Here is a 144179-nt window from a genome sequence, read left to right as displayed (position 1 = left end):
TCCCACACTTTATAAAATCCATAGAGAGTGTGGGATGTATACAAACTGCCAGACTGGCATGCTTCTCTTGCTCACTCTCTTGGCAGGAGTAAAGAGAAAGAGAGTAAGGTTGCACATTTTGTATTTTTTCTGTTTCGATTTGTACCAAATCCAAATCAACCCCATTTTGTATTTTGTCCAAATTAAGCCTTCCCGTTTTGTTTTGTATCCGAATTAATCCAAATCCGAATCTGAATTAATTCAGATTTTTAAAATGGGTCACATGGTCAAAAGAGTGGGTGGGGGTTATAGTGCCCAATGAGTGGAAGCTACCACAAAAATTTCAAAGGAATTGGACAAACTGCTGGTTTTTGGTGCATTTTTGGAGTTTGCTCGTCTTTCAGATTTTCCCCATAGGGTATGATGGAGGTTTCAGGAAAAGTATAGCTTTACATCGGGGGTGGGGGAGGGGTGGCCCAGAGTGGAGTGTGGTTAGTGGTAGTGCCCAGTTGGTACAAGGAAGCTACCACAATTTGTTGAGAGGAATTTGGAAAAAGGCTGATTTTTAAAGAATTAATGAAGTTGCGCGTCTTTCAGATTTTCCTTATAGGGTATAATGGAGGTTTCTGCAGTCCCATAACTCCACTTGAGGGGCACTGGGGTGGCCCAGAGCAAGTAGTTGTTTAGTGTACATAGAGTGCCAACCACCCACATGGGTTGCCAACCCATGAAGAACAGGGTTTTATTGTTCTAGTGGTGTTCTGAGAGTAGATTCTCTAGTAGCATATGAGAGTGGATTCATGGTTTTTCATTAAAAATCTCATTTGCTACCAGTAGATCTAAACTCAACACCTCAGAAACAACAAAGCCCAGTACCCCAATGGGTTAGCAATCCAGGGGGGTGGTTGGCACCCTCTGTGCACTACACCACCACTCGCTTTGGGCCACCCCAGTGCCCCCCAGGTGCAGTTATGGGGCTGCTAAAACCTCCATTATTCCCTATGGGGGAAAAATCTTAAAGATGTGTAAACCTCAAAAATTCCTAAGAAATCAGCCCTTTGCCCTATTTGGAAGCCTAAGAGAGAGTGCATGTGGGAGACACAAGCAGCAAAGACAGGAAGAGGAGGAGCTGGTAGAAGAGAGAGAGAGACTGGTGAGCACAGCCTTGGCAAGAGAACGGGGAGGAGGAGGAGGGGAAAGAGAGAGAACCTGTGGGAAACCTGGGAGCACAGCAAGGGTAGGAGAAGGGGGAAGTAGAGAAGAGAGAGAGAGAGCTTGAGGTGGTCATAGCAACAGTGTTGAGGGGCTAGAAATGGGAGGAGAAGGAGAGGGAGTAACCCCACCACCACAGAGGCTTTTTGCACCACTTACATATCCCACAGAAACCCATTCTTTAGTGCCTATATCCTGAAATCTTATGTACACAGGAGCTACTCACGCATTCCACACAGCAAAACCTAGCGGTTTTTGTTCTACCTTCCTCCACTCACCCAGATTTGAGGGCTATTCATGGTAAAAAAATATGGAACGACACGCATGTTGTATATACAGCCAGCAACATCCCCCATAGAAATAAAGAAATCAACAGTCAAGGAAGCACCACTTTCCATCTACATACATTCTCTTTCTCTTTCTTTCTCTTTCTCTCAGCAGTTTGGCAGGAATCTCATTTTCAGTTGTCAATTCTTTCCACTGCACAGATTCAGTTGGATGTCACCCTGGCTGGAAATTCCAATTTTATCACATGGCAGCATAGAAAATACTTAATACTTGGACACGTTCTGTGCAGTAGAAAGTCAAAAGGAGCCAGAGTTATATTTGAGATTCTTGCATTTATTGGTCAGTTACTTCCTTGCAGTCACTACATGTCAACTAAGCCAGGTTCAATTCTATGGCTGGAGAAGCAGAAATCTGAACATGCTGTGCTGTCCGGGGAATTCCAGGAAATAAGATTGAATATTACTTCAGTTTAAAAAGCAAAACAAAACCTGACTCAATTTTTTCCTTTTTGAAGGAGTTATTTCTCAGACAAGCATAGGTTACTAGAGGCAAGAATAGATTCCGTGGTTAAAGAACCTTTCAGCTTAAAATGAGAGTGAAGGCACTTCAACCATGTAAGTAAGCCGAAAAGGCTTTGTATACTCTTGCATATTATGCTTGCTTACAAATTAGGCTCCATATCTACATGCCCACACTTTACATTGGCCCTTCAGCTCAATGTTGGGCTGGTAGGGAATGTTCACTTAGCATTTAGAACATTTAGGGCTTATGATGGTGGAACGCCAGTTGACTCATCCAACTTAACTATACAGGCACTCCACCTATATAATTAAGAATATCTTTTATTGAACTATAATGATAGCTTTCTAAAGCTTTCTCAGGAGTTAAAGTGAAAGAAACTTGTATCCAGGAGCACTAGTTGATCTTTTGTGTTCTGCCTCTAATGTGTAGGGGAATGACTGGATACAAGTTGTATTTAAGAAAATGCAAGTTACGCCGCCAACATAATTAAAAGTGTCAAGATAGAACTAGAAGCAGCAATAAATAAATAAATTATTCATTAACAACTCAGAAAAACAAATGATTTCCCATAGAGCCAAAAGGATATAAAGTTGGGCTCAGAGTAGATAAGCATTCCTACAGAGAGAATTCCACAACTGGGGCTAAAAAGGCCTTAGCCTTGTTCACGAAACACTCCTGCCCTGTATACAGTGAATATGTGAAGCAGAGCAGGATCATGACTACTAGCCATATGCCTTGACATGGATGTATCCAGTGGTCATGGTGGCAGTGCATTTAACTGAGAGGGGCTGAAGTGTAGCTGCGGAGGGCTTATCCATGTAATCTGTGTTGGCGAGCTCAGGAGGGGCGATTTCTTTATCTGCCCCAGCTAAAGCGAAAGTGCACAAGTAAGGGAGCACTGCTAATTAATATTGTTTGGAGACATGGAATTAAAGTTCCAAATAAAGTAGTTTATTTAGGAAATCCTTCAGGGAGATAGATAAGACCTACCATGCCTCTTTGCTAGCTACATACAGGAAGTAGGGGGAGGGGAGAAGAAAGAAGTCTCTCTCCAGGTGAGAGAATGAAACCTAAGTATCAGTCTCGCAAAAGGGAATCAGGGTAGAGAAAGCATGGTTCAAGGGGGGATGCCCTTACTGGCTATCTGTACTCCTAATGCCCCTAGTGGTCAATAGGGTTGCTGGTGTTAAGAGTTGATGCAATCAAGAGCTGCATCTTCAATTGGCTGGGGTTCCAAACCATGTTGATAAGCTCTCCATGGACACAGCTTGGCCTTTTTCAGAGAAGTGCTGAACAAGGGCATAGTCAGCAGATGCATTAGCATGGGTAGCATGGGAGGTGGTGAGGAGGGGGCATGGCCAACCGGAGCAATCCTGCTCCATTCTCATACATTCAATGTGGAGGAATGTTTTCTGAACAGGGCTCCTAACTCCGATTGCCATCTAGCTCACTTCTCCAAGTGGTAACATTTAGAGTAGGGCCTTCAAGTCCAACCTTCATAAATAGGATCATTTTAGAGAAAAGTGGGATATACTATTCAATACATTGCACATGTACATTGACCTTTCATTTCTGGGTTTTAAGTTAAGTAGTGGCCATTGAAGTGCTCAGAATTAGGCCTATGACTCACAGGACGGACTTATTTAACACTTTCTTCCTGCTCTGTGGTTCTGGAGCAGAATCATGTCCCTTAAATCCCTATTGGTCATACAAGAGAAACTTAAATTATGGCCAATGAAAATGCTCTCTTGGGGCTAATATGAGTATCAGGAGCATGTTTTTGCCAGCACTGCAGTTCAAAAGGAAAAGATAAAACTTGTTCCCTGCATAGTTGTGTTCCTGATCCTGATTCTGCTCCTACATGTGCTTTAAAAATAACAACAAAAATAGAAGTTTTTTCTGAGTGTGAATTCTCATTCTATCGTAGCAAATGAGATTTTTTTCAATTAAACAACTCTCATGACCCCACTTTCACTTTTTCACACTCTCTATTACTATGAATATGAGGAAGTAATCAATTTAGCACACTTCACCTTATGAAGACAAACCTCAGAAATTCACCAAAATTCACCCCTCTTCCCAATCACTCTGAAATTGGGGATGGGTGGTAGCCTCCACCCATTAGGCACTATCTACCAGCCCACCCCACTCCTTTGGGGCAGATCCATTTTCTGCCCCCAATCTGCCCCAAAGTCACCAAAACTTCAAATTTTCCCCCAAAATCAGCCCTCTGCCCAATCCCCCTGAAATTGGGGTGGTAGCCTCTAACCATTAGGCACTACCATCCCACCCCACTCTTTTGGGGCAGGTCCACTTTCTTCCCCCAAACTGCCCCAAAGTCACTAAAACTTCAAAAATTCTCAAAAAATCAGCCCTTTGTCCAATCCCCCTGAAATTGGGGTGGTAGCCTCCACCCATTAGGCACTACCAACCCAACCCACTATTCTGCCCCAGGCCCCACTTTCTGCCCCAATCTGCCCCAAAGACATGAAAACTTCAGAAATTCCCCAAAAATCACCCCTTTGCCCACCCCCCTGAAATTGGGGTGGTAGCCTGCACCCATTAGGCACTACCACTCCACCCCACTCCTTTTGCCCAGATCCCATGCGATGCCCCCGAACTGCCCCAAAGTCACTAAAACTTCAAAAAATCCCCCCAAATCAACCATGAACCGAATCACCCGAATTTTTCGGGCCCGAAATTTGGGTGATTTGGCTCGGGCCCAAAAAATATTGGGGGACATCGGGGTGATTTGGTTCAGCCCTGAATCACCCGAAATTGCTCATTTCGGGCCCAGATCATTCTGTGCCCGAAATTTTTTGCACATCCCTAGTCCCTATGAGATGGACTCCCATCCCTGAACCATTAGAACAGAGAGCTTCAGGAGCATACAGTTTGGATTACACAAAAATACTTACAGCAGCACCTAGTTTCTATGGTTGGCAAGTTGGGCAAGTCTACCTTGCTGTTGCTGTTTGCCAATTTAAAATCCCATTGTACAAAGGGATGACCCAATGTTAGGTGTGCCAGGTTGTGCTACTGTAGGTAGCTCTATGTGGCTGAAATACCCATAAATTGCTGCATAGAAGACAGCACCAATCCTGCTTGCATCACAGTCTTCTCCACCTGCATCTGTGTTTGCCCAATGCCACTATATTGCATTAAGTAAGTCTTTTGTGACACGCTGCCAACTTACAGCACTGTTGCTGTGCTTAGGGGCAGTAGGAGTGCAGCCTCCTATATACAGGTGAAACTCGGAAAATAAGTATATCGTGCAAAAGTCCATTAATTTCAGTAATGCAAATTAAAAGGTGAAACTGATATATGAGACAGACGCATTACATGCAAAGCGAGATAAGTCAAGCCTTAATTTGTTATAATTGTGATGATCATGGCGTACAGCTCATGAAAACCCCAAATCCACAATCCCAGAAAATTAGAATATTACATGGAACCAAGAAGACAAGGATTGTAGAACAGAACAATATCGGACCTCTGAAAAGTATACAGTGTACTGTGCTTGATTGGCCAGCAAACTTGCCTGACCTGACCCCATAGAGAATCTATGGGGCATTGCCAAGAGAAGGATGAGAGACATGAGACCAAACAATGCAGAAGAGCTGAAGGCCGCTAATGAAGCATCCTGGTCTTCCGTAACACCTCATCAGTGCCACAGGCTGATAGCATCCATGCCACGCCGCATTGAGGCAGTAATTGCTGCAAAAGGGGACCAATCTAAGTACTGAATACATATGCATGCTTATACTTTTCAGAGGCCCGATATTGTTCTATTCTTCAATCCTTGTCTTCTTGGTTCCATGTAATATTCTAATTTTCTGGGATTGTGGATTTGGGGTTTTCATGAGCTGTACGCCATGATCATCACAATTATAACAAATTAAGGCTTGACTTATCTCGCTTTGCATGTAATGCGTCTGTCTCATATATCAGTTTCACCTTTTAATTTGCATTACTGAAATTAATGGACTTTTGCACGATATTCTTATTTTCCGAGTTTCACCTGTAGTTATTTGTCAACATTGCCAGTAATGAGACCAAGATTGTTAGTCACTGATATGAAGTTGCAAATGAACACCAGTCTTTCATCCTTTACAAGCAATTATGCTCAGTAATAACTTTGTACTCTGCAATCAGTGAAACACATCTGCCATGCCTTTCATTTACATATGCTTGCTTGACTCACATAGCTGCTAAATCAAGAAGAAGAACACAGATGAAATGCGTGCTTAGATTTAAGGTGATTTAGGCTGTAGGCCTATGAACGTTTCTGGGAGTTAGCCTCACCTGAAAATAGTGGACTAGTGGAAAATAGTAAACATGTATAGGATTTGCTGCAGTTGTTCAATTCTTATCCTTATTTCTCCCTCCCCCCGCCTTTTTAAAGTATTAAATGAAAAGATTGCCAAAGTGGATTTATGTAGGATTGTCAACCTTCTTTTTATTTCTGGTTGTTTTTTTAAAAAAAATAAGGATATACTAAAAAGTTCAGATAAGTTCCCTTCATAAATAGTAAAACAGAGAGCAGGAGCAGACCTACCAGACTAGGCAGAATATTATGAGCTAATAATTTATTTTTATATCCCAAATATGGGAAGTATTTTAAAGTCATAGTCATTTGGCACCCAGGAAAGGACCAGACTGATATAATCCTGGAGCTGATCAGAGAGACCAAGTTCTTCCCATGGGCTGTCTTCAACTATAGCCTCCCCAAGGGAACATTTATTTATTTATTTATTTATTTATTTATTTATTTATTTATTTAATACCGCCTTTCTGCCTTGACAACGGCACCCAAAGCGATTTACAATATTACAGAACAAAGACATTACATAAGATAAAAAGCATTGTTATCTCAGGCTCTTGGTCTTTTCAGGAGCTGAGGAGAAGAGCTCACTGGTCTGGGCACCTCCTTTCTTCTTCTTAAGGCACACTGGTCTTTCAGTACTTCTGGGAAGGTGAACCTAACTCACTTTAAGTCCTTTTCAAAGCTCCTGGAGTGTATGTGTATGTCAGCGGAGAGCCCCATCTTGACCTACAAACACAGTTACTACACTGTTTGCAATAGCAGGGTTCCCAACTGCATTTGCAGAATCTGTTGGACTGTGCAGACAGTTTGGAGGTTGGGAGCAGAAGTTGTGACCAAGCCCCCCCCCCCCCCGCCGCAATTCACTCTCCATGGTTTGAATGTCTGGAGAGGATTTATTATATTCATAAACACAGACTTCTTCTATAAGGGAAACAACAATTTAGTCATAGAGTTCAAGGGTTTAGTCATAGAGTTCAAGTCATAGTGTTCAAGAGTTCAAAAAGTCATATTTAGTCATACAGGTGAAACTCGGAAAATTAGAATATCGTGCAAAAATCCATTAATTTCAGTAATGCAAATTAAAAGGTGAAACTGATATATGAGACAGATATTGTTCTATTCTACAATCCTTGTCTTCTTGGTTCCATGTAATATTCTAATTTTCTGGGATTGTGGATTTGGGGTTTTCATGAGCTGTACGCCATGCTCATCACAATTATAACAAATTAAGGCTTGACTTATCTCGCTTTGCATGTAATGCGTCTGTCTCATATATCAGTTTCACCTTTTAATTTGCATTACTGAAATTAATGGACTTTTGCACGATATTCTAATTTTCCGAGTTTCACCTGTAGATGGGTTGGAATATAACAGATTAAATGGATCTTGGGGATCAGGTTTACCCTCAAACAAGATGTAACCTTTTGCTATAGACTGCATAACATTTATAGACCATATCAGGTACTAAAAATGTTCCCCACAGAACTGTATTAACTATCTCTTTACAATTTGGAAGGATCTGCATTTTCTACCCGATATAATCAACTGCAAAGTTCTCATGCACAAGACTCATTGAAATGAACGGGCTCTGCCCTACAGCACATCTGAGCAGACACAATGAGGATCAGTGTACTGTACTTGCTCTGGACTTATAGATGCAATTTCACCACACACAAGTTGCTGTAATATAGCTCATTTTGACCTTAGAAAGTAGAATAATGTCAGTGCATTGAACTGGCAAAAATATGGCATTTTCCCCATGTTTTTTAAAAAACTAGTTCAAAAAAGCAACATGTAAATATTTGGGCAGTATTTCTACTCATTTCTTATCCTTTTTTTAAAAAAAAACAAAAACAAAAACAAACAAATTTTTTAACTTGTATATTTTATGCCCACTTTATGAATTCCTATACATGTAATATTTAGAAACTAGCTACGTTGTTTCTGATATACTAATTTAGTACAAATTGCATCACACTACATTTGTCAATGAATTATGGTCATGAGCTATGATTTCACACCCTATTTTTAATCATGTTCTCCACCCTGTATCTTTTCAGTCATGTTTTCCATCCTGTTGCAGTAAAGTGCTTTCTGCAGGTTTCTGGCACTCTTCCTGTTTCTGTCTGGGAAATCCTAATTCCTCCTTCTAGAATGAAGAAGTAGGCAGAGTCTACAGATACATTTATGTTGCTGTCTTGTGGCTAATGCTTGTGAGAAGCCAATACTTTTGTCAAGCTATCCATGGAGCAGTTTCATAACTGTTTTTATTAAACCTTTAAAAAACAATCATGAAAATGCTCCATGAATGGCTTGAATTCATTTGTGTAGTAGAAAGCAGAATAAATGCACATGCATATGAAAGCTTATGTGGTATTTTAAAGATAATAGGGAAACCTGCCTGCTCCCCCATAATGCCTTGACTGGCTTTCAAGACAGTTTTAAAAGCAAAATTCTTATAAAAATTGGCCAGGGTATGGCACAGCACCTTGTGGGCATTGGGTACCATGGAAATTGCTGACTGCTTGTAAAACTGTGTTCATGTAGTTGTGTAAGATTGCTATTGTGCAAATGCAATAAATTGTTGACATGATGAATGGCTTTTGAAAATGATGGTTGCCTATCGTGCAGCTGTGTTTGGGCAATTATATGCATTAGTGCAAGAGCAATGTAACAAAACTGCATGAATGCAGTTTTGTATGTTCACAGCAATTCCTGTGGTGTGCACAACACCCACAAGATGATGTGCAGTATGTTGGGTACTATTCTTAAATTTTCATAAAAGAAAAGTGCATTTCCAGTTTCTAACCCTAAAATTAACATCTCCTAGTGTAAATATTAAAAGTAATAACGGAGCAAGAGTAGATCAGGCTAGTAATGAGTTGCACAGATGCTAAATGTGGGCAAATTACATTACACAGCCCATGGGAAGTAATGGATTTATGCTTGCATAACACAATTTGTGCAGATTTTGTGTTTTTGCAACTTATGCAAATGCAACATCACTAGGTTGACATACTCTTGCACAATATGTCACCCTGTCACACCCCCACCCCCGTTCCTGGGTAATAACAGTTTTGGAGGAGAAGCAGCAATTTAAGGTCAGGGAAAAAGAGGGTAGAGAGCTATCAAGTCTCACATGTGATGTCCAGCTTGACCTGCAGTCCTCTAACTTTCTAGCGTGATACGTCTATTATTTTATTCCACTTGAGTTCAACTAGGCATAATCGGGACTTCACTTTTATCATATGTGGAGTTTGAAATCACCTCCCTGTGGTAGGGCAGTGAAATGCATCTGAGGTAGACTTGGATTCAAATTGAAGAAGAGCAATTCAGACAGATTTGCTTTTGTTTGGAGCCAAAACAGTAGCCATCCAAATCAGATAAATTGAATAAAAGCTTTCTGAAGAACTTTAAAAACAACAAAATAAATGGGAAATATCAAATTTTAAAAATCTGTATGCACAGATATCTCTGTATTTGCCTGCAACATGACCTCAGAAGAGGATACAATCCTTGCAATTTTCATCTTATTCTGCTTTAAAACAAAAAAACAATAATAGTGAGGCAAATTCCATGTACTCATTTGTTTGCAATTGGCAGGCTTCATGCCTTCTGAAGTAGCTACCATTCCTACAATTTTCATTTCATTCTTTCATATAACGAAATATTTATAGGCATTTTAGTAATTCCCATTATCATCTTTGAATCAAAACAAGTCTCCCAGTTAGGTCAAATCAAAACACAAGCAGCGAACTGAATTGTATTTTCCTCTCTGAAACTCTGGGGAAGATTCCAAATCGCATCTTTGATCTTTACACAGCCCTACCCTATATTGTCCTTGTGCTCTACAATGCATACACTACATTTCTTCATATGGTTTCCATGGCAGCACTGCATATTCTGGTGGGAGCTGCTAGTGCTTTTAGATAATATGATGAGGAACAAACATGTCATGAGCACATACAAGCTGTTTTAAGTAACATTTATGTAATACATTTATGTAATAAAAGCATTAATGTATTTTGCCCCCATTTTAGCCTACTTTCTGAAGAAGGCTTGTCTGTAGTCCTCCTGTTCAGGCATGCAAAATAACACTACTGAACAAGATTACAGTTGCTAAAGGAGGTCCGAAGTCTCACATGTCAATTTTCTCCCTCAGTGTACACATCATGGAAAGAGCAGCATTTGTGTGAAGAGGGAAGCCCTGTAACCATGATGACAGGTGCTTTCATGACTGGCAGCCTAGGATGATCCGGGCTGCCAATCACAGAAGTGCCTGCCATCATAGTTACAGGGCTTTCCTATTCACACAAATGCTGCTCTATCTGTGAGCAGCAAGCTGAGGGAAATGGTTGACATTTGCGGGGGGTGGGGGAGGGAGATGGTGGATGTCCTTTACAACTGCCTACAACCTTTAAGCAGTTGTGTTCGGTGGCATTTATTTATTTTTTGAATGCCTGAGCAAGGTTTGTGTGTTGCCCTCTCTAATAACTTTTGCCTTTAGAGTCTAATATGAACACAATGCACAGCACATGGGAAGAGGTGTCCTAGGTAAGAGTCACCACGTTAAAGGAAGTAGAAAGTAGTTTTTATTATTTCTATTCAGAATGTCTTGGACTTTTAAAAATGCTGTATGTAGACGAAGACTTCCCTTTAGATCTATGGTCAGAGTATTCATTTTGGTTTCTGTGGCTTAAAAGACTCAATTTCACTGAAGTCAGACACAGACACTCTTCCTGTACCTTTCACACCTGGCCACTTAGATAATGATGGTCATCTTGAGAGACATTAAATGAATTTGTCATGAATACAAATGGAGTCCTGCTTATTTCCCCTTTTGTCTCCTCTACTGCTGTAACATTGAGGCTTTTCTCACAACCAGCAAAAATCAGGCTAGGCTCTCCTAGCCCAATTTTTGCTGCTCGTGTAAACCATCGGGCTCGCAGGTGAGCCTGGTGGTTTACAAGCGGCTAACCTGCTTGAGAAGCCCTTCCCTTAGCCCAGGTTAGTGGAACTAACTGGGTTAATGGGTCATGTGCTGCTGTTGCGCGGCTCCGTGCCTTGGCAACTCACAAGGACACCCCCGACCGGGAGGCTAAAAAACAGCCTCCCCGCTCGGGGGTTTCTCCAGCGTGCTCTGTGCACTCGTGCAGGGCATGCTGGAACTTCTTTGGGCCACACGGCTCTCAAACTCCCAAGCCCCCGCCGGCTCCGTGATGGAGCCAGCAGTCGTGTGGGTGGCCGATCTCCCCGCAAACCCTTTCAAAGCGGGTCTCACTGATCGTGAGACCCGCCTTATTGAATAATGGCTGAAGCCATCTTACTCGGTTCCCAGTACTTCACATAATCAGACAATCTTGTTAGCTAAGGATACAGTATCTCTGGTTGCTTTCTCTCTGAGGTGTCAGACACCTGGACAAACCATATTTCCCAAGTATAAAAAGTTTCTTTTTTATGTTTTCCCTTTAAGAAAAGAAATGGAGACATTCAAGTTCGTTCTTGGTTCTCTTTCAAGAGAAGGAACTCAGAGCTTTGAGATCAGGCTTTGTTGTGCCTGAACATAAATCATATTCCTTTGTTGCCCACTGGGACAAAGGTTACAATCATGATTTTAGGGCTGAGATCCTGAATCAACCTTTTGCAACTAAGGTAATGACTTCCTCATTCTATAACACCCAAATCATGAAGTAAGAAAGAATGCCTGGAGGTTTCTCTACTATTTTTTAAAACCTTGATCTTAATCTGCCTGTACATTTTATTTTACTGTAATAAACTAAGCTTTTTTTTCCTTTTTTTTAACTTTTAAAAACAGTAACAATGGACTGTGCTGGGCTTTATACTGTGCTTGCCTTACCTGCATACTGCTTGGTTACATGCTGCATGAAGGCTCATGGATTTTGAGGATTTCCTTTAGACTCTGGGAAATATCTATCTTGTATATCTGATTATTCCCTTGACTGTTTTGAAGGTTCAGGGTGGAACAGGTGGCCAACCTGCCTGGAAACTGGTGGTGGTGACAGCCTTGGAAAACTCAAAAGGGAGTCAATGCAGGGTGTAGAGGCTTTGTTTGTTGTTTGTTTGTTCGATTGCTATACCACCCTTCCAAAAAAAGGCTCAGGGCGGTTTACACAGCGAAATAATAAATAAATAAGATGGATCCCTGTCCCCAAAGGGCTCACAATATAAAAAGAAACATCAGATAGACACCAGCAACAGTCACTGGAGGTACTGTGCTGGGGGTGGATAGGGCCAGTTACTCTCCCCCTGCTAAATAAAGAGAATCATCACGTTAAAAATGTGCCTCTTTGCCAAGTTAGCAGGGGTGGCCAAGTTAGCAGGGGTGACTAGCAGGTTAGCAGGGCTTTAACACTGGAAGCTCCACACTGAACCCTAGTTTAACTCTGTTCTCTCTTACTTATACTGAGATTGTCATACTGTGTGAAGGACTGAGATTAAACTGTAACAGAACACAAAATGTTGTGTTCATTTATTTTCCTTTTGTGTTCTGTTAGTTATGTTTTGAAATGGCTACCTGATTCTTGTTTGGGTCAGTTACACTTTTTGCTGGAGGCCGAGCTACAAGTTCAATCGGACGCAGCAGGTGGGCAGGGTTTTGGCCTGTGCTTTCAGGGGCGATGGTGAGCAGCCAGGTGGCCTGTGGAGTGGGAAGTAAACGCCGTCACACATGATCAGTCGTTCCTGGAGTTCTTCCCGGCCTAGAGGTGGTGCACATTTGGTCCAGGGAGTTCACAGATCTGGTGCTGTTCAGTTCTGGTGCAATAACATGGCGACAGTGCACATGATCAACCCAGGGACTTCCAGGAGTCCCCTGAGTGATGCGCCTGGCGCAGTGTTTCACACTACAATGCTTGTGGCACAACATTGTTTGCTGCATGACATGTGCCTGGGTTGGATCATAGCATCGTGGACACACTGTCTTGGATGCAGGAGGAGCTCTTTTGGACCCTCTCACCAACAGCCAGGGAACTCCCCGAAGTCTTTTCCACCCACCCATTGAGCCTTGGAGGCTAGAGGTCGAGGAGGCCATTCGCCTGTCCTTGGTACCTAGCACAAGAGCATTGTACTCGGTGGCAGTACATGAGTTCCGTGCATTCAGGGTGGCATCTGGATTGGGCAATTCATGGCCTCTCCCGGTGGAGCATGTGCTGCACTATTCTGTCCACCTGCACAGACAGGGCTTAGTGCCGGGATCCATTGGCAGCAGGCTATCTGCTCTTGCCTTCCAGGCTAAGCTAGGGGGGCAAGTGGATTCCACAGCTGACTGTTGTGTGCACAGGACGGTGGAGGGGTGGGCCTCTCCTGGATCCAAGAGTTCAATTTCCCCCTGCAACCTTACAACAGCTAATGCCACACTTTAATGCTATCTGTTTTTCCAACTTTGAAGTCCAGCTGCTTAAGGCAGCCACCCCGGTAGCCTTCTTTGAGGCACTGCGGATCAGCGAACTGGTCGCCACTTCCAGGTTTAACATGTCAGCTTGGACCCTGTGACACGAGGACATCCACCTAGAAGGGCACATGGTGGAGCTGCGCTTGCGGAAAGCAAAAACCGATCAATGGGGCAGGGGCACCACAATCACCCTTGCAAAGGGGTCTACTCTGGGCTTGTGCCCAGTGCGAGCAGTGAGCACTTACCTGGAACTGCGAGGGGAGGGCGATGGTCCACTATTCCGCCATGCAGACTCATCACCCCTTACTCATTTCCAATTCTGGTCCATGGTGCAGGGCTGGCCTTGACCTGGCGGAATATGGAACCCACTCCTTCCGGATCGTGGCTGCTTTTTCAGCGGCTGTGGGGCTGCCTGAGGCTCGTATCTGGGAACTGGGGTGGTGGCGTTCTTCTGCCTGCTGCCAATACATATGCCCACTGTGGCAGTGAGGGGTGGACATCTCAGATGGAGGTGCTAACCTGCTTTGGTTTTACAGACTGTTTGCAGCTTCCTTCCCCTCTGGTCTATGTACTCATCTATGGTCACAGCTATGTGTTTGGGGCCAGTCGGAGAGCTCAGCAGACAAGAGCTCAGCATGGGCACCCAGTTGGGCTTTGCTGGAGAGGCGGAGGTTGACTGGCGAGGGCATAGAAGAATGCTGTGGAACCTTTTCCTTCCACTCCTGGATGAGTACACCATTGCCTGGGGGACACCACATGTGCTAGTTATTCACCTGGGGGTCAATGACATTGGTTTGCTACAGGGCAAGGCCCTGATACTGCAGACAATCAAAGATTTGCTTGGCTTGACCACACGGTGGCTGGACCAGTTGTTGGTTTGGTTCAACCTGCTTCCATGGCTGAGCTGGAAGGGCCAGGGCCTCCCACTGTGCTTCAATAGGGCATGCAAGACAGTAAACAGGGCGATTGGGAGAGCAGTCACTGCCTTGGGCGGAAGGGTTATCCAGCTCCCTGACATTTGGGTACAGGGGGGATGGTGTACATTTGACTGATCGGGGGAATGAGCTGTTCCTCCGGGACTTGCAACGAGGTATTCAGGAAGTGCTAGTGGGGTAGGGTAAGCAGGGCTAAACAGAAGTTTGCCCCACTTTTGTGGCAGGAGAGTGTGGGTGTTGGGTAGGTAGATTGATTAATGGTGTTCAGCTGGAGGGCCATTTTGGGTGGAGGTGGGGACAAGGAACAGCCCATCAGGGTTTTTGCAGCCCAGAGGGTTCAGAATGGCCCCTGCTTGGGGTGGTGGTGGTTCGACTCACCAACTCAGAGTTCAGCAGCTTGGGTTGGGGGTGGGTCAGGTTCTACCACCACCACCAGTGGGCGAAAGCCTTGCAGTGAGAGGTCAGGACATGCTGCCTGACCGAATCAGTACTCAGGCCTTCGCCGTGTGTGGGACGGCCCTCCCTAGGAGGCAGTCCCACACAGGAGGAGTACCCGCACTCTGGTTAGTTAGGTAACTTGTTGCAAGTCTTATTCTGCTGTACATGAATAAAGTGGCCCTATTTTACTCCAACTAAGTATGTCCTGTTTTTATTGTGGTCTGGGGGTACAAAAGTTGCTGGAGAGACAGAGAAAGTGGTGAGACTGATTAGGGAAACATTTTAGACAGTACAGCTGGATGTGTTTATCTTACTTTGATTTGTATCCTTTGCTCATCTGTTTTGTCTTGTTTTTTTTAAAATCTGAAAACTTTCTAAGAATATATGTTGGGGTTGGGTTTTTTTTTTTTAAAGTAAAGACATAACTTTGTTCAAGATTTTTGTGGTCCCTGAGTTTTGTTTCCCACCCTACCACACCACACTCAGAGATAAAGAGACTCAGACTGTTTGGGGGAGGCAGCCAGGGAATAAATACTTTCACTTGGTAGCAGCATTAAAGTCCAAAAGGTGGAATAAGCAAGAGGTTGGTGTGCTTGTTTCCCCCCGACTCTGCTACCTTACTTACAGGGATGGTTACTACCTGGCCGTGACATGTTGATATATTGATCAGAATGAAAATATCTTCTTTATATAGAATTCTTTTAAACGTACCCGTTGCTAATCTCATGTGTGCCAGCTCTTGCGAGAGTTTGCAAGCAGCTGCTGGATAGGATAGCGATGGGGATGGGGGAGAGAATAGGGATGCCAGTCGGCAGTAGGCCATCCCTGCCAGTGGGAGCAGGAGGAGGTGGTGGGCTGGCCCAGCTACCAGGAGCAGCAGCAGGCGGCCGGTGGGCTGGCCTGGCCCAGCCGGCAGGAGAAGGCGGCTGCTGCCGGGAGTTGGCAGGCAGGTGGGAGGAAGAGGTGGCGGGCTGGCTATCTGGCAGGCCCACCAGCCAGAAAGCGCCGGGGGTGGGGGTGGAGAAGGGGAGGGAAAAGAAGTGGGCTAGCTGGCACGCCAGCATGAAAATGTGTGTGTGGGAGAAGCTGGTGGGGGGAGAAGCGGGGGGGGGGGGAGAAAAAGGCAGTGGCGGTGGATGGACCGGCTGGAGGCACAGATGTGCTGTGCCCAGCCCAGCTAGTGGATATATATTATTGTTACTCTGTATGTCCTGCATGAATTGTTGTCACTGTTTGGATTTGAGGAAAAGCAGTTTATACATTAACATCTGATCTAATTGTTAAGCAGCTGAAGTACTTGCAGGTGGGTCCTGCCCAGCATTGAACAACTCTCTGTCCACAGCTCACGGAAACACTCTATGTGCATTATAAGTGACCTGTACAGAGTGTGCCAATGAATCAGCAGTTTTAAGTGTAATGCTGAGTACTCCACTTTTCACAAGCAGCAATGAAACTATTTGCAGGAGAAGATTTCATGGACTTCATCTGATGAACTGGACTGTAGTCCACAAAAGTTTATGCGGTAATAAATGTGTTAGCTTTTATCATGCCCCATGACTTGTGGTTGTTTTTGCTTATCTTCCAGTAACGTTCAGTGTGCATGACTTACCTGAGAAGCGTAAGTCACTTCTTACCTAAGAAGTGCTGAAGTCAACTGGAAGATTCGGTCAATTAAAGATAAAGAGGCTATGCAGACGACTGAGAGGGCTGGCGGGAAAGCAGAAGGGAAGGCAAGGTTTTACCTACTTTCCCCGCAGATGATCCTTTGCCACATCTCCAGTGCACCACTGTGTGCCCACATGGAGCAGCACAGATTGCTGGAGGCTGGGACTCATTTTCCTGGCCTCTGGGAATCCTTAAATGCCCCACATAACGAGTGTGGTGCATTGGGGGATCCCCCCAGGAGTCGGGCACTCTAGGCGCCAACTCTGTGTATGCTCGGACTGCATGCAGCCTGAGCATACACATGACCCCAGCACCGTGATGACTCACTCATGCCCTTAACACTTGCTAAAAGCCAGGGTCAAAAGTAGGGTTCGGTGAGGCACCAGCGCTGGGACAGCCCCGATCATGGCTCTGCACATGAGCAGCCTAACCCAGGCTGGGCTGCCGTAGTCTGGGTCAGACTGTCTCATGTGAATAGCCTTGAAGTTAGGTGGTGGTGGTTACTGATGGTCTTCTGTTTGGAGATCCACAAAACCTGGAGCTAGCCCCAAGTAAACAGTAGTTACCCTATGTAAACATCCGCCCCCTATGCAAATATACAGTGGCCTGGTTCATACAGTTGTTCAGATCTAGGTTTACTGTGGGTTACTGACATTAGTATGATTGTGTGAACACAGACCAAATGAATCTGAGATTCCTGCCTTGGAGTGGGTTCACACAATTGTGCTAACATTGGTAACCCATATTAAACCTAGATTTGAACAATTGTGTGCATCATATTATCACATATTAGTGTGATAATCATCTTTAATTAGATCTTATCTGAGGAAGAATGAAGTCTAGCAGTAATGAAACTTTAATCAGTTTTCAAATTATTTAATAATGGGGATGGACTGGATTGGGTTATGCAATACAGTAATCACATCATAGGGCATAAACCATTCTTAGCTATAAACCTGACCACACTATGGAAAGGAAGCAAGGTAAAAATGTTATTGCATTGTGGTAACACAGGAATTAGGGAAGAAGAGCCTTTCAGCGGAGAAGGAGGAGTTAAGGTCTTGCTAAACATTTGGCAGAGGTTCTGAAAAATGAGTGTTGTGGTCTAGGGTTCAGAGGTACTGGAGAGAAATAAACAGGTTAATTAAATGATAGAACAGGATTGAGAAGTGGGATTTACAAATGAGTTTAAGAGGTACGAAAAATGTTGAGATATCTTAGCCCATGGTGCAGCTGGAAAGTTACTAGCTGCCCCCAGCTGAAATGTGGGGAAGTAACATGACAGAAGGTGAATGCTAGATAGGAAGTCTAAACTCAGTTGCATTACTGGTTTAGAATCTGTCTGTTCTATCGTGAGAAATTGTGGCAAATGGGGATTGGGTTAAGTGTAATCATACAAACCTGAGATTTGCCTGTATAGTTAAGGTAGCTGGGTTTTTCAGCATTCTATCATTACGGAACCTAAATATGCTATTCATGATAACATTAAGACCATGAGGCTGTTCACATGAGCAGCCTACCCGGGCTTGCATAGCCTTACTGGGGTAGGGCTGCTCATGTGAAGTGCCGGGATCATGGCCGAAGTTAAGCAGCCCTGGTGTATGATATAAGAACATAAGAACAGCCCTGCTGGATCAGACCCAAGGCTTATCTAGTCCAGCATCCTGTTTCACAGAGTGGCCTGCCAGATGCCTCTAGGGAGCCCACAGGTAAGAGGTATGTGCATGCCCGCTCTCTTGCTGTTGCTCCCCTGCAACTGGTGTTGAGAGGCACTGTGCCTCTGAGGCTGGAGGTGGCCACTAGACTAGTAGCCATTGATAGACCTGTCCTCCATGAATTTGTCTAAGCCCCTTTTAAAGCCATCCAATCCAATTGCCATCACCACATTCCATGGCAAAGAATTCCACAGATTAATTACGCGCTGTGTAAAAAAGTACTTCCTCTTGTCGGTCCTAAATTTCCCAACCTTCAGTTTCGGGGGATGACCCCTGGTTCTAGTGTTGTGTGTGTGAGAGAAAAATTTCTCTCTGTCCACCCTCTCCACTCTATGCATAATTTTATACACCTCCATCATGTCTCTCCTTAGTTGACTCTTTTCCAAGGTAAAGAGTACCAGATGCTGTAGCCTAGCCTCATAAGGAAGGTACTCCAGGCCACTGATCATCTTGGTTGCCCTCTTCTGCACCTTTTCCAGTTCTACAATATCCTTAAGATATGGTGAGCAAAGCTGTATGTAGTATTCCAGATGTGGCCACACCATAATTTGTATAAGGGTATTATAATATTAGCATTTTTATTTTCAATCCCCTTCCTAATGACTCCTAGCATGGAATTAGCCTTTTTCACAGCTGCCGCACACTGAATCGACACTTTCAATTAGCTGTCCACCACAACCCCAAGATCTCTCTCCTGGTCAGTCACCGACAGCTCAGATCCCATCAGTGTATATGTGAAATTGGGTGGGGTTTTTTTTTTTGCCCCAATATGCATCACTTTACACTTGCTTACACTGAACTGCATTTGCCATTTTGTTGCCCACTCCCCCAGTTTGGAGATATCTTTTTGCATCTCCTCACAAGCTGTTTTGGATTTCACTACCCTAAATAGTTTAGTGTCATCTGCAAATATGGCCACTTTGCTGCTTACCCCAACTTCTAAATCATTTATGAACAAGTTAAAGAGCACTGGTCCCGGTACTGATCCCTGGGGGACCCCACTTCCTACTTCCCTCCATTGTGAAAAATGCCCAGTTATTCCTACACTCTGTTTTCTGTCCTTCAACCAGTTACTGATCCACACATGAACCTGTCCTCGTATCCCATTACTGCTAAGTTTACTCAAGAGCCTTTGGTGGGGAACTTTGTAAAAAGTTTTTTTGGAAATCCAAGTATATTATGTCAACTGGATGACTTTTGTCCACATCTGTTGACACTCTCTGGGAATTTTAGCGAGGCACTACTTTCCCTTGCAGAAGCCATGCTGGTTCCCCTTCATTCAGCAAGGCCTTTTCTTCTATATGTTTTTGTCCTTAAGTATGCTTTCTATCAGTTTACCTGGCACCAAAGTTAAGCTGACCAGCCTGTAATTTCCCAGATTCCTTGTTACCCTGGATCCCTTTTAGAAAATCAGAGTTACATTAGCTACTTTCCAGTCCTCTGATACAGAGCCTGATTGTAGGGACAAGTTACATATTTTTGCTAAGTGATCAGCAATTACTTCAGAACTCTTGGGTGGATGCCATCTGGTCCTGGTGATTTGTTAATTTTTCGTTTTTCAGGACAGTTTAGAACATCTTCCCTTGTCACCTCAAAATGGCCCAGTATTTCAGCCACTAAACCTGAAAAACTCAATTCTGGAGATGGTATATGGTCAGTATCCTCAGCCATGAAAACAGATGCAAAGAACTCATTCAGCTTCTCTGCAATCTCCTTAACCTCCTTAATAATCCCTTTCACTCCCTCCTCATCAAAGGGCCAACTGCCTCCCTGACAGGTTTTCTACTTCTGATATATTTCAAGAAGTTTTTGTTATTCCCTTTCAGACTTTAAACTTTCTTTTTGCATCCCTTATTGTCTCCTTGCATTTCCTTTGCCAGTGTTTATGTTCCTTCCTGTTCTCTTCATTTGGTCAGGACTCCCATTTTCTTAAGGAAGTCTCCTTTCCTTTTATAGCTTCCCTGACTCTGCTTGTTAGCCACACTGGCATCCTCCTAAACTTGGTAGTACCTTCCCCCCTCCTTTGTATACATTCCAACTGAGCTTCTAGTACTGTGGTTTTAAATAAGTTCCATGCTTTCTGGAATGATTTGACCCCCCTGATTTTCCCTCTCAACTTCCTTTTTACCAGTCCCTTCCTTTTTGAGGTTTCCTCTTCTGAAGTCCAACACATCTGTGTTGTACTTCCTTAACAATTCTCCACTTGCAAATATGCTGAATTGGATCACACTATGGTCAATGCTACCAATTGGTTCTGCAACTCTGACATCTCGCACCAGGTCCTGGGCACCACTCAGGATTAAGTCCAAGGTCGCCATCCCTCTAGTTGGTTCCAAGACTAACTGTTCTAAGAGACAGTCATTTAGCATGTCTAGAAATATGGCCTCTCTGTCATTACCTGAATGTGAATTTACCCAGTCTATGTGTGTGTAGTTGAAGTCACTCATTATTACTGCCCTGTCTCTCTTTGATGCCTCTCTTATTTGCTTCTTCAACTCCAGGTCACTCTCAGCGTTTTGATCCAGAGGGCGATAGCTCATCCCTAGTAACATATTTCCTTTCAGTCCTCGTAAAGTTACCCATAATGATTCCTTGGAGGACTCCAGTCCACCTAGGTTTTCTAGCTTGTTGGAATCTATCCCTTCTTTGATATACAGTGCCACTCCTCCCCCAATCCTCCCTTTCCTGTCCCTTCTGTAGCGTTTATATCCAGGAATAACCGTGTCCCACTGGTTCTCATTGTTCCACCACTTACACCCACTACATCTATGTTTTAATTAGTAATTAAGCATTCCAGCTCACCCATCTTCGCTCGGAAGCTTCTGGTATTGGTATATAGACACCTATATGCTAAGTCCCTCACCCGGTGTTGGCTGTTGCTATGTGTCTGTGCATGATGTATTACGACTACCATTATGTTTGTACAATATGGTGTACATTTGACATATGGCATCTGTGACATTTGACATGATGCAGCAGATTTGCATGCTACTGCAATGTTTGTATATGGCATGTTTCAGTGTTTGTGGCATGCTATTGCTGGCTGCAGTATGTTTGCATGTGAGATGTGATGTGTGGCATGCTTGTGTGTAGCAGCACCAATCTGCATGTGGCATATTGTGATGCCTTTTTAGTGTGTGGCATGATGTGGCATGCGTGATAAGCAGTATATTGTGGCACCATTTCAATACCTGAGAGCACAGATGTAAAATATTACAGAGCCACACTGAAGTTAATCTCTCCCACATGTAATCCAATGAATTTCCTTTTCAAAAAGCAAGAAATTTCTAGGATAAACAAAAATCTGGTTTGAGATAAGAGCTAAGGTGTTCAGAAATTTACTCATACGCCAGTAAGCATGCAAACTACATGTTAAGGTTCCATTTTAATTTTAGCCCAATGTGAACAATAAACATGTTATATAGTCTTACATGTGCTTTCTTACCAGTTAGCCTCCATGAACTCACACTTACTTCAGCTTTGTCTTTCAACCCTAATCCTCTTTCTCTGCAGTGCCTTGGGCACCAGTGTTGCCCCCAATATTTAGAGGAAGAAGACTGGGGCTGAACAACCAAGGAAAAAGATGGGTGCATGAAGAAAGTGAGACTGTAGAACAGCATGCCTTCAAAAGCTGTGGGACCAGCAGAAGTTTAACAGGCACAGTAATCTCCACCACTACTTCCTGGAAAATCGGTTTCTGATGAATTGCTGACAGGTATGCATCTGTCTGATAAATGAATCCTCTGTCAGCAAAAAGATAACCTTACACCCTGCCTACATTTCATAGGTACCTCTTTTCTTCAGATCTGAAGGTTGGAGCAGGTATTAAAGAATGTTGGATTAGTTTCATGAAATGCATCTGCTGAGTTTGTACAAGTAGACAAAGAGCCTTTTTGTGGCAGCCACATTTGAGAAACAATCCAGGGACAGTTTGTTTTAATGCTAGACAAAATTGTCCACTGCAGCCAAACATCTGCACTTGAAGCAGTGCTGGGATATTCTCTTGGCAGTAGGGCCATGTTTGAAAAACATAGTTCTTGACATTCACATGAGAAGTATTGTGACTCAGCATATAATACAAATATTTGCTCAGGAAAATGTATTACAACTCATGTCTTTTTTTTTTTTTTTGGCTGACGAAAGTGTTAGCTAGAACAGTTACAAAACCAGTTGTCAAAAATATGCAAATAAGCAGGGAAAATCCCTATAATACTGCATTTTGTTGCCTAGCTTTCCAATGAAAGTGTATCATATTAAATTGTCTTAGGAGACAAATATTTAATGCTAGAACATATTAAGTGAAGACCTCTTTTAGAAGTTGCAGGTAAATGAGACTGAACAAGTAAAGCATTTTCTTAAACTGTAAATATAGAAAATAGCAAATTTGTTTGGCCACAATGCATCAGAGTTTGGGTTTGCTTAAGCCCCAGTGCTTTTAATGGGAGTTAATTGTGTATACAGATAATTGAGGCTTTGGATTTTGATCCAGCTAATAATACTAATGACTAAGGTCTATTGTCAGTGGGACTTAAGGCTGAAATCCTATGCATATTTACTAGGATCCCATTGAATCCCAAGTCAGTGGGACTCACTTCTAAGTAAACATGCCAGTTATTGCAGTGCAGATTAGTACTGACTATCTTGTTGCATATAAAAATAGTTCAGCCTCACCTAGTGAAAAAGGAGGTGAAAAGTGGAGGGGGACAACCACAGGTATCTTCTTTGCTAGAGTATGCATGTTTCTCCTGTCCATTGAGAGTGTCATACATAATTCATTCTCATGCAGTGAGTCACTTTCATCAGTAACTATTATTATGCTGAGTAAATAGTTCCCAGAATTTACCTAGAACACTTTCTCCTTCTAGGGAATTCTTAGCAGGCTACTTCTTTCTCTGCAAAGATTACCTGCTCTTATAAAGGAGGGGGAAAATAATTCTGCCTGCAATTCTTGAGTTTTTACTAGGTGCTACTGCCGCCAGGGAAACTTTGCTTGCTGTCTCCCTGTTCCCACAAGAGGCTGGCAGAATCTTGCAGAGCTGATGGAAGGACAGCCTTGTCAGTTTCACTTTTTAAAGAGGGCTGTCTTGCCATCTTTTGACCTAGGCTTTCCTGGACATCAATCTTAAAACAAAATTAGGGAGTCGGGGAGCTGGGAGAGAAATACAGTGGAAAAGCCATAGATGCAGAAAGGATTAAGCACTTTCTTTCACAGCTTCTCTTATGAAAATCCCTTTCCTGAAGCTGCTTTTTCCTGATATAAATTACCACTGAGGTGTTCTTACATGCAGTTTCATGCAATGAGGCGAGTCTCACGATCAGGGAGAGGAGCTGTAAGGGTATTTGAAGGCAGCCCTGGGCGGCATGGAGCCGGCGGGGGCCGCGGTGCCCCCGAAAGTTCCAGGATGCCCCGCATGAGCACGCGGGGCAGCCTGGAGAGATGCCTGAGCCCGGGAAGCTGTAACATTATACTGAAAAATACCAGGTTAAGTTTACAACTTTTTTTTTAACCTTTAAAGGACATAAGGAGTTGCTACTGTTTTAAGTCTAGGAGGAGGATGGCATTTTAGCACAGATACCAATAGAGGGATGGCCAGGTAATGGAGACAAGCAGAGTTCACCAGTATGTTACATAGCCACACCTTCAAATCATTTCAGAAAGTGAGACGTTAGCACTACACATCTGAAAGGATGCTGCTAAATTGTGATAGGAACTCCAAAAATTGCAAGAAAATCACCCTACCAAAACACACACACAACCCCCGTCCCACCAAAAATCCAACAGCAGCACTGAGATGACACCACACACAAATCCCTCATTTTCTTTACAACATGTAGGAGTGCACTTCTGCAGACAATTTTTATGTTTGTACAGTGATATAGGCAAGAAATTACCTTTACCTACATTTACTTGTTTTCCAGGTTCAGAGATATTTTTACAGAATCGAAGAATAAAAAATACATTATTTGATCCTCCAGTCCTAACACAATTTGATGGTAAAAAATAACTCGTGTAATTACAAGAGTGGAAAAAGAACCCCATGTTTATAATTGTACACAATGAATGGCCATTTCCTTAGCGAGCAATCCTACTAATTAATTCTACTGAAATCAATGGGAGTATCCATAGCATAAGCCCCTCACTAAAGGATGTAACTATAGTGTGAGGCCATGCCTTAATTTTGGTCTGAGCCAACCTCATAGCCATGGAGTCAATGAACAACTGTCATTCAACTGTCACAGAACAGTTTGTCTGCAACATTCCAGACCATTGTGAGATGCCCTGAACTAATAATTAAATTATTTCAACAGTTCTTTTTGCCGTAAATGACAGTGTTATATTGAAATACAATTTAACATGGTCACAGACTGTATATGTTTTAAATGACATGCCCAATGATATTTTTGTAAAAACACTACATATAAAGTGCTGAACACACAGAGACAGAGAGACAATGCAAATGTTCTTTTTATGATTTCAAGGAAAGAGATCTTGTGGGCACAGAAGCAGCTCCAAAGCAAGGTACTGCCCAGAAAGCATGGTCACTGGTGACCCCTACTGGCGCCCTTCTATCCCTCCTTTCCATATTATTTGAGGAAGGGGTGAGGTGGGGACACTAAAGAAAGTCGTCCTGCTCCTGTCCGATGGCAGCTAACTGTGACACTAATACTTCCTCAGTGCTGTTACTCACGCGTAGATGAGCAGGATTATTTGCCATGTGAGCCGGCAAACTGGTAATGCAAGTAGGCACACTCTTCAGCAGCCACGCTTGACATCTCCTCAAAGAGTTCCCACCTCTTCATTTTCATTCTCCGCCAGGAGGATGTCCTTAGACTAGACACTTAAATCTGAGGCTGTCTTTCCAAGCCGCAAACCAAAAAGGAACCAACCCCCCCTCCCCCGCCGCCTTTCCTCTGTCCCTCCTTCTCGGGCCACCCAGCCCCGCCAGCCTCTGGGCGGCCGCTGGTAGAACCAACAGCAGGTGCTCCAGGTGTTGCGACGGGACCGGTGGCTCTGCCGTGCCATGAAGAAAAATGGCGTCGTCAACCCGGCTTTCGAGCCTCCCAGCCCAACGACGCACGGAGCCGAGCGGAGACCCTCGGCCGGCCCCCGAGAAGTCCCCACCTCGCCCACCTTCGACGAGAGCGAGGGGCAATGCGGGTGGGGCTGGTTCGTGCCCGCTGCCCTGCAGTGCTGCAACAGCGCCAAGGGCTTCTTGTGCTTCTACAGCCTCCTCTCCGTCTTCCAAGGTAAGGAGCCCCTGTCCGGAAGGCGGCGCTCTCCTTAAAAGGCGCCTGGTTCCTGGGCGGGGGTCGCGCGGGATGGGGAGCCACCTCAAACCAGCCCGGGGAGGCGGCGGCAGCAGCGCCAGGAGGAGCCGGAGGAGGAATGCCCCTCGGCGGCCATCCGTTCATCTCAACAAGCACAGGAGGAGGAGGACAGACAGGCTTGCATGGGGGCGCCTCCTCCCACCCCAGCCAGCCCCATCTATCCGCGGATCTCGCTAGACTCCAGAGCTGCATGGTAACCTGGTAAAAGGAGCTCGCGGGAGGCGGGGAGGGGGGCAGTCGGAGAGAAAGGCGCGCGGGGCTTGGGGGGCGGTCGGTTGTGGGTCATCATCGACTGCCCGGCGGAGGGAGGAAGCGGCTCTCGCGCCTCTTAAGGGTTTGCTGCGCCGCTGCTCCCACCTGCCTGTGCTTCAAATATAGGCGCCGTCCGTCCCGAGAGCCGGTTCTCGGCTTGCGGGGGGCGCGCAGCTTGGCGGCAGGCCCGCCCGCCTCGCTCCCCCGGCGGGGCCCAATCCTCCCTCCCTGAGGATGGATGCTTGCAAGCAAGCACTCTCCCGGCAGCCGCCTCTACCCCATGGCAACCTAGTGGGAATGGTTGCTGGAGGAGCCGTCGTTGCCTCCGCCCGCTCGCTCGCCTGCTGCGCGGCCCGTCCTCCAAACCCAGTTCCCGCGCGCCGCACCCATTGAAGAAGCAGCGCGAGCAAGTGGACGAGGCTGCAAGGAGCCTCTGCCGGCGCATCTGCTTTCTCTCGGGTGCGCCTGGGGGTCGGGATTGGCGCAGTAGGCCCAGTCCTTCCCACGGAGCTCCCCCAAGAGAGAGAGGGCACCTGACCTGAATGCGGCCAGCGCTTTCCCGCCCAAGTGAGCAGCTGTAAGGAGCCGGACCCAGGCCTCGGGCGCCGCTCGGATAAGTACGCCGGTGGAGGGGTTGTTGAGCTTTGATCCTGGAACTCATTTGCTTGATTTCTAGGGGATACAGCTGGGCCCAGTCCCCACCACCACATAGGGGGACGGCTGAGAGGAGGTGGCTGCTCCCTTAAGCTGCCATCCGCTGGTCACAGGAGCAGCACAGAGGAGACCCATCTGCCAAGAAGGCCCCCAACTCCCGGATGCTCTCCCGCTAGCAGTGATAGCTACTGCTCCTTGGTGACAGCTGGTCGAGATGGCACCAGTGGACCCTCCCAAAGCACAGTGGCCTGACAGTGCCAGCCTTTGAAGCCAGCCTTGTTTGCCATATGCTTATGCTCTTTCTTAATTAGGGTAATAACCAAGGCCAGAGATTCTGTATCTCTTTTAGTTATGTAGAAAAAAGGGAATGTTGACAAGTGCAACTTTCCCCCTGCAGCTTCTACTTCACAAGCTGCAACTGTCAAAATTCTCTCATGATGTACAGGAGCTTGTCCCTCTGTTTACATGACAGGGTTAATTGGTTCAGAGTAACAGTCTCCCCAGTCTTGTATTGATGATCACTGATTTGAATCCACACTTTATATGTAAATCTGAAAGCCAGGTCTGTCCACAATGAGTCAGAAACCATCCATGATTTGATTCTGGATGAAGGGGCAGACCTGGTATGTATTACAGAGACTTGGTTGGGGGAGGCTGGTGGCCCAGTCTGGTCCTAGCATCTCCTTCCAGGGTACTCTGTGGAGGAGCAGGTGCGGGGACCTGGGCAAGGAGGTGGAGTGTCTGTGGTCTATAAGAATAACCTCTTCCTGACCAGGATCCCTGTGGAAGTGGCTGACCATATTGAATATGTGCACCTAAGTTTGTGGACCAGGGTAGACTGGGACTTCTGTTGGTGTACTGATCACCCTGCTACCCGATGGAGTTCCTAACTGAGCTGATGGACTTGGTAGTGGAACTCGCGTTGGAGTCTCCCAGGCTTGTGGTGCTGGTGGACTTCATTGTCCACTTTGGACCAGTTTGTCTGGGGCGGCTCAGGAGTTCATAGCGGCCATGACAACTATGGGCCTATCCCAAAGGGTCTCAGGACCGATGCACATTGCAGGTCACATGCTTGATCTGCTCTTTCACTCTGATAAGGGTGGTGTTCAGTGGGTGGGGACTCCTATGATTTCCCCATTGTCATGGACAGACCACCATCTGGTTAAGGTTGGACTCACAGTCACACCTCACCTTCGCAGGGGTGAGGGGCCCATTAGAATGGTCTGCCTGAGAAGGTTATTGGATCCCATAGAGTTCCAAGAAGTCTTGGAGGGATTTAGTGTTGGCTCTGCTGGTGATCCTGTTGATGCCCTGGTGAGAACTGGAACAGCAAACTCACCAGGACGGTAGACATGATTGCACCTCTCTGACCCGCTTCAAAATCGGCCCCTTGGTATACGGAAGAACACCGGGGGCTGAAGCAGCGAGGTAGGCGACTGGAGCGCAAGTGGAGGAAGACTCAACTCGAATCTGATAGATTACAACATAGAGCACATTTGATATGCTCTGGCAATATGATGGCAAAGAAGCAATTCTTTTCAGCCTGTATTGCGCCTGCAAGTTCGCGTCCAGTGGAGTTGTTTAGGGTTGTGAGAGGGCTAGTATGTGCCCTTCCTCCCTGGAATCAGAATTTGGAACCATCTATTACCCACTGCAATGTGTTTAATGATTTTTGTGTGGATAAAATCTCTCGTGTTTGGGCCGACTTGGATTTAGACCCCACAATTATTGCAGTGTCTGAATCAGAGTACCAGTTGCAGGGGAGTAACTCTGAGTACTAGTTGCCTGTACATCAGAGTGCCTCTGAGTACCAGTTGCAGGGGAGTAACAGCAGGAGAGAGGGCATGCTAACTCCTGCTTGTAGGCTTCCAGCAGCATCTGGTGGGCCACTGTGTGAAACAGGATACTAGACTAGATGGGCCTTGGGCCTTATCCAGCTGGGCTGTTCTTATGTTCTTATGGAGGTGTCCAGCGACTCCTCTTATGTGGTTAGGCTGGATCAGTTTCAGTCTGTGACTCGTGAGGATGTGGACAAGTTGTTTGGAGTGATGCAGCCAACACCTGTTCTCTTGACCCTTGCCTGACATGGCTAATACTATCTGGCAGGGAGGTTGTTGTAGAAGGCTTAGTACAGATCATAAATGCTTCTCTGAGGGAGGGCAGGATGCCACCTTGCCTTAAGGAGGCAATTATTAGACCACTTCTGAAGAAGCCTGCCTTGGATTCTTCAGAGTTGAGCAACTATAGTCCTGTCTCCAATCTTCCGTGGTTGGGCAAGGTAATTGAGAGGGTGGTGGCCTCCCAACTCCAGGCAGTCTTGGATGAAACTGTTTATCTAGACCTGTTTCAGACTGGCTTTCGGGTGGGCTATAGGGTGGAGACTTCCTTAGTTGGCCTGATGGATGATCAACTGGGAATTGACAAAGGAAGTGTGACTGTTGGTCCTTTTGGACCTCTCAGTGACTTTTGATACTATCGACTATAGTATCCTTCTGGAGCATCTGTGGGGGTCGGTGGTGGGAGGCACTGCTTTGCAGTGGTTCCACTCTTACATCTTGGGCAGATTCCAGATGGTGTCCCTCAGAGACTGTTATTCTTCCAAAACTGAACTTCGATATGGTGTCCCTCAGGGCTCCATATTGTCTCTGATGTTGTTTAACATCTACATGTCAACATCATCAAGAGAAGGCACAACCTCCCTAAATGCTTGCCTGGAGGCAGTGATGGGTTGGATGAGAGGTAACAGGCTGAGGCTGAATCCAGATAAGACGGAGGTACTTATTGTGCAGGGTTGGAACTCGGGAGATGATTTTGATCTGCCTTTTCTTGATGGGGTCACACTTCCCCAGAAGGAACAGATATGCAGTCTGGGGGTGCTTCTGGATGCAAACCTCTCCCTGTGGTCCCAGGTTGAGGCAGTGGCCAGAGGTGCCTTTTATCAGCTTAGGCTGATACGGCAGCTGCATCTGTTTCTTGAGATAAATGGCCTTAGCGCAGTATTACATCTGCTGGTCACCTCCAGACTTGACTACTGCAATGCACTCTATGTGGGGCTGCCTTTGTATGTAGTCCGGAAACTGCAGTTAGTCCAGAATGCGGCAGCCAGGTTGGTCTCTGGGTCATCTAGGAGAGACCATATCACTCCTATCTTAAAAGATCTACACTGGCTGCTGATAAATTTCTGGACAAAGTACAAGGTTTTGGTTATAACCTATAAAGCCCTAAACAGTTTGGGCCCAGGGTATTTAAGATAACATTTTCTTCGCTATGAACCACACCGCCCATTGAAATCATCTGGAGAGGTTCATCTGCAGTTGCCACTGGATTGTCTGGTGGTTACTTGTGGACAGGCCTTCTCCGTTGCTGCCCTGAGGCTTTGGAACACACTTCCTGCTGAAATAAGAGCCTCCCCATCTCTTACAACTTTTTAAAGGGCAGTCAAGATGCATTTGTTCACCCAGGCTTTTAATTAGATATTGTTTTAATTGTGTTTTTAATAGTTGTAACGTTTTAAATTTTAATTGTTGAAATGTTTCAATCTTTTTGTGTTGGTTTTGTTGTAAACCTCCCAGAGACTTGCGTTTTTGGCAGTATACAAATGTGTTAAATAAAAAAAATTAAAAATAGGGGTTTATAGGGCAAGTTTATAGTTTACTTTGAATGTCAATGTTGTCTGTCTCCACTTCATTGGCCTGTCCTAGGTGATTTAGTGGATGGAGTGTGGGATGGAGCCATGGGAAACATCAGTCACAGCACAGATATGGAGTTGGATTCTGAGAGTGTAGCCCACTTCTCTCTCATTTTTCCAAGAGAGGAAAGAGAGCTTTGGGGACGTTTTTCTTTGGGTTAGGTGGAACTTGAGCTTTCCTTCTATCATCTCTTCTTGTTTTGAGGTGGTGGTGAGGACTGGAGCTTCCTCTTCTCTTCCATCCTTCTCTACTGCGGTGAGGGTGCTGAACTCAAATCTTGCCTCCTGTGGAATGATGTTATGTTAAAACTGATGATGTTATGTTGAAACTCATTTATTCTATCTCTTGGTGCCATGCTTCCCACTTCTGCCTTTGCCATAAAGTCAGTTAGCCGGTTGTAGTCTGGAAGATTTTAGATTCTCCACCGAGTGACCTAGTTTTGGAGGTCCCTGTGGTCAAGGACATTGTCATAGTCTAAGTTACCAACTAGTTCTTTTACTAAACTGCAGGCAACTTCTGCTTTCTCTGATTCACATATCCTGGTATTTTGTGTCAGTGCCTCGGAAGAGATGTATGCCACTTTAGGGCGAAGGAGGCAAATGTTTCTTGATGCTTGTGAGTCACTGTTCATTGCCTGAGAGTATATTATGACATCCAAGATTTGTTGGCTGCATTGTACCATGTTACTGAACATATCACTTGTATACTCAGAAATTGGTCAGGCATATTGGGAGGTGGGGCAGGGGGGGTGCTGCTTCTATTGCTAATCCCTTCAATGTGTACAAAAAGCATCTGCTCAGGTTTGTGCTGATGCATGATCACACAGACAATTGTAGGAGTAGGATGCAATACTCCAGTTCTTTCAGAAGGCTTGGGAAATGGATGTGTAGCCTAATTCTTTTCATGTTCAGAGGGGCTTACTCCCAGGTAAATGTGCATAGAGTTACAGCCCTAAATCTGAAGGCAATGGAAAAGTAAACTTCAGCAATGGACTCAGTTATACATGCAATGTGAAACCAAACTTCAGAAGCAGGATGTCCTATTATATAATTTAAATTCAGTCTTAGAAAAACCTTTGATATTCAAAGTAGTTTTGATGTCTTAGTCAAATACATATAATGATTATTTCTATAATGATTATTTAAATTTGTGGCAATTTTGCAATGTGTAATGTAAAAACCCTATATTTGTATATTACGCATGGGTTTTTTTTACAAGAACGCTGTGTTGGGGAAGTGAAAATACACAATCATTTTTTTTAATCATGTGGGAATCATGACCAATATCTTTACAGCTTGTGAGATATTAGTGGGCGGAAGGCTTGAAAAACAAGTTCTACCCATTAGGTGAAGAACTGACATTTGGCTATGCCTAACCAAATACAAGTGTAACTGATCTATATCTTTGGGAATTACCATATAGAAGTAGGCAAGTACCAAACAGATTGACAAGTTACTATTGCCAATACTTAACATTTTGCATGACATTTTGTTGGTTGCTCAAGGCTTCTTGTTGGAATGATTCTGACTTGAAAAGCAATAACACTGGTTGCTTGACTTGCATTAAAAGCTTCACTGTATAGGAGCAATTGATCCATTTTTGGTCCCTTTATGGGCAAAGTCAGACAGTTATGGATATATCAAATGAAACAGAAGCCATTTAACTGATGAATGAGTTTAGTAATTTGCAGTATTGCAAGCCCAAAAACATGGCCGGTGAGGAATTGTGTGGTGAGCTGTTGTTTGAATGTGACTGTATTACTGAACAAATATTTACTACCCTTGAGATGGTAAATACCGGTTCTTGCTACGTGAAGATGCTTTCAAACAAAATATTGAACTGAAATCAATCTGGTAATATTGCCTTATAACAAATCAAAAGGTAAGATTAAAACTAGGCCCAAGCTACAATGAAGCAGCAGCTATTCAGCTGATCAGCTTATTTTACTGACTGCTTTAACTGCAAGCTATCACACTTGCAGATTATATAGTGCAAGCATGCTAAAATAACATTTCCCAGCTCAGATTACTTCTACTTTCAGTATGTCTTTTGGCTCATGTTAATGTTTCTTTCACAATAACTGACCACCTTGAGCAATAGTATTGACATTTTGAAGGACAAAAAGTTATCTAGCAGATACAGGAATAAATTTTCGTTTATAAAAATGTAATCTGAATTTTTAATTGTTTGTCTCTTTTCTTCTAGGTATTGTGGTAAATGGATTAGTAAATGTGAGCATTTCTACAATTGAGAAGCGATATGAACTGAGAAGCACCCTCACTGGTGTAATCTCTACTGGCTATGACATCTCATTCTGTGTCTTATGCCTTTTCGTGTCTTTCTTCGGTGAAAGAGGGCACAAACCAAGATGGCTGGCTTTGGCATCTTTCCTGATAGGATTAGGATCACTTGTATTTTCTTTTCCACATTTTTTTAGTGGGAAGTATACATATGGAGAGAAATTAGATGGTAAGCTCTCTTTTTTTAAATTTGCATTTTAGGTATCTTTAAAAGTTGTTTTTAAAAGTATAGTTCCAAGATACATATGAAACACAGGAAGGATTTATATGATCTACATGTATTGATTATCTTCAAACAATATATCTTTTTTATGTTGCTTACTTGGAGGTTCCATCCCAGGGAGGATAGATGGTGATGTTTGTACATGTGGGGTGGTTTAGACAGGCGGAGACATGGATGAACTGAACCAGAGAGAAATAAGTTTGTGATATACAAGAATGAGAATGTGTTGGTGATATAGATACTTAGTTTGCTTGTTACTGTTGCATGAACACTTAAAAAAAAAGGTTTAAGGTAAAGGTCAGGGGCGGCTCATGCTCTTGTACACTAGAGGCAAAGAGAACATGCCTCTCTTCACAGGAATATAGGAAACTGCCTTATACCAAATCAGACCATTGGTCCATCTAGCTCAGTATTGTCTACACAGACTGTCAGTGTCTTCTCCAAGGTTGCAGGCAGGAGTCTCAACCCTATCTTGGAGATTCCAGGGAGGAAACTTGGAACTTACTGCATGCAGGCATGCAGATGCTCCTCCCAGAGCAGCCCCATCCCCTGAGGGGAATATCTTACAGTGTGCACACGTCTCCCATTTGAAAACAAACCAGGGGCAGACCCTGCTTAGCAAAGAGGACAATTCATGCTTGCTACCACAAGACCAGCTCTCTTCCCTCCTCTCTCCCCAGCCCTGCCTCTGTAACCAGATCCGGCAATGATATTGCCCCACCCTCTTTGCTGACCGCAACCCACATGTCAACAAGCCCAAATGCCATTCCACATACCCCTGCACTGGTCTCACCCTCAGCACACTCTGCTCTGGTCTGTTTACAGTTCAAGTTCTTTGCAGTGGTTGGCTTTGCTTCATTGTCACTGAAAAAGCGCTAAAATAATAAGGGGTAGTGTCTCAGCTTGATGAAGTATGAGATGGGTCTAGCAAGGATGGTGGGGCAATATGAGCTCCAGGCTCCAGGTGTGAGGGAAAACACATGGAGGGCAGCAAGGAGGATAGGGTGGTAATAGTGGGCAGGTGGGTGATGTCTATGGGGTGAGGCAGGGTGCTTGCACTTCCTTCCCCATGGTGCAGGTATGCCTAAGACTGCCACCTTATCGTGCCTCATGGGGGAGCCGCCCCACTAAAGGTAATCTGTATCTGATATGGATCCTTTCTCTAACCAATATTGAGGCCTGATTACTCTTACCCCTATGCTATTTACCTCAGAAAGATTCCCCCAGCCAATTCCCTGTTCTACCCTTACTCTGTCCTAATTTGACATGCAGAGTTGGGTTTGAGTCTTCCATGCAGCCTTCCTTGTCTTCCACTCTGGACATGAGTTTCCCACTCCTCACAGAATTCAGCTGAGCAGATGCTTGCCTGAGTCAGTGACACCACCTACTGGGCCTTGGGCTCTGTCAGTTCTCTTCTTCAGCTTCTTCCCCTATTGACCCCGTTCAGATATAATGCAGAACTGTGGGTCCAGTGGACCCCCCCCCCCCGCTCTCCCATCTGCTTTTGGATGCTCGGGAGTCTCTCTGCAGTCAGCGAGACTGCAGAGATACGGGGGAACTGGCCTTGCAGGCTTTCTTCTTGATAGAAGGACAGCCTACACAGCCAGTTGGGCCGGAGTGAGGGAGGAGCGTCCTCCCTCAACCCCAGTTCCATGTGTCTGAAATTGCAGTTCTGGCATTCGGATGTAACTCTGGTGCCGCAGAACCAGAGTTGGAGGAGCCCAAACTCTAATCTGAACCCACACTCCACTCTGAATCAAAAAGGGTACCTGAGGTGACCCATCTGCTGAGAAAGATTTTTGGCTAGAGGTGTTTAAAAAGGGGTTAGCTTTTGGCTAGAGAGTTTGCTGATGATTTCAGAGAAGAGTCAGCACAGAAAGCAGAAGATGGGGACAATTCAGCAGAGAAGCAGCAGTAGCAGCTAAAGGAGCTGATATTGCTTGAAAAGACAGGCACTGAATTCTGACATACGACTTGGGAAACCGGAAGTCCCTTCACCTCCGGTTTCCCAAGCTGTATATCCAAATGGATGAAACCAGTGTTGAAGGGGAGAAGGGACTAAGGATGTGCACGAACTGGTTTGGTGCTCCTTTTCTGGAGAGCTGAACCGGTTCGAAAGTCTGGCGTTTGAGCCGGTTTGGAGGCTTGGAGGCGGGGGGATCCTCTAAAGGGCAGAGAGGGTGCCCTTACGTGCCTCACCACTGTCCCTCCACTGGCGCTCTCCCCAAAAGTCTTGGTTCAGGGCTGCAGTGTACCACCTTTCAGCCCCATTCAGCATCATTTTTATATGAACATCTACTAACTAACTTGATAAAGAATGCCAATATTTGGCCAATGAATTTAAGACTCTGTTTAGTTAAATAGTTGCAGTACACAGCAAGAGATTCTTTACTTATCTTTTCTCATACAAATGGTAGTTTGGATTCAGTCATGCTCTAATGTAACACTCTGGAATGACCAACAAATTGTGCTTATGCAAGACAATTTCAGGGCAATGCAAATGAAGGGATGGGGCTCTGCAAATGTGGGCCAGCTCAATTTTTAATGGTTTTTGCTGAATTCTACATAATGAAGTAAAGTGGTTGCTGTTTAGGACACGGTTATGGTGGTGAGTGGCAAAACTTGTCCCAGAGACTTAAGTTCCTGGGGACAGGAAGCAGGATCTGTCACAACAGAATGCTTTTAGGCTAAAGTGTGCACAATGTTTCCTGAATCATTTCATAACAAAAGTTATGAAATGATTCAGGAAGCATTATGCACAATTTGTCAATCATTTAATACCATAGGCAAGGTGTGTTTTCCACTTCTAGTATAGTAGAAGTTGAAAGTTGAGGTCAAAAGAATGAGATGGTGGACTTTGAAAGTTAACAATTAGCCCTTAGTAGATCAAAAGGCCTACTAACTTGGGAAAGTTAACTTTTATAGTGGTGGCTTGTTTATATTTACCACAGAGATAGCAACTGTCCATATGCAGTCCAATTCAGCATCTGTTGGGTGTCTTCTTTGTGTTTCTTTCAGATTCTGAGCCCTTTTGGGACAGTGAACAATTTTCTTATTCCTTTTGCTAGGTAAAGTGCTTGGGGACCTTTAAAAAATGAATAATGAATGAATAAACCCCTGCTAACTTGGCGAAGAGGCACCTTTTAACGTGGTGATTCTCTTTATTTAGCAGGGGGAGAGTAACTGGCCCCATCCACCCCCAGCACAGTACTTCCAGTGACTGTAGCTGGGGTCTATCTTATGTTTCTTTTCAATCTAGTGAGCCCTTTGGGGACAGAGTTCCATCTTATTTGTTTGTTATTTCTTTGTGTAAACTGCCCTGAGCCATTTTTGGAAGGGTGGTATAGCAATTGAATAAACAATAATGTAATGATAATGATAATTAATTAATTAATTAATTATTTTAAACAACAACAAATCAGCCTGCCTGCAGCATAATTGTTGTATTCTATTTAGCAATCTTTTATGTTTTGTTAATTAGAAATGTGTCCCTGTGGGGATCCTGTAGAGACAGTGTGTGTGTTAGGGGCGGGGTGGAGTCAGAAAAGAAAGGGTGGGAAAAGAGAAGCAGAAAAATGGAGTGTCTGAATAAAGTTTAGTTAAGCAAACATTAGAATCTTTGTGTTTGTGAGGGAATCAGCTATAAAGGCCATTACCTTTTGTTGTGCTCCGGGAAACAAAGAAAATATCAATTTGTATTGGCTTTTAAATATTTTTGAGAATAAGTGTCACTGAGTTGGCGGTGGTGGCATGTCTAAATAACACATTTCCTTACTCTATTGCCTTTATTCAGCTAAACATTTAGACAATGCTATTGCTGCTGATAAATGTTGATAATTTGTCCATTGATTCATCTAAAAAAGTGGCACCCACAGTAGGCAAGATTTATTATTATTATTTTCTATGTAACCTCTTTGAGAATGTTTGTTGAAAAGCAGTATATAAATATTTGTTGTAGTAGTAGCAACAGCAGCAGTAGTAATAGTCGTCAGTCTCAGCACATGAATAAGCATGCTTCACATCAAGGTTGATTCAATTTAAACCATGATTTCAATCATGAGTTAAATCACTTCACAGAAGGGCTCAATTTTAATCATTTTAATCACAATTTAAATCATTAGTCTTCTATTTAATCATTATTTTCCAGTAAAAGTACATTCTTGTCTGAAAAAACCTTAATACATACTCAAGGATAGATGTGGGTTTAATTTTTAGAAGGTAGAGGTACACTAAAATAGGTGTACACATCTCATAATGCTATTTCATTTGGGCAATCAGGCCTTGCATTTCTTCATTGCACTGTTTGCATCTCACACACAGCTCTGTCTTATCCACAAGTATAGGAACTTCTTTTAAATATTCCCAAATGGGGTCTCTTTTATGGCCTGCTGTCATGTTAGGTGTTCCCCTTCTATGATGGAGGATACATTTGGAAAAAGGTTTTCTCAAGACTGCATGAATATATTCTGTTCACTTTTGGTTTTACTTTCTATTCCGCTCCTCTATCTCTTACATTTATATACATACTCCTCCTCCTTGCTAAGATCTACTGAAGTTAAAGTATACCGTCAAGTCAATTTCAACTCCTGGCACCGACAGAGCCCTGTGGTTTTCTTTGGTAGAATTCAGGAGGGGTTTTCTATTGCCTGCTCCCGCACAGTATGAGATGATGCCTTTCAGCATCTTCCTATATTGCTGTTGCCCAATATAGTACCAGCAGGGAGTCGAACTGACAACCTTCTGCTTGTTAGTCAAGCATTTCCCCGCTGCACCACTTAAGGCGACTCCCTCCCCACAAATCCTCATTGGCTTTCTTTAACCCGATTCAGACATTATGCTGTACAAGTGTACAGATGTCTGTACATTTATACACATATTTGTGTGAATGACTGTACCTGGGTTCATTTAAAAATGAACTTGGATACAGGCCCTTTAAATGCATGGTACAGATGGGGAATGTATTGCTGTACCTCCGTTCAAGATAACATGTGAATGACTGTACTTGTGTACAGATCTGTAGCTTTTATGCTCTTTCTAGATGGCTCTAGGTGGTTTTCTTATACTCTTAAGGAAACAATGGTGAAAAACCCTTTACCTATGCCATTGCTTTGCTTCTTTTCGGTATTCTCTCTAAATTTCTTCATCTATGTGCGGAATGAGTTTTGTTCTGGGTGGCAGTATCGAGGCAGCGAGGCGGTTCTCACACACAGCCTAACCCAGGCTAGGGAATCCCAGCCTGGGTTAGGCTGCCTGTGGGAACCACTGGGATTGGGCATGATCCTGGCAGGGCAGTGCTGCCTAGCCCAGCTTCTGAACCTGGTTTTTAGCCGGGGTTAGAGCTGCAAGCACACCCTTTACCTGGGCTCTGGGATCGTGTATGCCCAATGTGCAATGGACACATTGCACATTGCGTTGTGCATTGTGGGATATCAGGAGTCCTGGGCATGTCATCCCAGCCTTCAGAGCTCTGCGCTGCAGCACACAGCGTGGATCATCTGGGAGTGCAGTCCGTGCTCCCAGCAACATTTCAGCAATCATCTTGGGAGGAAGGTGAGTTGGACCAGCCTGCCCCCCCTACACCTCTGCCCTCCTAGTTGTGTGAATGGCCCCATTGTGTGTGCACATGAATTCAGAGTGGGACTTTTCTGATCAATCTGTGTGGGATCTAAAATGAACTTAGCAGACCTCAAAAATTGTGCACGCTTTAGAGGCAACACTCCTTTTCCTTTGGTGGTCGGTATTCTTGTTGCTTTTGCTGCTGAAAAAGTAGCACATTGCAGCATTAGTCAATTGTTATGCCAAAATGAGTGATAATGCTAAAGAAGCCAGCAACATTTGGCACAGCCTGCATGTATTGTCCTTTTTAAAAAATCTGTTTTATCAGCCCCTAGTTTTGTTGCTATAGCATTTAATTGGAAAATTGAATCAGGTCATTATGAGCAAGCTGAATTGGCATTCATTGTATATTCCTTTTAGTATTGCCATTTGGTAAGCTAGTTAATTTTTTTAATCATTCTAACATACATTTGTCCCATATATCAATCAGTGTTTGCATTTTATATTTGTAATTTTATCATTATAATTGTTCTCTTACTCTTTATCAGTCTGTTTATTTACTTCTTAACTATAGCAACTGAAACAATACTCAGGTAGGAGCTTATATCAGAGCCTTTTGCTGGTTTGAAAAACATCAATCTAGTGATTTTTTAGTAATTACTGTTTGAAATCCCCATAATAACAGAGAACATAACTAAGGGAAAGTTAACTAAGAGCACAACTGTCTTCCCACTGAAAATTCTGAATTTTCTGATTATTCAGCAGTTTATAAAGGACACACTTCAGTGTTTGTTTCAAAATAGTTGAATTCAACAAGTAAAACAATTTAAAGCATTCTATCCAATGGGTGCTACATTCTTACAAGCAACAGTGGCCCTGCTTCTTGACATATATGATCCGTTTCCCTTTCAGAAGCTCCCACAAACTGCTTTTCAGTTTTAAGTGTGGTTTGAGAGTTTAATGGAAAGGAACTGCGGAAGCAGAAACTGGCACACACGCGCGCGCACACGCACACACTTCTCAGCAAAACAAATGTATGCATGCTTATTGGTACTGTGACCATTGAGCATATGTCTTGGCAAATAATGCCTCAGAACTTTCCAGGATCAGATAAAGATTTGTTTATACACACACACACACACACACACACACACACTTACTTAGGGCGGGTTACAACATGTCTGATGTTTTACATGCAACTCAATCCACAACAAGATTAAAAATCTCCCAACAGAAACCATCCCACATTAATCAGCTCTGGCAGTGTTTCATCTTCTCACCAAGAACTTCTCCTATTTCCTGTCCTTTGCTTCTTATGAGGAACTATGGCTAAAATATTACTGTTAATCTGTACTTAGAATAAAAACAGCTATTTATAAAACAGATTAACAGTGATGTTTTAATCATACTTCCTCTGAGAAGTATGACATGTTTGCTTTGTGGCGTAACTACTATAATAGTAAGAGCATGTTCACTTGAAATATTATTTCCCTAGTAACGCAATTGCAGACTCATTGGACATTAAGTAACAATACCACCCATCAAAGACTGTGAAAGTGCTATAATACACTAAAGTGCTATAAACACTATAACACCATGCTTTCAGGTACTACCATGGCTTGGTAGTCTTGACTTCTCATTCGCTGCGGAGGTCACTGACTGTTCCTGTCCATGGAAAGAGTTCCTGCTGTAGCCCTGCAGCTTGAACAGCAAACTCTGGGATCTCTCTTGAGCAAAGATCTGCTGGTAGGCAAAGCTTGCTGGCTCTCTGTTCGGTGAGCTCCATTGTTATACTTGCTTCTTCCTTTGATGTCCATTGTCTTTTAATTATAGATATTAGTTCAGGATATTAGGCCGCCTTGTCCCCAAAAATGTTAAAAGTCAACGGAATTAGGAAAGAAGGAAGAAGCCAAGCTATATGTGTTATACAGCAATTAAATTACTTCTTGTGTACATCTATGTGATTCTAAGAAGAATGTTTAAAGTCACAGCAAAAGGGGTGCAAGTTTGAGGCTAGTTAATCAATACATTTGAGTAAGGCAGAACAATATAGGTGACATCATGATAAGCATCCTGTTAGCAGAGGTAAGGGATTACCTGAGAGCAAGTTAATTTTAGCATTTGGATGCGTGTGAGACATGTAATCGAGCCTGACCCATTGTGTCTCTTGTGAGTTTCACAAACACTGATAAACAATGCTAGATTACCCCTGCATTCACAAATCAGTTACCAGAGGCAGTCATGAGACCTGGGTGTCATGCCCTGGTCAGTTCATCTGAATTCAGGCATTAATTGATCCCTTAATAAAATGGAATCAGACACAGGCCTGGATTCCCTATAATTCTGGGTTGATAACTCTGGGTTTAATATTGGGATCAGGGTGTCTCCAAAAAAGCTTATAATAGCAGAAGCTTCCCCCCCTACTCATCTTAACTAAAAGGACACTCCCTTGCCCCTTTAATTTCAGGGATGTTCTTAATGTCGGAGATACAGGTGAAACTCGGAAAATTAGAATATCGTGCAAAAGTCCATTAATTTCAGTAATGCAAATTAAAAGGTGAAACCGATATATGAGACAGACACATTACATGCAAAGTATAAATAAATAAAATAAAAATAAATAAGACCTGCTATTCAAATTGAATTTGGTTTCGGCTGGTCATGTGCTGCAACAGGAGCTGTGCGGCTCCCAGCAGCCAGCCTGCTTAAATGACCCCTCCCAAACAAGGTTAGTGGAGCGCAGTTAGTGGAGTGTAGAATAGAACAATATTGGACCTCTGAAAAGTATAAGCATGCATATGTATTCAGTACTTGGTCTGGGCCCCTTTTGCAGCAATTACTGCCTCAATGCGGCATGGCATGGATGGTATCAGCCTGTGGCACTGATGAGGTATTATGGAAGACCAGGATGCTTCATTAGCAGCCTTCAGCTCTTCTGCATTGTTTGGTCTCATGTCTCTCATCCTTCTCTTGGCAATGCCCCATAGATTCTCTATAGAGTTTGCTGGCCAATCAAGCACAGTACACTGTATACTTTTCAGAGGTCTGATATTGTTCTATTCTACAATCCTTGTCTTCTTGGTTCCATGTAATATTCTAATTTTCTGGGATTGTGGATTTGCGGTTTTCATGAGCTGTACGCTATGATCATCACAATTATAACAAATTAAGGCTTGACTTATCTCGCTTTGCATGTAATGCGTCTGTCTCATATATCAGTTTTACCTTTTAATTTGCATTACTGAAATTAATGGACTTTTGCACGATATTCTAATTTTCCGAGTTTCACCTGTACACATTGAGGTCATTCACACAATCACAAACTGTGTTCTACCTAGGCTTGGGAGGTGTGTGTGCTCCCGATTTTTGCTTGTATGGAAGCAAGGTAAGAGGAAAACCTGTGTAGAAGGTTGGTCCACTGCTGTGATATGGTCTGCTGCACTTGCACAGTGCATTGTGGGATTTCTGGAGGCCAGGATAACCCGTCCCAGCCCCTTCACCTCCATGCTGCCCATGGCAGCCACGGACCATCTGGGTGCACGATTCTCAAGCCCAGCAACTCCATGTTGCTCGTCTGCAGGGAAGCTGAGCTTCTGCTGCCTTTCCCACTGCCCACCCTCAAGCCCTCTAACTCAATTGTGAGAAAGGGCTCATTGCTGGTGAGGAGATTCATGTAAGATTTTAGTGTTTTCCCTCTCCCTCCCCCCTCCTCTGTTTTTATTGCAAGTGGATTATTATGAAATTGTATAATCATTCTCAGAAAAAAGAAAGTCTGTAAAAGCAACTAGAAACTTGTTGCTCTTTATCACAAGTGGAGTTAATGAGTAAACTCTCTTTATTACAAGTTGACTTAATGAGTACAGTATTGAAATAGATTATTAGTGGGGATATAACAGATTGCTAAATCTCATGGTTATAAGGCATAGGCATTCTGGTCTGCTCTGAGCGGGGCCCAAACATAGGGCCACTTTACCCAGGTGCAAAGGCTGAGGTTCTTTTGATGATGGTTCTTTTGGTTTTACTGATAAACTATGCCATCTGTAGGCACTTTAAGCACTTCTGGCCTTCAAAGGAGCTGTCTTTCACCATTTGCCTTCCCAGGATACATTGGTGCATCCTGGGAAAGAAAATGGTGAGCACCAAATTCTGCGAAGACCAATAGCACTTAAAAGTGCTGCCTGGAAAGGCAATATTGTTTTCTGTTTAACAAAAGGAAGAAAGGAAGCTGATTTAGACGAGACATACATTTGCACACATGATCTGGATGAGCTTGCATGTCACTGTGGGATATCCTGACACACTCTTGGGCCATTCCTTAACCGTGCGGGAGGACTGTTTAAACAGGCATTGGGAGCGCATGTGGAGGGGCAATTCAGCCCTCTCTCATGATTAAGGGATGCTCCAGAAGTATGTCAGAATCTGAACACAATCCAAAGTTTCTTAACCACCCCCAGCCCCAACATTTTATCAATGCAGTGCAATCTAATGAATAATTACAAATAAATAAGTCCCAATGGTTGCAGGACCTTCTGGGACTTATTTTCAGAAGTCACAGGCAGCTGCAGAGGGCTCTCCCTCCTTGCTCTTGCACCTTGCACAATGGAAAACACTCTTTTGCCAGCAGAATGTTCATCTGGATCCCAGCCAGCAGGTTCAGTTGATACCTACAGAAAAGTGTGCATAGGATTGCAGCCTTTGAAACTGTTTCCCTGACGTATCGTCCACTCATGTTAAACTCACCAGTATAAATAACAGTCATCTGTGATCACGTTTTTTTGGTCTGGCAGTTGTCTGCTGTGGATTTTGGAGGTATAAATGGAGTGCATGTTAGCTTGATAAGCTGCTATTTAGAAGCTCATGCTCTTTAGAATGTTTTGGAGTAGGCAGCAGATGATTCCCAGGACTAAGTAGGCAGAGGAAAAAAGAGCATGAGTGAGAGTAGGAAGGGTGAATGGTACCACTGTAAAAAAATGCTCATTTCACCTGAATTTCAGTTCCACCATTTGGACTAGTTCCAACATATTAAAACAATGAAGCTCTCCTCACAATCAATGAGGAGAGCTGCCAGGGTTAGCTGCGGGGAAGGAGGGTTTACGTTTCCTTCCCCGCAGGCTATCCGGAGGGGTTTCCCTGCATGGGTGGATGGGTGGCACAGATGAGTGGCAGCTCTCCTGCCACCCACCTGCGCCTCGCCCGGCAACTCCGGGGGTTTGGTGAAGGGAAGCACCATCGCGTGGCACGCCGCCCCTGGAGCCCCAGTAATGCACTACGTGAGCGCGTGGTGCATTCCTGGGGTGCCCTCTCTCCAAGTGTGTCTGCCGTGGCTGCAAGCACTCGCGGCAGACACACAATCAGAAAAACAGGGTTAGCGGAGTGTGCGCTCCACTAACCTTGTTTGGGAGGGGTCATTTAAGTAGGCTGGCCACTGGGAGCCGCACAGCTCCTGTTGCAGCACATGACCAGCCGAAACCAAATTCAATTTGAATTGCAGGTTTTATTTATTTTTATTTTATTTATTTGATTGATATACTGCCCTTCCAAAAATGGCTCAGGGCAGTTTACTTCAAAATAAAGACAATTAAAATCAAAACTTAATCAATTAAACAGTTAAAATCATTTAAACGTTAAAATCATTAACATTGAAATCGTGTAAAACCAACATTAAAAATTTAAAACCATAAATCTAATTAAAAGATTTTGATTCGTGCACACCCCTACCAGATGCTATGGAAAAAATTCCTATGATCTAGTGGATGGGCCTGTGATAGATGGGGTTTTGCTTGCCCTAAAGACCAGGAACAGAGTGTGACAATGCTGCTGAGAAAGGCATTGCTGCTGCAAATCCAAGATAATGGCTGTGCTCAAGGCATGCTTTTTGTCAACTACGCCCAATGCATTGTTTGCAAATGCTCTTGGAGAACAGGAATCCAGCAACTGTCATCCATGCCTTTGTAACATCAAGTACTGACACAATTAGCTCTGTGTAGGATGCATTTAAAGATTATTCGTAAGCTGTTCTTGAAATTTCCTACCTTGACAGTTTTCTTAGGAAACCCTAGAAGTAAGAATGAATAAATAGTCTCTGCTTTTAAGTGTGTGTGTGTCTTCTTATGTGGCAGTGTGGTGGCACAGTCTACTCTCTCCTCTCTAAAGCCTCACCCAGATGGGTGCCTGTTTTGGCACTCAAACCCCTGCACTTGCAATTACTCATGTGATACTGGAGCAATGTCCACTTCACTAAGCAGAATCACTGAACCCCGTGAGCTGGAATTATCTGAACATCTTAGCTGAATCACTGAGACTGGACTGTTCTATAAGCAGGGATTACTACAGGCTGTCCTCTGCACCTGAACTGCAGTACTCTCCTGACTGGCTGTTGACACACAGAGTACCGCACCCTCTTGTTCGGCACCCTACTTCTTCCTTGTCTGTCTTGCAGAATCCAGACTCCCCCTTTGCCTTCCATAACAATGGGCATGGTATAAGTAAATGCAAAGTTTTACTTTGCTAAGATACATTCATTATGTGGTCAAATAGATATAATGGAAGATATCAGGAGTTTATGACTGTAGGCAAAATCTATATATATGGATTTTAGTTTTAAAAATGCTTATTAAAGGGACTTCTGATTAAAAGGGGGCTTATTTTTTTTTTTAAAAACCCAACAATCCTCTAGTGAAGCAAACATTGTTTTTCTGAATGAGTTTAGTAGTCATAAGTCATTTAGTAGTTTAGTAGTCATAAATTTGTAGGTATTAATTTTCTGGTTGATTTTAAATTGTTGAATTATTTTAAATTTTATGTGTTCTAATTGTTTTAAAATTGCTTTATCTAACTGTTAACCGCCCAAAGACAAAATTTGGGCAGTATATAAATTTGATAGATAGATAGATAGATAGATAGATAGATAGATAGATAGATGGATAATGATAGTAATACATTAAATAGGAGCTCCCTCTGGTGGTGGTGGTGATTATCTTAGTAGTGTGCAACTGGATCTTATGCTGTTGTTTGAAATAGGACTTTGTATTATTAAAAGCTTACCTTCAATATTTCAAACGTTAGTTGTCCAATGAGATCATTGTTTTGCCTGCTGTGTTTTTTGTTGTTGTTCTGTGGTACAAACACAACTATTCTCCTATTTTGTAAGTCAACAGTGTTCTAAAAAACGTTTAACTATCTCAGCATGAAAATAGAGTGATCTACATGGAGTAATGGTTACATTAGCACAATTAATGGTTTGAAGTACAGTGTCAAATGTGCTTCATAAATCTATGATATTTGATGCACAAAGGTGGCTCAAAATTAAATCTTACAGTTGTATATAATTATAGTAGCTGACATCCAGACTAATGAAGTGCGTGTGTTGCACTTCGTTAGTCTGGACTTATCCAGACTAAAGCATGTAGATGTGCATGTGGGGAGGGGACACAATCTTCACCAATATTCCCTTCCCTCTGAAGCTCTCTGTGGCACCTAAAAAATGTCTCTGTGGGTTGTGTGACCCTCAGAGACATATTTGTAGGTGCCACCATGTATTTCAGACGGAAGGGGAAATCAGTGAAAATGGGCCCCCTGTTCAAGTGCTCCCCACTCCCCACAACTGATATTTACTAACACACTAATACACAAAAATGTCAGCCAAACAACATGTTTGTATCATATCTCATTTGGTCCTTAGTAGTGACCCAAGATATTTTGTTACCTAAAAGGTAAAATGTGCTCTGGAGTTGATGTCGACTCCTGGCGACCACAGGTAGAATCCAGAGGGGTTTACCATTGCCATCTCCCACACAGTATGAGATTATTCCTTTCAGCATCTTCCTATATTGCTGCTGCCCGATATAGGTGTATCCCATAGTCTGGGAAACATACCAGTGGGGATTTGAACTGGCAACCTCTGGCTTGCTAGTCAAGTCATTTCCCTCTGTGCTAAAGCAGGAGCCAAATACTGCCACCCTCTTGTCCTTCATCTCCCACCTCTTACCTGGCAGAGTCATGTTGCAGCCAGTCATCAGGCAGGTGAATAGCTGCACCTCTTCCTCTTCCTCCTGCTGCACTGAATTTGGAAAGGAGTAAGAGAAGGGAGTGGAAGTGGGAGAAAACTGAGTGTTGCTCAAAGAATCGGGCAGCAGCCTCACTCCTTCTCAGTGACTGTTGAAGCAGGAGTGTAACCAGGTGAGTGGGTGGGGTGTTGACAGGATACCCCAGATTCCCTCTTCCAAAAGACATCTCCCTAGGCAGCTCACTTCAGGTCGCTGCATGGCCGGGTTTGCCCTGCACTTGTTTTGACTTGATTGGCTCTCGTTAGTTTTTCTGTGCTTGTTGTCACCTTTTTTGTTTTGGCTTTTCTGAGGGCACACTGGCCCACATGTTCTGCAGACTAATGAAGGAGGTTCCAACCTACCCATGCTGCTGTGGGCTCCTAACAAAGCGCTGACTGTCATGCACTTTCGTGCAACAGAGCAGGTACTTAAATCAGTGTACTCACATGTTGGAAGCACTAGTTGGATTGAAAACGCACTGCTCATGGTCAAGCAACATGCTTCTGATCTAAGTAGAGCTTCTGGAGTGCAGGCACACTAGTATTTGTGCTCTTGCTCAGAAGTGCAAGATGGCTGATGCTTTGTTAGGAGTCCCCAGCAGCACGGTAGATGAGTATAGATTGCGTTAGACTGGAACATGTTGGCCAGTGTGTTTTGAACACCGCTCTTTTCTTTTAAGGGAAATGCCATTCTAAGCAGGATGCCCCTAAGCACCTGTAGGTTTAAAAGCTGCTCTTTAACATCTCCAGTGTTAAGTGCAATCACAGAGTTCTGTTAAAATTCAAATGGGGGCTTGTGATAATTCATAGTGCCAGGAGGAGTTGACACAGAGGCAGAACACTTTCTCTATCCTTTCTTTAAAACATGCCTGCACAACATAAGGCCTGGGGGCCAGATCTGGCCCACAGGAACTTCTTTGCTGGCCCTAAGATAGGAGTATCCTACAGTAGGAACCATGAACAGCAGGACCCATGAAGAGCTCTAGGACTGCATGCTTAGGGTTGGCGCTTAAAAGCAACTGTGACTGAGGAAGAGGAGGAGAGGACTTGGTATTTATTTGGGGCTGGCATGTACTCCAGGTGCTCCACTGACTGAGAAGAGATAGGGCCTATTTTATGGGCACTTTCCTTGGTTAAAATTGTGGGTTCCTTGACAGGGGAACAGATCCATAAGTAACTAATAGTTGCTTCCATTAACGTTCTTAATAATTTTAATGTCATAATTCACTGAATGTTGACCTCGGGCCCTGGGTGCCAGGTTGTGGTTGGTTCTGGCCCACTGGGGCATTTGAGTTGTGCACCCCTGTCTTAAAAAAATTGATTAGATTTACTCAATGATGTCTGTATTTCTAGAAACCTGCCCAGCACCTCTTAATGAAGGCCTTAATGCCACATGCACTACTGGCTCCAGATCTTCACTCTCCAACTACTTCTATGTTTTTCTGCTGGGACAGCTGTTAATGGGAGCAGGTGGAACTCCGCTTTACACTCTGGGAACAGCCTTTATTGATGATAGTGTCCCCAAACACACAGCTTCAGTTTATATAGGTAAGCTCAGCTCAACTTTATTTCTTGAAATTGCCATTTATCTTGGTTATGCATTGGCTCAGAAAGTTTGTGCATAGCATCTCCTGTGAGTTCTGTTCATTTACTTTTTGATGACACCCCAGTATTTAATGACTTTGCAGAAGCAAGCTGAATCTGATAACGTGTCAGCAATTCAATTTTAACTGTATTTGTTTGCAAATTTTAACAATTATCGCATCATTTGCTGAGTAGGATTGATATTCCCGATGGCATTATGCTTCTAGAAACATCAGGATCCGATTTCAGTTACTCCTTGTCATCTGTCCAGACTGGGAGGTGGGAGCCCAATGTTAAACTCCTGCTAAATAGCCATTGCTGCCTCTCCTGCTTGCACAGACTCATGTTAGTATCTTAAGCTACCATGGCAGCAATTCAATTATGCCTTTAATTATCTCCCAGAATATCTCTATATCATCCCCGTAAGAGAGTGCGTGCTTTGCCTGCAGGAAGTCCCAAGTCCAATCCCTGACATATCCAGGAAGATCCCTGTCTGAGAGACTGCCAGTCTGTCAGACCTGGCCCAAGACATGCCATCTGAGTGAGGGAACATCGGGAGCGACCCCCCCCCCCATGGGGCATATGGTGCATCACACACTAATCTCCCCTACATGTGCAACTAGAGCTCCCCCCAGCAAACAGACAAACCCACAGCACATTTCAGACTAGCCTCGGGAGGAGGAGCTGGTGCAGCAGCTGTTCCCTTCTCTGTTACACTGGCACCAGTGCCAAGTCAGGCAGGTCTGACTTTAGTTCTGGCTGAAGGGTACGCCAAGCAGTGAGAGAGAGAGCAGAGAACCTGGATGCAGAAGAAGGAGAGCAGCTGCTGCCCACCTCCCCTCTCCAGAAACCAGCATCACTGCTGGCTTAAAGATGGGGCATTGCAGAGTGAGATGCTACAGGTTTGGTTTCTGGAGAGTGTTAGAGGTTGTTAATTTTTACCCCAGTGGGTAAAACAGCAGAGCACTAAGGAATGGGCACACACTCCAGTTACAGAGTGGGTAGTAGAGGATGGTTTAGTTGTTGCAGCTATTTAGAGAAAACGCATGGAGATCCTTGTAGAACTAAATACCAAGTATTTATTGGTTAAGTACACTTGGAAAGGAGAGACCTGAAACTAATCAAAAGGACTACATAATGAATAGGTAAGGAGAGAGAGAGATGTTTCCATCTGCTCTTCAGGAGGAAGGGAAGGATTGTGACTCAGCGCAGGAAGTGCTGAAGAGTCAGTCTTGGGGTCATAAAGTAGAGACAGGTAAGGAGACCCTCACTCACTACCTCTACTCGCAATGCCCCTAGTGGTCATTAGGATAGTAGGTGTAAAAGGTCGATGCACTGGAACTCCATCTCCAACAGAGAGGAGCTGTCTCTTCATCTCCCTCCTTCCCAACCCTATCCCCGCCCCTTCATTGTTTTAGAGGTTATTGTGCCCTGAGGTGTGCAGTGGTAGGTAGGGTTGAATTGGTGAAAGTCAACCCTAGACCATATACACACTTTCCCACTGGCCAGCTGCTTTCTGCTGGCTGCTGTTCTGTCCTGCCAGTTGCTGCTGAGCAGGGAGGGAACATTTTTGATTGCCCTGAGTATGCATGTGTGGGGATTGATCCATGAATCCTGAGCCCTTGTGTCTGTGTGTGCAAGTCCTATTGGGGAATGTGGCACAGATCTCCCCATCCAGCCATTTTTGGGTGACTGTTTCCACTGTCAGACAAATACATGCAAGCAAGTATGCTGGAATATTCACTTATATTCAGGGAGCATGGCAGTTGTGAATCATTTGCTGGCACCTCCCTCACAGCAAAGGAATCACAGCAGGTCTTGTTGCCTTTTTATATCAAGGCAGGCCTTGGCAACTTATCTTTGGATCCATGAGTCAAAGGATCTAGGCTTCTTTGAATCTAGGCTTTTGAGCACCTCATGAATATTTAGCATTGCTTTTCCTTAGCCTTTTCTAGAAATTTAAAGCACTGAGTAAATGTCTGTAGGGCTAAGTAGGATTGTGGCAGCAGGCTGTGCCTGTGACCTGTGCATGACATGTGTGTAGAGCTGTAGTTATGTAGGGCATGTGCATAGTCTGGTGATTGTGCATGGGCCGTGCCACAGTGATCCTGCTCTCTTCCGCACATTCAGTCTATGTAATCTGAATGTCTGGAAAGAACTTCCATGGAATCCATATGTGGTAAACATACATTTGTCTTCTCAACTACACGCACGTTTGGCTTAAGACATAAACCTATCATCTCCTCTCTCTGCAGGAATTGGTTATTCCATGGCATTATTGGGTCCTGCTATTGGCTATGTGTTAGGAGGGCAGTTGCTTAATATCTATGTTGATTTCAATCATCATATAAGGTAAGACACTTCCTTTTTCTTCCTTTCATAATGCTAACTCTTACAATTCCAGGTTTCTTAAAAAGAATGACCCTATCCCACCCCAGGACAGCATCCCTCCAGTGGCTGTTGCTGAAATGTGCCTCATGTTTCTTTTTAGCTTGTGAGCCCTTTGGGGACAGGGGACCATCTTCTTTATGTATTATTTATTTTTCTATGTAAACCACTTTGAGAACTTTGGTTGACAAGCGGTATATAAATATTGTAGTAGCAGCAGCAGCAGCAGCAGTAGTAGTAGTAAAGTGAGAAATAATTTTCTGGTTCCCAATAATAGCTCTGCTTGTCTAGTCTGATGATGAACTAGAGTTGGGAAACTGATTTTTGGTCACAAGTGGAGGTGGTCTTGAAAAAACTGGTGCACAGATTTTGTTTTCTGTCAACAGTGGGGAAAATTATGCCTAGCTGCATCAATTAGTAACTGCCTTCAGCATTTTAAAACACAGTCAGTGCCCCAGCTGATTGTACAAGAATGTTTGTCAGAGCTACACAAAGCTATGCCAATCAGATTTGGGAACCACTTTAGAGGTGTTACCAATTTGATGCTTGTAAAGATTTCCAACCCTCTGACCTGATTTCAAGGGGTTCCTTTGAATCAGGGTCAACCTTTGGCCTCTCTCCACTACTCCCCTGAGCCCTGAACATACTTATTGGATGAGGCACTGGCCGCAGCCCTAGAAAAGACTAAAATTCCCAAGAACCCTTCGTTCCCCAGAAATGCAGGATAATTAAAGATGGAAAAATTGTCTGCAGAAGCATTTAAGAAAGTGAAGTCTTTGCCACAGCTACTGCTCTTTTCCTGCCGGAAACAAGATTAAATACATCCAGCCTGTCTCCTGCCCTCTGCCTGATCTAACGCGTATATTCAGGAGTCGGGGGAGTGGTGAGGTGTGAGGGAAGAGGGATGGCCTGAAGCGACCAAACTGGAGATATATTGAATAAAACCAATCAGCCTCAAACCTCTTGGTGTCTTCATTCGGAGTGAATCAGGTCAAATCAGGATGAATTGGGACAATATGCATTGGCTCCAATTTGTCCACCAAAGCTTCAAAACTCCTACTATTTATATAACTGTTAGCATAACAAGGGGCATAAGGTGTAACAATGAAACATATAAGCCCAAAGTGCATCAAGCAGAATAACTTGGCTAGGTATACAGTCAGTTGGCTCAGTTAACTGAATTAAGATTGTACTTGCTGAATTAATCTTTCTAGTTTATACATCGATCCAGAAGATCCACGTTGGGTTGGAGCCTGGTGGATATCATTTGTTGTATGCTGTTTCTGTGTTTGGCTTTTGATAGTACCATTTTCATATTTTCCAAAACATCTGCCAGGTAAGGAGATTAAAGTAGGATGGTGGTGTAGCTCTGAGTGGTTAGAGACTTGGATATGTCATTGTAACTCCTAAAGCTCTGGTGTGAAAAGAAACTGGAACATGTAGGCTGCACATGGCTTCAGTATCCCTATTTTATAACTATGAGGGTTCCCCCCCAAAGAAATTTGACATCTTGCTTTAATTTTTAGCCATACCTTTTAGCCTTCATGGCTCACAAGTGTGACATAGAATGCTAAGTATTGGAACCGAGGTGTCTAATCAACAGAAGCTTCAAACCCCTGTTTTTCTATGGTTGTGGCAGCAATAAATCTTATGGTCTCTGAAACTTCTGTTTTAACTTTTGGTGCAGTCAACTGAAAAGCACTTCTGTACTTCTCCTAACTCTTTGCCGATTCATCATGGTGAAGAGCTGTTATTCCTGCCCTTTTGTTACAAGTCCAAACTTTGCTGCGTTTTAAATATGAATTTTGTTTGTAGGTACAAGCAAAATAAAAGCTGAAAAGATTTCTGAAGCACATCACAGTGGAAGTGACAGGAATAAGGAATACGGGGATCTTGGGAAGAGCATGAAAGACTTTCCAATGACTCTCTGGGTAATCTAAGCAATGTATCCAAAGCAATATGTATTGCTTTTAGTTTTGTACTGCTTTTAGTTTTTCCAGTTGTGAAGCTTTGGGAAACTGGAACAAATAATTGAGAAAAATGGAAAGGAACAAAGATGAGTTCATTTATCATAAATAATAATTTTATTTCTACATTTTCAAAATGAAATGAAATGCTGCCAGTAATTAAGATGTTTGCTAATGTACTGCTATTGATTATTAGCTCCTAATATTGTTCTTTTGTTCCCTAATTTCCTAAGTGGCAAGAAGTATCAAGAGTAGCCTTTTTGCATAGGGAGTAGAAAGTACTTGAGACTTCCATTTTTTCTTCAAAAAAAGAAGATATGCTTATTTACTAATGTATAAATTCAGCAAGGGAGAACTGGCAGACCAGCCACTTGGATTGGTAAAATGGACAGTAATGGCTCTTTGGGGGGTTTTATTTTAAGTTTTTCCATGAACAGAAGGAACTTCTGCTTGGGTAAGGATGGGCTATTTTTACCATTCAGAATAAAAAAATGGGGAAAGACCCCACCCCCCCAGTTGCTATTAGGATAATACAGATTTATTAATTTTTTGGTATGAAAATATATTACCTCTTTGACTTGTTTCTGAGGAAGCGTTTTCCACTTGGAACATGTAAGGTAGCATTTTCAAATGAATAGATTTTCATATGAATGAATACAAGTTTGTAATTATTTTTATAGCACCTTGGGCATCTTTCTCATTTGTTTCTTTTGGCCTATTGGTACCAGTGGTCAGAGGCGCTCTTACCCCTGGACTTCGGGGCCGAAGTCCAGGGGCTCCACAGCCCCTGGGGCCCGCCAAATCCTCTTTAGTCTGTCCCGGGTGGTGTGGCCATGTGGCTGATCATGATGATACTTAATTTGCAGGGGATGGGTGGGTGGAGGGGCTTTCCAAAGGCCTTTAAGTCCAGGCTCCAAAATTACCTAGGTGCACCTCTGCCATTGGTGGCTGGTATGGGTGGGGCTGGGGGAGTGGGAGAAGAGCAGCAATTGTGGCTTGTTCTCGCCCTTTGGGCTCCACCCCAGCTGCCTTGCTCCCTCTTACATCGCCCCCGCCATGGCGTTAATCTGAGACACACAGGCTAGTCCCTGCACCTCAAGTTAACACCACAGCATGGTGAGGCAAGAGAGGCAAGGCAGCTGGGGCAGGGTGAGAAGAGTGAGAACAAGCTGCAACTGCAACCCGTTTTCTGTCCCCAACCCTTCTCATACCGGCCACTATTGGGATAGAGGAAAGAGGGAATTGGCTAAAACGCTGCCCTCTAGCATGAATAGAACAACTCCTGCAAATGAGCAAATCAGGATACGACTCTGAGTTGCTGATCAGTTTTTCCTCACTGTAATAGTGAAAACCTACCATGCAAACTGATTGGGCAAATTGCATATCATGCAGCGAATGTCTTCTTAGCAGCTTATTGCTCTTCTGTTGCTTTTGAGCAGCAGACAGTATAAATGCATTGGTCTGGAATACATAATTCCTAGAGAGCTGTAGATTATTTGGCCTGCAGAGTTATTTCCAAAGTATTGCATTGGCAAGGCTTTTTGCCCCTAATCAATGAGTAAACAGTTTTATCTTTTTTAAGCCTACTTTTCAGTAGGCTTATGAGATCACCCGGCATTCTGCGTGTGTGTCTGTGTGTCCATTCCCGCTATCAACTTTGCAATGCCTGGACCAATATGATCCAAATCGGGAACAGTTGTAGGGACACACAGAGACACCTCAATGTTCCTGCTGTTCACCTAGAAGAAAATGGAGAAAAGTGTTTTCCATTACAGTACATTATGGGACTAGCTTGGAATTTCTTCAAGTTCCTCTCTACAACTTGATGCTGTTTTTTCAGATGCCAAGAACTTACAGTTCGATATAACAAATCGTGTAGCAAAAAGTGAAGCTATGAAAAGAGTCAATCTGATAACCAAACTAGTACATATGTGCAAGAACATAAGAGGAATTATAGAAAAGAGCACATTCCTGTGATATATGCAGTATCAAATATGTTCATTATTATAGCATCATTGAGTGTTTTGAGAATTCAAGTAATTTATTTCCTCTTTCTAGAGGCTGCTGAGAAATCCTGTATTGATGTGTCTTGTAATTGGTTCTGCGCTGGAATCTTCAGTTGCCACTAGCTTTGCCACATTCTTGCCCAAATTTATAGAACAGCAGTTTGGATATACACCTAGTTATTCAGCTACCTTAGCAGGTAATTATTTAATTTTTTAAAACCAAAAAACATAATTTGTTGAACTGCTTTTATTTCATAACAGGAACGGGTTAAAACTTGATCAGGAATATTAGCTTTCTTGGGCACTTTTTTAAAAGTTAAAATATTTAAAATAATGAATACTAAGATGGTGGTCCTAAGTATACTTTTTGGGATTAAGTCCTATTGATCTCAGCGGACTTTCTTGTTGAGCATACATGCTTAGAATTGCACTGCACATACCAGGACCAGCTGGGAATTTGTTTGTTTCTTTGAGTTGTGTGACGCTTTTTACATTTCTTCCCACAGCAACTAACAAAATCAGTCTTAAGAGCATAAAATACAATACGAGTATAAGGGCATTTGCCTTTGCACGCTTGAATGCGCTGCCCTCAGCTCTCTTAGAGGGTTGCTATCTCGGTACTCCTTTTGCTCAAAGGCAGGGGCTTAGCTATAATTGGGTGAACGGGTTCAAAGAACCCAAGCCGTGCCCAATCAGGAGCCGCCATTAGCGGCCCTGACACGCCCCCGCGTCTGACGTCAGACGCGGGGGGCGGGAGTTTAGCTCCCGAGCGAGGGCTGTGCAGCCCCTTCGAGAGCTAAACAAAGGCTGGCACTGTGTTTGCAGTGCCAGCCATGAGCGGCTCTTCCCTGCAAAGGCAGGGAAGAGTTGCTCCTGGCTGGTGCTGCGAACGCTGTGCCAGCCTAACTAGCTCCTGAAGGGGCTGCCAGGCCCCTTCAGGAGCTAAGACTGGTGCTGCGTTCGCAACGCAGCCAGAAGCGGCTCTTCCCTGCAGGGAAGAGCCACTCCTGGGCTGCACTGCGAACGCAGCACCAGCCTTGGTCTAACTGCCGAAGGGGCCGCATGGCCCCTTCAGCAGTTAAGCTACTTCTCCCGAACTGAGCCTCAAGGCTCCGTTCGGGAGCCAGACCACGCCCCCCATGTCTGATGTCAGATGCAGGGGGTGGGGCTATCGGGGCGCCCACCACGGCCGCACACGGACCACCGGCGGGCTAGCTACGCCCCTGTTCAAAGGTTATGCCCGTGTCAGTCAGTGGTTGAGACAGTTGATCATATGTTGCTTCACTGTTTATTTTATAAAGATATTCAGCTAGCACTTTTGTCACCTATTTTGTCTAGACTCCCAGGTAGGCCATTGGCCTTTTATGTGTCTCTCCTTTTGTCTGACAGTGATATTAATGTTTCCACCAAGGTATTAATGTTTCCTTACACATTCAAAGCTGTGTAAGGAATCAGTTGGTAAAATCATGAGTGTCGATCGATGAGAAGAGCTTCTTCCGGGTCTGCAGGGAGACTGGGCTTAGCCCATTCTCCCCGCAGATGATCGAAAGGCAGCCCTGGGCAGCTGGATCAGCCACCCACATGACTGCCGGCTCCGCCACGGAGCCAGCAGGGTCTGCGGGGATCAGGGTTGTGTGGCCCCCAGAAGTTCCAGGATGCCCCGCGTGAGTGCACGGGGCATCCTGGAGCGACCTCCGAGCCCAGGAAGCTGCTTGCAGCCTCCCAGTCGGGTGTCTACTCGTGTGTCGCCATGCACCGCGGTGACACACGAGCAACCAAATGAGGTTAATGGAGAGCTCGCTCTGTTAACCTTATTTAAGTGGAGGGAAGATTAGGTGGGCTAGCTGCCTGCGAGCCCGCTGGTTCCCACGATCCCTGGAAAGCGGGTTAAGCTCCCTTAGCCCGCTTTCCAGTGATCGTGGCAATAGCCTTATATTGTTATATTGTAAATGGTGTTTTGTAAGAAAGTGCTGGCAGAATCATAATTGCTGGAACTACTTATCTCTTGTGTTGTATTTTTGTCTGGTTAATGACCGAAATTATTTATTTATTTTACATTTTATATCCCGCTGTTCCTCCAAGGAGCCCAGAGCGGTGTACTACATACTTAAGTTTCTCCTCACAACTACCCTGTGAAGTAGGTTAGGACTGAGAGAGAAGTGACTGGCCCAGAGTCACCCAGCTAGTTTCATGGCTGAATGGGGATTTGAACTCGGGTCTCCCTGGTCCTAGTCCAGCACTCTAACCACTACACCACGCTGGCGAATGGATTCCATTGCATTCCAATACAACTATAAAGTGTATTAAATTCCCTATAATATTAATAGGCTAAAAACATTCCCAGACTAAGACTGATGCCAGAGAAACAAAAGCCCTCTTCAGGCATTGTACCAAGCTTGGACACTAAACACTGGGGCCCTTCGCATGACTGGGCAGGCAGCGGGTGGGCAAGTGGGGGTGGGGAAGGCTGCTCCAACTCACCTTCCTCCCAGACGATTGCTGAAATGTTACTGAGAGTGGAGATTACACTCCCAGAGGACATGTGCTGCATTAGAGGTGTACGAGCTGGCTCAACCTCGAACCGGTTCAGCTCGAAGGCTCAAGTATGGCTGGGCCCAGTTTGACTCAAGGTCAAGCCAAACCAGCCGGGCTAGTTTGAGTCTGGCTCGAGGGTAGTGGGGGACAGTAAAATTGTATTAAAAATGAATGACATTGCCACTGAGGGTTGCAGCGGCCTTGGTGGGTGCTGCAGGGCGAGGTCTCTGGCAATTCCCACTCCCCCACCCCCGCTGTCCTCTCCCCGGGCCCATTTCGGGGCTGTTTCGGCCTTCTGTGCATATGCAGTGGCCATTTTTTTTGGTCGCTGCACATGCACAGTGGTCATTTGCCAACCCCCAGAGGGACACACACACACCCCAGCTGCCGCAGCCCTTGGCAGTGGTAAGGAGAAGCTAATTTTATTCAGTCATTGACCAGCAGTGGTAAGTCATTCTTGTTTAAAAACAATTTAACTGCCCCTATCTCCCCCCCCCACGTTGGACCCGAACCGGTTCAAATTTGAACCAAACTGGGCTCAGCTATTGTGCACAAAACTGAACTGAACCTGGTTTGGCTCGAGTCCGATACAAGCCGAACCAGGGTTTTTTGGGTTTTGCATGCCTCTGTGCTGTGTGGCGCAGTGCAGAGCTCCATCCCAGCCTCTGGATATCCCACAATCTACCATGCAACATACCCTAAGTGGTGCTGCCCCTCCGGCATCAGGCCTGATCCCGGCAGTTCACACACACAACCTAACCCAGGCTGGGCTTCCCTAGCCTGGGATAGGGTGTGCGTGAGAACAGCCTCACTGTATTCAGGGAAGAGATCCTATCCTGTAATTAGGAATGCCAGGCACCCAGTGTTTACAGTAATGGAGAGAATCTCTCCATGAGTATAGAGTGCAGCACTGTGAGTAACGAGAAAGGCACACAGAGAGGCTGTTCTCACGTGCACCCTATCCCAGGCTAGGGAAGCCAGCCTGCATTAGTGCCCAGTCCCAGTGGGGCAGCAATGCCTGGCCCAGCTTTTTAACGGGGCTTTTAGCCAGGGTTAAAGGCTTTAGTGAGCCCTTAATCCAGGCTCCCATGTCATTTGTTCACTGGGGCTGCGATCAGCCCCAGTGGACACAGAGATGGGCTCCTAGAGCGCTTGTTTCCTGGGGTTGTGTGGTGCCTTATGGGATATCTGGTGACTGGGACGAGTCGTCTCGGACTCTGGAGTGCTGCGCTGCACACTGCAGTCCGTGCTCCCAGCAACATTTCAGCGATCATCTAGGGGGAAGGTGAATTGGACCAGCCTCATCCCCGCTCCTGCACACGCAGTCATGTGAATGGCCCCAGTGTGTATCTTCTCAGGCACATGCTGTATTCATAGACAATTTGGGGGTCATGGCTTGCAATGTGTGCCCTTTCTCTAATGAATGAATAGGACTCAAAAGAAGAGGAAATCCCCCTTCAAGCTGGCCCAAGTCCAGCAAAACAGGTGTGTCTTCAGGAGACATCTGAAAGCCAAAAAAGAGTGGTTGGCTATCAGGCAGCTATTGAATCAGGGGAGCTGTGGGCTGCATCTTAGCGCCCCTCAAGCCTGGAGAATGAAGGAAATTCTGGGTCTCTTCCTGGACTGGCTTTCAATGCTTGTAGGTCAGGCTTTGGTGAGCCGGTTCACAAATGCAAGTCTTGTATATTTTCTTCACAAATTTCCCTGCTAACTGAGCAAAGAGGCACTTTTTAAAGTGGTGATTCTCTTCTTTTTAGTAGGAAAGCAACTGGCCCTACCCAACTCCAGCATAGCAACCCTCCAGTGGTAGTTGTTGGTGTCTACCTTAGTTTTCATTTTAGATTGTGAGCCATTTTGGGAAGTCTAGGAACCTAACCCCCATGTTTCCATAGATTCAATGGCTTATCTGTGGTTTTGTTATCCACTGTAATATGTGGGACCGGAACCCCCTTGGATAATGAGGTCCTCCTGTATATGGTTGAACTGTATTGATCTTCCAAAGTACAGTATTCTCAGCAACAGACTCCCCCCCCCCCACCATCAGAGCTTAAATACATGAAAAGGAAAGATCTTTCCTTGTGTTGGTCATGTCAGCCCCTACCAGGCAATTACTGTGCCTTTGTCATTGTTGTTCTGATTATCTTTAGATCTCAGGTTTATAAAAATTTTTAGGGGTGCACCTAATGGCGCAGCGGAGAAATAACTTGCCTGGCGATCAAGAGGTTGCCGGTTCAAATCCCCACCGGTATGTTTCCCAGACTATGGGAAACATCTATATCGGGCAGCAGCGATATAGGAAGATGCTGAAAGGCATCATGTCATGCCGTGTGGTAGATGGCAATGGTAAGCCCCTCCTGTATTCTCCCAAAGAAAACCACATGGCTCTGTGGTTGCCAGGAGTCAACACCGACTCGACGGCACAGCTTTACGTTACTTTATTGTGAGTGGAGGGCCAGACCCTTGCAGTTGTCTTCCAGAAAACTGAGAATCTTCTGCCAACTGTGTATAAAAATGTTTTAATAATAAATAAATAATAAATCTGCTTTGCAGTACTTGAAACAGTGATGCTAGTAATGAATGAGAAAGCATGTCAGCTATAAGAGAAAGCACAGTAGTGATTATAGACCTAGCCTCTGGTTCATTGGTGCGTGACATATGATTCACACACACACAATTCCATGAAACAATCCATAGGAACTAAGAAGCTACCATATGCATAATTGGACCATTGATCCACCTAGCTAAGTATGGTCTGCTCTGACTAGTAATAGTTCTACAGGGTGTCAGGTAGGGCTGAGTATAGAATGTTGGATCTTCTGTGTGCCCATCAAGTGCTGGACCACTTAGTCTCCAGTTGTGTGAACTGACTGATGATATCCAGTAAGAACAGGCTTGTAAAGCATGTCTGAAAGTGAAGTAGTTTGAGGCATATATGTCAACTGTGAAAGGTGGATTTAATAATTATCCTCTATAATAAAACCCCTGTGTGTGATCCCATGCCGCCCGTGTCTTTTTGGGCAGTTCTGGGCATGCGCAGAGCGCATGCCCAGAACCGCCGAGAAAGATACGGCCGCCCAGACACGGGCGGCCATGTTGGCCAAAGTAGCTGAAGTGCCCCAAACGACGGTTGATGTCCCCATCGTCGTAGCAATAAATTGCTCCCGCCGCCGCCAATGCCCGCCCGCCCTCCCAGCTGCCCGAGTCCTCCTTTTTGAACCAACCCCCCCCCATGATTAAGGGCCAAATTGGCCCATGTAATTGCCCCCGCGGCCGCCGCCAACCGCCCGCCCGCCCTCCCAGCTGCCGAGACCTCCTTACCAGAGTACGCCCGTGTCAGTCGGGCGAGAAAAGTTCCTATTTAGAGAAGGAGAGAGGAGCTCGCAAGCAGAGCTCCTCTCTGTGCAAAGTCACTGCCCGAACTGGCGCTATGGATGCAAAGGACGCAATAGGCGTCCTTTGCGCCCAAAGCGCCAGTTCGGGAAGAGGCTTTTCAGAGAGAGGAGCTCTGCTTGCGAGCTCCTCTCTCCTTCTCTAAATAGGAACTTTTATCGCCCGACTGACGCAGGCGTACTCGGGTAAGGAGGTCTCAGCAGCTGGGAGGGAGGGCGGGCGGCGGCGGCCGCGGAGACCTTGGGGCCCTTGCCCAGCCGGGAGACTGGCCGCGGCATGCAGGCTGTCAGTGGGGGGGGGGGAATGGTGGCGGGGGGCCGGAGCGCCTGTTACTAGCGCCCGTTATTTAACGGGCCAAAATTCACTTGTTTAGGGATAATTTGGCATACAAAATACAGTAATTTTAGTGAAGCCTGTTACAGTAAAATGTGTTACCTTCTCTTTAATTGTTTATTTGATAACTCTTGTTGCTTTATTTTCTTCCAGGACTTGTATTAATCCCAGGAGCAGCAATTGGCCAAATTATAAGTGGTGTTATAGTTTCCAGGTTCAAACTGAGTTGCAAAAACATAATCAAGTTTATTATTGCTACTTGTACAGTGGCATTTGTACTAAATATGGTGTTTCTGTTTGCCAACTGTGGGAATGAACCCTTTGCAGGTGTATCTGAAACATATAATGGGTAAGTGTATTTTAAAGCATCAGTTGCCTCCTTAAATAATGTTTAAAATAAAATAAATAAATAATATAAATAGAAATATTGTTAATGGACAGAAACCTCCCACATAAAAATAAAGCCGTGTGGAAGCCGTCACTCTTCTGATGGAGGAACTGAGGGCAGTTGAGATGTGTGTGTTCAGAAATGCATTCAGTTATTTGTGTTACTTTCTGTGTTTGTGCACAAAGCATTACAGTGATGAATTGTGGGAGACCTCCCCTACTTTGTCTTTGTCTTGTCCTCCCATCCTTTTTTTGCTGAGGAACACGCAGTGTACAAAACACGCAGGGGAAATTGCCTTCCCCTCCACAATACTAATATTTTGATGCCAAATCAGAAATGTAGTGAATGATTAAGCCTATAATATCTATAAGATCATGTGTCTGATTTAAGGATAAATAAAGACATTAAGAGAGGGGGGGAAATGAACATAAAATCATTTTTTAAAAAAATCTGAGAAGACTCACCAACACTGAAGGCTGACAGGCAGTAATAGAAAATAACATTTCAACATGGTGATTTTCATTCACCAGAGGAGCAATTTATTGTAAAGTTTCCAAACTTTCATGCGGAGGAACAGTTATCGATATGTGCCCTGATCCAGTGGGAACAATGCATGCCCAGATGCACAGGTTTCTGTATGCAGATTTGTACACACTGTAAGGCCTATGAGTGAAGAAATCCCATACATTTAGTACTCATGGATAGACACTCTGCTGATTATGCTTGTGTCACTTAACAGCTGATCAGTCCTATCATCAAAAAAATATGACCCATCCAGCAGATTATCAGCACCATCATGACACGGCCTATCTTTCAGACAGGGCACATGTGAATCTCTTGCTGTTGTGTTCTCTTTCTACTGGAGCAACCATTTTAATGTCATTATCTATCTGGCTTAGGTAGTTTATGGCTAATTATCCTCCAATAGCCATCACTGGCCATTGGAGGATAGGCCAGTGATGGATATGATGGAGTGCATGGTTTGTGTGCAGAAGGTTTGATCTTTAGCATCTTCAGTTAAAAGGAACTTGTACAGTTGGACTGATAAAGACCCAGTTTGAGGCCTTGGAGAGTTGCTGGCAGAGCAGAGAACACTGGGCAAGATGCCCTCACCTTTTGCCTGTGGGCTTCTTAGGGGCATCTGGTGGGCCACTGTGTGAAACAGGATGCTGTGAAACAGGATGCTGGACTGGATGGGCCTTGGGCCTGATCCAGCAGGGCTGTTCTTATGTAAGATGGACCAATGGGCTAGCTCAGTGTAAGAGTTAGACCATGCAATGCTAACAGTTGTTCAGGGGCACCAGAACTTGAACCAACATTTGGTCAGGGTTTATTTTATTTTATTTTTTTCAAAATCTCTGGTGCTAACTTATGAAGGAGCAAATTTAGCCTTTGATATTCCTACCTCCAATCTATATAGATAATAAATATGTTGTTGTTTGACTTTGTGCATGTTTATTCCACTGAATATTTGAACACTATGCATGTATTTTTCAGAATATTTTCTTAGGGAATACAGAACATTGCATATTTTTTACTTCGTTTCATTTTTACTTTTCTGTTTCAGGACAGGCACATTTTCAAACTTGATTGCACCATGTAATGCTGATTGCAAATGCATGCGGTCATACTATTCACCAGTCTGTGGCACTGATGAAGTCCAGTATTTTTCTCCATGTTTTGCAGGATGTAGGGGATCAGTGGTCAAACTGCCCCACAGAAATGTAAAGGTATTGTTATTTCACTGCATGAACTGAGGTACAATTTACCTTAGGTCTGTGTTCTGGATGTTAAAGTATTCTATAGATTCTTTCCTGAAAATAATTATGTGCTGTTTTTAAATGTATATTGATGTCTTTCAATATACTCATTGAAATGTACTCATTGATGTCTTTCACACAGCCTCGCTGGGGAGGGTGTGTGGCTGTGGGGAAGGCAGGAGGTTGCCTGCCTTCCCCGGCAGCTGAGCAGTCACCGTCCTCCCCTCTGCCCCACCATGTGCCCACACGAGCAGTGGTGCAGTGGAGAGAGACACTGAGAGCGGGAGGACTCCCCTCCCCACATCCCAGGGTGCCCCAGGGCATGAGCGTTGCAGCTGCTCTCATTAGAATAACCACTGCGCTCAGCATGGCCACTCCTCCCCCCCCCCCAGCTCGCTGCTGGAAATGGAGGCAGGCCGAGGGGGAAGCCATTTAACCCAGCAGTGATTGCCCACTTTTTAACTGCAAATGCTGGGTTAAAAAGTGGGGCTTGGTGAGGGGGCAGTGCTAGGAGCTAAGTCACTCCCAACTCTTCACACATGCAGCCTAACCCAGGCTTTTTGGATAGTTTTTGAGTGATAGATGTCCAAAAATATACCAACAGTTTTAACATTTCAATTAATGGGTATGATAATATCTGAAATTAGGATTACTATCATTAGGAATGGCTTCTCTAATAGAGTTTGCTTATCAGCTTCTCCAAACTGTGCAAAAATAATTTCATAGGAGGATCTTTAGGACACCTATCCAAGCTGGTGTAGTTGGTCTACTTGCAAATTTAATAAAGGGGCTATAGAGTTTTCCAAAAAATCAAGGACCTATTAACTCACCCCACCCCCACCACACACACAAGATAACTTTCATTACTCAATTGCTTTTTATGGCATTATTCCCCAACAAACAAAATGGCTGATAAATTGGGCAGATGGGATATGATTGATGGAAAGCTGCAATTGCCCTCTACCTTCTCCTCCATAGCAACTTAGCTCCTTCCCTCTCCAACGTTCCTATGCCAGCCCCTCTCCCATCACCAACATCCCAGATCCTGTCCAATATCTTCTCCCACTTCCTACATCTTCTGGATGAATGCTTGACAGTAATGGGCTCAGAATGGTCTTCCTGGCTAAGTGCAGAAGGAGTGAGAGGAGGGAGCAACAGTCCATATTTACTGGAGGAAAATATGTCCATATTTACTGGAGAAAGACACAGCTAGGAGGAAGAGAGTGGAGAGGGGGGAGACCATGTCCCAAGAACAGGTGTTTGTGTGTGGGGTGAGGGGAGCAGCTTCAAATTCTTTGCTGCATAAGTCTCAGATCATCATTCAAAATGGAGTCTGTGTGACAAGGAGATCCTGCCCTGTCAGAACATGTCCCAGTAACCTCGTAGATTGTAGGTTCCCACTTCCGGCCATGGTAAAGCCAAATGTGGTAGAGTTGGGAGGAAGGCCGTGCTTTGGTAAGTCCTGCACCCTTGCAGGACATGACCTTCTGCTCCTGATGTGCTTTGTTGGGAGCAAGGGCATGGGCATGGGCATGTCTTCAGGTGGCAGCAGTTGGCTCGAAAGAGTGCCTCCTACATAATTAGTCTCTCAGATCATTGTCACTTACCTGGAAAATGAAGGGAGGAGGAGGCAGCTATCCTCCTACTTTCCTCAAACTCTTCAAGACAGTAGTTGCATGGACTGACTCCCTGGGCTTTTCTCCCCTCATCAAGGAGAGTCAGCCCCAGGTAGCCATTGAAGGAGGCAATGTGGTTCCTTTATCCTTTGGTGATTCTAAACATTCCACGCCGACACACTAGTAGATATTCAGCATGACTGAAAAGCTGAAGTTCTACACTGCCTTATATGCATGTGGTTCGTGGGCTTGCAGTTAACATAGTATTAATTGCTCACATTTAGTGATTTTATTCTGTTCTGTCCATTGCTCTGTCTTGAATTGCTTTGTGATTTTTGCTTTCCAGAAGTTTCTAGGAAGTTAAGCACTTTTAACTTCCACTGGTGGGACAATTGGGACTTCAAAACACTTACTTTTAGCAGGATATCAATATCTTTGCCTGAGTCACAAATCCATTCAGATCTATCTATCTATCTATCTATCTATCTATCTATCTATCTATCTATCTATCTATCTATCATATTTTTATACCGCCCAAAACTTACATCTCTGGGCAGTTTACAACAAAATAAAAACAAAGTAAAACATTAGTTAAAACAAAAATGAAAAGTTTAAAACATTACAACAATTTAAATTTTTTAAAAGAATATTTTAAAATAGCATTAAAACAATATTAATTAAAAGCCTGGGTGAACAGATGCGTCTTTAAAGACTTTTTTAAAAGTCCAGAGATGGGGAGGCTCTTATTTCACTTGGGAGCTCATTCCAAAGCCTCTGGGTAGCAGCGGAGAAGGCCCGTCCCTGAAAAGCCACCAGACGAGCCAGTGGAAACTGCAGATGAACCCCTCCAGCAGATCTCAGTGGGTGGTGGGGTTCATGACGAAGAAGGCGTTCTCTTAAATACCCAAGGCCCAAGATGTTTAGGGCTTTATAGGTTATAACCAGAACCTTTTATTTTGCCTGGAAAAATATCGGCAGCCAGTGTAGCACCTTCTGTACAGGAGTTATTTGTTGTCTCCGAGATGACCCAGAGACCAACCTGGCTGCCACATTCTGGACCAACTGTAGTTTCCAGACTACATTCAAGGGCAGCCCCACATAGAGCACATTGCAGTAATCCTGTCTGGAGGTTACCAGAAGAGGTACCACTGTTTTGAGGTAGTTCACCTTAAGAACCTGACTCAACTGGCGTATTAGCCAAAGCTGATAGAAGGCACTTCTGGCCACTGCCTCAACCTGGGAGACCAGGGAGAGGCTCGGATCCAGAAGCACACCTAGACTGCGTACCTGTTCCTTCTGGGGAAGTGTGACCCCTTCCAGGACAGGCAGATCAAAATTGTCTCTTGAGTTCCGATCCCGCACAATGAGTACCCCCGTCTCATCTGGATTCAGTCTCAGTTTGTTATCCCTCATCCAGCCCATCACCAACTCCAGGCAGGTTACGCCTTCTCCCGATGATGCTGACATGGAGAAATAGATTTGAGTGTCATCAGCATACTGATAGCACCCTGCACCAAATCTCCTGATGATCTCTCCCAGCGGTTTCATGTAGATCTTAAACAACATCGGAGACAAATGCAAGACAAGATGCATTACATAAATCTGTTCTTGGAATAAGGAAACAAAAAAGAGAGGGGACCCTCAGATGCATTGTGATTATCTTTAGTAGGCCCAATGCGTTTTAGATAAAATTGTTTGTCAAGGGCATTAGAACAAGAACAAAAACAATAAAGAGCAATTATACTCATTATTGCTCATTATAGGAATGAAACAGTAAAATCCAAATACAAAGGACAACACATAAAAAGCTCTTAACAGATCACACAATATTTGGAAAACCTTGTCAAAATGATCTAAACATGAAATTCAATACTAATTCCAAATATATCATGATCCAAACTTTTATACATTTTACTAACTCTGCCCAGGTTTGCTATTCTCCCAAACTATAAATGAACAAAAATTGCATTCTTATATAAGGGGATATACCTAAATGAATTACCTCCTACATTTAACAAGATAATTACACCTACTCACAAAACAAGCTCACTAATGTCAAAGTAACATATAATAACTACATAAATAAATCTCCACAAACTAGCATAATATAAGAATTGTATTTAAGCCCATGCCTGCCTTTCAAAACTTAAAAGACGTTTTAAAAAGAGGCTAAAGCCAGCCAACCTCTCCACAAATCTCAAATGTCAAACAACTGTCATAGCTGAAGCCTAAATACCCTAATAAAACACTCATTCTGAACAAAACAAAATTTTAAATTCCATGCCCCTCACTGCAGAGAGACCATCCTGTATAAACTTACCACTACCAAAACTTATCCTCCCTTCGTAGTATATCATGAAAATATATCTGGACATAGGTTTGTATCAGTGTAAATCTTCAGTAAGACCTTGAGATACTAAAGTTGTTATTTTAGAATCCATTTTATTTCCATCAGAAGAGTCTTTTCATCCTCATCTCCCTGCTCTAGGGCCCAACACCTTATTTCCAAGTTTTATGTTTTTCCTCCAAAAGATGATCTACTAAAGGGGCCCCTTCTAACATTTCCTATATTGCCCAAACTTCCTTCAATGCATATCTTGTCTACTGTAATTGTTTTACCCACATAGATTTTTTTTTTACATATACATATACATCAAATGAACTCAAACTTAATATTGTCCAAAAGGTAAGTTATGTTTTAAGGTATGAGGATGCAAGCTATCAAACCTAAGAAATGTGTTTTTATCTGTGGGCTTTTTATATAGAGGTGTAAGGACTATCCTTATTTTTGATCACCAGTAGGTTCAGTAAAATCCACTTCTTTCTCAGTGTGTTGTAAATCAAATTCTAAATTTTCACTCCTGGAATTAATCTAGTCATGAAATTCCATCAGCAAATCCTTTCCCCCTTGCCAAATCAGAAAAATAAATAAATACCATCAGTATATCTTCACTGTCCTTTAACGTAGGAAAAAAAGGGATTATTCAAGGAGAAAACATACTCCTTTTCAAAAGCTGCCATATATCTATCAATCAATCAATTTACTGTGGTGCAAAACTAATCACATAAATTACATAAGCACAGATTATACCATTTACACCAAAATGAGTGCCATAAATATAATGCTGTTTTCAGGGCCATAGGGCACCCCATAGCTACACTTGTAGTTTGCCAATAGTATTTCTTGTTAAAAAAAAAATTCTTTTGAAGAGCCAACTTGGTGAAAGATAATAGAAAATGAATGGATGTTTATCTGTGCATTTTTGAACAGTGTCCTCCAATATCTCTAAAGCTTGGTCCTGTGGGATATTGGTATACAAACACTCCCCAAATTACAAACATCCTAGTCACCTTAAGTGGTGCAGCGGGGAAATGCTTGACTAACAAGTAGAAGGTTGATGGTTTGAATCCCCGCTGGTACTATATCGGGCAGCAGCAATATAGGAAGATGCTGAAAGGCATCATCTCATACTGCGCGGCAGGAAGCAATGGTAAACCCTTCGTGTATTCTACCAAAAGAAAACCACAGGGCTCTGTGGGTGCCAGGAGTCGAAACTGGCTTGACGGCACACTTTATCTTTACTTAACCTACAAACATCATTCATACAAACAAACTCCATAACATATTACATTAAGAAAGCCCTCAACTTACAAACCCCAGCCTGCACATACAAACAAGTTGTCGCTCTTGGGAATCATATGCATTCCAAGTTATGAACATCACACAAACAAACTTTGGGAACACAACCCATATGTAAGTTGGGGACCTTTGAATTCATGTTCATTGGTTTAGTATATTAATAAAATTGGAGGAATCCCAAACACATGAAGGGATGAGAAAAACAAATGATTTCACGAAATAATAAACTAGGATAAATGTTCTAAAACTGATTCATTCCCAGATGCAATAGGGTGATCAAGTGGAGGAATAATACCTTTGTGTATCTTTGGTAACAGATTTTAAAAAAATGAACATGTGGTCTCATATTAAATAAAAACGTACAGTACTCCAAAGATGAAATATAATCTAAATTAAACCATTCCCCAAAAGCATTTTAATTTCATTCTGTTTCCCTTTATTAGGGTTCTAGGAGCATGATATATATGAAGTACTTTCTGAAAGTTGTGAAATTACCTCCTGCCTATAGTCGTCCTGATTCATTACAACTACGGCACCCCCTTTATCTGCTCCTTTGACAATGGTGGGGTGCCGGGTAATCCTGACTAAAATTGTGCCATGCATAGGCAGGCATATGCTTTAGTTCCTTAAGATCCTGAATGACTATATACTATAGACCTTTGTAGCCGGATCAACTGGTCCAGTGGGAATGAAGTATGAATGTGACCAAAATCGCATCGAAGAATCCCTGTAACGACACTCAATTTTTAAAATATCGTTGCATCTTTATTTTCCTAAAGAAACAGAATACATCCAATCTTGTTTGAACTGGGTCACGGTGGGACAAGGAACAAAAGAGATACCTTTATTGAGAATAATCATGCCTTGTACAGTGAGAATTCTTTCGGAGAGGCTGACTAAAAAGTCTCCTTCTGGAGAACCTCTGCATGTTTCTGTCTTCTATAGTTCTCTTTCTGCCCATGTGTGATAAAATCCCACATGTGTCTTCCCTGGATTGTCCTAAGAAGAAAGAAGTGGAATGTGGTTCTTTGCCTTCATGGTCACTGCTATTCCCCGTTGAAGAATCCCATTCTGTATTCGAGGAAGTGAAAAAATTTCCTGACTAGAAAATGATACTTTCTTTGTTCTTTTCATAAGCCTTCTTATTCACACAATCTGATTCATCTAACATTTTAATTATGTTTAAATGCTTTAAGCTCTTCCTGAAAATGTGTTAATTCCTTATCCAGTCTTTACAACCTCTGATCTGTTTGTGTTGAAGGGTTGTCCATCCGTTTTTCTATCTCAAGTTGTTACTGAATAGGTCATCTATGATATTTTCACTATTAGTACCACCAAATGCTGTGAACATTTATTAAGAATGGCACACCATTTGTTCATGAAATTATCATTTTCTCTTTGAACATACCTGGTTCTTTGAGAATTCTGAGAACCCTGGGAACTTCAGAGTAAGAGAGAACTTTATAATAATCTCTGGATACTTCATCAGATATCATGTTTACATTTAAACACATTCTAAGGCAGTCATATCCATAATGCTCTCTGTTGAAATATGTAAGTGCAAGTGATCATGAACTAAAGTGCAGTGCGTAGGATTTAAAAGAAAGAGAAATATTCACATAGAGACAGGGGCGTAGCTAGCCCGCCAGCGGCCCGTGTGCGGCTGCAGCGGGCGCCCCCGCTAACCCCGCCCCCCACTTCTGATGTCAGATGCTGGGGGCATGGTCTGGCAGTGAGTAGTAGCTTAGCTGAAGTTAAGTGCTTAAGCCCCAAGATTTGCAAAAGGACTAATGTTTTAGCCAGTTAACATAATTGTTTTTCCTGCGAAGTGTCAGCAGATGCAGGGAACTGCCCTGCAATTGCTCCACATACATCAATAGTTGTCAGTAAAATCAAACTGACCTCATCATCCCCGGATAAAAAGAGCGGTCACTTTTGTTCTTCTTCCCCCTTTGTGTGTACACACACACTGCTTCCCCAGTATGCATATTGCAAACCAGTATATGCCACGTTAATTGTGATGCAGAGGGAAGCTTTCTACTAAAACCTGCCTAGGCTGTGCTACATTTTAATGAATGCAAGCAAGCCTTTTTGATCTTTTCTGAGTCAGTTCAGTTGTTGAGGAAGGGAGCCTTGAGGCTCCATTCGGGAGTTTCAGTTACAGTTAAACTTTAACTGCTAAAGGGGCTGGCATCAGAAAGGCATTCACAGGGCTTGAGGGGGGCAGGGGGGGGAGAGAAAGAAAAGGAAAAGGAGAGCTTGTTCCTTCCCATCCAGTCGAGAAGCGCAGTGCTGAGAGGGAACTTACGTGTTGACATTACTTGGTCCGAGTAACCATCCTTTCCTGCTGACTGGCAGGCGCTGCTCCTCTGTTTTCCACCACCACCACCCCTCCACACGCGAAGCTGGAGCCCTCTGGCTGGTGCTTGTCCAGCTTCAAGGAAAAGGCACGGAAGCAAAGAGCATGTCAGCTGAGCGTCTTTAAAACTTTTGCGCCCAGTTTGTGCGAGCAGCAGGCGGCGGTCACCTCGCTGCGGCTCTCTGAGCATGGAAAAGACTCACGACATCAGAAAACCTTCCTTCAGGAGCCTCGTTCCCGCCCAGCCTGGCGATTCCCGCGCAAGGGCGGGAGGGGAGAGACCTGAGGCTGTGGGCTTTCTGGTGGCTCCGCCGCCTCAAGAGCGCCCATGCAGCTCCTGGGCTCTCTCAGCTCTCTGCCTCTCGCCTCGGGAGGCCAGGGAACAATAGTCAGAGAACACCAGATGGCGAGATATTCATTAGCGCTGCTTTTGCAATGCAGCCCAGGAGCGGCTCTTTCCTGCAGGGAAGAGCCGCTCCTGGGCTGCGCTGCTTTGGCACCTGTATTTTAGCTAGTTAGGCTGGCGCTGAGGGTTGGTAAATGGTAATCATCAGAGATGGGATGGGTGGGGGCGGCAGCCCTGCAGCGGAGGTGGAGAGTGGGGGATGCCCAAGACAAGTACTGCCTGCCTGCCTTTGAAATGCGTGGGGGGGAGGGGGAGGAGAGGCAGCGGCTCCTTGGAGGCAGAGGCCCGTGCACTTTGAACACTTTCGCACTATGGTAGCTCCACCAGTGCATAGAGACCCTCACCCCAATCCAGCAGGGAAGATCCTAATGCAGAGACATGTTTTCATGGTTGATACAGATGGCTTAACTACCAAGCCAGAGGTTGCCGGTTCGAATCCCCGCTGGTATGTTTTCTAGACGATGGGAAACACCTATATCGGGCAGCAGCTATATAGGAAGATGCTGAAAGGCATCATCTCATACTGCATGGGAGGAGGCAATGGTAAACCACTCCTGTATTCTACCAAAGACAACCACAGGGCTCTGTGGTCGCCAGGAGTCGACACCGACTCGACGGCACACTTTACCTTTACTTTACAGATCTAGATGCTGTCATTTCTTCCTTCCCACAAGGGGGCAGCTCCATGTCAAAGGGTGGCCTGGGATACAAAAAGAATGCTGGAAGCCAGGTGATTTGCAGCATCTCTATTTACTGAGCATGTGTATGAGTCCACACTACCTCACATGCTTTCCAGATTTAACTCAGGCATATTCTCTTACAGCCCCTCTGGATATGTCCTTTCCTGGGCCCTTTCCTCAGCAAACTGTCAGCACTCCACCAGACCCAGTGCAGGCTTGGCTCTGAGCTTCCTTAGGAAGGGGTGGAGGAGGGGCAGGGCTTGGGTACCAGCTCCTGGCCACAGGTGTTGTGGATGCAGTGGCTCACCTCCAGGTTTCCCCTTGGCCAGCTCGTTGGGTACATGGATAGGAATTTACATCCACAGTTGGTTGCTAGGTGCTGCATGTCACAGAGCTGAACTAGTATGTACTCCAAGAAACTGTATGAATTGCTAAAACAATTATATTTTGCTGCATGTACCTTTTTCTGTACTGTAACTGGTTAAGTACTTTGCTATCCAGCATCTAATAGTAGATATTTTATTTTTATTTCTCCCAATAACTTATTTTGTCACACTGATCTTTTTATATGCACTATTTCTAGGCATACAGCAACTGTTCCTGCATTGTGAATGAAAAAATACAGATTGCCAATCTCACTCAGGGAGCCACTGTTGGGAAATGTCCATCCAAGTGTTCAGCCCTACCTGTATTCCTTGGTGTCTTCTTTTTTGCTGTTGTTTCTACTTTTATGGCAGTTACACCAACCACTGTGGCCATTTTCAGGTAATGTTTAAGCAGCTTCTGTTATTTGGAGAGCCTTGTACAATGTTCTGAATTTCCTTGATGGTTTTTCATTTAGATAGATAGATAAATAGATAGTACTCTGTTTCCCTACTGCATGGCAGGACAGAACTGTTATTTTGGTTTGGGCAGAAGGGAGAATAGTTGGGCTAGCTACAATTTTAAATGGATTTATTTCTAAAGAAATATTTTCTCCCCAGGGTATCTGTAATGGGAGGAGGAACTACGCAACAGTCCTAAGCAGACTTTTAAAATGTTTTCAAGTAGAATGGTCATATACCAAAATATGTATACATGTAACTGATAGTAAATTTGTTTTGACATTTATAAATGGTTGAGCAAAGTTCTTAAGTAGCTCCAACAAAGGATAAAATAATATAGGCTAGGACTACAAGGACTGCTGAAGGAGTGGTCCAAGTGTCTGGGCATGCCTAGTGGAATTTTGATGTTTTCCTTTTGAACAGCATGCTCTCCATGCCATACCACACTCTGCTTTTGAAATTCCTCTCACTTTCCAAGCAGTTTGCCATATCACATGTGTGTGGAGCTGCTGTTCAAGAAACACCATATTAATGCCCCTCTAGCAGCATGAATATAGTTATATAGTTCTGTGCAGTGTTGTTTATCCACAACCCAGAGAGTTCCTAAAGATATGATTGTGTATACCAGCAAGACTCTTGACTTTTCTTCTTTGAACAACTGAACACATGCACACACACACACCCACACCCACTCCATACCACATCACAAACCAGTTTTGATTCAAAACTGCCCTTTGGTATGGGGAGGGAGTGAAATTGCTGTGATTAATTAAAAAATTAGTTGCATAATTCTCTAGTTTGTGGATTGTGTCTGAAAACAAAACTGAACAAAAGTTCGATATCCAGTTTCCTTGTAGAAAATTTCAGTTTGTGGTGATAGCCTAGCTTTTGAAAACATGCATTGCTGATATTTCAGGCAGGTTTTTCACATAGTATTTAGTGGCCTTGTGTTGTTTTAGTTTATCATAGGACTGAGTTGAAAGTTCACCTGTGAGAACCTTTGGCTTGAAATTTGGGAGGGTAAAAGGTGCTCTGAAGTGGCTCCTTTGCTCACCTTGTTTCTGTGCTGCCACTAGATTTTTGTTGTGAGCTAGAAAAGTCGTTCACATGACCTTGTAAGCAAGGTGGGGAGGCTGGTGGGAGGAGGCAGGATGACACCTAACTTTCTCCAGATGATCCTGTTTTGTCCTATGGCCACACGGCTCAAGTGCCCACAAGAGCCGTGCTACCGGCAGCCACACAGCCATCTGGAGGCTGGGGAAATGCAACCTGGCCTCCAGAAATCCCACAATGTACTGTGTGAGGATCGTGGTGCATTGGAGGATTTCCCCACTGCCAGCACTCTATGGCAGGAAGCCCAAGCAGACACACGACTGAGTACAGGGGTAGAAGGGCATGCTTGTATCCTTCTACCTTGTTAATAGCCTGGGGAAAATGCTTGTGCAATCTGGTGGGGAGCGCCGGGATCGGGTCCTATCTCAGTGCTCCACATAAGCAGCCCTACCCTGGTAGGACTGTGCAAGCCTGGGTAGGGCTGCTCGTGTGAACAGCCTCGTTGTGTCTTCACACTAATGGGTAATGTGCATGTGCAGTAGATCCATCGGGAAGATTCCAAAAGCGATAACTCACATGTGCTTCATCATGACTGTTGTAAAGTTGGAGTGTTACATTCTGAAACTCACTTCAGCCCTCAGGTTCAGATCTCAGATTCTCTGAATTAAGTAGGTCAGAATAAGCCAAGATAAGTCAGTTCGGATGTCACAACCAATCTCAGCTTATCCTAATGTAGATATTTATTATTATTTATTTAGCATGCCCCTATATACTGCCTAAAATTCATGTCTGGGTGGTTCACAATGAAACAACACACATTAGAACAAAATTAAAATAAAATAAAATTTAAAAGCAATGTTACATTAGATAGGATGATGTAGACTCACAAGAGTGGGAGTGGGGAGTGCATCCTTCTGAAACTGAAGGATGTCACATGGAGCTTGACTTTAACCAAGGTTCTGCGTGATGTCCAAATCAGCCCTGTATGTCTGTTTTTTTTTGAACTATCGTGAAAAAAGCCAAAGTCTTCTTTGATATGGTAAAAGTCATTAAACACAATTTCATCTCCGTAGTTTCTTTCCTTACTTTTCTCCCTTAAAAGCTGGAAGTAAACATAAACAATTTTTATGGATTTGTTATTAAAATTCATTATCTTGTTTACAAGAGACAATTTTAGCTTCCTGATATTTTAAGAGGTTGCATATTCTTTCTGTAATCTGAGGAAAGAGTAATAGAAATTGAATTTAAAATTACAAAGGAAATACCAGACTGGAATGTTATATTGACACTTCCTTCAACTTTAACTTTGATTTGTAGGTGTGTACCAGAAAGGCATCGTGCATTTGCTATGGGTGTTCAAATGCTGTTTGTACGAATTTTAGGTATGCCATTTATTTTTACTTAAATATGAACAATGGTCAGAATTGCAGGGACCACCACAGAAAGTGAAAGATCAATGTGTGCCATAAGCAAATGTTGATCTCTCCCTTTCCAGAGTGGATTGTGAGAAAAAAGTATGGTTGGATCATGTTTGATGTGTGCCATCATTAGTTTTTCTTCAACCTATAACTAATTTCAAGAATATTTTAATAAATAAATAGCTGGTTAGAACTTTGTCAAAGAAAAGATTGTTCCAGTGCAAGTATTGTATCACATTGTATCTGTCTTTAGTGAAAATTGTCACATGAACTTTAAAGGCATAACGCATCAGTAAACTAATAGGGTTCACAACAAAATGTTGTGGTGTATGCACAGCCCTTAACCAATTGCTCCTGTCCAGGGCTCCAACTAGCCTAGTACTGGAGACTTGTGCTTCCTACAGCTTGTAGGCAGGAGAACCTTCATGAGGTGGGTGGAGAAAAAAACATCTTTTTAAAATTACCCATCCTTGTTAAGACTGTCTGTCTGTCTGTCTGTCTGTCTGTCTGTCTGTCTGTCTTTCTTCAGTAAGGTCATTCCTCAGAGATGCATGTTTTGGGTGGTATAGAAATATTTTAAATAAATAAATAAATAAATTCCCACATTAAAAAACTGTGTTCTACCCAGGTTTGATAGCTGTGTGTGCTCCCAGTTTTCAGTTGTGTGGAAGAAAGGTAGGAGAAAAACCTGGGCAGCTTCTATCCAGGTTTTCCTCTTACCTTGCTTCCACACAACTGAAAATTGGGAGCACACAAAGCTACCAAACCTGGGTAGCTAGGGGCTCCTCAGTAACTGAGGGGCCTGGATTCTTTGAACCCATCAGCTCAATTATAGCTACATCCCTGCTCACTCTCTTTCACTCTTGCTCTCTTGTATAAAGTGTGAAAGCACATAGGTTTCGTGCTGGCTGCCAGCATAAAAATCTGAGGTCTTTATTGCTTTATATTAGGAAATGGGAGGGCTTCTAGAGAATGGGAAAGTGTCTCTCTCCTGAATCCTCCCCATATAGTGCAACTGAAATCGCTGAACACCATTGATACAATGGAAGATCTCAACTGTCTGAGTTGCATCGTCAGTTAATTTTGCACCACTTCATCTTTTATAGGTACTATTCCTGGACCAATCTTGTATGGTGTTGCAATAGACTATACATGTACTTTGTGGTCAATAGATAAATGTGGAGATAGAGGATCTTGCTGGATCTATAACAACAGAATGATGGCCTATATGTTAGTTGGTTTAAGTAAGTATCTCTCATTAGCATTAAATAATTCAGTGCCCTATATACAGCATGGTAATGGTCTGGAAATTTTCATTGCAAATGGATGGAAATATGAGAGCAGAGGGAGGCACAGTGAACCTATTGTTATAATTATTAACCTTTTTATTTCCATTTGTCCGGTATTCTAAGCAGACTGGATGCAAATTCAGAACTTCAAAACTTTCTGATTTTCATTGGTCGGGAAGGGCATTCTGACTTTCCCAACAGCTAGCGGAATGACATGATGAAAATTCAGGATGAATTTTGGCAGTGCCAAATGCACTGAGTCAAAAATAGAAGACAGTCAATCTAATGGAGGCATCTGAAGGAAAGTGGGAAACTAGCAGGCACTGTTTGTGTAATTTTTAAAGCTGTCAGTGAATTAAAGAACTTGTGCAACTCAATCCTAAGAATATTTCCTCAGAAGTAGGTCACACTGAATTCAATGGCCAAGTTCAGCCAAAATAGGAAACCAGAGGTCTTTCACCTCTGGTTTCCTAATCCAAAAGTTTGAAATAGGGGAAATGGAATTTGTGGGGGGAAGCAACCAGCAGTTTCCCTCGCCAAACTCCACTCTGAAACTTCAGTCAGAGAGGAGTTGTGCTGGTGCAGACTCCATTACTGCAAAGCCAGTGCTACATCCGAATGCTGGCACCACAGTTTGGGCCTGACAGGACTGGAGCTGAGGGGGGAAGCTCCTCCCTCCCTCTGGTCTGATTGGCTGTGCAGGCTGTCCTTCTTTCAAGAAGGAAGCCCACATAGTCAGCTCCTCCACCTCTCCCCAATGTCTGAATGCAGATGGGGGAGGGGTGTATGGATCCGCGAGTCCACTGGACCCGTGCTTCCGTGCTATGTTTTAGCCCAGCCAATGTGTCTTTTTTACACGTAAGTGCACATAGGAATGCAGCCTTAGTTGATTTAATGTCTAAATTGATTAATTCAAAACAATTTTAATATTACCAAAATCTCAATATAGGCATATTTTTAGATATGCAAGGAAGTGTGAGATAAATGTACAGTACAATGTACAAAAACTTATCATTAATTACTATAAGGAAAGACCACATTTAATTTCTTCTTCTTTAATAATTTCTTTTATATTTCTTATCATAACTCACCAGAACCAAATTAGTCCTAAAGTTGCTCTGTTTCTCACCCAAAATTTAAGTTCACTGATTAAAACTGACCACACTGATTAATTAATTAAATCTTGATTAATCTGCTGAGAAAACAGATTAAATCTTGCAGTCCTAATTATTTTGAAACTTCCATTTATTTGGTTTAATTGATAAGCCAAAACCTTAGAGGGTCAATTGGTAGGCCAGTTGTAATCAGAGGTCAAATTTTGATTGGTGGGGTTAAAAGATAAGGGCACACTTGTTTGTGTTTTGAGATTATGTTGTTACTGCTACTATTCCTACTTTTAGCCAGTGTTTTCTTGGGGATATTCTGACTAATGCTGCATGTATGCAGTGCTAATCCCCATGCTTCTGAAGATGGGAGCTCTTGTGCCAGAGTACAATTATTTCAGAGCTCTCCCTGCACTCCAGAAGTGTTCTGTTAGAGCAGAAACACCTCTGAGGGCCAAGGACATGTTTCTCCTGTAAGAAAGTGCTTCTGGAGTGGGGGGAGAACTCCAGAATAACTGAACTCTTGTGCAAGAGTAACCGTGCATTGGAGGTGTGGGACGAGCACTAGTGTGCACTGTTGTTTGAAGCATGCTCACAACATTAGCCAGGATGTCAGCCAGGGTATGTTTATGGGTTAAACTGATATTTGAATTTGAATTCTTAATTATGTTCTTATGAACTGCTTCAAGGTTTTCTTTTAAAGATAAAAGTGCTCTGTCAATATAATAAACAATCAAATAAAAATCTCCCTCTTCTCTTTTACAGGTGCAACTGCCAAAGTAATTTCCATTTTATTTAATGTTGCAGCATTTTTCTTATATAATCCTCCACCAACTCAAAGTGCAGAGAAGATTGCAACTTCAGAGAAGAAAGATGAGACAGAAACTTCTGTATATTTGTAATATGATGGACAATTAGCTAACACTTTCAGAGAAACTTGTAGTACTCAAGGGGTGGCTTTAAAAAATCTTGTCATAATATCTGGCATTGCAGCTGTACTCAATGAGTATGAATGATACCAGCACTAGAGCACTTCTTAAGCACCCAGTTAATGTTTTTAATGCAAAAATACAGCTGGTTTATTTCAGGCATGTGAAACCAGTTTTCATCAGGCAAAATTACATGGAACATTGCAGAATGTGAACTAGTCCTTTTTTAACCTCTCTGATCACCTGGTCAAGCATAGACTGAGCTGAGGAGCCTCATTTAATTCTGTTTCTGGTTCTGGCTCTCGGTGGCGCCCTATGCAGTTGGCCGTAGGAGTGCATGGGCCACCAACAAGCTCATGACACTGTGGGGAACACATGAAGGCACTTATTGTGAAATGACTACTTATGGTTACTGCTATTGCGAAAATCACGACAGCCACATATACAGACTCCATGGAGAAGCATTGATTCATGCTGTTAGTGGCTCCATGTGATTAGATGGAGTCACAATTCCACTAGCCGCCCACGTGCTCCGGAATGTTTAAACTGGATTTGTCAATGGACTTCAATGATCTGGAGGGGATTAGCTACTTAAGGAGGTTGTGCATACTACCTCTTGGGGACAGGGAGGGATGGGGCAGGTGGCGGGGAGGCAGGATTACTCTTGCCTTCCCCCACATGATCCAGCTTTAAGCCCTGCTTGCCACACTCAGACAAGTGACAATGCAGCGAGCAGTGTAGCAGCACAGAGGAAGGATGCCTGGCCTCTGGATATCCCACAATGCACCATGTGACGAGCATGGTGCATTGGAGGATTCCCCCCTGAGTCAGGCGCTCTAGGAGCCCAACTCTATGTGCTCAGCCTGTCTGATCCCAGCGCTTCACACAGGCAAACCCAGGCATGACTGCTTGTGTGAACAGCCTCAAGGATTAATTTCACTTGTTTAAGATTCTCACATTTTCTATGAATTAGCAAAATATGCAACAGTAGCTAGCAAACCATAAGCTCAAAGTACTGTAAGTTCTGAACTCTGTTTCTCAAACAATAAATACAGCTTAATGTTTACATAACTCACAGGTTGACCTGACTGAGTTTTTAGTTTATAAATTATTCATATTTTCATCTCCTCCTTTTTGCCTTGATTTTGAGCTAATTGGCCACTTGCATTCACATGTCAATCTCAGCATCCACCAGACTGCAGATTCTCCGTAATATGAACATACTAAGTATAAGCACCACAGAATTGAGACTTGTAGGCTTCAAATGAAACATGTTCATAAAAACTAGGATAGTTGCAGGCTTGACTTCTACCTTTCCTCTATCTCCCTACTGTTTCTTTTAAAAGTGAGATGGGACAACTTACAGCATATTTACAAAGCACCTTGTTGTGCAAAAAATGTCACAAACAGTGTTATCTGAGTTAGCAGAGAGATTGGTGTGCTTAGAGGGGGTTGCTTGCCTGCTCTTACAAGTATATCAGAAAGTTATTAATTTTCTGATCTGGGGGATTCTCAGCAGTAGAAGGGTGCTGAGTGAATGGCTGGCAAGATAAAAATAACTCCAAGTAGTCCCACTGAAAATAAAAGGACAGTTTAGGCATAACTTGCCCTTTTGATTACAAAGGGACTACTCTGAGTAATCCCTACATCATGCCAGCCTAAGATCATCATACAGAAAGTGTGCATGAGCTAGGATATAGGACACACAGACTAAGCTCATGGATAAGCATATGTTCCTGCTCCTTCTTTACAAGCTCATTCAGTTCAAAAGTTTTGCTGTTTGGATATAACATTTTGATGGCTTAAAAGCAAACAATTTATAAATGAATCATAACCTCTTCTCTCAATGTTCAGTGCAAACTAAATAACATTACTGTATGTGCCTTTATACTGCAAAGACATCCACAGGGTAAAAAAACAGTGTCCTCAATGTCCATGGTTTATATTTGTATGTTGGATTATTATACTAAAACACATAAGCTGTTGACAATTTTAGAAATGTTACAAAATATAATGAAATGGTAAAATTTTTTTGTCATTTTATGCAAGTAATTGTATTAATGATGTGTAAGAACTTCTGTGAAACAAAATGCCTTAAAGATTTTGACCACAATCCAAAAAGCCCATGCATGCACATGCATGTAGTTTAAAAGGTGATTTGTTTATCTGCATAACAGCCCTTTTCAGCACATTGTAGTTTGCTTTTGAAGTTCTCTCTTTAGACTGGTGAGGAATACAGTACCTCTCATTGATCTGGTGCACATCCATTTCGTTTAGCGCCAACCTACTTGTGATGTTCAAGGCATCAGCATGTAAAGGCTTAATTAATTCACAAGCAGCCACGCAGAACTGCAATTTGGATCAGTGCAGCTAGGAAGTATTTAAATCCTTATCTCTGCATTATTTTCTTACTGAAAACTGCTACTTTGAAGTGGCTATTCAACCCTGGAAGTAGTTTGCAACAATCACACTTTTGTGGTTAAATAGCAGCTGCAGGGGGAGTTTTTGGCAGGAAAAGAGCTTAGAGGCAAAGGGATATACTCCCTACCTCTGCACTGGAGTCTCCATCTGACTCAAAGCCCCATGTGGCTGCTACTAATGAGTAAACCTAAGTCTGCAACTACACACTGATGCATTTAATGTCACATGTTGTTTGTCCTTAAGTTACAACCAGTTGACTGCAATTCTTTGCTCAGTTATACACATCTTTTTTGTAGAAATCAATGAGCTAAAGCACATCTGGTGCAGGCTTGCAAACAATGACTGACATGGTGAGGAAAATAACTCAAAGTAATCTCATTGAAATTAAATGGACAAGTTAGGCAAAGTCTAACTTCTCCTTTTAATTCCAATGTGACTGCTTTGAGTAATTTTCCTCATCATGTCAGCCATTAATTTGAAGATTTCATCCCAAAAAGCATGTCAAGCTATTTTTTTTTAATGTCTAGAAATGCTAACTATTTTTCAGTACAAGCAGACAGAGTCGGAGTGTTTAGGCTCTGTGTGATCATTAAGTTTTTAACCTTTGCAATCTACCAATATGCATTTCTATGTTGCTGCTCAGTGCCAGATTTTTGCACATTTGTCATATCAGTGAATGTATTTTTAAAAAGAACACAACTATGCAAATATCTTGAAAAGATTGCATTCCTATTACATTCAATGGCTTTAAATAGTATTTTAAATAAAAATATTTATTTTAGAGAGTCAGCAAAATGTAAATGATTTACACATTTTATTTTGTTCAAATAGATTATATTTAAATATATGAAATGAAATAAACATTTTTTAAATGTAGTAGTAGTGTTTAAAATATTGTGAGTTCTGTAGATTTATTGATTATCTTCTAAGATTTGTATCTGTTACAATGTTGATTCCAAGGTGTAAAAAGATAAGGTGCTGGTGCACCAGCTGTATCCCTTCTTGGGGAAACTACACTTCCTTTATCTGACTTCATACAGAGACTCAGGATGTCAGTGCAATAATTCCCTCAAATCCTTATGTCTCCACCTCGCTTATCTTATGTCTCCACCTTGCTTTGGTCTTTCTCTCATGGGATAATAATTGATGAGGCTGTTGCCAAATGAGGTGAAGGAAATGTGTGTGGAAATATTAGGTACCTCCACTTACTAGAGCTCAAGCTATTTTTTTTAATGTCTAGAAATGCTAACTATTTTTCAGTACAAGCAGACACCTTCACCTTCTCTCCCTCTTCCCTCCCTCTCCTGCTCATTCCACACAGGATGCGGTCTTGGTGTTCTTTCTAGTGGTCTGATTGTCATTCACACTAGGGAGGTCTGTGCATGCACATATCACATCTCAGAACTTTCTAGAACTTAGATGTGATTTTGGCAGTAACCCTGCCTCCTTATAGCCGTACTTTAGGCACTATCAGTATTGTATGCCCGGCTCTATCAGTATTTTTCTGACCTAATCAGAAAATATTAATCTCTGTTAGTGTTTTTAATTCCTCCAGTCCCGCCCCCCCCCCCGTGTCCTCCTTCTTCCTCGTCCAATGCAGCCTATGGCTGCTAGATTCACTTCTAAACACTGCAAATTATGCTCTGGAAAACTCCCCTCCTTGGATACCCACTTGGAGTGCCTCGCTTGTTTCGGAGAGGTGTAGAGAGTTGATCAGTGTAAATTCTGCCTGGCCTTTACTAAGCAGGCCTGCAGAAATTGAGCCTCAAGACTGTGCTCTCCTTTGGGAAAGGTCTCTATGCACTAATTATATCCTGCAAGACAAGCCCATCCACCTTGGCATTAAAGAGCATCTTACTAGCTCTATAAGCATGGAGCAGTTGGACTCTTTAATGCCCATCCTAGATTACCCTGCCTCTACCCAAACTGGGCCTTTTGCTACTGCTATCAAGGGAGCAAGCGACCCAGTCAGTACCAAAAACAGCCTGGTTGGCCTCGGGGCATGGTCTGCAGCCTCAAAAGAAAATAAGGGCTTTCTTGGAACCAGGGCAAGTTAAAGAAAGAAAAGCCGTCCACCACCCCAGAATCCTAAGATGGCAACAGTATTGGTGGCTACACCCCCCTCCATAAGGCTCAGACAAGGAGGTGCCCCCCAACTTTGATGTCGACATGGAAGGGGAATGGAGTCCTGATTCCTGATGCTGCCAGATTGGGAACCTGAGCCAGATCCGGACCAGGAATCATGGCACTCTGATGAGCTGAATTCCCCTAGGGGGATAGAGATGCGTCAGAGACTATGATAGAAGATGCCCCATGAAATACTGGGAGCAGATGAGATGTCAGTATTCTCTGGAATACAGATATCTGCCCTGATCACTACAACATGGAATTCCATAAACCCAGAGTGGAATACATGCTGGTTGAGACAAAATTCAGTTTGTATCATTTCAGGTGTACAGCTACTGGGGACCTGATGACTGGAAAAGCAACTCATTATAGAAACAGTCCCAGATGTTACCAATCCCACTCTATGTCAAGGTCACTGCCATCTAGTCACGCTACTAAGACCTCCACATCTGTTGCAATCAAAAGCAAAATGGATCAGAGTTCCAAATGGAACCCAAAACTAAAGAGAAAAGATATCTGTCCCAAACAGAAACTGACTCCAGTTCAGGCCACACTAGAATTGCACTCATCAGGCAATAATGCCACACCATCGGAAGTTCCAGCAGGATAATATGAGATGAAGAAACCTTCAGTACAAATGGAATTAGAACACCCTCCAGACTCCACCCATTTGAGTAATTTGATGGGGGATGATAAGACAACTCCCCCTGCTGATGACTATTGCCTGTATTGAGACCAAATTCAAAGGTTGGTTTGTTTGCTTGCTTGTTTGTTTGTTTGTTTAACATATTTCTATACCACCTAAAATGCAAGTTCTCTGGATGGTGTCTTCTTAAGGTCTCAAAACCCAGCAAGCCACACAGGAAACAAAAGACTTTATTGGACCTTATTCAGTCCATGACCACAACTCAAGTATCCTTATCTCTCTTGCCCACAGTCTCAGAAGTTGTGAAAGGCATGTGCGGAAAACCTGCTTTGATCCACCCAATTTCCAAAATATTGGGGAATTTATACAGGGTCCATCATAATAATGCCCCTTACTTATTTAAACACCTAAACCAATTCCATCCTAGTGAAATCTTCTCAACAGGGCACCAAGCAAAAACTGCTGTTCACTCCAGCAGACCAAGATGGGAGAAAGTTGTACTTCTTTGGAAATGGATCTATGCAACAGGTAGTCTTCAACTGCATTTCTCAAATTACCAGGGCTGCATGGCATGACACACTCATTGAGGCTATTCCCATGATCAACAGAAAGCGGGCTAAGGGAGCTTAGCCCACTTTCTGTGGATTGTGGGAACGATCGGGCTCATGGGCAAACCCGGTGCTCCCAAGGTGCTAGCCTGCCTAAAACACCCTCCCTTTAAATGAGGTTAATTGAGTGAATGCTCAACTCCATTTCATTGCTCGTGTGTCACCACAGTGCACAGCGACAGATGAGTAGACCCCCCAACCGGGAGGCTGCAAGCAGCCTCCCGGGCTCAGGGGTCCCTCCAGGAATACAGGAACAAGAAATCCTAAATGTCACCAAAGCATCCCAGAAGCCTTCCACAAGATCTTCCTTCCTACACAACAAAATGGAAACACTTTATGAATTTCGCCAACTCAAAGTGGGTTAGTCCCGAAGCAGTTTCAGTTGAGTTTGTACTTTCTTACCTGTCATACCTGAAGAAATTGGGGTTGTCTATTGCCTTGTTGAAAGCTCATTTAACTGCTATCTCAGCCTTCACCACACATGTTCACATATTCTCTGTGGACCCCATAGTTAAAATAACTATGTTAAATATTTTTTCAAAGGATTGATCTACATGTTCCCTCCGACTCCTAGACTCCCCCCCCATTTGAAGCTAGTCTGCTGATATGTAAGCCATTCAAACCCATGGCCACATGTCCTCTGATATACCTTACCTTCAAGACTGCATTCTTAGCTATCATGTCGGCCCACCTAGTAGCAAACCTCCATCCCCTTGGAGCAGACCCTTCCAACCGGACAAGGTACTCCTCCATTTAGATGCTACATATTTACACAAAGCTGTTCCCCAATACCATGCTTCGCAAGACATTTTTCTACCAGTGTTTTCCCCCATGCCATCCTCTGAGGAGGAATGGCCCAGGCACAGCCTCGATGTTTAACATGCATTATTCTTCTTTCTCCACCAAACACACTCCTTCAGACAAGCCACAGCCCTCTATGTGTTCTTTGCAGGATCAAACAAGGGGAAGCAAGTCTCCTGCTAATGCCTCTTGGCTTAGATCACTTCTGCAATTAAGCTGGCATATACCCTTTCAAATAAGACTTCACCTCAGACCCTCCAGTCCCATTCAACAAGGGCCATGGTGACTCCCACTGCTTTCCTCCAAGAGGTTCCACTGGATGCTATATGCAGGGCAGCAACATGGAGAGGACTGCTATGGTATCCAGTACTATGCACTGGATACCAGGTCTTAAAGTCACTTCCAATTTGGAACAGTAATCCTGAATACAGTCCTATCATAGATGCCCACTTCACCCACCATTCAGGTGAGTAGCTTGCTAATCTCCCTAGTGTGAATGACAGTCAGACCAGTATAAAGGATGTCAGGTTACTTAACTCTAACAGTCATTCTTGAAGTGGTTCTTTGTCCATTCACACAACCCTCCCTCTTCTCTACTGCAGCGATCTCCTCTAGTAGGTATTATTGTGGTGATCAGAGGCAGAGGGAGTTGGGTGTGTAAGTGCCTCAAGTATGGCTATAAGGGGGCAGGGTTACCACCAAAAATCATATCTAAGCTCTAGAAGGTTCTGAGATGTGATCTGCACACATGCAGACATCCCTAGTGTGAATGGACAATGGGCCACTTCAAGAATTACTGTTACAGGTAAGTAACCTGATTTTCTCTTGGGGTAGCGGTGTAAGCTGGGATTTCAGCCCACCCAGACCAGATGGGGAGAGATGGGTTAAAGATGGCTCACACTGGACAAGAACAAGCTCTGCCATGACAAGCAACAAGAACAGTGGGCCAGCTTGAGGCTACTCTTCCCCTTGGCTCTGGTGTTTGCTGGCTCTTCTCACTTTCAGTTCAAGCCATTCCCTCTCTCTGGCTCTTTTCCATGCTATCTCCCACTGTTCCCTCTGTCTCCTTCATCATCTTTTCCCAAATTTCCTCTCCCCGTCCCTTTCCAGATCTCTCTCATTGCCTCCTTCCAACTCTTTCCATCACCAGTTTGCTCTCTGCTACCTCTGCTGCTCCCTTTGTGTCTTTCTCCCATTGCATTACATTTCCTGCTCTGCTGTGGCTTTTAAAGTCCCTGGGCTGCCTGCACTCCTCCAACCTGGCTGGCCCCACCTGCATGTTTTGTCAGCTTCCAGATCCAACAGCAGTCACCTAGCACCTGCGTTGATATTGGCAGCTGCTGAGATCCATGACGTGGTACTCCCTTGAAAATCATGCACAAATGACAACTGAGCCCAAACTACTGTAGACTGTTAACTGGGATGGAAAGATCTCCACTCCAGTTCTTTCTCTAGTTCAGTCCAAGGTGCTGGTTTTAATTAATCTATCTATCAAATTTGTACACCGCTCCAAACTTTCATCTCTGTGCGGTTTTGGCTTTTAAAGCCTTGACCAGCCTGGAACTGGGGCATCTGAAGGGCCAACTTGTCTTGAATGAATGAAGCTGGCGGTATCTTTGTCAGAGACCCTTTCTGGGTGCCTTTGAGGATTAGCAGAGTGGCTATTGGAGAGAGGACCTTTTCTGTGGATACAACTCCCTCCCTAGGCATGTTTATCTGGTCAATTGGTTACTATCGTTTAGATGCGAGGCAAAGTTCTCTCAGTCTTTTAAGGGCAGCAGAGGCTTTTTGCTGTACCTTGGTCCGTTTTTTAATGACGTTGCATAACTCCCTGCTGCATTCCAGAAATGAAAACTTCAATGCTTAGGTGACAAGTGCACTTCTAACACTGTTGATACTACACACAATAGTAGTAGCTTTTGGTTTTTTTAAAAGGATTTGGCAAAAGAACACACAATCACTGATTTAGCCACTTCCCATGTTACACAGCAACAAACCTATGTTTGCCATTGTGAGTAAAGCTGGCAGTGTGCACTGGCCAGTCCCACTTAGCTGTTTAACTCATATGATTCACCATCATATTACTTCTCCAGTTTTATGGAAAGAAGATTCACAAAATGTTTTCTATCTAATAATAAAGAAGTTTCATGTGTGAAGTGGCTTATACTGGGATGAGGGGCATAGCTATAACCAAACAAGGGGCGAACAAATGCCTCTGGGCCAATGGGAGAGGCCATCTGGTTGGGAAACAGCCCACTCTTCATTCTCCCCTCCCGCCTCCTTGACTTGTTGGCAAGCTGCTTGCTCTTGAACCAAGTGTGGCGGTTGTGTGATATTATTTTCATAGTGAGAGAAAGGGCATGCTGAAAATGTTTTCTTTTTCACGTATCCATATATATATATACTTCAGCTAGCAAATGGTGGGGGGAAGAAGAAGGCAGGGGCCCAGCAGCCTATTTTTATTTCTTGCCCCAGGGCCCACTTCAACCTTGCTATGCTCTTGACTAGGACAAAAGAAAATTTTAATCTCAACAGAACAAAGAACTTTCCCCTTTAAATTTCATTTGGCCAACAGATGGTGCTACTGTTACTTGTAACACAAATCTCAGCCAGTAACAGAATAATCTGGAGTTTTTTAGTTTCTTTTAAATTAATTTTTTTTTAAAGGCAGAAGAAGGAAGCTTTAGCAGACGTAAAAAATTTCATTAAAAATGAAACCTCTATTTTAAAATATATTTAAAATATATACGAGGCTTTTCTTCTATGGGGAAAATTGTGAGCCATTCCTAGTTGATATGTTGGAGAAAATAGCCCTATCCAGACATTGAGGCTGTTCTTAAGCTCAGCCAAAAGCAGGCTAAGAAAGCCAAGCCCAGTCTTAAGATTGTAAGAACTGACGTGATTGCGCCGGATCCCAGTGATGCTTTGGCGGCAAGCCCGCCAAAGAGTCCAGCCTCTTAAATGGGGTTAAGGGAGTGAGCACTCCTTTTACCCCATTTTTCAGATCATCTGCCAGCACCTGCTGGTCACCTGCTGGTCACTGGGGTGATACCCAGAATGTACCGTGCACTCACACAGTGAATTGTGGTATTTCTGGGGGCCAGGACAACCAGGGGCGTAACAAGGCTTGAGTGGGCCCAGAGACAAAATTTTAAAATGGGCCCCTCGCTGATACACACACACTCACTTCACATGTGACTTGCCTCTGGGGGGCCCCTCGAGGCGTGGGGGCCCCCAGGCAGCCGCCTCCCCTTGCCTAATGGTAGTTACGCCCCTGAGGACAACACTTGGAGCAGCAGAGGATCATCTGGGTGTGTGATCCATGCACCCAGCTCCTTCAATGATCATCTGCAAGAAAGGTAAGGTTAGTGAACCTTCCACCCCGCCCGCCCACCGTCCTTCTCATGGATAGTGAAAAAGGGCTCATTATGTTGTATAGGTGTCTGAACACAAGTCCATGCTTTTGTGTGAATGTCTGTACATGCATTCATTTCAAAAGTGAACCTGGGTACAAGCCCCTTCAAATGCATGGTACAGATAGGATATGCACTACTGTACATACGTTGAGCATAAGGTGTGAATAACTGTATGTGCATATGCTGTACACAGATTGTACATATGTTGATCATAATAGTCCCATTCACATGTTAAATCCAACACTTGTATAACAAGTGTACAGTGTACAGAGCTGCAGGTCTGAACACAGGTCCAGTCATTTAAATGTTATGCTGAACACAGGTACACATTACATTTCCGATCTGTACCATGCATTTGAGGGGTCTGTACCCAGGTTCATTTTTTACATGAATGCAGGTACAGTCATTCACACAAAAAGATGCACAAGCATAGAGAGCTCTGTACACTTGTTCAGCATAACACCTGAATAGGGCTAATATTTCTTTGGGAGAAATTTGGTTGGCATGCTCTAGAGAAAAAGCTCTTTTTGGCGGTGGCTCCATGGTTTTGGAGCCACCCCAGAGAGATTAGCCTGCCTACCTCTTTCCCCATTTTAAAACAGAAGCCTCAAACATTTTTGTGCTGTTTAGTCTCTTAAATGTGTGCTTGATCAGCTAAGTTTTTATCTGCTGTTTAGTGCATTTTTAATGAACTTTGGATGGTTTTATGGATTTATATGTGATTTTTTCCCTATAGACTATAAGGGAAGTTGAGGTAGGGCTACCATATATTTCAGCAAGTACAGCTTGTTATGCAGGGGAAAGAAAGGTCACACCTGCTGAAATTTGCTCTTCTGTGCATCTCTTAAAGGTACAAGAGGCCTGCCCTGTTTTCCATACTGGTACCCTAGGGGAAATGCTTGACTAACAAGCAGAAGGTTGCCGGTTCGAATCCCTGCTATGTTTCCCAGACTATGGGAAATGCCTATATCGGGCAGTAGCAATATAGGAAGCTGCTGAAAGGCATCATCTCATACTGCGTGGGAGGAGGCAAGGGTAAATCCCTTCTGTATTCTACCAAAAGAAAATTACAGGGCTCTGTGGGCTCCAGGAGTCAAAATTGACTTGATGGCACATTTTACATTTACCCTAAATTGAGGTATAAATTTCTTAAATAAACCAAAGCTCAATAGATTAAATATTAGAGCTTACTTTCAATTTGTATTATGATGGGTTTCACATAGCACCTTTAGCAACCATTACATTTGTTTGCTTTTGTGATTTCTGTTTTCTTGGGAGGGGCGTATATCTTCTCAAAAGCATCTCTCTCTTTATTCAGTCACCAGCTTAAAGAGCATCTCCTTTGTTTTGGAGATCTGGTTCTTACAAAAGGCATTCACCAGGTCTAAATTACTACTAATCAATTGGAGTCAGGAAGTGAAGTGAGGGTTTGGTTTCATTGGGAGTTAAGGAAGATCCAGTCAAATTACAAGTAAAAGATCCCAGTAGCTGGACCCAAAGGATTGGGGGTGAGTGACAGCCTTTTGCAGGGGGTGCTAGGAGAAAGTGAATTACAGCCCCCAGTGTGGGTTGGACCTATGAGAACAGGAGAGTGCAGAAGGCCCCATAAGTGCTGACTGAAACTGTTAATCAGGATACTTAGAACAAAGAAAAAGAAATACAGCACATAATTAGTCTATGGAATTTGTTGCCACAGAATGTGATGATGGCCATCTGCTTGAATGACTTTACAAGGGGAATAGACAAATTTATGGTGGACAAGAATTTCTGCTGATCTGGATGGCTATAGGTTTCCTCCAGGTTTAGAGATGGGATGCTTCCAAATACCAGTTGCAGGGGAGGGAGCATGCCTTCATCTCCTGCTTGTGGGCTTTTCAGAGACATCTAGTGGGCAACTGTGGAAAACAGGATGCTGGACTAGACAGGCCTTGGGTCTAATCCAGCAAGGATCTTCTTATGACAAGAGCAAGACCCATGACTAAGGAGATCTGCTCTCCTACAAAGAAGCAATTATTCATCTGCTGGCACACCTGGTTGCAATACCTGCAAGCATTAGCATAGACTAAGATCTCCACCCACCAGCATATGCCAAAAACAAGAAAGGAAAGGACAGACTGAGTTCAAACAGGAACTAACTGACAAGCAGGTTGTGTCACACAGTCCCTCGATTCTACCATGTCTCTTTTTGTTTCTAACTAAGGAGGAGATAAAAGTATTTAAAAAAAAACAAAAACCCACATGCACACTCCAGCAAGCAGAACATACTGAACAGGCTGCACTGCAGATGACAGGAGATCAGAAAACTGAGCTAATTACCTACAGTAAGTGAATTGGAGCCGTTGAAGTGAGATATTGGCGAATAAGCATATTAAAGCAGCCATAAGAGGAGATGTGAAATGAGACAAAAGAAATGAGGGATGAAACTGTAATGCTTGGAAGAAAAGGCTTCTAGAAGATTAAGAAAACGACATTACTATTGTGCTTCAGCCTAGCCAACGTCGGTGACCTTCATCTGAAAAATGTTGTAAGTCAGTTCTTTATACCTAAAGAGCATCAGCAAATATCAAAGTTGGCTGCACAAAGGGTTGCCTGATACATGGGAAAATATTAGATGGAAGAAATCACTACCTAATTTACTGATCTTTGAAGACCCTTGCTTTTCATAAGATTGTCAGCAGGGCTAGTTCCAGGTTTGAGAGGGTCCTCAGCTAACTCTCAGATTAAGGGGGAAAGGTGGGACACGCACAGGGGTGGCTTAACGGATAGGAAAAGTAGTCACCTGCCTATGGCAGAAAATTGCCTATGGGCAGCAAATTTTGGAGAATCTGCCCAGCCCAACCCAACTCCAAGAGGAAATGACTAATTGAACTGATGCCTCCTGCTGCTGCTTACATTCCGAGCGAATTAAGGGCGCACACAAAAGTTGATCACAAGCTGATCACACAAGCACACAAGCAGATCATTCTGTTTTGAAATTTTTGTTGCTGTATGTCATTCAGAGAGAGTTTGCAACATGGCCGTGGGTTGGCTGCCAGCACATGGCACCAGAAGGAAGAAGATCTGGGGGCGGGAAGCAAGCAGACTGCAAATAAGCCAGGGGGAGGGAAAGCTGTGCGTGCCATCCAATCGGCTTCCCGGCAGCAATGCTAGGCTGGCTCTGCCCATCATGGCACGTGTGCCAACTTCCTTTCTGGTCTCCAGTAGGCAGAGAAAGAGACAGTCGATTGAGTCATTCCACCTCCTGGAAATAGAAACCTTCTAAGGGGTCACATTGCAGGGTGTTTGGCACCTTGAGCAGAGAAGGCTCAACTGGGAGGCTCCTGCAGTTTGCAAGTGAAGGATGAGGCATTTTCCCTCCCTCTTGCTCTCCGAAAAATAGAGCTTTGCTTACAACTGCGGAACATCTTTTGTCCTTCCCAGTCCCGCCTCTCTGCCCTCCTGCAGCCAATGGTCCTGTGATTTGATTGCTCAGTACAGCAAGTGCGAACTAGAAGCAGAAAGGGCTACACAACTGCAGCGTGGTTCCAGGCAAGCCAGCCAGCCGCAGCTATATAACCGGTTCCCTACTTCCCTTGAATGAACTTCCTTCCTTTACTGGCTTCTCCCTCTGAGTCCTGGCCTAGGGCTGCGGGTGGCACTGCCTGTTGCGGCCCATGCTGTCGCTGAGGAGACCCAGGTCCCTTTTGGATCACACACATACCACCAGAGGAGTACCTGACCTCAGGAACCCTGGACACACACTCCACACACTCCAGATCTGGATTCAGGAATGGCTGTTGAAGCTGGATTCGGAACTGGGGCTTGACGTGAGCCCGAAGTGCCATACGCAGAAAGTATAGCTTTGTTCATCAGGTAAAGGAAGGCCAATCTCCTAGTGCTTACAGTTGGTCTGTCCCAAGGCTTCATATCGCCTGCTGGTCTCACACAGGTCCACAAGACAAAGCTGCTCTGGGCCCCTTGAGATAATAGTGATTCAGCAGTGCATCCTTGGTCACAGTGGACCAGGCCCGAGGATCCATTGCCCTCCCTCCTATACATATTCCCTCACAGGAAGTCATCATGATCCCTTCCCGGAATAACAGTCCCCCCCTGCATCCCCCCTCCATTGCCAGGAATTGTGCTTATGCAAGACTGTTTGGGTGTGGGGACCTTATAAGGGAAGCGGTGCAGTTGCTGTCAGGAGAAGGGCTTTAAAAGGCTAAATTAATTGGCTTTAAATACCCTTTCCCTGCCAAGGGCAGGCGGCCCATTCCGAAAAGGCACAATCATGCTCGGCACGCCCCCTTGAAGTTTGTGGCCAGTGTCCACCACCCTGCAGACGTTCTGACGCCTTGCCCACAGTCTGGCGACGTGAGCATTGTGGAGCTTCCTGGGATGTGGCCTCGGCAGGCTCCCCTATTCTGAAACTGGAGGTTGCCGGGCTACAGTTGGACGAACATCTGTGATACGATTCACGGTTCCAAAAATTTACCTCAGGTGTGTCTATCCGCGATTTGCCATTAAGTGCAAATGGGGCCAGTGTTTGGCTTTTCATATCTATGCACAGAAGTAGGATATCCATATATCAAAGCAAAAAAAAAAAGTTTTAAATCTGTGTTTTTCATTATTTATGAACAGCATGCTGTGTGATGTATATGAATAAGGATACTCATTTACTACGTAGCAGCAGTTGTGCTGTGAAATGAAGCATGTCTTCAAGACTGTGGAGAATACTGGCTTTCATATTTAAATTAAGCATGTTTTGTTACTAAAGTTCCAGGGTTGTAGAAATTTTTTTTTAAAAAAGGTTTGAAGGATAAATACAGTGACTGCTTCAAGTCTTTAAGACCCAACAGGAATTGGGTTAGGATTAGACCGAGGCCAGCATAGAGGTCAGTATCACCAGGTAGGCAGCAGCACTTGAGAAGGCCCATTGCTAACTCCTCACCTACTGCTGCCTGCCCTCTCACACACTGGGAGTAGACGGGGTGACGGGCTTGGTGGGCCTGCTCTTCCGCCCTCTTCTTCCTTCACCACTGGCAGTCACACAAGGAGCAGCTGCTCTTTCTTGCTGATGCCGATTTATTATTGCCCACCAAATGTGTGAGGAAGTGATGGTAGCAAGCAGTCATGGCTAGGAGCTACATCCACTACCCACTTGCCTGCTCTGTGGCCAACAGCTGAGGAGGGGCAGGAGGAGTTGATGTGGGCAGTGACAGCCATGGGCATTGGGGGGCGGGCAAGTGGGCAGTTGCTTCCCCCCTTGAGCCAGTTCCCATTGAATTCAACAGGGCATACTCCCAGGGAGGGGGGGGGTATAGGATTGCTGGTTTGCCCACCTGTTCCGAAAAAGTCTTGCGGATGTCCGTGATGACAGCACAGCTAAGGAGAATCCTTCCGAATTCTGGAGTTGCTCCTGGGCTGGATTGTGCCACCTTTGTTTCTGTATACCTTAATTCGTAATCCTCAATCCTCTGTTTCTGCCTTCTCACCTGCCAATATCCCATGGCATTCCTCCTTGCATTTTTGTTATGCCCCCCCCCCCCATTATACTACTTTGTAATTAGGATCTACTCCATAATGTGGGCTTACAACTTTTCCTAATAATGATAAACAGTGGTTGCACACCCTATGGAATTGCATTGTTTCTGTAGCCCTGTTCAGACTTTGTGTTAGGAACATAGGAAGCTGCCATATACTGAGTCAGACCATGAGGCTCTTCTCACGATTAGTGAGAAGAGCTTGGAGAAGGTTAGTGGGGAGAGAGGGCTTAGCCCGCTCTCCCCGCACATGAGCAGCAGTCTGCTCCGGGCGGCCGAAGCGGCTGCTGGCTCCATTACAGAGCCGGTGGGGGCTGGGAGGATTGGGGGCTGCGCAGCCCCCGGAAGCTCCAGTATGCCCTGCGTGAGCATGCAGGGCATGCTGGAGAGACCCTCGAGCCAGGAGGCTGCTTTTCAGCCTCCCGGTCGGAGGTCTACTCATGAGTTTCTGCAGCAATTCACGATCAGAAAGCCCGGGTTAGCGGAGCCCTCTCTCTCTGCTAACCTGGGCTTAGGGCAGGGGTGCTTAAGCGGGTGACCCACTTAAGAACCACCGGGCTCACAACTGAGCCTGGTGGTTCTCACGATGGTAGAAAATTGGGCTAGCTGAGGCTAGCCCGATTTTCTATCATCATGTAAATAGCCTCCATAAGTCCATCTAGCTCAGTATTGTATGCACAGACTGGTAGTGGCTTCTCCAAGGTTGTAGGCAGGAATCTCTTTCAGCCCTATCTTGGAGAAGCCAGGGAGGGAACTTGAAACCTTCTGCTCTTCCCAGAGCGACTCCATCCCCTGAAGGGAATATCTTACAGTGCTCACACTTCTAGTCTCCCTTTCATATGCAACCAGGGTGGACCCTGCTTAGCAAAGGGGACAAGTCATGCTTGCTACCACAAGACCAGCTCTCCTCCAAGAGGAGAACAACACTTGTTGTACAAGTTTGTACAGATGTTTCATACATGTTTTTCGGAATGACTGCACCTTGTGTGAGTGACTGTACCTTGCCTTCATTTTTAAAATGAACCTCGGTTCAGGCCCCTCAAATGCAAGGTAACAATAGGAACTGTACTGCTGTAACTGTTTCCAACATAATGCATGAATTGTACCTATGTACACTTTATCTGTGTACACTGTACACTCATTGTACAAGGGATGAATATAACATGTGAATAAGGCTACTGAGATATGAGAAGTGATCAAGAAGTGTTTTAGATATATTAAAGTCCAACCTGCCCCCAAATGGCAACTGAATATGGGACTTGCTGTGGCCACCAGAAACCATCCCAGAATGCAAAGTTGGTCTCAGGGGGGAAAGAGGCAGGACTTCCTCTCCCAGGGTAAAGTTTCATTTTTCTTATAGGGCAAGAGAGGAGAGCAGATGGCAGATGAGGAAAGCCAGCAAATGATACCTGCCAACAGCCAAAGGCTCAGTAGCAGCAGTAGCAGCAACCAACAGGCTTCAGGTCTTCCTGCTTCTTGCTATGGAAGTAACGGCTGTTTAGGGGGAGAGGACGCAGCCTGAGGCAGAACCAAGGTGCTGATTTAGATAGCTTACCTCGGACATATTTTCTCTTGGGCATGATTGTCCTTTGAGAAGCTGCACTTTGGGCAGGGCCTGGCAAAGTTATTTGCTAATCAGGCTTCTGAGAAGGACCCCAATATCACTACCAAGGCTGCCCCCATCTTTTGTGGCCCACTTCTGCTTTGTGGAACACATTCCATCTCTGGCCCAGCTGCATGGCACTCCTATACCTTCTCTTCATATCTTGCCTGAAAGCTGCCACATTGCAGATATTATGATTTGTTCTCCTTGGTGGGCAGGACATTTGCTTTTTTACATTCCATAGCATCATCAACAACAAATATTTATATACCACTTTTCAACAAACTTTTCCAAAGTGGTTTTACATAGAGAAATAATGAATACATAAACAAGATGGATCAACGTGCTGTTTGTTGCTCTTTCATTTTGTGAAGTTCAAGGATGCATGGGCAAGAGTTGATGGTGACACTTGCTGGGTCACTGTCGGATGCCTCCACAAAGACACTTGGCAGAGGTGTGCAGAAAGAAGAGAGGAGAAAAGGCCCAGGCGAAGGATGGAGGATTGTCTTCATCTGGGGGCTTTCCAGATTAGACCCTGCAACGGGGTCAGGACGCATCTCTGAAGTGTGCTTCTACACTTCCCGTGTTGTAACACCGTAGTTACTCCCTACACTGACAGCAGGGTGCTGTTCACATTTCCAATGCCTTGTTTCAAATTTAATCACTATGATATAGTGCTATGATGTCATCTATCCGGCGTAAAGAAGTTGCTGGTTTTTTCAGGTTAGTTTTTGGGGTGGGGAGTGGGACTGGAAAGATAATGCTGCAAGAGAGGGGCTTAACCCTTTCTCCTTGGGCCATTTTCCTGGTTCGTCAGCCCTGCCCACAGGCTTGGACTGGCCCACAGGGCAACAGGGCATATTCCTGGTGCGCCCCATCAGCAGGGCACCCCTGTGCTCTGCTGCACTTGGCAGCAGTGGATACTCCCACCCTTAATTACCCATTCTGCTCAAAACCCGGCGCCCTCCCCACATACATTCCACTGCCCTCTCAGTGCCCCCAGTCTGGCCCTGCCTGCCCACAAGGTGCTATTTTCCCCATTAGAGACACACACACACAGAGAGCACGCCATAGGTTTTCCCTGATGAGACAAACAACAACTTGGATTTTTTAAGATGGAAAAATAGCCATGGAGTCAAGAGATACACTTCCTCTCCACATCGTGTGAGCCCCCAAACAATCCTGCCTCCACAGGTGCTTTCAAAATCAATTAAAAGAGACATCAGATTAGAAGCAGCGGAGGGCCCAAAGCCCTCAAAAGAGTGCTGCTGATCCCTGAGACCCCTTTGCCCACTGCATAAGATTAAATAGGGAGCTGCCTCCAGAGCATGGGTGCATCTAGTACAGAGCTGCAGAGCTTTGGCACTTCTGCAGTTGTTGGACTACATCTCCCATCACCTCTGAGGGCAATGGTCACTATGGCTGGGAATGATGGGAGTTGTTGTTCAAAAACAGCTGGAGGGCTGAAGTTGTGCAGCCTTGGTCTATATACTGATTGGCAATGCAGACCCTGGCAATGCAGACAGGCATTCACGACAGCCCTACTTGAAGATTCTGGGGACTGAACCTGGAACCTTCTCCATACAAAGCAAGTGCTCTACCCCTATGAGACAAAACACACCCAGTCCTTACCTCCACCTGCTCCCATAAAGTTCAAAGTAGATGAGATGTTGGAAATCCTGACTGGATCTTCCAGGGCAAGCTCCACGTTTCAGGGGCCCTTTGGAAAACATCCCTCCATGGGTCCCTTTTGACCTGGGTTGGCCCCTGAGGGCCCCTGGTGGCCTCTGCCTTCACCCCACGAAGGCTAAGGACTGCAGCACAGGGGCAGAGCATTTGCTTTGAATGGAGAAGGTTCCATACATAAAATCTATGCAAGGTTCCATAAAATGTTTATAAGATGCTATTGAATCTCACTGCTGGTATCTATTAAGCTGAGAAGTATATAAGCAGTGAGATTCAGTAGCATTCAGCAATTTCAGCAATCCATGGAGGACTCCATTGTTTGCAACAAGTTCAGTGACTGCAGATAAGATAGTTATAAACATTTATTTTTGTAATTTAGGTAGGTCACTCGTAACAGTGTGGTCTTAGTTCATTCTTCTAAAACAGAGTTTATCTGGATGCCATTAGGCTGTTGACTCAGCCTACTCCTTGCAATGGGCTCCATCTCATGCCTAAAATGAGATGGATGGAGAAGATACACTAGATCAGGGAATCAGGTCAACTGTTCTGATTAAATGTAATCCTGCATGAATGAAAATGTAACCCTGCACAAAAAACATCTATTATATGTTTTGATGAATTGGTTTGTATGCATGTATGACTGCAAAATAAAGTCATACTTCCCAGTCACCTACAGACACCAAATTTTGCATACACAATCCTGCCACTGAAATTGAATGTACTACTTTTTACACCAGAATATGCTCAGTGAAAATTTAAATGATTTTTGTAGTTTTTAAAAAAGATGTTTTGGATATCATACTTTGCAATTACCGACAGATATCAAATTTTGCATGCGTAATACTGCTACTTAAATGAGCTGAATGCACTACCTTTTACTCTGTGTATTGTCTACACAGACTGTGTAGACAATACACAGTTGTCTACACACTGTGTATTGTCTACACACACTGTGTTCCCTTGGGGATACATTTTGGAGTTTTTTAATAGCAGAAATTCTGAATTAATCATAATATTTTACTGTTATTGTTCTCAACAGATTTTAAACATTCAGTAATCAGATCAATAATTCCAAATTAATATAACACCCAAGAAAAGCAGAAGATATTCCTCAGATTCAAATGTATGATTATTACTCAAATCTACCATATATCATTATCATACAGTAAAATGAATAATATTTGAAGTTGAAAACCTACAAATGTAAAACTGTTCTTTTACTTCCCTTTTGCAAGCACATTAATAAAACATCCTATTACATATATTTAGTTTATTGAACTAAGCATTTAATATATCATGGGGATAGCAAGTGTACAATCAATAGTATTAAGATAATTATATGTTTTCTCATTCTAAAGATAATATGCAGAATTCAAAAGAAAGAGGTTTGTGCATTTATGGTACACGTGTTATTGTTAATATCTATTTAATTTATCTGATTTATTGCAGTCCTATGTTAATTAAATGATTTTTCTATCATTTCTAAGATCTATTTCATCAGGTATGCATTTCCTTAGAAAGAGGAACTAACTGTTCGATCTGCTGCAGCACTTACTGAATAAAGCTTGTAAAACTGGTTCTAATCCCAGTGAAAACAAAAGTGAAATATTATTATCAGAAAATCAGTCAAAAATGTTTTAAGAACCAATCTGTGGGATCTAAGAGTGGAGAAGTTTGAGTTGTTGTTATGCTGTGCAATACTCGACTGATTATATGCAGAACTACTGCAAATACGAAACTTATCCTTTATCTTTTTGCTGCAGAGTCTGAGGGAATGTTGAGTTTTATTCATTACCTTATGGCATGATTGCACTCAATAATGAAATTGTTACTAGTCACTGTGCAATTTCCTTTTTATACAAGCATTGCAACATTACACTTGGTATAGGCAAGGCTCTCTCTCTCTCTCTCTCTCTCTCTCTCTCTCTCTGCTAGAGACAACCTAAAACTAGATTTCCAAGGCCTACCTAATGTCATCTTTCTTCCGTTCGATGGGCTGTATATGTTCTGTTTTCAGGTGTGAGTCCTGATTTCAAAACCAATGTATTTGAAATAATCAGTGGTGCATACAGACTCTTGGGATTTCACTCTGTCATTAGCATTTAACTATAAAGGAAGAAGCATTAACAGAATACACTGGAAAACCTCTGTGCATCTGTAAATAACTTTCTAAGACACAAGATGACTCTGTTATCTTAGTTTTGAATGATGCAGTATTTATTGCGCTATAAGGAAGTAAACAACAGAGACAAGGTCCATATATGCATCTTACGTTGTTCTGTTGACCATTTAAATGTGCTACAGAGGCAGAATATGATAAGTTTTTCCTTGAAACAAATGCAGTAGATTTGTTGTACATTTTTTAAAAATCTCAAAATCTCTATAAAATAAAATAAATACTTGCCTAAAAGGATGCAGCACAGAGACTTCAGGAATGTATACATGTACAAAAAAGAACTGATGTATTTGATTAGGGTAATGTGTCTTAATATTTGTTTGCATCTATCCCTTGCAAATTATAGACCCAAATAAAGTGGTGAGCAGATTAATGTATTGTGGAAGTAGCAGAGGTGGGGGGACAGACAGTAAGAGGAAAGGCTCAGTTAAAGGGAACAGCTATTAGGAAGTGTTGGAGATGAGACTCCATAGACATCGACTTTCAACACCAATAACTCAAGAGGAGGTGAGGCCGAACGTTTTGCCATCCAGTTGTATGTTCATGCTGGCTGTGGGAGGAAGATTTATCTTCAGTTTACCTTTTTTGGTTGCCTATCTTTTGCTGCCTCCCATTAACTAGACTGGATGTGTTACACCTGCTGGTGGAGGCATGGCTTTTTCTCCAGCTTTGAAGGGAGGCAAACAGCAGCCATTGCTGTAGAGAGCAAGAATGCCCTGTAGCTCTTACTTGGTGGTGCTGGGCTGGCTATAATTATGTGTTTGGGATCGGAACATAAGAATAGCCCTGCTGGATCAGGCCCAAGGCCCATCTAGTCCAGCCTCCTGTTTCACACAGTGGCCCACCAGATGCCGCTGGAAGCCTACAATAGTGAATTGCCCGGATCGGTCTGGAGGCCATTCTACAGGCCTCCGGACCGGTCCGGACAAGGGTGGTTTGGGTTTGAGTGGATTGGGGTGGGGTGTTCCTTTAAGGGTGGGGGAGGGTTTACTTACCCCTCCCACCGCTTTCCAAACTCAGGCGCATGTATTTCTCTTAGTAATCGGGGAGGCAGGATACATCCCTGCCGCCCCTTCCCCCGCAGGGCTTCTGCAGCCTGCAAAAGGCTTTAAGAAGCCTTTTGCACGCGCACACATTGAGATACCCTGCCACCCCGATTACTAAAATAAATTCATGTGCCTGAGTTTGGAAAGCGGTGGGAGGGGTAAGTAAACCCTCCCCCGCCCTTAAAGGAACCCCTCACCCCAGTGCCGGACCGCAGCTCCATGGTTCTGTGCGCACCCCTAGCCTACAGACAGGAGTGGAGGGCATGCCCTCTCTCCTGCTGTTACTTCCCTGCAACTGGTACTCAGAGGCCTCCTGTCTCTGAGGCTGGAGGTGGCCTATAGCCCTCCAACTAGTAGCCATTGATAGATCTCTCCTCCATGAAGCTATCCAAATCCCTCTTAAAGCCATCCAGGTTGTTGGCTGTCACCACATCTTGTACAAATGAGGGAATATACCACAGGGTATAACCTTTGGGGGTCCGGAGCAGCTATTTCAGCAGTGGTGGTAAATAGAAGATTTGCTGTTGGCAGAATGGCAGTTACAGGGGAAGGGAAATCAGAAATTTAATAGCTGTTTCCCCTTCGGGCTGTCCTGTCAGCTCCCAGGCCTCAGAGAGTTCCAATTCCCCACATAATCTGACCATGCTCCTCTGCAATGCCAGATTGTTTCAAAATAAGACTGAAAGCATCCATTATTTGATTGTGAATAAGGGAGTTGAAGTGGCTTATATAATGGAGACCTGGCTGGGGGAGGCTAGTGGCCCAGTTTGAGCTCAGCTTCTCTCTGCTGGGTACTCTGTGGTGGAGCAGGCTTGGGGAAGGGGTGGAATGGTTGTGATCCATAAGAATAATCTCCCTTACTAGAATCCCTGTGAAATAGCTAGCCTATATTGAGTATGTATACTTTAGCTTGGGGACCAGGGATAGATTTGAGATACTGCTAGTATACTGAGCACCCTGCTGTTTTAAATCTGTTGGCACGGCTGACCTGACAGGATTTACGATCCCTTCAGCTCTATTTGTGCAAGTCAAAATAAAGTTCTGTAGCTAAGAGAAGCAGCTTAGCTGCACGAACAAAAGCAAAGAATGACTCTCAAGATAAAGTATTATAAACAAAAGAAAATCCCTTGAACCTAAACTAGGTACCCCCCTCTACAATAACCGAGTAATAACTGAAATAACGGAGCAAGGAAGAACAGAACAAGGACAGGCTGAAACAGGGAAGATTGAGAAAGTACAATTATGAGGAACTGTCTGCGAAAAAAAGGCAAAGTTGCTGACAGTAATCTGTGCCAACAACAGTCTGCTTAATATAGGGCTCAAGATAACTGGCAGCCAATCAGGCTTTCCTGACTCAGCACTTCTATTTCCTCTCCTGTGAGATCTTGCACCTGCTTGTCTCCCACTGAGCCTTTCTCTTGAGATGTCTTCTTAACACAGGTGAAATTCCAGCTTCCTCCTGATCAGTCTCCTCAGCCCTCATGTCTGCCAGCTGTTCCAACTCAGCTCCAGAGTCTGTTCTTTCAGCCAAATCCTGCTGCTGCGCCTCTGAGCTTGTACCCCCAACCGAGTCCTCCCGTTCCTCCTCTGATTCAGAGGTGTGAGCCATGACACCTGCTTCCCAAAGTAGTCCCTAACTGAGTTGATGGAACTGGTTGCAGAGTTGATGTTAGAGTCACCCAGGCTTTTGATGTTGGGGGACTTCAATGTTCACTTTGGGACTAGCTTGTCTGGTACAGCTAAGGTGTTCATAGTGGCCATGACAGCTATTGACCTATCTCAGGGGTGGGGAACCTTGGCACTCCAGCTGTTGTTGAACTACAACTCCCATCATCCCCAGCCACAATAATTGTGGCTGGGGGTGATGGGAGTTGTAGTTCAACAACAGCTGGAGTGCCAAGGTTCCCCACCCCTGACCTATCCCAATTGTTTTAGGGTCAACACATACAGCTGGTAACACCCTTGATTTGGTTTTTTGCTCAGATCAGGATAGTGTTCCATGGGTGGGGACTCCTAGAATGTCTCCATTGCCATGGACAGGCCACCATCTTTTAAAGGTTGGTTTCATGGCCACAATCCACCTTTGTAGGGGTGCAGAACCTATTAGGATGGTCTGCCTGAGAAGACTATTGGATCCCAGAGGATTCCAAGAGGCCTTTGAAGGTTTCAGAGTTGGTTCTACCAGTTATTCTGTTGATGTCCTGGTGGAGACTTGGAATAGGGAACTTACCAGGGCAGTAGACACAATTGCCCATAAGCATCCTCTCTGTTCCATGTCGAAATGGACTCTGTGGTATACAGAACAGCTACTGAAGCAGCAAGGGAGAAGACTGGAGTGCAAGTGGAAGAGAACTCAACGCCAATCTGACAAGATACAAAGCCCAATTGAAGGCGTATACTGTGGCAATACGTGCAGCAAACAAGCAATTCTATTCTGCACATCCGCAAGTTCACGTCAGGTGGAATTGTTCTGAATTGTGAAGAGACTGACTCAGGTTCCCTCCTCTCTGAACTTGAATTTGGAGTCTTCATCAACCCACTGTGATGCCTTTAATAATATTTTGTGGATAATATCTCTTGGATTTGGGCCAACTTGGAATCTATTGTTACTGCAGTCTAGTGGTAGGGGTGTCCAGTAACTCTTCTAGTTTGATAAGAATGGATCAGTTTCAATTTGTAACTCTTGAGGATATGGACAAGTTTTTTGGAGGTGTCCAGCTTACAACCTGTCCTCTGCATCCGACCCATGCCCAACATGGCTGACATAATCTAGTAGGGAGGCTGTTAGAGTTGGCCTTGTTGACTTCATAAATGTTTCACGGGGGGAGGGCAGGATGCCTCCAAGTTTGAAGGAGACAGCTGTAAGATCTTTATTTAAGAAGCCTGCCCTAGAGCCCTCAGGGATGGATAATTATAGGCCATTAGTTGGGCAAGGTGATTGAGAGGGTGGTGGCTGATCAACCCCAGCTAGTTTTGGAGGATACTGATTATCTAGACCAGGGCTGCTCAACTTGGGCCCTCCTTCAGATGTTGGCCTACAACTCCCATAATCCCTGGCAATTAGCCACTGTGGCTGGGGATAACTGGAGTTGTAGTCCAAAAACACCTGGGGGGCCAAAGTTGAGCCGGTGCGTTCTAGACCCATTTCAAACTGGCTTTAGAGCACACTATGGGGTTGGCAGAGCTTTGGTCAGCCTGATGGATGATCCTTACCAAAGAACTGATGCAGAGAGTGTGACTCTGCTGGTTCTTTTGGATCTCTCTGTGGCTTTTGATACCATTGACCATGGTATTCTTCTGAATCATCTGATGAGTTTAGGAATAGGGGATACTGCTTTGCAGTGGTTCTGTTCCTATTTCTTGGGCGGATTTCAGATGACACTTGGGGACAGTTGATCTGTGAAATGAGAGCCATTGTATGGTGTCCCACAGGGCTCCATCATATCCCCCATGCTTTTTAGCATCTACATGAAACCACTGAGTGAGATCACCAGGAGTTTTGAAGCAGGCTTTTATAAATATGCTGATAACACCCTAATCTATTTCTCCATGTCATCATCATCAGGAAATGGCATAGCTCCCCTAAATGCCTGCCTTCAGGCAGTAATGGGATGGATGAGGGATAATAAGCTGAAGTTGAATCCAAACAAGACAGAGGTACTACTGGTGAGCATAATTTGAGGGATGAAATAGAACTTCCTGTTCTGGACGGGGTTACACTTGCCCTAATGAAACAGGTACTTAGTGTGGGAATGCTTCTGATGTCTCAGATGGAGGCTATGGCCAGAAGCGCTTTCTATCAATTTTGGTTGATATGAAAGTTGTGTCAATACATGAAGATAATTATCTCAAAACTGTGGTGCACTCACTGGTAACTGCCAGGCATGACTACTGCAATGTGCTGTACATTGGGTTGCCTTTGTATGTCATTGGGAAACTTCAGTTAGTTCAAAATGCAGCAGCCGGATTGGTCTCTGGGGTTTCTCAGAGAGACTGTATTATGCCTTATTATGTTGCCAGGCAAAATACAAATTGCTGGTAATTACCTCTAAAGTAGGAATGTGCACGAATCTATTTTTTTAAAATTTGATTTGTACTCAAAGCAAATCACCCCTGATTCGTTTTGGGTCCGAATCTGGCCAGCTAGCACAGGGGCAATTTGTTTTGTCCACAAATTGCCTGAAACAGGTAGATTTGGGTACAAATCGTTTTGTACCCGAATCGATTTGCACATCCCTACTCTAAAGCCCTAAATGGCTTAGTACTACTAATGGCTTAGTACTACTCAGTACCTCCCAGCACTGGTAGTAATGGCTGAGTACTACTCTAAAGCCCCAAATGGCTTAGTACTGGGTTACCTGGGGAAGCCCCTTCTTCAGTATGATCCCCACCACACCTTTAAGTCATCAGGAGAGGTCTGTCTCCAGGTGCTGCCAGCTTGTCTGGAGGCAACTTGGGGTCAGGCATTTTTTGTAGCTTCTCCTGGGCTCTGGAATGTGCTCCCTATGGATATTCATCATTGTCTTTATTTTATAATCAAAGATCAAGTGCAAAATTTTAGAACAGCAACAAAAACAAAAGTATTACAACCAACTGGATCATGACTGAGTCATTTGTTGTCATATTTCCCCAGTTGCTACATAGAACTTAGCTACCATCCAGGTTGTAAATTGATTTGTATCTAAAAGTAGTAACGGAATGTAAAACCCCTCCAGTCGACCCAGATACGTCAACAATAGAGGGGTGATATACTTTCTATGGAAATCCATATAAAAGGGACAATACAGCAATACATGCTGTATGGTTTCTATCTTCTCTGACCTGCATGGACAAGTTCACTCCACTGATGACACTCTGGAGTACCTACCCTGCAGGAGGGCAGAAAGGAGAACATTATTTTTACCCTAAAGAACTCCTTCTGCAACCCAGAAAAAAAGCGTTGTTAGATAGTTCACCAGTTCCCAATACAATACAATACAATACAATACAATACAATACAATACAATAAATAAATAAATAAATAAATAAATATCATATCCTAAAGAAGTGAGGAATTCTGTTGAAAGACCATATGAAAGTAACTGCTTTGCAATTTCAGATTTCCATTTGGACAAGTGCTAATTTGAGAGAAATAACTAAATTAAGAGAGGAGAGCTGGTCTTGTGGTAGCAAGCATGACTTGTCCCCTTAGCTAAGCAGGGTCTGCCCTGGTTGCATATGAATGGGAGACTAGATGTGTGAGCACTGTAAGATATTCCCCTCAGGGGGTGGAGCTGCTCTGGGAAGATTTCCAAGTTCCCTCCCTGGCTTCTCTAAGATAGGGCTGAGAGAGATTCCTGCCTGCAACCTTGGAGAAGCTGCTGCCAGTCTGTGAAGACAATACTGAGCTATATAGACCAATGGTCTGACTCAGTATATGGCAGCTTCCTATGTTCCTATGTTTAGTTGGGAAAATCTGCATCTTAAGCCAATAGTTAATTATGTGCCTCCAAGCCCTTACCTCAATTTTGGTGATCCTAGTCTCCAGTCAGAGTGCTGCACTGGACTCAGGGGGCAGAGAAAATAGACCCTAAGGATTTAGTCTGGACCATCTCTATGACATTTCGATTAATATAAATCCCCACTTGTGCCCCCATATAGAATTTGGGCCAGAGTTTTGGCCTCAAAGAGCTTCTGGAATTATTTCTCCTTTCGTTAAGGAGAACCTTTTAATGGCCATTGACGACTTTAGTGCTATTTGCATAATGTACTCAATATGAGACTTCCAGATCCCCATGGAATGAAAAAAGTACTCCAAGATATTTTAAGTTTAACACCTGCTCAAGTCTATTTCCCTCAACAATCCATTTTTGCAATCTTATTCTTTTTTGGAACCATCATGATTTTCGCTTTGTGAAAGTTAATAACCAACCTGTTCTCTTTACAATATTGGATTATAGCTCTCACAGCTCTTTTAAGACCAATTGGTGTTCGCAAAATGACTGCCACATCGTCTGCATACAAAAGTATGGGAATATTAGTCCCTGCAATTTTAGGTGGTTGGAAATTTGGGTTAATTAAGCTTGTCACCACCGAGTTGATATAAAAAAAATGAATAAAGAGGGTGCCATGAAACATCCCCGCTTAACCCCTTTGTAGGTGGCAATCATTTTCAAGAGCAGCTCTTGTCAGTTACATCTCACTCTTAGAGTAGTGTTTGTATACAACTTCTGGATAAGGGAAAGTAGATGTCTGTCGATGGATTACTTCTTAAGTATTTCCCAAAGGATTGCCCTCAAAATTCAATCCTATGGCTATTAGAGCCTTAAGAGTTTTAGCAGCCTTTAAAAGAGCCATTAAAACATATCTTTAAAGCCTGGCCTTTAGTGAGTAAATTATTTTAAACTGGTTTTAATGGTTATTTATTTTTGTAATCTGTTTTTATATTTGTTAACTGTCTAGAGCCATCTGGGTAAGGCAGTATAACAAACAAACAAACAAACAAACAAACAAACAAACAAACAAACAAACAAACAAACCTTCTACTGACCACTAGGGGCAATAGGAGTAGAGGTAGAGAGTGTAGGGGGAAGCCACCTAATGGTGCAGCGGGGAAATGACTTGACTATCAAGCCAGAGGTTGGCAGTTTGAATCCCCGCTGGTATATTTCCCAGACTCTGGGAATCATCTATATCGCGCAGCAGCGATATAGGAAATTGCTGAAAGGCATCATCTCATAATGCATGGGAGATGGCAATGGTAAACCCCTCTTGTATTCTACCATAGACAACCACAGGGCTCTGTGGTCGCCAGCAGAGGTGCACCTAGGTAATATTGGAGCCTGGACCTAAAGGCCTTGGAAGGCCCCCTCCCCTCCAAATTAAGAATAATCATGCTCCACCGGGCAACCACATCACCCAGGACAGACTAAAGAGGATCTGGGGGCCCCCAGGAGCTGTGGAGGCCTTGGACCCCAGGAGCTGGGGGCCCTCAAATCCAGCGATAAGAGCACCTCTGGTTGCTAGGAGTCAACACTGACTTGACAGCACAATTTACCTTAGAGAGTGTAGGACTGCCTCCTTGTTCTCTCTTTCATGTATCTCTGTCCAAGTCTCTTGCTTTTGGTAGACTAATACTCTTAAGGCACTCCCTCTTCTGAGTTCTCTCTGTTTCTTCTTCTTCCTTCCAGTATGAGCCAACTAGTACAGGATGCAGGTTTTTCCATCTACGTTTGTAACTTCTTCAAATAAATCTTTACCTGTTCTTTTACTTTTACTTGTTCTTTTGTCCTTAAGTAATTGCCTCCAGATCTCCTATGAGCTCCATTGTCATCAAACTGGGTTTCTCTACTAAATAAGAGGTTGAGGCGAGTCTCACGATCAGTGAGACTCACCGTTGCGGGGTTAGGGGGAGAGCGGGCTTAGCCCGCTCTCCCCACAGACGAGCAGAAGGCAGCCCTGGGTGGCTGGATTGGCCACCCACATGACTGCTGGCTCTGTCAAAGAGTCAGCAGGAGCTGTGGGGAGCAGGGGCCATGTGCCCCCTGGAAGTTCCAGGATCCCCCCCGTGAGTGCGCAGGGCATGCTGGAGAGATCCCCGAGCTTGGGAGGCTGCTTGCAGCCTTTCAGCTGGGGGTCTCCTCATGTGTTGCCATAGCGCAGAGCCACACCGCGGCAATATATGACCAAAAAACCCAGGTTCGCGGAGCGTTCACTCCGCTAACCTGGGCTAAGGGGAGGGGGAGTTAAGCGGGTGACCCGCTTTGGGGGAAACGGGCTTGCCTGTGAGCCTGGTGGTTCCCACGATCCATGGGAAGCGGGCTAAGCTCCCTTAGCCTGCTTTCCACTGATTGTGAGAATACCCTCATTGATTCATATTATCCCATACAGAAAGTGCTTGTGATTTCAGCATGCAGTAGCAGCTGAGGGACTCAGGAGGATGTTGAAGCTAACTTCTCTCTCTCTCTCTCTCTCTCTCTCTCTCTCTCTCTCTCTCTCTCTCTCTCTAAAAAAAGGGAGTTTTGTTGCACAGCTCTTGCTTGATTCTTGAATACGAGCAAACATCATTTGAAACAGTGAGGACAGAATTATATGTATCACTCAGTTTACTTTTCAGATTAATTGAAGTAAGGAGCTGTAATGCATACAAATTGGTCTCTAGGCTGTTGACCTTGACTTGAGGCTTGTTGACTTGCATGGGCACTTTTAGCGTTCCACCTCTAAAACAAGAGAAGCCTCATGCTCCTGTCAACCTCTAGATGGAATGTGGAAGTCTCTTAAATGGAAACTTCAACTGGTGTGTTAGTATATCCTTGATTTATATTTGCCAGGCACTGCTGGTTTCAATCCAGGAGCTCCGAGGAACGGAGCAGGCACTGTCTTCCACTCACTGCACCACACAGGCTCTGGTCAGAAGAAGAAATTGCAGACACTTCCAGCTTGGACATTCACATACCAACCCATAATCCCCCTCACCCTAGAAATCAGGTGACAGCAGAGGATTCTGATACAAAGCTCCCGATCCGCCTTCACTCTGTGCAACTTGCACTCTGTCCCTCTACTGGCCACCAGACCACTGACCTTTCAGCTGGTCTGATTTCTGCCTCTAGGCTGCCTAACTTCTGCCTGAGGTCCTTGCCTACCTTTGGGCTTGTCTGACCATATTTCATTTCTGTATCATATTTAAACCTGGCTGAATAGAGATTAGAAGCCCCTTTCAAAAGTGCAGCAGGGTCTCAATGTGCTTGATGAATGAAGGTTTGCGGATGTGGTGAAGAGCTTATGGGCATATTCTAGTGGAGAAGAGCCTGCTGCTCTCTCCAATGCCCCATGCATAGTCTATAATGTTTGAAAGAGGCTAGAATTGGGTAAGTCTCTAATTTAAAAGTAAAAATTGATTCAAAAATAAACATTTAACTAGGTTCTAGAGACTATGAGCAACTTCCAAACTAGTTAATGGCTGAGCCCCATTAAAATCTGTGAGAATAGTTGACCCATGAAAACGTAAGTTTCAAATGGACTTAGAAATGACTAACATAGTAGGGATGTTGTTGCCCTATCTACCATCTATATATTTTCAAAAGAGAGAGAACACATTTTAAACTGAATAGAAGTGAAGCTACTGTATGAGCTTCCACTGATGGGTTAAGCAACATGTAATTACTTCTACAGTGAGTCTTGCTCTCTCTTTTGCCAGAAAGCTTGCTGCTGCTAACTGGAGCCCAAGACGGTATGATTAGTGTTCTAAAACATATATATTACAACGGCATACACGATCATAACCAGTGTAACTTGTTGCACAATTTACTTTGTTGTTTTACATTCATGTGAGAGAGAAGCTTACAAATTCTCTATTTTTTTTTTACTGTGATGCCTGTGAAAAACCACAGCAAGCAACATCTTAAATATTATGCTCACAATATACTTCATACAAAACAATCATACACAAATGAAACACACAAGTAAACTGATTGACAATCAAAGGCAACTGATTGTCAATCAAAGGCAACGAGATGACAATTAAATAAACTGATTGACAACCAAATTAGAATATACTTTAAAATCAATCTTGTAAATAAAGTGCACCAGTACAAATATATTAACTCAAAATGCCGCACTGACAACTCAGATAATAAATATAGCTGCTACCATTTTAACGTTTTTAAATGGAGTACATATATTAGCAATATGCTGAACTGGACAAATTTATACAAATGTTCATAGCAGGATAGCAGATAGGGAAATGGATCTAGAATGTCCTGTTTCTGCATTAAAAATGGCATCATGCTGAACTTATTAAAAGAAACGATCAATAGGGCACAATACTCCACTTATAGTCAGTCTATCTCATAAAAGATCTAAGTGAAATAGAAGGGTTAGACAGAAACATGTTGAAAATAAGAAGAATGGGAAGACCTCTGGATGGAGATTAATAAGACAGGCCATTAAATAGACATATACAACTATGAATAGTTTTGAGAAGGTCATTCCAGTATTTATGCTTCACCTCTTCCAATAAAGAGCAAGGTGACATTCCTATGAAACTAAAAACCAGAAAGTGTTAAATTCAAAAAGAAATCCTATGGAACTCACTGCCACAATAGTTCATTGAAGTCAGGCCTATTAGTGACTTTGCCCCTGATCCACTGACTCTGATATACATGTGGCATTTAAATGCATATGTGTGGGGAGTTCTTGATGCTTTTATGGGTATGACTGCATCTATACTAAGATCCAAACTTATTCCTGGTGAGGATATTTCTCCTTAGTCTAAAGAAAACCAGCAGTTTGCACACTAAGCAAAACAATCACCTGGGTCTTTTATAGATTATGGCCCCCAGGTGTTTTTGGACTACAACTCCCATCATCCTCAGCCACAAAGGCCATATCTGGGGATGATGGGAGTTGTAGTCCAACATCTGTAGGCCCAAGGTTAAGAAATCCTGCAATAATTAATTACTAGGTCTGTGCAGTCATGTCAGTCTGACAGGCATGTTGGACTTGAGATGCCCTCTGTCGGGCATTATCAGAACGAGTTCAGACACAGTAGCAGGGAACCTTGAGAAAACACAGAGAGCAGGGAACCTCCAAGTGAGCTCCTTGCTGTCGTGTCTGAATTCCATCAGAGTTCCAGCATTCCTCTAGAACCCAGGTTCAATGGCCAACTAGCCATCTCTCAGCTGAGAAGCTGCTTGCTGGCCATTTAACTTTTTAATGGCTTGTGCAGTGCCGCTGGGGGAAATTTGGAAGTTGAATGGCTACAGATCTCTCAGCTGAGAAGCGCCAGGCTGGCCATTTAACTTGTTTGGCCTATGGTGCATCTTAGCTGCCATTTAACTTTAACATGGCCTGTTTGACTGTTAACTGTTAACTGTCTGGACTCATTAACATTCCATCCCATTTAACATGGGGCAGTTTGGGGTTTTTTGCTCCCCTTAGTTTTTTTTTTAATCAGATTTTTGAACACTGACATGTCTGCAAATCACCCTGAGTCTGACAGTACCTCCCACTTGCCCACAGGTGTTCCAGTTCTCTGTCCATCAGAGTCCCAAATTTCAGCATTTTGGGAAACAGTATATAAATATACCAACATCACCTCACTATGCTTTTGAGCAACAAGTCCTGTAGAATAGACCATGACAGTTTTGAAGTGCATTGTGGCTTAATGTGGTTCAGCATACCAAGCTCCATTATCTTCCTTCCTTCTTTTGCATTTCTTTACTGCCAAAATTCATATCTCTAGGTGGTTTAGGAGGTAAAAGCAATAAAATAAACAGAAAAAATTAAAACCACAAAACACGTAAAAACAATTTAAAACTAAAAAGGTGTGTCTTCAATGTCTTTTTAAAGGTTGTCAGAGATGGCGATGCTCTTATTCCAGCAGGAAGTGCGTTCCATGGCCCTGGGGCAAGTATGGAGAAGGCCTGGTCCCAAGTCATCACCAATGAGCTGGTGGCAACTGTATAGACAGACCTCCATAGACTATCCCCACTCAACAAGTGGTGGTGTTTATGATGAAGAAGGCATTCTCTTAAATACCCTATTTGTGTTTAGAAGTCAATCCCAAACAGATCAGAATACAAGTGTTAACTATTTTTCTGTTTATGTAGAGTGCATGTCCAGATGCCCATCCCAATGCAATGCACCAGATGGCCTGTTCACATGGTCCTCATGCATTGGTCTCCATGGAAGTGGCCCGTGGAGGCACACCTGTTTTACCCTGCTACTTTACACTGTGGGTGAGAGTATTTCCTTCTACAGTTTAAAAGCTACTGCATTTAAAAGTAAGGGCCAGAGCTGGGCTTGAAGGATGTGCACCCTTCCTCCAAAGGCAATTTCTGTTCCCCCATAGCCTTTAAGCACAATGGACGTTGCAGTTTGAAGGGCTGGCTATTCCCTGGTGGAGTTGCTTCTTCTCCAGTGACTCAGTGGAGCCAGCAGACAAGAGGACCCAGGTAGGAGAAAGCCACATTCTGGAATTTTGAGAATCGGCTGGCACCTCCCAAGAGGGCTCCCCTGTCCTTTAAACTGTACACAAGCAGTCTCAATCACAGTTTAAGGAGTCCTATGAAGGGCATACAGATTCAACCCCACAGCACGACATCCACAAACACTAGGGGAAGGAACCTTGGAAATGAACGATTCCATAAGCCATTATACATTTTTTACTATTATAAACGTAATTTATCTTTGCACATAGCAATTACTGGGGAAAAGAATTCCTCTGAGGCTAATGGTCCAAGGTTCAGTCAGAGGCCATCAACTCCTCCCAGTTAGTCATTAATCAGGAAGAAATGTTCAGAGAGCACCTTAATTATTCAGTGCCATTTATTCCACATTTTTAATTCATTTGTTTCTTCTGCTCCACATCCCAGCCACAGGTTAATTTTACAAATACTGACATCTGACAGTTTTAATTTTACAAATACTGACATTCTACAGTTCCTAACTTTGTCCCCCCACCCTGCAAAACACACACACACAAAAACCCAAAACCAAAATTACACAGGGAAAGCACAGCAAACACTGGCTGACATCCCCACTAACCATGTGGACATATGGATGGAAGAAGCATCTTTGTAGCACACTACTTTACAGAGGCAGAGCTTCAATGGCGTGGATGGGTTCAAAGAACCCAAGCTGCCCAACTCCTGGCTGCTGCCTGGCTCACCCCTTGCCCTGAACTCCAGCAGCCTCATTTGCCAGAAGGCTTCATTGTCAGCTGGGTATTCCCCCCCATCCCCTCTTCACTTCCGAGCAAGGGGAGAAACAACAAAAACACCCAGCCACCAATGAAGCCAGCTGGGAAATGAGCTCTGGAGGACATATTTCCCAGGGAACAAAAAAAATAAAAAAATAAAAAAATAAAAATTAAAAAATTAAAAAATTAAAAAATTAAAAAAAAATAAATTGAAGTGAGAGAGAGAGAACAAAAATTACCCCTCTGACAATGAAGCAGGCTGGGATATGAGCTCTGGAGGACCACACCAGCCCTTCTGGATGCTGGCCATTAGGGATGTGTGAATCAATTTGAATACGAATCAATTTGACTTGAATCTGGGAGATTCGAGTGATTTGAATCTGAATCAAATCACCTCTTTGATTTGAATAGAACCAATCCAAATTGATTCAACCTGTTCTAAGTTTAAATCCTATGGGAGAAGAAGGAGAGCATCCTTTAATAGTTTTTTAAAAAGAAAGAGACACCAAGGCACCGAGACAGTACCTTTTGAAATGCAGAGAGCACAGCAGTGGGTTGGTGGCAACCCCTGTGACCACCTGTCATAAATCTGTTAGCTCGGCTAACCCAACATGATTTAAAACCCCTTCAGCTCTCCCCCTGTGAGTTAAACAGAAAGTAGCAGCAAAACTGCACAAAGGAAAATGAAAGACTCACAAAGAAAAATAGTAGTAAACAAATAAAGTCTCCTGAACTAAACTAGGTATCTGCCTCTATGATAACTGAGTAATAACTGAAAAGAAAACAACAGAGCAAGGAATGAATAGAACAAAGGACACTAGAGCAAGGAATTAATGGAACAAGAAACAACAGAGAAAGAACAGAACAAGGGCAAACTGGAACTCAAAAGGTTGAGGAATTCTAAATAGGAACACAGTCTGCAGTAAGTGAAAGTTGCTAACAGCAATCTGTGCAACTAACAGACTGCTTAATATAGGGCTCAAGATAACCGGCAGCCAATCAGGCTTTCCTGAGTCAGCACTTCTACTTCCTCTCCTGTGATATCCTGTGCGTCTCCCACTGAGCCTTCCTCTTGAGATGTCTTCTCAAGACAGGTGAAATTCCCACCTCCTCCTGATCAGCCTCCTCAGCTCTCATGTTTGGCAGCTGTCCTGATTCCTCAGCTCCAGAGTCTGTTCTCCCTGCCTGTTGCTGTGCCTCTGAGCCTGCACTCCCAACTGAGTCCTCCTGTTCCTCCTCTGACTCTTCTGAGTCAGAGGTCTGAGCCATGACACCAGCTGGCTACTGATTTTATAAACAAGAGTCACAGAGGTGTCTTTGAACCATGCAGCAGCAGGGAGGCAGTGATCCAAATTGCCTCACCTGGTCTCTGTATGCATGTGCAGAGCCATTTAAAGAAAAAGTCCAGAGCATGCATGTACGCAGAGGCCAGGTGAGCAGCTGGCAGACTGTGGGGAGGGATGGCAGGTCGGGTCGCTGTTCTTGTGGTAGCAAGCATGACTTGTCCCCTTAGCTAAGCAGGGTCCACCCAGGTTGTATTTGAATGGGAGACTAGAAGTGTGAGCACAGTAAGATATTCCTCACAGGTGATGGAGCTGCTTTAGGAAGAGCAGAAGCTTCCAAGTTCCCTCCCTGGCATCTCCAAGATAATTTGAGAGAGATTCCTGCCTGCATCCTTGGAGAAGCTGCTACTAGTCTGTGAAGACAATACTGAGCTAGATGGAGCAATGTCTGACACAGTATATGGCAGCTTCCTATGTTCACCCCTGCCACTGCACAGGCTGGAGTTACTGTTCTGAGGAATGGTTCAAAGATGCCTCCACACCTCTAATTTTTTAAATCAGTGGCCAGCAGGCCACAGAGGGATGGTGGGTCAAGTCACTACCTCCTCACTGCTGCTCTCTTTGGACTTCAAGGTACTGTCTCTGTGCCTCTTTCTTTTTTTAAATGATGAAAGAAGGCTCCCCCCCACAATTGGATTTAATCTTAGAAAACAGGTCGGATTGATCCGGAGTGATCCAGATCGAAACCGATCCGAATCAAACTGGCCTGTTTCGGGCCGACTGGATTCAAATTCAAATCAAAACCATGCATTTGGATGGACATTTGAATCAAATCCCAGTTTTCCATTTGTGCACATCCCTACTGGCCATGCCCCATGAATGTGATGTCACTTGCAGGGACTGTAGCTGGCATGCGCGAGGCATCACCAGGGAGAGGGGCAAACACGAGCTCACTCTCCCCTAGCTATGTGCCTGCTACGTACCTTAGTTCCACAGAGCTGATTGTGTGTGGGGTGGGTGGGAGGATTTTCACTTATCTCCCCTTCCCTGAACTTTCAGCTCTGCAGAGCTAAGGAAGTGGTCTGCTGCTGGGATGCTTCTTCCCTTCACATAGAATAACAGTTGGTAGAGATGTCAGCCACTATTTTTGTGTCATAGAACTAAGAATTTAGCATGAGCCTGGATTATTATTAACAATATTTATATACTGCTTTTCAACAGGACATTCACAAAGTGGTTTACATAACAAAAGGAATGAGAAAATGGTTCTATGTCCCAAAGAACCAGTGGATGCTATGTTGGATTGAATGGAGTCAATGGCTGGATTCACATGTACAAACTAACTGGAGTTAGCACCAAATGGAGTTAGAATTCCAAACTCCAATTTGTGCCACAGATGTACAACTAACTGTGGCCGGCAAAACTCCTGTTCCAAGACCTCCCGGCAAGTTTTTCAGCCTGGCTGTGGGCAAAGCATCACCACATCAGCAAAGTGGCGGCAATTGGCCACAATTCCCCCTTTTATAGTACCTTCAAAGTTTTACCTTCAAAGGCTTAACATTTTGTATGTTCATCATAAACAAATAGCCATTTCCCTGAGTTTTGAAAGCAGTTTGCAGGCTTGCTGGGATTACTCAGAAGTAAATGATTTAGTTCAATGGGCTTCCTCTTAAGTAAGAGTGCATAGGCTTGCAGCTGTAGATGTGTGGCTTGCTTTTAGAGGTGTGTGTGTGGGGGCTCCACACTTCTTATTGAAACAAACACAACGGAAATAGTAATAATGATTTTTTACTTTACTGGGAAAGAAAAGACTTTATAGTGCCTTGCAGCAGGAATTAGTAGGAGGTTTGTGTCTTTTTAAATTTCATGACAGAACAAGAAGAGAGGGAAGGATGTGGGGGTGGTGCTGAATCTCTGAGAGGTGATTGCTATCAGACTGAAGTGCTTAAGCACAGTTATGGGCGAGTCAGCATTCAGGCATTAAACTTCAGCGGCATAACTGCAGTTATCGGTGGCGAGCCATGGAGAAAATCTCAGGTCCCAATTGGAGGTTGTCAGGGAAAACTGAAGTTAACTTTAGAGGCTAAAAAGGGGTTTCCTGAGTTTGAACATACTACAGTTACAGATTCTGTTAGCTTTAACTGCAGTTAAACTGTACATGTGAACTGGGCCAATATGTTCTCCTAAAGGACTCGCACAAGTCTATTTTTCCATTGTAAAAATTTCTCTCGATGCTTCTGATGGTGTGGGAGGTAGTCAATGAAAAGTTATGATACAATATATCTGTAAGTCTTTAAGATGTCAAAAGATGTTTGTTATTTTGTGGAAGAATATTAGCCTTCAGCCCTAGTGCCCCCCTGCCCGCCCCATGAATTTGATTTATTATACAATGTTGGTGCTGTAAGTAGACTATTATTATTATTATTATTATTATTATTATTACATGTATATCCCGCTCTTCCTCCAAGGAGCCCAGAGCGGTGCACTACATACTTGAGTTTGTGAGGAATGCTGTTCAAGTTCTCCTTCTCCTGCTGTGAGACATTCTGCTGGTCACTCTACAGTTGTTTGCTACTGCTTCAGGTCCTAACATGAAAAGAACATGTGACCACTCTCTTATTTCTCAGATGGAGAGTCACTACTACTATTACTATTCTACTAACTCAGATGTGGAGTTAGTAGTAGAATATCACATTACAGGGACATTCAGAGTTGACTACAGACATTAGTTTTAGTTTAATATTGACAATGAAGGCCAAACTACATGTTACATTAAGCATATGCCTGGAGCAGATATGTTTGTTTTTAGCCTAATTTCCTCTTGGGAAGAAGTCTTATGAGATTACCTTGCTGTGTATGTGTATGTCCCCCTAACAACTTTGCAATGCCTGGACTGATTTGGACCAAATTTGGTACAGTTGTAGTGTCACATGGGATATCTCAATGGAGTATTTTGTGACAGTGCCATTCACTTTGATTCAAGATGACAGATGCATGAACTTTTGAGATGGAGATGAGAGAGACGGTTCATGATCTGGGGGTCCTTCTGGACTCGTGGCTCCTGCTTGAACAGCAGGTGGAGGCCATGGCCAGGGGTGCCTTTGCTCAGCTTTGGCTGGTTTGCAAGTTACAGCCTTTTGTTGACTGACAGGCCCTGGCAACAGTCTCATGCCTTTGTTACCTCTTGTTTGGATTACTGTAATGTGCTCTATCTAGGGTTGCCTTTGAAAATGATTCGGAAGCTTCAGCTAGTCCAGAATGCAGTGGCCCGCCTCCTTATGTGTGGCTGTAGATTTGATAGTGTCACACCTCTTTTATGTTTGCTGCACTGGTTGCTTGTTCACTTCCGGTCCAATTCAAAGTGCTGGTTCTCACCTACAAAACCCTTATGGGCTTAGCACCTATATATCTCTGGGATTGCCTCTCTTGGCTGGTTGTATCCCATCCTGTGAGGTCTTCTCAGCTGGCCCTCCTTAGTGCCCTGGGCCCTGGTGTAATGCATGGTGCCTGGGCCCATAAAAGGGCCTTCTCTGAGGCTGCCCCTCTTCTTTGGAACACTCTTCCCCCCCGGATTCATTCAGCCCCTTCCTTAGCTGCTTTTAAGGCCCTTCTTAAGACCTACCTGTTTCTCCAGGTATTTGCCCTTTATTTTATTATTTATTGATTCAACTTCTATTTATTTATTTATATTTATTTTTAATTGTTATTGGTGGTGTTGTTGTCCACCGCCTGGAGTCTTTGGAGGAGGCAGTATATAAGAAAATTGCAATCAATCAATCAATCAATCAATCAATCAAGAAATGACTTGTGAGCTGCCTAACAGATTTGCACTGAAAATTATAAAGGACGTTAAATTTATATCCCATAAATGAATTCTAGAACCCATTTCAAGATGGCAGCTGGGTGTATATGTCCCCCCACCCCAACTCTGTAATGTCTGGACCAAATTGGATCGAATTTAATACAGTTATCATGCTTATCATGCCCCATGCATTTCAATAGACTGTTTTTAGTCTACTTTCCTCATGGGAAGTGGCCTTATGAGATCACCTCTCTCTCTCTCTCTCTCTCTCTGTGTGTGTGTGTGTTCCCCACAACAACCTTGCAATGCTTGGACCAAATTTGGTAAAGTTGTAGTGCCATATAGGCACACCTAATATTTGGTGATGATATCATCCACTCTCATTCAAGATGGTGGATGCATGAAAGTTTGAGGTGGAAGTGGGCTAACGTTTTGGTGCCCCAGAGGGACATTTCAACAGCATGTTTTATAATGATATCACTGCATTCATTTTCAATACCTCTTTTCATTAAAATAATCCCCAAAAACAATATAATTAAAACAGTGCACAGTTAAAATACATTTTTAAAAACAAATGTTAAATTTGTGATGAGAAAGCAGATTCTGTGAAAGCAGGTTCTGCCTCCAACTTAAGTGCATTCATTTAAATGCTTGGAAGGAGAAGGGTGCTCTCTTTAGTCATATAAACAAATACACATAGGTGCTGTGCTGCTGCTCCCCCTTGTATTTGTTGAATGTACTTAAGAGATGTGTAAGGGGCTCTGGTCATGTCAGGGGCTGGTGTGATTCAGATTCTTACAGAGTCCTAAGCTGTTAGCATGCACATCATGTCAGTCAATGAAGTCTAAAGCCCTTTTAGATATTACGTTGTATGTCTGTACAGGTGTTTATACACATGAACATGTTTTTGTGTGAATGATTGTACATGCATTCATTTAAAAAGGGAACCTTGATACAGGCTCTCTGAAATCACAGGGTTCAGTTAGAAAGTATACCACTGCACTTGTGTTGAACATAATGTGTGAATAGAGTTTAATTCAGTAGGGAAGTTCTTCATACCCGTTGGGGATTGAATGTGGGTGCCAACAATACTGCATACAGAGTTCTCAAGGATGATTTGCATTCACAAAGGCCTCTACAGTTTTATGCTCCAAGCACAGAGCAAATTGCTGGATTGTTCTCTTTGTGTTTGGAAATTATATTTCTTGCATTTGAGCCTCTTTTATTGTTTGAATTTGTTTTCTTTCTCTAAGGAAACTTAACAAGTTTTGCCGAAGCAAAGAATTCCAAAGCCTCTCTATCTGCAAAAAGCATGGATTTAGATTTGCAATTACTTACACTGGAACCCATCCTATATGACTTTCCCTTCAGGGAACAGACTCGCATGATATGTCTAAGCATACGATCAAACTATTGTGTACGCACTCTAGGATAAAATGGCTTAAGCATCATTTCCATGCCTGCATTTTTGCAGAGATTATTCAGCAAATATTTTTATTGTAATGAATAAATTAAACAACAATGTTAATCTCCCTAGGCAATAGGTTAAGGGGAACAAAGATCTAATGAAGAAGTTAGTGAGGCTATTTATGTGGGATACCTGGGATTTATATTTGTGGCAAAAAATTCCTGGAGTGTGGCATTTAGGTATTTGTGTGACTTTTAAAAAACAAATTTAACAGAGTGTATACTAAGATGCACCTTGTTCTGAAAAATACTTAATATTTGCCTATGAACAAGTGTTACACAGGAAGGTTTAGAAGAAAACTGAAAAGAATCTTTCGACAAACATTCCTTTCATGTTCAGAGATTGTGCACCTTCTACCATCTGTTCTTTTGTCCACTATAATATTTCAAATGCCTTCAAATAGAAAAGTAAATTTGAAAGAGAAAGAATTGATCTAAAACAAACTTTGTTACCGTGCTCCCAGATAGAGTGATGGCAGCTGTTTAAAAAACAAAAATAACTATATTTCTATTAGCAGTGTCTTTCTTCACTACATTACACAGAGCTCCAGATGTGAGCTATAAGTTTATGGTTCACTTCAAAACAGTGAATTGCAATCACTGACAGAGCCCTTACAACTGATTGAAACTGTAATATCATCTGCCAACTAAATAAAATGCCTTACTGAAACTTAAGTAGTGTGCCGGTAGGAATTGCTTTGTTTGTCATTCTGAAACAATCCAAAGGATGTTTCATTTAAATGAGAGAATGCATGCAAGGCAAAAAGTTAATGCAAAACTGGCGAACCTTGGCATAATCTTTTGACTGACAGATGTCTACAGAGGCTGAATTTATTATTATTATTTGGTTTATGGCAGCTAGCCATAAAAGACAGTGGAAGACATTTTTAAAGCCATAAAATATATTTAAAATGTACTTTAAAAAGGATACTGACACTAGTTGGGGGAGATAATTGAATGGAGAAATACATTTCTAAATTGTACAGTATCCAAAATGACTATATGTGGGGGAACCTGGAACCAAGGGGAAGGTTTCTTCCCTAGCCTCTTTGTGTCTACACCTTGAGATGGTTCTCGCCTAAAATACAAAAAACTCATACAAAAGTTGATATCACTTGGTACAGTGACAAATAGGCTTTCTTCTAGCCTTAAAGGCATTTAAGATTATTGGTTCAGTTTCTCCTATAAACCCCAAATATTTGTTTATCAGTAAAACATAGCAAAGCACTTGATGCTTGTGGATATGCACCAATGGTTTAAATCCATAACCACATTATGCATAGCATTAAGAGATTTATTAATTAGGAAATCAGAGTCATTAGGCATTCAAACAAAGAAAGAGAAGCTATTTCTAAACCTGGTTAAGAAGTAAACTTTCTGTGCCCTAGGAAGGAATAGAGAGACAAGGCTCATACTTGTATAATTACTGGATTCCAGAAGTTCAGAATCTATTTTCCAAAGCTGGATTCTGAAAGCAAGCAATCTCTATGAAGCCTGAATACAAGTGAGCCAGAAAACCCTTTGTCAGATGCAGCCTCCACCAAAAAATGTTCCATACTTAATCTGAAACATGAATCACTTGAGCACTGCAATTCTACGATTTAATAAGGAAAAACTCTCAGCACTGGCAACAGGGTGTCCATCCCTACTTTAGACATGAATATATCAGTATTATATAAGAAAGCAAGAGGCTGGCGCTTGTGAAATGCTAAGCAGAACGGTGAAGATTTTGTCATTTCAACTGGAGCATTCCATGAAGGCAGAACCTACAGCACATATTCTGTGTGTGTATGACAGAAAGAAGCCACTTAATGGCGCAGCAGGGAAGTAACTTGCCCAGGGAGCAAGAGGTTGCTGGATCAAATCCCCACTGGTATGTTTCCCAGACTATGGGAAAGACCTATATCAGGCAGCAGCGATATAGGAAGATGCTGAAAGGCATCATCTCATACTGTGCAGGAGGAGGCAATGGTAAACCCCTCCTGTATTCTACCAAAGACAACAGGGCTCTGTGGTCGCCAGGAGTTGACACTGACTCGATAGCACAACTTTACCTTTTACTTTATGGGAAAAAGAGAGACCCACCCACTGTATAGAGCACACAGGATGAAACTGAACACACATGTATGCACATGCACACATTGACACACTGTCCCAAAACTGCATGGGGGTGCTGGCTAGACACCTCAGCTATGCTTTTTCTTGCATGGGGAAATTAGCTCAAATTCTGGTGCAGTTCTGACACAATATCCAATTTAAACAAGTTAGGTGCATGGGAAGATGTTCAAAGGATGAGACTGGATTATAGTTTCCAAACTTTATTTAAGTAAAATTAATAGGAATAACAGAATGGAATTACAGAAAGCAATAGGGAACTGAAGAAAGCAAAGGGAGTTTTGGTTAGGAATTTCAATAAATTGGCTAGTGTTTTATAAAAAGAAACTGAGAGTTCCATTAGAGCTCTTTACCAGAAGTGCCTGAAAAGGAGGAGCAAAGAGGGAGGCAGAAAGGTGAGGGAGCCCGGAAAAGAGAAGGAAGTGTTACCTATCCTTCCTAGCACATTTGGTGTGCAAAGTTCGGCCCAGAGCCTTCTCGAGAGTAGAGTGCAGGGCGAGGCAAGAAGGGGAAGACAAGGGGCAGAAGCTGCAGCTCACCTTATGAGATTCGGTAGTGAGTCAGTTTCTGATTCCATGTGGCCTGATCAGAGAAAATATACCCCAAATCATGTCCTGGGCCAGTGTCTGAGCCAATCAAGCGGCCATCCCTCCCTGCAGAGTAGGGAGTTTGTCACAGAACAAAGGGATCATTCATTCATTCATTCATTATCTATCTATCTATTTATTTATTTAGCACATTTTTATACTGCCCCAACCCAAGGTCTCATTGTTGAGGTGCAGCTAATCAGTGCAGCTCCTCTGGTGTGAGGAGGCAAAAGACAAGTTCAAGCAATGCATGGGTGGTGAAATGGTTCTGTTTGCTCATGTCCTCAAAAACGTGGGTGTCCCAGGTGCAAGAATGCAAATCTGTTATGGATAAGTTAAGCTCTGCCGCTTATCTATACCAAACAATTTCTTTACTAAGGGGGGGGGGAATGTCAATATATTTGCTCATCTTCTGCTGAGAACTCAAAGTGTTATCTCCTGCAGGAGTCTTCCCGCTCAAGATAGTTTTTCTTTGAGGGTCTGTCAGATGACTTTACTCCAAAAGGAGCCATTCGTAACACCCACCTGCAGTCTTTGTATCTTTGATCTCAGGGCATGTTACCAAACTTTGCCTGTGCTAATGACCAGTCTGTGCCATGGGGCTGAGGTAGTAGGGGGTGAAAAGTTTATGAAGGCTATTAGCCTTAGCCTGTAGCTTGGTGCATTTGCACTAAATCATGGAGAATGGTGCCATTTTGTGCAACCCCAAAATACTGGTATTTGTCAAAGAGACACAGACACAGACACCCCCCCTCATTCTGTAAATTTCTAAAACTGATTTGGGGTCCTTTAAAACAGTAGCAAGTAATGTCAAACTGGCCAAACCTTAGGCATACTAAGTTATCATACAGATGTTTTCCATAGTGACAATAAAACAGAAATGTCATAATATTTCTGAGATAGCAGAACAAGAACTAGCGGGGGGTGGGGGGGTGGATAGCTGGATGCTATCTAGTGCTTCTGCTTCAAAATGCTATTTATTAGTGCATTTTGATTCAGCCACAAAACATTTTGTGTCCGAAAATGGCATTTTCAAACATTTTATACACAAATCGAAATGAGAGAATAAAAAATGATTTATTTATTTTTTTGTAATTGAATTGAATTGAACCTATTTTGGACCTGAATGTTTTGTTCTTTGGAAAAACTTCAGACCTCCATTTCAGCATTGCATGCAACCAGCCTATCTGAGGCACTGAGTGTTTGTCAAAAGGCTTAGCAGAAGATAAGATATGCAAAAAGCAGGCATAGCTTCCCTGAAGCCAGACATTTCCTTTGGCATGAATGACTTAGTAATGCAATTGTGTATGAAGAAATTCTGATTAACTTGAAAAAGTAGCCATTGCCAACTTAACAATACCCTGAGCATCCAATCTATGCTGCTTGCTTTGAGAATGTTGAAGAAGTGGCAAGGGTGTGTGTGGGGGAATTGAAGGAGGGAGTTTGGTTCAATTCATTCAACAAGTTAGTTACTCAGTTCAGTCTCCATTTTTGCCTTTCTGCCTCATTCAAGAGAGAGAGAGAAAGAACTAGTTTGCATTGCATGTCTCAACTCAAATTTTCATGATGTCATGCCTGTCTTGTTGCCAGGCTGACAGCCTGAGCCTGGCCTGCCAGCCTGGGAATGGATTTATCTGCTACATTGCTTTTTTTTGTTCCTGAGAAGAATTTTTTCTCACCCCCTTGAGAGAATCACTGCCTGCCTGTGCCTGCTGCTGTGTCTGTGGCCACTGGCTGGTGGCCACCTGGTCAGCCACCCCAGCCCCCCAAACCTGAAGACTGAGAAGAAGATTGAAGAGTAGTAGTCTCAGAGACCATACAGACAGAAGTGGGCAACTGGACACATAATGTGGACACACAGGTGAGTGTACCCCCATTTACACACACACACACACACACACACACACACACGATTCTTGGGTTAATTAATTTACAAAGTTGTGTGCTGTTTAGTTTAGAAGAAGTTTAAACAGGGGTTCTGTGGGAGGGATCCCCATTAGCTAGTACTAGTAGATGGTTAGTATAGCCTCATGGTTTTAAAACACAATTTTGTCTTTTTCCCCAATCCAAAGTTTTCTTTTTCTTTTTTAAAATTAGTATTCTCTGCCCAGCAGCCTACAGGCTTAGAGTGGGCAACTGGATTGCAATTTGCTTGCATCTACTCAATAAGTTGTGCTGCTGGTGCCACAGGCATCTGTTTATTTTTATTTATTTTATTTATTTACATTTTATTTCCAGCTCTTCCTCCAAGGAGCCCAGAGCAGTGTACTACATACTTAAATTTCTCCTCACAACAACCCTGTGAAGTAGGTTAGGCTGAAAGAGAAGTGACTGGCCCGGAGTCACCCAGCAAGTTTCATGGCCAAGTGGGGATTTGAACTCAGGTCTCCCCGGTCCTAGTCCAGCACTCTAACCACTAGACCACACTGGCTCTTTTTTTCTGTTGCAGAAATGTAAAAGAGATCCGCCAAAAATTGTGTGCCATCAGCATCACTCTTCTACTTGTATAGGTGAGAGGGAGGCCAAACTTTGCTGTTCAACTGGCAGAATGTTGTTCTGCACCTTTCCTTATTAACCTGCTTTTATGGCCAAATCCCTAGCTGTGTCTGTTGTCTGTGGATGAAGAATGCTTGGGGTGGGGGGGGGGAGGACAGGGCACATTGATGCACTGACCCTAGTCTGCTGCATCTGTGATATCGTGCTTGCTTGCTTGCATTTTGCTGACTGTTGCCATTACCCTGCATTGGGAGGGGGTCCATTGGGCAGTGTGCATTTCATTGTTGTTGTTTCACGCTGTTGTGTGTAGATCATATGCATTTGGGGGGGGATGTGGATGTGCTTGACCTTTGGAAACCTGCTTGGTTCTTTGCAAAGCTCTGCTGTTGTTGATCTGTGATTTTGATGTTATTTGGGGCAGAAAGGGGGCTTCAGGGGGGTGCCTGCTGACCACCCAGATTCCAAAGGGATTGGCCAAAGGGTTGATTTTTTAATTAATTGTTGAAGTTTGCATGTCTTTGTGGGAGATTTGGGGCAGAAAGGGGGCTTTAGGGGGTCAAAACAGTGGATTGGGTGGTAGCGCTCTAAGGGGTGCATGCCCACAACCCAGATTGCAAAGGGGTTAGACAAAGGCCTGATTTTAAATTGATTTCTGAAGTTTATGGTTTTTTAAAGTTTTTTTCCCATAGGGAACAATGGAGGTTTCAGCAGCCCCATAACTGGACTGGGGTGTGTGTGTGTGGTTGCTGGGGTGGCTGAGAATGAGTGGTGGTGTATTGCACAGAGGGTGCCAACCACCCACATGGGTTGCTGACTCATGGGGTACTGGGTTTTGTTGTTTCTGAGGTGTTCTGAGTGTAGATTCTCTGGTAGCATATGAGATTTTGAATGACAAACCATGAACCCATTCTCTCATCTGCAAAATCTGAATTGGGGGTGTTTCGGATTCGGTCCAAATTGAAACACAAAAAATACAAAATGCACAACCCTATTATTTATGTCCATTTCAGATACAGGTTCATGATTTAGTATTTTATGAAACTGCTCTCTAAATATCTTTATACTTAAGTGTACATCCTTTGTGAAAATGAGGTGGTTTTCAGATGGTACAAGTATATACAATTTCACACTATTATATTAGGGCTATCAGCTGATTATAGTTGGTTAATCAACTGCCTTTTAAACCTTTAATTTTTCACTTAATTACATTTAAGTGTTATTTACATATTACCACAGAGTCATTCTGAGATACTGAAGAAGTGAAAGAACTTACTGTTTAATAAACAAAATAAACTAGTTATTGTTAGAATGAAAGGCCATGTTTAATATTTACTTATCAATTCCCTATTACTGTAATATACTAAAATAAAAAGCAGCTTCAAGAAATATCCTTAACTTTCTGCCTCACAGGTGAAAATTTCCTCCCCATTAATCAATAAAAGTTTCACTGATTAAATTGATTAAAGCTTGCAGCCCTAATATGGACAATGCAAGGTGTAAATTGGAGGTTTAATTAAAAGCAAGGGAAAGAGCCTGGAGATAAGCAAAGGCTTTTTCTGTGCAGTAATGGTTATATGAAGGTAACAGACCATTATATGATATACCAGTCAGTATATGCAAAACAAATGGGCAGAATGGGATGGGACTTCATTTTTTCTTACTTATTTGAAGAAGATACAATGCTCTGGACAGATGATCAGGGATCTTTTTATCTGCCTGCCTCAGGTCTGGTTTTGATATGCGGGCAAGGGTGGCCCCTCCATGAGGCAGTGTGAGGTGGTTGCCTCAGGCATTGGTGTGAGAATGTGTGCAGGGGTGACAGTTAACAACCTCCCTCACCAATGGTACCACTCTATGGGCCTCTTTGCCACCTGGTGCCACCACCTTTCTTCACCCCCCCGGGTTATGCTGCTCATTTCCCCCTCCTCACCCTTCTGGGGCATTCAGTTTCTTTCCCCTCTCTCTTTCCCCTATCCCCTCTGCCCCCTCCCCAGGCAGATGCAAGCAAGGAACACCAATGATGCCACAGCCTGGCTCGCTGACGCAGTCCGAAAGTGCTCATGTGCCACTACTCGTGCTTTGGCAGTATAGTCTGAGGTCTCTCTCCTGCTATTCTGGCGCAAGCTTCGCTTGTTGAACTTGCACCTGGGGTGCAGCTATTTTGAGACAAAGTGAGGGGAGGGAAGCAAAGGAAGGGTGGCCACTGGAGCCACAACACTCCTAACCCTGTCCTCTACCAGAGAGACCCTCACTCTTGTTTCTTTGAGAGTGGCTTCCTTTCTAGTCCAGCATCCCTACAGCACTTGGCCGCCCGTTAGCATGGCAGAGGGGTGTGTGAACCCTAGTAGCTGAACTCACCCCTGGCCTTCACACTGCTGCACCCCAAGCCTCCCCTTCCCCCACTGCGCCCCACAGTGGCATCACCCCCCCACCCCGCCTCAGCTCAGTCACACAGGGTAGTAAGCATAGGGCGCCACCATGCACTTCTCCTCACACGCCTCTGAATCCATCGGCAAGTAGTTCTGACTCTCAATCCTCCTTGCCCCGCTGACTGGCGGTGAGCAGCTCTCTTGATGTGTGTAGGGGTGCATTTGACTCATGGTGCTTTCCCCTCTCCGGGTTTCCTCCCCATGAAATCCACTTTCTTTTTAAAAGGCTGGAGGAGCCAAAAGGCCAGAGGAGGAGGAGGAGGAGAACCAACCACCTCACAAAACACTCTGACAGGGCTCAGGATGCCCCTCTCTAGAACTGGGCTTGCGTCTCTTCCAAAAGAAGAAGTCCTCGAGGAGAGTAGGGAGGAGGCACAACTTGCCTGTGCTTACGCAGGGTCTGATTGTCTCTCTGGCTACTCACAACACAGTGCCTCCATTCTGAGGACGGCTGGTGGCAGTTAAAGGACCTATACTCGACCAGGGGAACCCCAAACTGCTCAAGCAGCAGCCACAGCAGCCCCTTCCCTCACCTGGGTCACTCCCTGCGGTCCATGCAAGGAGTGCTCCACCACCGAAGAGCCCACCTGCTGCCTCCACCTGCGCCGGAGAACCCCTTTCCATGTCTCCATGCCATGCCAGGGCCCCGCACAATGAGCTGCCCGGAAGGATGCTTCCGTCGCTGGAAGCAGTGTGCCCACCTTCAAGTGGCACCCAGGGCATGTGCCATACCTGCCACACGCTAGATACGCCTCTGTCTATCTAGCTCAGTAAGACTGGCAGCGGCTTCTCTAAGGTTGCAGGCAGGAATCTCTCTCAGCCCTGTCTTGGAGATGCCAGGGAGGGAGCTTGGAACCTTCTGTTCTTCCCAGAGCGGATCCATCCCTTAAGGGGAGTATCTTACAGTGCTCACACTTCTAGTCTCCCATTCATATGCAACCAGGGTGGACCCTGGTGAGCTAAAGGGATAAGTCATGCGTGCTACCACAAGACCAGCTCTCTTCCCTTTTGTATGCCTTGAGGTTAAAAATTACCTGCAAATAGAAATCTAGCACAGCAGGGAGGTTGTTTAACTTGCAAATTCCAAGTCAAGCACTGCACCCTTGTCCCTGTGAGGATAAGTGTTCCACTTTAAAACAAGTGGGGGAAAAGATGTGAAGGATTCACGCCTTCCCATTATATTGTGGTTTGTTTTCTTTAGTTTGTTCTGGGTGCCCTCCAGGCTCTGCAGGGGTTAAAAGGTAGCAACCTCTTACAGCCAAATCTGAGGTAAAATTTGTGTGCTGCAGAGTTTTGGAGGGATAGTTACAAAGTATTATGACTGGTTGTCTCCAGGCAGAGACAGAAGGTTCTGGCTGCCTACTACTACTATGACGATGACAACAAATATTTATATACTGCTCTTCAACAAAATTTTCAAAGTGGCTTACACAGAAAAATTAATAACGTACAAATAAATAAGATGGTCCCTTGTCCCCAAAGGGCTCACAATCTAAAAAGGAGCGTAAGGTACACAGCAGCAACAGCCACTGGAGGGATGCTAAGCTAGAGTTGGATAGGGCCAGTTGCTCTCCCCTTGCTAAATATAAGAGAATCTCCACTTTAAAAGGTGTTTCTTTGCTCAGCTAGCAGGGGAACTGGATAAAAGGGTGGGTTGGACAGCCAGCAGGAGGAGAACTGTGGGAGAAGAGTTGTGTATGCATGTATGCTGCTGAGTGTTGTGTGAGCTGGAAGGCTGGAACACCAGCAGGATAGGATTGGGTTAAAACCTCTAGGAACAGTAGCAGTGAAGGAGCTGGTCCTACTAGAACCTGCTAGGCCTCGAAAGAAAAGGCTAGCAAGCTTGTTTGTTTTGTATTTTGAACTCTGTACTCTGTAATGAAAAACAAAATGAATTTTTCATTATTTGTTCCTGCAACTGTTTTATGATTTTTTGCAACCATTTATTAGAGTAAACCTGTACTTGTTTTTATACTATTTTTCTGGTGTCTCTGTCTGTTATTTTACACATCACCTCATGCCTACCTGCCCACTACTGATTTTTGATAGTTTTTTGAAACACAGAAGGTTCAGTGACTCAGTGGAACCAGTTACACAAGCTAAGGATGTTATATTGGTGGCAGCCAATGGTTAGACTGAAGGCCAAGCCCTCAGTATATCTTATCTTATCTTATTTATTTAACATATTTGTATGCCGCCTAAATCGCTTGACTTAGGCTTTCCACGCCAAGCAAAATGAACCCCTGTGTTATTAGGCTATGCTAATCCAAGGATAGTTCAGATAAGTAAAAAAATAAGATGGAATTCATTGCTCCTCAAATGTCTCTTTATTTGTCAATTAACACACAAAATAAGCATTGGCATGAGGCCAAGGTACACTACTTAAAGAAAAGTTGCCAAGCTCAAACACTGACATGATGTCAAGGCACACAATTTCATTAGAGGTCTTCAGGTTCACAGCAGTTTGTTTGTTTGTTTGTTTAACATATGTACATATCGCCCCAAACGCAAGTCTCTGGGCAGTTTACAACAATTGCAATATTATTATTTTATTTAGTTTAGTTTAGTTTAATGTATATACCACCTGACTCCAAAGGCTCTAGGTGGTACTTGTGCAAGACAATTTGGCTGCAGGGAGGGTTGCCATATTCAAGCTTCCCAAATCTGGGCAGCCTAATTTGCATATCATGCAAATTGCACTGAAGCTAATTTGCATATTATGCAAGCTGGCTGATGCACTGTGAAATGTCTCCCCTCTGAACATCAACCACCAACATTTGGGGAATTATCTTTTACCTAACCATTGCAGGCATTTAATATACCTTAGATACCTTAACTATCCCAGCACTTTGTAATATATCAAGTTTAGTTTTTAATCTTGTCTTATTAGCTGTGTGCAGCACTGTCATAGATTCCCTCAGACTGCCACCTCCCCCACCCCATCTCCCGATGCCCACAGGTGCTATTTACTGGTAAAGATAGCCCAGCTTATGCTGAGGAGCAGAGTTGAGTGCATTCATCACCACTAAATTCTACAATTCTACAATTGACCCTACAAAACTGGTGCTAGGGGTTAAGGCTTTCAGTATCCTTGAGCCTTATCACCCTTTAAATCCTGAGATCAACCTATAAAATATAACACCAAAACAGAACATTTTGATGTAAAATATTTTAATGTAGCTAACAGTATTACTGTCGTGTCACAGTATTTTTGGTAAACTTCTTTTTAAATCTTTTCTTACTTATAAGTAATAAGTAGATGCTCCTATCAGCACACATGGCAGTAGCTGCTCTAAGGCTCTGTGCGTCTCCACTCCCTCCTGGTTCAGGCAGGCTGCTTGGGCTCCTCTCCCCGCCCTCCCCGGAAGAAAAGTGGGTGTTCTGTAATGTTGTTGATTCCGGGAGTCAGTAAGTGTGAATATTCCTTATGGGAGGAAAGAAATGAAGACTGCTTTTCGATTGTATGCAATGAAAAATGTTCTGATAGAGCCTGTATTGCATCAGGTGTGATTACTGGCCCAATGTGATTCATAGCCCTATCTATCCCAGCATGGTGTAGTGGCTAGCATATTGGACTAGGATTTGAAGACCCAGGTTCAAAGTTCACCCAGCCTGGGTCCTGGGTTCACCCAGCCTGGGACCTAGCCATGAAGTTCACTTGGGCCGATCACTATGTCTCAGTCTAATTTGCCTCACAGGGTTGATTTGAGGATAAAATGAGAGGTAAAGAGAAACATGGAGCTCACTGGAGAGAGGCTAGGATATAAATGTAATAAATAAATAAATCACTATCTATGAAATAGCAATAGCAATAGCAATAGCACTTACATTTATATACCGCTCTATAGCTGGAGCTCTCTAAGCGGTTTACAATGATTTTTAGCATATTGCCCCCCAACATTCTGGGTACTTATTTTACCGTCCTCGGAAGGATGGATGGCTGAGTCAACCTTGAGCCCCTGGTCAGGATCAAACATGTAACCTCCTGGTTACAGGGTGGCAGTTTTACCACTGCGCCACCAGGGGCTCAGCAATGGAAATGGTGGAGATAGAAGGCAAATTTGCTGCTGTACCCTGCTAGGCGCCAGGTGTCGATATCGACTTGATGGCACACTTTACCTTTACCCTGCTGGATGAAGAGCTTCACACCTGCAGCTTCACACCAACCCATATTCTTCCCAAACTGGATCAAGACATATTTGTAGGTAAATAAAAGCAGAAGTGATCATTTCCAATTATGTACTTGATGATGATGATCTATATACTTAATTCTCTAAGCTGGACAGATGTGTGGGGATGCGTGGCGGAAATCACATGTGTGGTGGAACTCTCGTGAGAGTTCTGCACATGCATGAAGAGGCAGCTGGCTGGTGGTCAAGACTCCACCGGCCTGAGGAGAATGAGGCTGGCTGGCGGGCGAAATCCTGCTGGGCTGAGGAGGAGCCTGGCTAGCAGGCGAAGAAGGAGGATGGCCAGTGGACTAAGGCTGCCGGGAAGAGGAGGCGGGAGGCGGCAGCGGGATGGCTTTGCCATGGAGAAAAGGCAAGTGGCGGTGGGCGGGAGGAGAACCCGAGGCTGCGGGGGGGGGGAGGAGAATGGGGCAGAAGGCTTGGGGGGAGAGCCGACTAAGGCTGGGGGAAGAAAAACCTGGGGTTGGGAGGAGAACCATAGGGGGGAGAACTAGGGGCACAGATGCTCTGCAGGGGCACAGCTGGCCCCAACTAGCACACAGATGCTCTGTGCAGGGTCAGCTAGTTATTATTAGTTTTGCTGCTGCTTTTATCTAATAGACTCATTTGGCTCCTTTAGTGGGCCACTTACACTACATTAATAAGAATGCAGATGTTGGGGACTCAGAGGCAGCAGTCCCGTCACCGCCAAGACCATCCTCTAAAAATAGAATGGAAATATTGCTATTTGTTTCCCAAATCCAATAATATAAAGTTGATTCCATTTAGTCTGAGAAAAATGTAATCTTCAGTTTATTCCCTAATAAAAATGCCAAACACTGGCTGTTATCCTCACTTTCAGAGGCGAGGTCCTTAAGAAAATTCAGTACTGTGATGGACAAACAAAGCAATGACATCTGACCTTGTAAGCTGCAACTGGCAATGGAAATTTCATGAGTGGTATGTCCAGATAATCTGACCCATATTGTACATCTCTTTCATTAGTTAACATCATGTCTCAAGTTGCAAACATCCATGATATAGCACAGTCTAGAAAATATAGAGGTGATCACTCCAAGTGATCACTTGTGATTTAGTACTCTTATATTCCAGAACACTGAGAATGAGCATATAAAAGCAGTAAAAACTATATCAATAATAATCATGCTTGAATACAGTTAATTGTCATAAGAGCGTCCCCCACTTTCTCCCATCCCTATCCTTATTTTTGCAATGTTTTCCATCTTTCCCAGCAATAATGCTTTCCCCCAATGTGAAGTTGCTTTAGGCAAGGTGCTGCGTTCTGCACTCCTCACAGCAGTAGGGGAAAGGAGCAAGTGCACGGAAAGACAGGAAGTCTACCCCCCCTTTTCCCCGCCAGCAGCAAAGCAAGCTGGTTGCTCCTTATCTCTCCTGTCTGACACTTGATCCTCACTTCATGAGGTTTTGTCTTTGAGATTATGTGCTTAAAAGTTCAAATTGCTTTTAACTTTTGGAGTCTGCACTCTGCACTCTGGAGAAAGTCCCCACTCCCTCCCCCCACTTGCCTTTGAAGTTCAAACAAAAGAGCCACACAACCTTTGCTAGCTAGGTTGTGTTCCTCACTCCCTCCTCCTCGCTTTCGGCTTCTGCTCAGCTCCATCAGTCCAGCCTCGGGCAGTGTAAGCTGCTGAAAGAGGCAACCACGTGCAGCTGTGCCTCTCACCTCATGCTCCCTCTGAGGTTTGGGCAGGCCAGCGAGCGAGCGAGCGAGCAACAGAAAAGGTGCTGTCATGTGCTGTGCGCCATGGACTCCACAGCCACAGGCTCTGAAGGAAAAGCAGCTGCTCAGCAGACGGTAGCAGGCTGTTCAGCTCACTCGGCCAGCTAAAATTCGGGCAAATGAAGGGCTGACCTGGATGGCACAATGATGCTTTTTTGGCATGGACTGCTCGCCCTCGGCAGGGAAGGGGCAAAGAAACCTTTTCCCTCGCACCTCTTGCACCGCCGCCCTTGTAAGAGCCCTTCGACAAAGCTTACTAACTCCCCTGGAATTCCAGACGGTGCCCATATTTGAGCTCCACCCCCCCACCCCCGGCAGAGCAGCTTATAATAAAAGATCAGAGGAGGAGCCAATGGTGTCCCAACATGTCCCAAGAACACAGGAAAAATGTGGGATGGATGAGGATGGAGAAGGGGCCTCAGAACTGCACGTTGCCTTAGGCCTGCCCTGGAGCAGTTGATAGATGGGTGGCAGCCACAGACACGGTAGGAGCCACTAACACTAATCAGCTGCTTGGTGGGAGCAAACACATGAAGGGAGATGGTGGGAGCGAGCAAGTGGGGTAGAGAACGATGAGGGTGAGCAATGGAGCCAGTGACCAAGCTGGGGACTGCCAAGGAGGCAGAGGTGATGGGCAGGGTGTGGGGGCGACTGGTAAAATAAAATGTAGGAAAAAATCAGGTAAAATAAAATGGTAAAATGGTAAGTGGACAGGTCAATAAAATGCCAACAAATTTGAGGGGTGGACATATTCATTTATTGAACACAGCCGCCGCCCCCCCCCACCTCACTATACCACTGTAAAAGATAATTGAAATTCTGGCCAGTAACCTTGCTTCTTACTGCACTTTGCTAATTGGAACACAGCAAGATATTATTATTTTATTGCCCTTTCTAATCTATTACAATACTGTGAGAATAAACCTCTGTTGCTCTTCACCCCAGCTACAAGTGAATATCTGTTATAATAATGAACTGTGATTTGCATGGCAACTTACTATGTACAAGCAATGCAAACAATGAACGTTATGCACACTACACAATCGGAGAAAGATGCAAATGTCACAGCAATTCAGTGCAGTGTCAAGTCAGCAAATCTCACATCTTCTTCAGCTTCTTTTTCTCAGCTTGTGACTTCCTCTGCATGGGGCAAGCTTGGGGAATCACTATCATTGCTAACCTCGACTAAGAAGCTAAAGATGAAAAGAACAGGTGTCTAAAGGGGATTTAAGGCATAGAAAGCTTTCTCGCTTTGTTTGGTGCAACCAATCCGTGAATAAAGAAGGGAGTTGTGGGTCTTTATAGCTTCTAAATCCTATGAAAGAGTAAAAACAAATAAAGAATGCAAGACAATGCAAGTATGTATGTATGTGTTTACATGACAGCATTTGGAAGAATAATAGTAGTAATAAAATAATGATAATCTTATGATTATAAGATATATATATAAGAATCTGGTGACAATATATTACTGCATCTTAAGCACCAACTAAATATATATCTTGGAGGATGTTTATGTACTTTGTTTAAGATACTAAGCATTAAGAGAATGTGGTAACTGTTGCCAAAACAGCTTATCTTGGGGCTGCAAACAGCACCCTTCTATATGATTTGGAATTGTGGGACCACAGTTTCCATTTTGGGATGCCTGAGCTTACTGGATCTTGAACTCTGCACATGCCCACATTTGGCAAACTATGCAATTATCAATGTAGCCCTAGGTCAGCATAACAAAGGCTTGAAGGGAATCACCCCCCAAACCTCTGACTTTCAAAGAGAGGGAAAAGCTGGCAAAGTAGACCTCAGGTTAAAAACATATTCTCAAAGGGAATAGCTAACTCCCTCCTGCCAGAGGTAACTCTCCTTTGCAGTAACTCAGATAAGTGGGGCGCATCCCCATCCAACTGTCAACAACCTAATGAGCTGGCAAGGATTAAGGAGCAAAGTCATTAAGATTCCAGAAAAATCTATCTCTCCATCTGAAGAGATGGCTGTGTTCTCAGATAAGCTTTTTAAGGTCACCCACTGAGACCTTGACATACACTTCACCCAAGCCATTCCCAGCCTTTTGTTCAATGGGTTTACACACAAACTGATCAACTCTGGCAACCATGACCTTCATTGTTCTACCTGAGTTTCAGCCCCTCCAGCATGGGAGCATGTTTTATGCATTGCCCCCTGCCGTATTTTGGAGTACAAGTACTCCTGGCCCAGCCACATATCCTCGGGATCAGAAGTGGAACCAGAATCTATACGTACCTTTGCCATACTGGTTCTCAACCTTGTGAGTGGTAGCGCTACACCACTTGCCCTTTCTTCTTGCTTTTATGCTGCCTCCCCACTACGAGGAAATCTGCTTATGTCCATCTACAAGTGCACCGGATGCACCACCAGACAAGGATAGGTAGTACTAACCTTCTGCCCCTTTAAATCGCTTCACCCCCTTCTCCTTCCTTTCCATTTCAGCACCCAAGCCTTTTCTATGGCGAGCCTTAAGCTGATTTATTTACAATCTGGACCTTAAGCTAAAATTCCTCTTAGTGAGATTCTTGTTAAGATTGTTAGTTAAGATTTTATTGCTTTGCCTAAACAACCTTTCATTTTCTGTACCCCTTCTTTCTCCAAATAAATCTTTAAACTGCAAATACATTTCCACATCATTTTCCAACCAAAACTTTGCTCAAGGTTAATAATGGAATAGATTGCTCCCCCACAGTCAAGCTGATTCCCCACATTAACCCAAAAGTATAGTTGGAATGTCTTAGCCAAGCACTCCAGAGAAAATAATTTGCACACCAAGACTAGTGATGGGGCAAATTCTGGAACTGTCAGGTTTAGAATATGAACTCGCAGAGTTTGAAAGCTACACCCATTGGCAGGCCCAAACCCATCCAAATTCAGGCCTGGCTTATAAGGGGCCCATTACCAAGAAACAGAAAACTTTCCCTGCTATTCTCCCCCACTTCCTAAGAAACTTAGGGGAACCAGTGGGAGAGAGGCATGCTCAGAAGCATTGTAGTTTAGCTCCTTACAGAGTTTCCTATAGTACTACAGATTCCAGAAGTCTGTGCAGCAGAGACAAGAAGTGGCAGCAGAGATAGGAAGTAGGAGCACAAATGGAGATTCAGAGACAGATACTGGTAGGAAACAAAAGGATTAGTAATTATGTTAAGTTAAATGTTGTTGCTTATTAAAGACCTTAGTATAATTTATAAAACTGGAGCTATTTGTTAAAGATTAATCAAGAGAATACACAAGAAGCATCATGGTGGAATGCCTAGGCCTTGTAACTTCCTGTGTCTTCCAATTCAATGCACTGGGCTGAGGACATAACAAATTACAGTCCATCCACTCCAGAAGGAAATGGTCCAGGGCAGTCAAGAATAGTATAGAAGGCCTTTCATATTTCCGGAGCGCCCATCTGCTACTGATTTCCTCCTTTTTAAAGTTTGCCAACTCTGATTAAAGCTATTCCTGGAGTTCCTCCCTGTCCCACTGTTGTTAACACTATCAAGCTATTAAAATCTGCAGATTGCTTTGAACAATCATCTGGAAGTATTTATGACCAAAACTGACCATATTTATGCTCAGTTGGTGACCCCACCTTTTCACAAGGCATTCACACATAATGTGAAATGCCTTGTGCTATTCACACATAATGTGAAACCACAGCTAAATGGGGCAGAGGTTGGAACCCCATTATGTCTGAATGCATGCAGCTGTGGTTTTGCAGCAAAAGCTACCTGAAGTTTGCCTTTCCAAACTCCAATTTGAACCTTTGGTTTGTTGTGAGTTTCACCGCCGTAACCTGAGATTTTTGCTGGCAGCATTATATCTGAATGCAGACAGCAGCATAACTGTGGTTTCGTTCACTTTCTTGAATCATAATCATAGAGATAGCAGTGAAGACCCACCCAAGATCACACCCTCTCCATGCCTGCAGTGCTTCTTACTGGCTGACTGGCGGAGCATTCACCCCGCTTCCTCTGTCTCCTATCCAACAAAGCAACTGCCTGGCAACTGGGACGCTGCACCATCCCATCCCAAGCTTGTCAGCCTGTCAAATGACAAAATCACAAAGGGGCATGACCTCTTCCCATCCTGTCACCTGCTCCCCCCTCCTGGCAATCAGGAGAGAAATGGGAGTAGATGGGCACTATGTGCATTGCTCTCCAAAAATCAAGCTACAAAGATGTATGTTCACAAGCATCCTCAAGGTGGCAACATAAGTAGGACAAACACTTTAGAATGCTGGTATGGCAACATATGGCAGAGCGGCAATACCCAGGGTCAGATTTAAAAGGTAGCCTCAACCAGAGATTCTTGAATGACTAAGGTCTATGTTTTTTGGCAATTATGCTGGAGAATGGGGTCCCACCCCTTCCCCGTGGGGGAACGAGTGTGATCCCTAGACTTACTCATGAGAAGGGCCAGGTAGCAGGATCACTGGCTGAACAACATGAAAGCCCACCTCTGCATCCAAGGGTGCCACAGACAGAGGCAGATTCTTTTCCTAGGCCTTTAAGGATCCTGCAATCCAAACGGGGAAGTACCTTCATAAGTTCCTGGAAAAATATGCTCTCCTCTTTAAGTGGCTGATGGTCCAGCCCAAATCCAACTGGCGTGTGTTATGCAATCCCTCCAAGACGTTGGTAGGGGGACACCTTCATTTATAACCCTGAAAGGGTATCTGTTCCATCAGACCAGAAGCCTATGGGCGATAGCCTATGAGACACATCCAATATATGATTCGTTAGTGCTTGCTTGTTGGTGATGCATATTGGGGCAAAAACCCTCAGCTTCACATATATGCTTATGGGGTCTCAGCTGTTGGTGAATGACCAGGAGAGGGATCTTGGGGTCATAGTGGACAACTCTTAGAAAGTGTCATCTCAATGTGTGGCAGCTGTGAAAAAGGCCAATTCCATGCCTGGAATCATTAAGAAGGGGAATGAAAATAAAATGACTAAATATTAGAATGCCCTTATACAAAACTATGGTGCAACCACATTTGGAGTACTGCATATACAGGTCTGGTCACCATACCTCAGAAAGAACAATATAGAACTGGAGAAGGTGCAGAAGAGGGCAACCCAGATGATCAGGGGCCTAGAGCACCTTCCTTACAAGGCAAGGCTATACAAAGCAAAGCTAAATATCAGTTGCAGGGGAGCAACAGCAGGAGAGAGGACGTGCCCTCAGCTCTTGTCTGTGGGATTCCCAGAGGCATCTGGTGGACCACTGTGTGAAACAGGATGCTGGACTAGATGGGCCTTGGGCCTGATCCAGCAGGGCTGTTTTTATGAAAACACCATAGTTTTCATATCCAATTGGAAATATAGACAAACACCTTCCTTAAAGTATTATTTCTTCCATTCCATGTAGAAGTCTATTTTCTATTAACTGCAGTAAAATATAGAGTCATTAATTTTTTTGCATAATTTCTTACATTTGATGTATCTCTCTGTCCTGATTTTAACAAGCCCCATGAAAGCCTGTAATTTTCTGACTCATTTTGCTCACCAGTGTCTAATACATCATATTAGTCCATAAATCAGCCATACCACTAGCTGAAATATTGTATTAAATTGTGTCACACTTCAGAGTCTTTGAAATCCCTCATTAACCTTTTGGTAGCACAGCTCATTAGATTTAAAAGTAAACTTGTCCTTTCTGACTTTCATCACATATCATCATCAGACCTGCGGCTTTAGACCACACTAAAAAGGAAGGTGCTTCCTTTTAATTGCCTGCCCCATGTAGGGCTAGATCCAGCACTTACCCCCAGGATCCTCATATGTTCTTGCTCTGGCACTTGGCTTTGCACTTAGTTTCCAGTAATATTTCCTGCTCCTTGCTCTATCCTTGCTCTACCTCCACCCTTTCTGCTTCAGCTCAAATACTTGTTCTGATATACTTAAATGGTACCACCAGTTTGAAGTAGTCTTGATTTGCTTTCTATTTAGCATAGAGAAGTCTATTCTATTAGAAGAGTCTATTTTATCTCACCCCCCAAGTCCTGCTATGCTGCCTCATCGTGGCGGGGTATGTGTGTTCCTGGGAGGGATGAATGAAGTATGCTGGGAGGTATACTCCCAGTAGGGTCACCAAAGGAGCGAAGGTCATCCCAGCTGCCCAGCTAAAGCAAGCAGGCACCTACATTGGGCAGCAGCAGGCATGGAGCCAGCTGAGTAGCGGCCTGGGTCCAGCCCCGCTTGGTGGCCCCCTCCACATACACCCATGCATGTGATGTCACGCACACGGGGGCGTGGCTTGGGCTCCAGAGGAGCCCAGAGAAAACTACCCCACCCATGCCTGGGCCACCAAGAGCCCAAACAAATGTGGCGGCACAACACCCAAAGAACAATGAATTCCCCCCTCCCATGCCCTCCCAGCAAACTCCACCTTCCATGCCTGTGCTGCCGAGAGCCCGAACAAATGTGGCGGCGTGGTGCCCCAAGAACAATGGAGAATACCCCCCTCCCACGCCCTCCCAGCGAGCTCCCCCTTTCCACACCCGGGCCGCGAAGAGCCTGGGTGAACTCTCCTCTAGTTATTTCAGACAGTGCCGACAGCCTGATAGGGCGTTTTCCCCTTCCTCTCCCTCTCTGGAGAGCTCTCGCTTGAGCTCTCAGCAGCCTGGACCACACCCCTTTGTGTGTGACATCATGTGCAAAGGGGGTGTGGCCTGGTTTGTGCACATGAACAGGTCGAACCGGTTCAGCCCAGTTTGGCATGCTTGTAAAGGGGAATTCTCCTTTACAAACATGGGCGGGGGGGGGGGGGGGTGGATCCCTAGAGACTGAATTAGGCTTGAAAAGAGTGGCCGGGGTGGGGAGGAGGTCACCTTATCTGACGAGGCTCCAGTGTGGCGGTGGAGGGCTGGCAGCAGCTCTTCTAGGCCCCACTGGCATTCTCCCCCCATCAGCATGGGCCGGTTTGGGCCTCATGGCATGCCTCTTCAGATGCATGGAGGCCCACACTGGGTCCTGGCCGGCTTGTGTTGATGGGAGTGGGGAGTGCTGGCAGGGCCTAAAGGAGCCACCACTGGCCTGCTACTGCAGTGGAGCTGCACTAAGTGCTTTGCCTTCCCGCCCTGAGAAAAAAGCAACAGTTATGCCAATAAGTTTCCAGGCGAAATACAAAGTACTGGTTATTACCTATAAAGCCCTAAACAGCTTGGGTCCGAGGTATTTAAGAGAGTGCCTTCTTCTTCATCAACCCCATCACCTGTTAAGATCATCTGGGGAGGTCCTGTTGCAGTTACCACCGGCTTGGTTGGTGGCGATTCAAAACCAGGCCTTTTCTAGCGTTGCCCCAGGACTCTGGAATGTGCTTCCTAACGAAATTAGAGAGTTCCCCCTTCTCTGACTGTTTTTAAGAAGGACCTAAAAGCATACTTGTTTAGTCAGCTTTTTAGTTTATAGTTTTAAAGCTTCGGTTTTAGAGTTTTTTAAATTGTATTTTAAATTGTTTTAATTATGTTAATGTTTTAATAGGTTTTATATTGTGAAACGCCCAGGGACATTTTTGTATGGGGTGGTATATAAATGTGCTAAATAAATAAATAAATAAAACAGTTATGTATGTCTACAAGCACAAACACTCCAAGTGGCAGAGCAGCAAAGTTCTATTTTTTCACAGATAAGTTGGGGAAGGGGGCCCCAGCCCCCCCCCTCAGGTGGGGATATTTGCTCCCTAGGCTTGCTTATGAGAAGAACCATCTGTGAAGAACCAAATGGTTTGGGTGGGGTTGCTGTTGGCAGGGTTTGAAAGGCAGCCTCCCAGAAGGGATTCCCAAGCAGCCAAGTTCGGTTCTTTTGTTTTGGCAAGGGGCCCCCAACTCCTTCCCCTTTGGGGGATTTGTGCCCCGACAGGCTTGCTCATGATTGAGGCTGGTCATCAGGGTTAACGTTGGGTCAGTTGAGATCCTTTTTCAAGGATACAGCCACCCGAGCCAGGGCTCCATAGCCAGGCCTGAGAGTGAAAGGACATGGGGACCCCCCCAGACAACTCATGCGGAAGTCCATCAGAGGGGAGGGGAGAGAATTGCCCAGACAAATCTGGAATGATGCCAGACAGCAAAACATCCCCTTATCCCACTATCCACTCCCTCATGGGAGTGCCAGGCCATGGGTGGTCTAAATAGGTGTTTTCTGGATGGCAGCCATGGGGAGTGGTACCCTGGAAGCTGCTCTCCTTGTCTTGGGGGCTGCAGACAAGCTGCTGCAAAACCACGCCCCCTGATAGCCTGCTCACCCATGTGTACACGTGAACCCTTGCGATCACCCCGGAGCGGCCACCCCGCTGTCCAGGGGTGGCCGGGGAATGGGGGCTCCCTTCTCCCATCAATCCCCATGTTGGCTGATCTGCATACGGTGCCAGGACAGATGGGGACCCAGGAGTTTTGAATGGGTTGAAAGGTCTGTCCTGGTGTCTACCCCTCCCTCCCCTCCACGCACGCACCTGGGCAGGGACAAAGGGAGCATCTATATGACCTTTAGCTGCACAGAAGTCTGCACAGGGGAAGAGGGTGGGGAGGATAAAGGGTGATCTGTGAGATATAGATAGATAGATAGATAGATAGATAGATAGATAGATAGGGTGGGGAAGTGGGGCTCAGCCACTTCCCCAGGGGATTTTACAACCCTGGCTTATTCATAAGGAAGGCCAATGGGATAAGAATCGCTCCAGTTTTTTGAGTGATATTTCATCTGTGATGAGGGTGGCTAGCAAAGCCCACATGGACTATGGTCGCTCACGAGAGTGTCAGGCCATGGGCGCTCCAAGTATAGCTGTGTGTTGGGAATCGGAGGGCAGGGGTAGCCCAGAGACTGCTTTACTGATCCCAGGAATGGCAGTCAAGGTGTCATGGAAACAAGCCCCCTACCTGGCCATCTGCACCTGTACACAGGTGTGCCCTTGCCTGTAGCCCTTGCAGCTGACCCTGGGGCTGGGGGAGAAGAGGCAAGTGCCCTCTCCCATGATTCCACTTATCTGCATATGGCGCACAGACAGAGTGGACCTGGGATTTTTAAATTTGTGTAAATGTACGGTCCCGTGGGCCCACTCCATGGCTGTGCATGTAGGCAGGCTACAAAACATGGGATGTGAGGATCGCCTCTGGAATGCATGCAAGGCTTCAGAGGGATTCAGTGGGGAGGTAATGGATAATTTGTTCTATTTTGTTTAAGAGAACGTTGGAGGCCCCATTATAGTGGGGCCCCCTTGGGTTCATTGGTGGTGGGTGGCTCAAATGTGTGGCTCAAGTTGTGAGATTGCAGTCTGTGGGTAGGGATCACCCAAGATGGGCACAGCAAATGCATCCTTATCCCCAGTAGACTAGCCCTCTCTTGAGAGTGTGTGCCCACTGGGCAGCAAGCTGCTTGCAGTGGGTTTGTGATGGATCTGCCTGGACTGCTCTGCTGGGGTCTCCCCTCACAACATCTTCCCTGGTCATGGTGGGACTGACACACCCCCCCCAATCCTTTGCCCTCCACATCTGCATATCCCATACTAGCAAATATGGATTTCTCCCTCCCCTACCACAAAGAAAGTGGAATTAACCACCCCCTCGGGGCCCCAAAACACCAGAAAAATCGTCCTTGTGTGGTACTTTCATGGGCTACTTGGGAGAGGTGGTGGTGCCATGGCTGGCAGAAGTAGTGCTGGCATTGCAGGACATTTAATGGATTTCAATCACTTTTCCCTGCCTAGGGTGGTTGGAGCGCTCTGAAAATGCACGATCCCGCTTGGCACGCCCCCTTTGAGGACATGGCCAATTGCGGCCTCCCCAAAGATGTGGTGACACTTTGCCCACAGTCTGCCCATGGAGCTTGCTGGGATGGGCCTTTGAGGCCAAACAGCAGGGAGATGTTACCCTCTCCTGCAACTGGAGTATGGCTGACCGCAGTTTGGTGAATCTGTGTGGCGCTATTTGGAGTTAAGAACTGGAACCCCAGCCAGGTTTTACTGCGGTTAGCTGTTACATCTGAATGTGGCCAATGTCTTTCTATTTATACTTTATTTCAAAAATGAGTAGTAGCTTTTGTTCATGAAATTATGTTACTTCAATACTTTAAGGTAGTATTTATACTAATATGCACATATATTTACATTTAATTAATGAGTTAATTAATTGGATAAAAGATTGATGCTTAATTGACTAACATTCATTAATTATTTGACAGCTCTAGCAGCCCTAATAAAAGATGTCCAATAGTGATTACTAATGTCCAAGCTAACTAATAATGACTCAAATCTGATTTCAACACAGGCTACTTTCAAATGTCAGATCTGAATAAGCTTTTGCGTAAATCATTTTGTAATATTGTAGGTAATATAGCTAAAATTTATACCAGCTACAATTTTTTGATTATTCTTCTGCATTCCATTTTGAATTAACAAAATACATATAGGACAGAAGTAGAAGGGCTGAAAGGTGCATTTAAACTTTGCACATGAAAATGCTCATAATGTTTTCCTACCATAAATTAATATTGGTGAAAGATAGATCAGGGCACAAAATGAGATGGATTTTTCAGAACCTAAAAACAGACATTAAGATCACCCCCTATATTAAGTGCCGACATTCTGACTAATAAACTGCTAGTGCTTCCAAGGAAGTGTGATATTCACTCACACTGCCACTGCCTTCCAGATTGAGACAGCATACACACCACACTCATGCTGGGTGTGGGGATATTCACCAATCTTCCCCATTCCTGGAAGCACTCCCTGCAAACTGGAAATGGGTCCCTGAGTGTTGTTCAGCCCTCAGGGACCCACTTCTGGATCACTGGGAGTGCTTCCAGCGGTGGGAGAGATCACCGGAAATTTTCCTTCCCCTGCGTGACTAGCTAGTCTGCAATGCAGCACAGAAGTGCCAGCACTCCTGACAGAGCGTTGGTACGTCATTAGTCAGGATGGCAACCACAGATGGAAATTAATATTTTTTAGCAAGAAAGTTTTGGAAACCAGTTTCTGGGATTCATGTTTATTTTGCTATGTTTTCCCTTTTGCTCTAGAAAAAAGAAGAAAAATCAAAGAGAGTGGGGGAGAGAAAGGCAGAATGGGAGAGGGACAGTTGGAACCCCTAGGTCTTCAGTAAAAAGATGGAGGTAGGAATGACTTT

General features: G+C 44.0%; 1 protein-coding gene and 2 long non-coding RNA genes across 3 annotated transcripts in view; 2 read left to right on the top strand and 1 right to left on the bottom strand.

The window, feature by feature from the left end:
* Positions 1-25371: 25371 nt before the first annotated feature.
* On the top strand, positions 25372-81504 carry LOC128348305 (solute carrier organic anion transporter family member 4C1-like). Its single transcript, XM_053304154.1, has 13 exons — positions 25372-25740; positions 32622-32885; positions 47893-48087; positions 50379-50475; positions 51726-51847; positions 52327-52442; positions 54537-54681; positions 60896-61091; positions 62698-62860; positions 72175-72356; positions 74786-74850; positions 75993-76130; positions 78044-81504. Exons 1-13 carry the CDS (start codon positions 25515-25517, stop codon positions 78178-78180), a joined length of 2046 nt encoding a protein of 681 aa, XP_053160129.1. The 5' UTR covers positions 25372-25514; the 3' UTR covers positions 78181-81504.
* Positions 81505-133985: 52481 nt separating this feature from the next.
* Positions 133986-139639, bottom strand: LOC128347994 (uncharacterized). The gene is made up of 3 exons (XR_008317869.1): positions 139563-139639; positions 137464-137575; positions 133986-134360 (listed from the first exon to the last, which is right to left on the bottom strand). It is a non-coding gene; the product is annotated as an uncharacterized LOC128347994 (long non-coding RNA).
* Positions 136108-144179, top strand: part of LOC128347993 (uncharacterized) — a 10452-nt gene continuing 2380 nt past the window's right edge. The window contains exons 1-2 of the long non-coding RNA XR_008317868.1: positions 136108-136185; positions 144073-144165. This is a non-coding gene — a long non-coding RNA (uncharacterized LOC128347993). The remainder of the gene's footprint in view (positions 136186-144072; positions 144166-144179) is intronic.

This window comes from Hemicordylus capensis, chromosome 2 (assembly GCF_027244095.1).
Source record: "Hemicordylus capensis ecotype Gifberg chromosome 2, rHemCap1.1.pri, whole genome shotgun sequence".
Taxonomy (NCBI): domain Eukaryota; kingdom Metazoa; phylum Chordata; class Lepidosauria; order Squamata; family Cordylidae; genus Hemicordylus; species Hemicordylus capensis.
The sequence above is the reverse complement of the archived record's forward strand: the minus strand, read 5'-3'. Positions and strand labels throughout refer to the sequence as shown.

Coding starts and splice junctions, on each gene's coding strand:
- LOC128348305 (XM_053304154.1), top strand. CDS start 25,515: ATGAAGAAAAATGGCGTCGTCAACCCGGCTTTCGAGCCTCCCAGCCCA. Junction 52,443..54,536: donor ACTTTCCAATGACTCTCTGG/GTAATCTAAGCA, acceptor TCCTCTTTCTAG/AGGCTGCTGAGAAATCCTGT. Junction 61,092..62,697: donor GTATCTGAAACATATAATGG/GTAAGTGTATTT, acceptor TTTCTGTTTCAG/GACAGGCACATTTTCAAACT.